General features: G+C 38.1%; 1 protein-coding gene across 2 annotated transcripts; it reads left to right on the top strand.

The window, feature by feature from the left end:
- The first annotated feature begins 30254 nt into the window (after nucleotides 1-30254).
- LOC128659880 (gastrula zinc finger protein XlCGF26.1-like) lies at nucleotides 30255-95401 on the top strand. Of its 2 annotated transcripts, XM_053713463.1 has the most exons (3): nucleotides 30255-30307; nucleotides 90365-90480; nucleotides 93934-95401. In XM_053713463.1, the coding sequence occupies exons 2-3, from the start codon at nucleotides 90462-90464 to the stop codon at nucleotides 95190-95192; spliced, it is 1278 nt and encodes a 425-aa protein (XP_053569438.1). In that variant the 5' UTR covers nucleotides 30255-30307; nucleotides 90365-90461; the 3' UTR covers nucleotides 95193-95401. The 2 variants fall into 2 exon arrangements, with proteins under 2 accessions (XP_053569438.1, XP_053569439.1); XM_053713464.1 differs by lacking the exon at nucleotides 30255-30307 and having other exon boundaries at nucleotides 89590-90480.
- Nucleotides 95402-144179: the final 48778 nt, after the last annotated feature.

The following is a 144179-nucleotide window of genomic DNA, read 5'->3' as shown; positions in this document are numbered from 1 at the left end:
GGTCTTCTTTTTGACTAGTGATCATGTCCTCACTAGGAGAATCCTGACTCCATTGTACTAGGTTAGGCTCACTCTGTTGTTTAGCATGGTTTCTGGTAATGGCTTCTACCTGAATTGCACCCATTAAGGGCTTGATTTATGAAACTTTGTTCAAGATTGCCTTTCAGTTCTCCGACAAGTACTCTGCATATCACCATCGGATAGGCGCACATGTGCGCCATTATTTATCATAAAATGGGTTGTATTTCTACGTTCCTTTCCAAAGGCGAGATGTGGCGTGATATTGATAAATCTCGCCGTTATTCGTATTTTTGCGCCATATTTATTATGAAAAATTAGTTAAATTAAAGCGCATATTAGAAATAAATGTGAATTTTTATTGATTACATTTTAATATACCTAAATAAAATTTTGTATTGTTCAATTATACTTCCTTATATATTCAATGTTACAAATTAGATGTATATAACTACAGTGCTTTTCAATAAACACAAACTTTATTTATATTTCCGATATTCGATAAAGATTTATTAAAAATTTGAATATAATTTCATCATATTATCACATTCTCTCAGATATCAATCTCTGAAGGGATAGAAGTTCAATGGTAACATTAAAATGTAATGCTGAAAATACCACAATTGTTTGATATCTACTTTATTATTTGTTGTATCAATGTTTATATTATTTAAGAAAGCACATCAAGATCTCACTCCTAATTGTATTACAAATTAACTGTTGAACAACTTATATAAACATGTGCTTATGTATTTCAAAGATATAACCCAACTCTTATATTTATATCCACCTCCCCCTCAGCATTAATATAGCTGGGTTTTTTTTCAATAAAATAATTATTAACTTTTTTTGATGAAATAAACACACAGACACCTCAAAAATTATATTGTAACATTAATCAATTTATTGAAACCCAAAATAAATGTTATTTTCACATCATAATAAAATATTTTTCATTTTTTTATCATAAAAATAAATAAATAAATAATGTTATTTCAACATGAAAAGAAATAGAATATTTTGCTTTATTGTTTATAATTAGAAAGATTGATATTTTTCTCTTAAGTTTTGCACTTTTATGTATGTCCTCATCAAATTATTTTCAACTTCCAGCAGGGTATCCAAAATTTCTTTTTTGTTGATAGTTATTTCTTGATCTTCAGGCACTGTACCAAAGAGAAATAGAAAAATAGTTATATTAAGGAACATGTCATTAATTGAATACATTTCTGTTCAGTATTTCAAGATAAATAGTGTTTTATCTAATGCTAACAAGAAACACAGACAATGACTAATATCTTGTTAGAAGGTTTTATCTACACCTCTGTTGTTATTTAAAAGCATGTCATCTTGATAATACTGTGTACACGCACATGCATCTTTTGTTCCACACAATACTGACAATTGCAATTGAATTTCATAAAGCTAAAGATTGTTATTATACAAAAGAACTCACTCCAATCATAGCATTGCGTTGAATTGGATGAATTTGATTGTTGCTCTTCTTCATGTTCAAAGTTCTGTCCTTCATCTTGAATAGCTGTAAGACATACAAATTAATTAGAACAGGAATAGTTATTTAATAGAACAATGCTGATTGAAATCCATATCTCTTTTAAAGTTATATTTTATTACAAATAATGACATAAGATCAGGAGTGACTGAATAGACATATGAACCTACATATATTGTCTTGTGGTTGCTCGCTATTTGGAGAATCTTGCATCATATTATTATTTTCCTCTTCAACAATTATTTCTTCAATGGCATTTTGGTTTGGATCTTCTTCAATCATGTCTATAATATGATTATAGTCATTAACTAGAATAATATTATTTATTTGTAAGATATATGTGATTTAAATCTACCTTCATTGTCACATTCATCATAAATGATGGGCATTGGCCTTCTGCGACGTTGTCGCCTCTTTCTTTTTTTCTCCCTTTTTGTAAAAATTTTGAACATATAAATGTTAATATCAATGATGAGTTATCTTAATACTATACATTTTAGTAACTATATTCATACCGCTTGTAATTATATCCTCAGACTCCAGAAAAACAGTAGGTAGTGGATCACAATCAGCTTCTGGACTGGATGGATTCCAGTTTATTGGGCGCAGATAACGGGGCCTTCTTCTATTTTTGACTGTAAAAGTAAAATACAATTGTATTTATATTGGGAATCTATTTTACAGTACAACATACATCTGACGGAAACAATTACATTGTTAATACTATTTCACAAACTGCAATCAAGCTCAAATGGATACAAAAACTGCAATTATATTTTTGTACAAAGTTCAAGATTCTGTAAACAAAGTAACAACTAATGACAGATTACAATAGAGTTACAAAATTGATACTCAACTATTACATCAATACTTACATTTCATAACATAGTTTCTTATCAGGGTCCTTAATTTAGATTGTCTCTGGATTAGATCATTATAACGCTTCAGGCACTGTTTTCTAGTCCTATTATGGCCAGACAGACGTCTGACCTGTCGCGCCATCTCTGATAAAATTGGATTTCTTTTATCCTGTTCCAATGTGAAGATACCCTTCCTTTTTTTCGGAAAATACTTTTCCATTGTAAAGGTGATTATCAGTAATTCACCGATGGAAAACTTCTTGGAACGATTCATCATCACTGTCTGTATGTATCTCTGTAACCATAAAACTCCACCCAATAACGGAACTAATTGTGATTGTAATGTAAAATAGACCGATTTAAAAAATGATTTATGTTTAAAATAAGTAAGTAATCTACTAGAAACTTATTTATTAATAAATATTAAAGAAAAACTATTAAACTAGTTACATCTTTTTGTATGAATATAGATTACATTAAAGTTGTTACAAAGTGCGCAATAACGTGCACTATATTTCTACGGTCGATACAATATAACTGGCACTATGTTTCGACACTTTTGATAGAATGCGCAATAACTTGGACTATATTTCTACAGTCGATACATTTGTTTGCATAGTTTTAATTTATTTTTATGGCTATGTTCATTGTTACTTCAATTGATACATAAAAATGTTATGATTTTTATAAATGAATGTATATAAAAATATAGACACATCAATTTGAAAAAAATACACATTTGACCAATAGGAATAAAGTAAATTGTTATTGTCCAATCAAATTAAAGTTAATAATTTTATTTAAATTATTCATTAATCTATTCATATAACGCCCCATTTCTGTAACGTTCTGGAACAAAAGTTGTAATTGATAATTGTTCATTACTTTACTCTGACTTCGAAACAAAGACACTATTCTTATTGCGCCATTTTTTTATCAAAATTTGCGATGGATACTGGACTAGCTGGAAAGATGAAAAGTGGCCGAAGTGTGATGTTTAGTCATCGACAAAACTGTATTTTAGTTGAAGCTGTCATCGAACATTATGATGTTATTATCGGCTATCAAGCCAAATCTATCAACCCTCAACGAAAAAAGGCAATTTGGGAACAAATTAGTCGTGCAGTGTCAGCAGAGGGTAGTTTTCCTAAAGACGTCAGGGCCTGTCGGATGAGGGTGAATGATATTCGTAAGAATATAAAAATAAAATCTGTAAGGAAAAGCAGTTATCGAAAGGAACTGGTGGAGGCCCCGCATATAGGGCTGAACTGCTTGACTACGAACAGATGCTGTATGCCAGGATGGGGGATGCTGTCGTGGTGGGACTTGATGTTCCATCAGATACCATGGATTTTAGAGGTAAATATCTCATTGCTTGCTGTTAAACGAATAGTCTATTCAGAACTTAAATTTCATGATTCAGACAGAGCATACCATGGTAATAATTTTTTACTATTACGATTTTTAATTTGTTAGCTTTGAATATGTATTTAACAAAGTTTGATTGTAAGCTTGGAAGCAGGACCATTTTTGGTTGAGGACCAGGATACCGCTTGCTGATTGGATGGCTACATTTAAAAAGAAAGCAATCCTCATGCGCTAACCAGGTGACACACCCAAAAATGGTCCGGCTTCTAAACTTAGATCATTTATTTTTAAAATGAAAGATAATCAAAAAAGAAGACAATATAAAAATTATAATAGTATTGAATTATAAAAAAAAATTGAAATTCCGTGCTCTATCCGAATAATGAAAGTATAATTTTCACTCTACTATCTCTTTAACATGTATTTTGTATATTCATTTCTGTCTATTTTTTTTTTATTTTTTTTATTTTATTTATATGTACTTTAAAGAACAACATGAAGAGGCGTTTGAAACTGAAATAGAAAATGCCCAGGTGGACCGACCATCCGAGTCTGAGTTGACTTCTGAGCAGCAACAACCCTCAACATCTTCATGTGATCTAACATGCAGGGAAGAAACTACCAGTAAGTAAAAGTATATTACTAAAATGTAAATATCATTTGTATTAATGAAAAGAATGGACAATCAAATGTAATTAATATGTATTAAGTTTCTGACTTTTCTCATGAAAATTTTGTTTATGTACAGAAGAATTTTTTATAAACATGTATATGAATATCAATGTATTTATTGTTACAGGTGTCAGGGGATTACTACAAACAATGCAGGATTCGTCAATTACATTATTTGATGGTAAGTATTGTCTTTTATTTTATTTTTTTAAAGAAACATTTTTTGTTTTTCTAAAATTATTTTTATTTAAATTCATAGATGAAATAGAAATCACTTTAGAACCACTTGTGACTGACACAGTTTGTCAGGAGGATGATGATGATGATGATGAGACACAAATAGAGGGACAAACTCAAACACAACTTGAGACACCACATGTTGACGAATCAGAATGTGAGGAAGAGATTGAGGATGCACAACAATGTCAGACAGATGAACCAGAGAGACCAAATGAAGTTGAACGATTGATAGATATGGCATTGTCTTTTAGAAATGAACAGAATGAATTTTTTAAAGAAATGATTGAATTACAAAAACAGAGAAATAATATACTTCAAGAACAGTTAAATGTTCAAAAGGAGTATTATCAGAAAAAGTTAGAGTTCATGAATAGGCAACATCCAGATTTATAATTATATTGTTCATATATACCTTTAAGTTATGGGGGCTAAACAATTTAACGCAATTATAACCTTTGTTAATCTTTATTCGAGTTTACTGTTTTGATGTTGATATTTTGTGTCTAATAAAGATTTTTATATTATTAAATAAAGTTTTTGAATTCAAAGTAAATAACAAAACTTATGTTTTTTGTTTCAAAATATTTTTTTGTTTTTATTCAAAACGAGAAATAGATATATATAACTCTATAATATATATATATATATATATATATATATATATATATATATATATATATATATATATATATATATATATATGTATAAATAACACAACACAACTTTGGTAACAAACTATATAATTCCTCTTTGAAAAAAATAAAAATAAATATATTTTTATATATTTATACATATATATATATATATATATATATATATATATATATATATATATATACACACATATACAATTCTATCTATTTAAAATATAAAAAAAAAACTGTATTTGAATCCAAGCAGAAAATTTCCTGAAAGAAAAAAAAAAGGTGTAATTAATAATATAGAACAAACAATATTAACATGTCAATACAGTTTTAATTAGACTTACATCTAAAAAATCTTTCAATAATTTCAAGACGATTTTCCACTCCAGCTCTTGTGGTATGTCTTGTGACAATTTCCTGAGGAACATAAACATCTTCTGGCACATCCTCCAGACACACCTCATCTAGATTTCCTTGGGAAATAGCTATATTATGCATTATGCATGACACCAGAATTATGTCATTACATTTCTCTGGGGAATATTGTAGATCACCACCAGAATGGTCCAACACCCTAAATCTCATTTTCAGTACCCCAAATGTACGCTCAATAGCACTCCTTGTCGACCTGTGAGCTTCGTTGAACTTGATTTCGGACCATGTATGAGGTATTGGTACAGGTGCCATGAGCCAAGGCCTACAGGGGTACCCGCTGTCACCTTCAAAAATATAATACAATTACAAATTAGCAAGATGTAACTACAGGTTTATGAGGTTCAACTATGACAATTTAAAAATTACAATAAAGGTTGGAGTAATATAAAGATACAAACGTTAATATTCACCTAATAGCCAACCGTGTGGCATGTCTCCACGTTCAAATGCTGCAAATAAAGCCGACTGCTTTAATATGTGATAATCGTGGCATGACCCTGGAAAACCTGATCTTACTGCCCAAAACCGAAGGTTAGAGTCACATACTGCTTGAACATTGAGAGAGTGGAAGTGTTTACGATTTCGATATTGCTCCTCCCTTAAAGCTGGTGGTCGAATTGCAATATGTGTGCAATCAATGGCACCTAGCACATTTGGAATGCCGGCAACTTGATAAAAACCAGATTTTACTTGGTGCCATTCATGTACATTCCTTGGCACATATATACATTTATTTAGATGCTTCAAAATAGCTTTTAAGACAGTCCTCAAATGTCTACAAAAAGAAGGCTGACTCATGCCAACCACTGCACTGGACACAGCCTGAAAAGAGCCTGTGGCTAAGAAATGCAAAACTGCCAATAACTTGAGCATTCCAGATATTGCCCTTGTTCTTCTGGTCTGTGGCTCTAGATCATTCTGTATTAGAACATATAGATTTTGTATGCTCTCCCTGTTTAGGCGAAATCTTTTTTTTATCTGGTAATCAGATAATGCCTGTAGTCCACAACGAGGTAGAAAAACTCGTGGAACTCTTTGCCGTCTACGTATTGGCAAAATCTGATCATTTCGACGATTTTCATGGCCCCTTGCTAAAGAAATTGCAGACAAAATCAGGAAATAATCCATCTTCTGTCGCTGAAAATATGGAGTAAATTAGATGTTCTCCTATCTCTTCATGGAGAACATTAGTAGTCGTATTAGGAGGAGAACATTAGGCTCTCCAATGGCGCAAAATAATGATAAATATATATTTTGGAGAGAAGTAGGTCGTATTCTTGAATATACACCCAGAAAAGGGCATTTTAAAGCTTTATTTTGCGCAAATGTGCGCCTAGGCGAGGGACATTGAAGGGCGAGAATTTTGCAGTCGTATTTGCACATTTTTCGGAGTATTTGTGATTGATAAATAGGAGATATATTATGACGGCGTGAATTGAGGCGCAAATTAAGGAGAATATGTTTGATAAATCGAGCCCTAAGTGATCAATATTAAGGAGTTCTCCAGTTATGGCTTCTTGTTTGGCTAAAGAATCTGCAAGATCATTGCCTTCCTTATCAGGACATAGAATCCTGGAATGACACTTGGTCTTTTTCCAGTGTATGGATTAACCATTGGACACCACAAACTTATCAATTTCTTAGAACAACTTGCCATGTTTGACTGGTTTGATGTAGTTTTCTGCATGCCATTTCTTTTCTAAATTGACAGGTATTCAACAAAACTGTCACTCACATAATTTGAGTCAGTAATGATCACAAATTCATGAATACTTTGTTCAATAGCCATCTCAATGGTTTTGAGAAAAGCAGCTAGTTCTGCAACTTGACTGGATCTTGGTCCAATGTTGAAACTTACAGAAATATTTGGGAATCTATTCACCTAAACTATACCAATGCCAGCGACTAATCTGTGCTCATTTTCAATAGTGGCATGGTAAGAACAACCATCAATATATACACAAGGTAAGCCAATGGTCCTCCATTGTATATTTTATATGGGGAAAGCAATTGCTCCTCCAAGAAATCATCTTCTAATAACTCTTCCCCATGATCTTTAACAGTACCGTCATGGAGCCCAGCAAGCCAAGTTCTCAACACCAGGAATTGGAATCTCAGTCCACCCACTGAGAGTCACCTAAAGACCGTCGGTTGGATTCTCACCATCAGGAACCACAAACAAAATCTCACCACCAGGAAAATAAGGTTTCCTATTTCCAAACATTTATATTGCACACAATTACTCTCTGACTTTATTTTGGATCCCTTTACCTAGACTAAATACAGGACACTGTTTTTGGATTACAAGTACTGACTTTGTTCTCTTCTTTCTTTTTTCTCTCACATTTTTTTCACATTTTTACTTTTTCCTTTTTCATTATTTTTCTCATTTTTTTCAATTTTTTTCAATATTTCTTCACATATAGTTTGCACAATTTTTGAAATTATTATTCTGGACTGCAATCCGTTTTTTCACCATTTCTTTGACCACTATTTTTGATCACAGAATCAACACCAATTATAAGTGTTGATATAGCACAATCACACATGTCCTTTTTCACAAGTTAACACTTGCAAGTCAATCTAATTAGGTCTCCTTTCTGCCCATTGAAGTCTTATTTCTCATACAATCATTGGAGTTTTTAAATTTATAGCGTTTTTAACAGATTTTATTTTTGTTCAATTTGTGAAAGTGTGGATCCACATCTTATTGTATTTATTGTATTTTATTGCTTATGCACTTACCATTGGTATGTTTTAACTCATTTTTGAACAGGTTTATAATTAAACTTTTTATGCACACATTTCACTAATTTCCATAACACCTAGCCCACCTGAGGAGCTTCGAACACAATATACTCCTTACTATTCCTTTTTAGGCTAGCTAATCAGCCTTTTGTTCAGAGCCATAGGTGTTTCTGTCTCTGGCGCTACATCTCACCAAAATCACAACCTAAAGAATAATACAATTACAAAGGAAGAATAATTCAATAACATAATAAAATTAGAGCAAAGAGACATAGTACTGATTAAAATACAAATCATTCTTTTAGACAAATATGCTATGTATACAAATAGTTACACATTCAATATTTTCTTCATAGATAAACCATTAATATTTAAGTCCAACCAAAAAAAAACACCCAATACATTTGTTAATAACACAATGTGAAGATTGTGATGATAACAAATAAAAGATAATTGCATATATACATATTTTATATATATATTATTATTTAATGTTAGAAATTGGAAGCTTATCCTGTCCAGCACTGACCAATCCCTATCAATATAATTGGATAGGCATTATCTGAAGCGTCAAACCTTATAGTGGCATAAACAATGAATAATACTATAAATCAGTCTCTTACTAGACCAAAAGGAGCATTAAAGGGACACTGAACCCAAAATGTTTCTTTTGTGATTCAGATAGAGCATGAATTTTTAAGCAACTTTCTAATTTACTCCTATTATCAAATTTTCTTTATTCTCTTGGTATCTTTATTTGAAATGCAAGAATCTAAGTTTAGATGCGGGTTGTCCTTGCTGATTGGTGGAAAAAATCCATCCACCAATCAAAAAGTGCTGTCCAGAGTTCTTAACCCAAAAAAGCTTAGATGGCTTTTATTTCAAATAAAGATAGCAAGAGAACGAAGAAAAATTGATAATAGGAGTAAATTAGAAAGTTGCTTAAAATTGCATGCTCTATCTGAATCACAAAATAAAAAAATTGGGTTCAGTGTCCCTTTAAAGGAGTGTTTATTAGAAATAAACCTGAGAAAATTATGCATAACAGCCTGCAGGATTCTCTAACAATTCCTATCATAGTGCACTATGAATATATCTACCAGCTGGAAAAATCATATAATATTTATAGTAATAATGCTCATAACATGTTGCAACCGTTAACATAAAAAGAAACAAAGATTTACCTGTTAATAATCACAGGATAGTTAAAAAGTCCCAGTCAATAGTATAGAAGAGAAATCCTTACTGGTCCTCATCTTATCTTAATAAACAGTGTGGAAAGTAGGCCACAAATGGTTAATTTGTAAATATCATTTGATGCTGTTAAACTACATGCAGATTGGTTACAAATCATAAAAGTTAGTACCGCCGTAGCGATAACTGTGGACCAATCCTTAGCTTCAGGACACAGTGTGAGGAAACATATTCCGCCGTAGTGGTAAACATTAACCAGTTCTTGGTAATCACCAAAGTATGGGGCGATGAGCAGCGAACTGTGATAGTTATCACTCATCCGATCTCACTGCTCTTCGGCTTTTTCCCAGCTTTATTGCTAGCCTGTCACTAAGCACCCACACTAAACTACACTGTTCTACCCCCTATACCAGCGCCCCTGGAGCCCCCCGCAAATAAATAAAGTTAGTAACCCCTAAACCGCCGCTCCCGGACACCACTGCAACTATAATAAATGTATTAACCCCTAAACCACCGCTCCCGGAGCCCACCGCCACCTACATTATACCTAGTAACCCTTATCCTGCCCCCCCTATACCGCCGCCACCTATAATAAATTTATTAACCCCTATCCTGCCGATCCCGGACCCTGCCGCTACTAAATAAATTGTTTAACCCCTAAACCGCCGCTCCCGGACCCCGCCGCCACCTATATTAAACTTATTAACCCCTAATCTGCCCCCCTACACCGTCGCCACCTATAATAAATTTATTAACCCCTATCCTGCCCCCCCTACACCGCCACCACTATAATAAAATTATTAACCCCCAAAACCTAAGTCTAACACTAACACCCCCCTAACTTAAATATTAATTAAATAAATCTAAATAAATATTACTCTTATTAACTAAATTAATCCTATTTAAAACTAAATACCTTTAAAATAAACCCTAATATAGCTATAATATAAATAATAATTATATTGTAGCTATTTTATGATTTATTTTTATTTTACAGCCAACTTTCAATTTATTTTAACTAGGTACAATAGCTATTAAATAGTTATTAACTATTTAATACCTACCTAGTTAAAATAAAGAGAAAATTACCTTTAAAATAAAAACTACAATTACACCTAACACTACACTATACTTAAATAAATTATTCCTATTTAAAACTAAATACTTACCTGTAAAATAAACACTAAGATAGCTACAATGTAATTAATAATTACATTGTAGCTATTTTAGGGTTTATATTTATTTTACAGGTTATTAACTATTTAATAACTACCTAGCTAAAAGAAATACAAAATTACCTGTAAAATAAATCCTAACCTAAGTTACAATTAAACCTAACACTACACTATCATTAAATTAATTAAATAAATTACCTACAAATAACTACAATTAAATAAACTAAAGTACAAAAAATAAAAAAAGCTAAGTTACAAAAAATAAAAAAAATAAGTTACAAACATTTCAAAAATATTACAACAATTTTAAACTACTTACACCTAATCTAAGCCCCCTAATAAAATAACAAAGCCCCCCAAAATAAAAAAATGCCCTACCCTATTCTACATTAAAAAGTTAACAGCTCTATTTCCTTACCAGCCCTTAAAAGGGCCTTTTGCGGGGCATGCCCCAAAGAAAACAGCTCTTTTGCCTGTAAAAAAAAAAAATACAACCCCCCCAACATTAAAACCCACCATCCACACACACCTACTCTAACCCAAACCCCCCTTAAAATAAACCTAACACTACCCCCCTGAAGATCATCCTACCTTTAGCCGTCTTCAGCCAGCCGACCACCGATGGAACAGAAGAGGAGATCCGCAGCGGCAGAAGTCATCATCCAAGGGGCGCTGAAGAAGTCTTCCATCCGATTGAAGTCATCAGCCAAGGGGCGCTGAAGAGGTCTTCAATCTTCATCCATCCGGAGCGGAGCCATCTTCAGACGAGCCGACGCGGAGCCATCCTCTTCTACCAACGGACTAACGACGAATGACGGTTCCTTTAAGGGACGTCATCCAAGATGGCGTCCCTCGAATTCTGATTGGCTCCGCGTCCGAGGATGGCTCCGCGTTGGCTTGTCTGAAGATGGCTCCGCTCCGGATGGATGAAGATTGAAGACGCCGCCTGGATGATGACTTCAATCGGATGGAAGACCTCTTCAGCGCCCCTTGGATGATGACTTCTGCCGCTGCGGATATCTTCTTCTGTTCCATCGGTGGTCGGCTGGCTGAAGACGGCTAAAGGTAGGATGTACTTCAGGGGGGTAGTGTTAGGTTTATTTTAAGGGGGGTTTGGGTTAGAGTAGGGGTGTGTGGGTGGTGGGTTTTAATGTTGGGGGGTTGTATTTTTTTTTACAGGCAAAAGAGCTGTTTTCTTTGGGGCATGCCCCGCAAAAGGCCCTTTTAAGGGCTGGTAAGGTAATAGAGCTGTTACATTTTTAATGTAGAATAGGGTAGGGCATTTTTTTTATTTTTGGGGGCTTTGTTATTTTATTAGGGGGCTTAGATTAGGTGTAAGTAGTTTAAAATTGTTGTAATATTTTTGAAATGTTTGTAACTTATTTTTTATTTTTTGTAACTTAGCTTTTTTTATTTTTGTACTTTAGTTAGTTTATTTAATTTGTATTTAATTGTAGTTATTTGTAGGTAATTTATTTAATTAATTTAATGATAGTGTAGTGTTAGGTTTAATTGTAACTTAGGTTAGGATTTATTTTACAGGTAATTTTGTATTTCTTTTAGCTAGGTAGTTATTAAATAGTTAATTATTTAATAACTATTCTAACTAGCTAAAATAAATACAAAGTTACCTGTAAAATAAATATAAACCCTAAAATAGCTACAATGTAATTAATAATTATATTGTAGCTATCTTAGGGTTTATTTTACAGGTAAGTATTTAGTTTTAAATAGGAATAATTTATTTAAGTATAGTGTAGTGTTAGGTGTAATTGTAACTTAGGTTAGTTTTTATTTTACAGGTAATTTTCTCTTTATTTTAACTAGGTAGGTATTAAATAGTTAATAATATTTAATAGCTATTGTACCTAGTTAAAATAAATTGAAAGTTGCCTGTAAAATAAAAATAAATCCTAAAATAGCTACAATATAATAATTATTTATATTGTAGCTATATTAGGGTTTATTTTAAAGGTAAGTATTTAGTTTTAAATAGGATTAATTTAGTTAATAAGAGTAATATTTATTTAGATTTATTTAATTAATATTTAAGTTGGGGGGGTTAGGGTTAGACTTAGGTTTAGGGGTTAATAATTTTATTATAGTGGCGGCGGTATAGGGGGGCAGGATAGGGGTTAATAAGTATTATGTAGGTGGCTGCGGGCTCCGGGAGCGGAGGTTTAGGGGTTAACATATTTATTATAGTGGCGGTGGGCTCCGGGAGCGGCGGTTTAGGGGGTAATAAATTTATTTAGTTGCGGCGGTGTAGGGGGGACAGATTAGGGGTGTTTAGACTCGGGGTACATGTTAGGGTGTTAGGTGCAGACATCTGCCATAGGAATCAATGGGATGTCGGGCAGCAGCGAACATGAACTTTCGCTATGGTCAGACTCCCATTGATTCCTATGGGATCCGCTGCCTCCAGGGCGGCGGGTTGAAAACCAGGTACGCTGGGCCGGAAAAGTGCCGAGCGTACCTGCTAGTTTTTTGATAACTAGCAAAAGTAGTCAGATTGTGCAGAACTTGTGTGAACATCTGGAGTGACATAAGAATTGATCTGTGTCGGACTGATTCCGGCGGATCGAAGCTTACGTCACTAAATTCTACTTTTGCCGGTCTCTAGCCTTTGATAACTAAGGCGAATCAGCCTTGCCACAAATACGCTGCGGAATTCCAGCGTATTTGAGGTTGACGGCTTGATAACTAGGGGCCTGTGTCTGAAAGTGTGGTCCACCATAGCGGTTATACTTGCGGTTGTTTGAGAGTCCCACTATCGCGGTGCTGCACCTCCTGGGTCCCTTCTGTCAGTGCTGTAAGACAGGTAAATCCTGGGGTGCTCCTCTGAAATACTTCGCAACCCTTTTTATCTGCGGTTGTATTGCGGCCTCTAAATCACATCAATCTTGGTGAACGGACAGTAAATCTTTGGTCTCACTGTGTTCCAACAAACACTCCAGCCAGCTACGCGCGTTTCACCCCTAAGGCTATGGGGCTTCTTACGGCTCCAAATACAATCAGTGATCAACAGGTGTGTATGGGATTCCCTTTAAAGAAAAACATTACGGAGGAAAACTCCTCCCTTTCTTGAAGCCTTTATTGAATTACATTCTATATTTGGGGTAAAATAGTAACTTAGTTTAACTAAGACAATGTATCTTAATCATTGATACATATTTGGGTGTTAAACATTAAGAATTATAACTACGGAGTTGTAGAGAAATACCGCAATTATGAAAATAGAAATGCTCCTTATTGGTATAGTATAGCTTAATGTTGATTTACAGATTTTTTGCTGAAAAAAGTTTTTTTTTTTAAATAAATGAAAGGACAAAAGATTTTTCCTCGCATTTTTTTTTTTAAAACAATTTATTTTATTGAGATTCATTGAAAGGCATACAGAATATACATATCAATAAGGTTGTACAGCAAAATAATTTCCATATATACAACCAATAGTAGCCAAACTATATAAACATTGAGGTTAAATGACAGTATTTACTTAAATGAGGAAACAATATTGGTGCCAGTAAAGCTCTAAGCCTTCTAGATACCCTTAGAGGCTACTCTTGGACCTCCCATTACAGTATAAACATAGCTAAAGAAGGCTACCTTGAACCTTTGAAGACCACTTTTGGCTCTCCCATGATGAATCTTGGTTTTCTAATTTTATGGGCTTTAAATCTTTATGCTAAACTTGGGCTACAAACTTCATTCATACTATTAAACTGAAGCATAAGTAGAACAAAATAAGGATGTAAATACACTTGCATGAACAAACATATATAAGAACGTGACTACTTTATATAAACAGTAGAAGGATCAGCACTACCCGTCATTAGTAAAAAGCTAACACTGTACCAGTTCTCTATTTTGGCCCTTATGGTCATTAATTTTATATATCACAGAGCAGTCAGTATATCTCTAGTAGGAAGTAAAATCTACAGCTCTGGTTTCAGTGCTTGCCACTAAACTGTGGGAAGTTTTGGAATGTGTAACGATGCACACCCCAGATAGGAAAGTAGGGCTGACAGTACTATTAACCCGTTCTGGGCCTCATAATAAACAACACAAACTAGAGCAGGCGTTAATGAACGGTTTTTAAATACATAGCAAGTGAAAATGAAAAATAAATAAAAACTGCCCTAGACAGACCTAATAAAGTATCAGTTATCAATGAGCAGGTATTAATGGCCATTATCTGCCAGCATATAATAGAACTATACTAAACAGACCCAACATAATACAAAACACATATGAACAGACACTTTTACACTGAGCAGACAGGCAAACAGTATAACTTTCTTAAATAGGCATACCAGTATACACAATACACATGAACTGTTGTTAGAAAACCAGGTTTAGAAGCATACAATAAGGCTTCCCCAGACACATTAGGTTAGTACAAACTTTTAGCTAAAGAGAATATGGGGAAAACATGAAAAAGAGAATATGGGCAGGATGTAACAATCTTCTCAGACATTAAATCCTAAACTCTTCTTCAAACTAAGATCCTCAGACCTCACGGTCTTCATAAAAGTTCCAGATAGGATTTTTCATGTTTTTTAGGAATGAGAAGAGTCACTCGTAATGAGGTATCTCACCCCACACCCTTTCTCCATATCTCAAGTCTTGGCAGAGCGGCACATAGTCTTAACCAGTCACAGGGATCAAAAATACTGGGGAAAAGCTTAGGAATCCCCTCAGATGCGTTCTCTCTAACATGAGCCTGACTGTTAATGTACTCATGAGTAAGGTCCTCATCCATATACAGCATCGGGGTAAGTTGAAGAGTTGTACTGCTGTGTCTGCCCCACAGGGCCTCTATGCCATCCCTCTGGTCCCACAAGCAACTTAGATTTTGTTCTCAAGGATCGGCCGCATCTTTCAAGTCATTTGCCGGTATCCGAGAGGACATACCTTGATATTGCCACAGCGTAAATGCGGAGTCAGCCCACGAGAGTGTCACAGTACCAGCATCAGGACTCGGCTGCTCCCTGTGCATCTCTCTCTCTATAGGGGATTGCGGGGAAGCTTCCTCTTGCGTATCCCAGAATTGAGTTTTCAGTGAGTAGGACCCAAGACTTTGAAGTATCCCCTCTTCAAACTCAGCAAACCGGGTCAGCAACTTAGCAGTTATAATGTCCCAAGTGTGCTTAGAATGTTCTATAGTAGCCATTTTTCATTCAAATTGTGCTGCGATCACTCGGTGGTGGAAGCGGGTGCAAAATATACAGCATGAAGTGCTGTTTCTGCAGGAAAATGGGGAGGGCGAGATGAAGGCCTCGGCTGTTAATTAGCCTCTGCTACGCACCTCATCTATGCAGGTCTTCCGGGCTGGGATTTCTCATAAAAAGTACAGTAATCTGCTCAGCAGGCTCTGGGCTTCACGGAATAGATTAGTAGTAGTTAGGAAAACAGGTCTAAGGAGCGATAAATAGCGGATTAACCAGCTCCTGTCACCAGCCATAGAGAAAAGCAACCATCTTGGCTGCTGTTCGGACACGCCCCCCCCCATTCCTCTCATTTTTGATTATAGTAAAAGCAGTACATAGCTGCTTATATGAGAGTTTTTAAATTTTTAAAATATTAAATAACCCTTTTTTACTTAATGAAAAATCAAGATAATCTTTAGGAATTATTTTAAACATGAAATATCAAATTCACGTAAGGGATCCTGACATGGATTAATCCTTAACTTCCAATATTTGATTTAATGAAGAAAGAAAATATAAATAGCAAACTTATGCAATATTCTAAATTTTAATTCATGTTTATTGCTATTATGAAAATGGAAAAAATGTTGTGCTACACTACTAGTATCAATCAGTTTGTTCTTTATATCTCTCTTGTGTTCCTTTATTCTCTCTTTTAACTCTCTGTACGTTTTACCAACGTAATAACAAGGGCAGTTACAGTAAACTAAATATACTACTCCTTCACTTGTACAGTTTATGTCCCTGGATATACCACTGTTTACCAAATTTATCAATTAATTTATTTCCGGTGGTCATATTTGGACAGACTGAACATTTTGAACATTTAAAAATATCATCCTTAGTTTTGTATTGTGACAACCAGTTACCAGGCTTATTAATACAAAAATGGCTTCTAACAAGTTTGTCTTTAAGATTGGGGGCTTTTTTTGGCTGTCATTTGGGGAGTACTGCTGATTTGCTTCGCTATAGAGTTATCTAGAGTTAAAATGTGCCAGTGTTTCAGCAGAATTGCTCTAATTTCTGCCCAGGAGTCATTATAAGTACTGATAAATCTCACTGTGTCTCCTTGCAGTTTTTCTTTTGATTTGTATAGAATTTCCTGTCTATCCCGGTATCTTGTTTTTCTATATTAGGCAATTTTGAGAATACCCTCTTTCTTTAAATCTTTTTTGTAAATCACTAGCCTCCATTTTAAATGTTTCAATTTGTGTACAGTTTCTCCTATGTCTTAAATATTGGCCATGTGGTATGTTAAATAATAGGTGTGTTGGATGATGGCTGTCAGCACGTAGTAATGTATTACCAGCTGTAAGTTTTCTATGAGTTGATGTTATGATAGTTTGATTTACATTAGTGATATTTAAATCTAAGAAGCTTATTTCTGTTTTGCTACTTGTATATGTGAATTTCAAATTGAAACTATTTTGATTCAAAAATTCCATAAATTGAATTAATTCTTCTTCTGATCCCTCCCATAGTAGTAGGGTGTCATCTATGAAGCGTATCCATAGTCCTATATTATCCTTATAGTTGCCATCCCAGATTACTTCTTTTTCCCAATATCCTAGGTACAGACATGCGTAAGTTGGTGCACAACAAGTACCCATGGCTGTGCCTAGTGTTTGTACATAAATTTTTTTTATTAAATGTGAAATAATTATGTTGCAGCAGAAAATCCAGGAGTGTTAATACAAAATTTGTATGTTCAGTATATTCTTTCCCCCTCTGTTCCATAAAGTATCTGCAGCTTTCGACTCCTTTAGCGTGAGGAATCGAAGAGTATAACCCTTCTATATCAATCGTTACTAAAAATGTATCTTTTTGGACTGTTAGGCCTTCAAGTTTTTTAAGGACATCTAGTGAGTCTTTTACAAAGGATGGGAGATTGTCAAGGAATGGTCTTAAGTTATAGTCAACATATTCAGAGATTTTTTGGTCAGGGACCCCATCCCCGAAATTATTGGTCTACCCGGGGGCGGTAGTCTCCCCTTATGTAGTTTGGGTATGGTATAAAAAGTTGGTGTGATTGGAAACTTAACTTTGAGATAGTCAAACTCACGTTTATTAATAAGGCCTTCTTTTAGTGCTTCTGATAAGATTTGATCTAATTCAGAAGAATATTGTTCAGTAGGGTCATTTTTAATATTTTTGTAATGAGTTTTATCTTGGACTTGGAGAATACATTCTTTTAAATAATCTTTTGTGTTTAGAACTATAACGTTTCCGCCTTTATCTGACGGTTTAATAGTAATGTCAGGGTTCTTTTGTAATTCTTTTAAAGCTAACTGCTGTTTAGATGTTAAATTGTTCTTTGTATATGTATTCTCATCCATTTCAATGATATCCTTTTCAAGTTTGACAAAGTTTTGTACACTTGGGACCATTGATAAGGAGGGCATGTAGGTGGATTTATTTTTCAATGTACTAAATCCTATATGGGATAAGGATGATTGTTCATTTGGGTCTCTCTCTGAAGCTAATTTTTCTAGACCAATATTTGGCGATCATGAATATCTAAAGTTGTATCTGGTGTTTTATTTTCAAAAGTTTTCTTTAAAATTAGTTTTCTTGCAAACAAGTTTAAATCCTTTACTACTGTAAATTTGTCACATTTATTTGTAGGAGCAAAAGATAGCCCCTTGCCTAATACCTCAATTTGATAGTCAGTTAGCTTGGCTTCAGAGAGGTTCACCACTTTTTTTTATTTTATTAAGCTTTCTGCTTCTCTTTCAATTGATTCTTAAATGGGTATTTTCTCCCTTCTTGTATAGTTTGCTTTGTATTTCCTCCCTCCTCTCCTGGTCCTTTTGTTTCCTGTTGTCTCTGGCCTAAAAAAATCCCTTCTTCTACCTCGTCTTGATCTAAATTTTTGTCTATTTTTATCCTCAGTTGATGAACCTCCTGATTCTGAGCTGCTGGTTTGGTATACATAATTATCAACTTGATTTTTTTTGATAATCATCCCAGTCTCTTTCAAATTTTCTCCTTTTCCTAAATTGTATTGTGTCTTGGATTTTTCTCACTTCCAATTGCGCCACACCCATTAATTTATCATATTGCTCATTTATCTTCCATTCATCTATTTTTCAGTTGCTACATTCAGTTCAGTCTGCACTTGCTTCAGTCTTAATTCATTCTCATCAATCATTAACTTCATCCAGTTAAAGGCACACTCACTTGCATAATTATCCAATTTTTTCTGGAAATCCTCTAAGAGTGGTTCATTCAGATTAGAGCCTGGTCTTTTTCTTACCCTTAGGCCCATTGGTAACATTTTTGCTTCTAAATATTTATTTAAGCTTGAAATCTCCAATTTTAATTTTTGTTCTTTTAGTATTTTTGATTTCTAAGTTTTAAATACTTTAAAAATATTTTGGCTTTCTTCTGAATTTTGGTTTGAGTTAGCTGTACTGCTAGGAAATGAAAAAGTTTCATCCATGTCAAAATCCCATTCTGTCTTATCAAAACCCGCCATATCTGATTATGCTATCTAGAGCAGTGGTTGCCAACCGCGATCCTCAAGGACCCCCAACAGTCCTGGTTTTCATTATAGCTAAACCAGTGCACAGGTGAAATAATCAGCGGATCTGTAACCAACCTGCTCTCATCCATCAGCTGATTATTTCACCTGTGCACTGGTTCAGCTATAATGAAAACCAGGACTGTTGGGGGTCCTTGAGGACTGCGGTTGGCAACCACTGATCTAGAGGATATATAACACCAAAGAATTTTCATATATTATAAAACTAGATGTGCAAGGCAACAAGAAAGACCACATAAATGGTCAGAAATTAAATTAAGAAAGAGGGTGTTGTCAGCACTATCAGTATTACCAATAAAGAAGGGGAGGTTACAGTGGTCTGAATTATTAGTACTTCTCAGACCCCTGGTGCAAGGGGAAAGTGGCAATTTAAATTATTTAATGTTAGAAATTGGAAGCTTATCCTGTCCAGCACTGACCAATCCCTATCAATATAATTGGATATGCATTATCTGAAGTGTCAAACCTTATAGTGGCATAAACAATGAATAATACTATAAATCAGTCTTTTACTAGACCAAAAGGAGCATTAAAGGAGTGTTTATTAGAAACAACCTGAGAAAATTATGCATAACAGCCTGCAGGATTCTCTAACAATTCCTATCATAGTGCACTATGAATATATCTACCAGCTGGAAAAATCATATAATATTTATAGTAATAATGCTCATAACATGTTGCAACCGTTAACATCAAAAGAAACAAAGATTTGCCTGTTAATAATCACAGGATAGTTAAAAAGTCCCAGTCATTAGTATAGAAGAGAAATCCTTACTGGTCCTCATCTTATCTTAATAAACAGTGTGGAAAGTAGGCCACAAATGGTTAATTTGTAAATATCATTTGATGCTGTTAAACAACCTGCAGATTGGTTACAATTCATAAAAGTTAGTACCGCCGTAGAGATAACTGTGGACCAATCCTTAGCTTCAGGACACTGTGTGAGGAAACATATTCCGACGTAGCGGTAAACATTAACCAGTTCTTGGTAATCAGCAATTTCCAATATTTAGGGAATCTTGTTCCGCCATAGCGGTAAGTATTAACCAGTTCTTGGCTTAATAGCAAACTTGATAGCAAACACTGTGTGAATGATGGAGTGATCATGGAGTGATCGGTTTGTTAAAAGGGGATCTAGCTCCTAACACATGGAAGATGTACGCCCGAGTGTGGCGGAGCTGGGGGGAATTGGTCAGTGGAAGGCACGTTAGTGGGGACAAAGGAGGGCAACTGGGGATGTTGTTGTCATGGATCAAGAGATGAGGTGAGGAGAGGCTGTCGCTGTCGATGATACGGAAAAGGGTTGCGGCATTAGCCTTCTTGTTTCAGTTATTGGGGGAGGACGATTTAACCAAGGTTTTCATGGTGCGTATGGCATTAAGGGGTTTGTGTCGAGGAAAGGGGAAGAGGGACAGTAGGAGACCAGTGACGTTTTCAGTTTTGGAAAAGGTGGTGGGTAGTTAAAAAGGTTTGTGTGTTTCCAGTTCCGAGGAGATGCTGTTTAAGACGGCTTTTATCTTAGCCTTTTTTGGGGCGTTTAAGGTGTCGGAGTTGGTGGGGAAGAATAGGAAAGATGATGGGGGACTTCGCAAGGATGGGGTAGTATTAAGGGAAGGTGGGGTGGAACTATGGTTGCGGAGTTCCAAGATGGATCAGGCCGGAAAGGGATGCTTGATTTCTTTGAGGGAAACTGGAGGGGAGTGTTGCCCGGTGGCAGCGGTGCGGGGTTTCCTCTGTTGCCACCCGGAAGTGGGTGGCCTGTTGTTGATTAATGAGGATGAATCATCCCTGTCCAGGTTTCAGTTTGTGTCAGTATTCAGGAAAGCATTAAAGGGGTTGGACATAGGGGGTTTGGAGTTTGGGTCCCATTCTTTCAAAATTGGGGCAGCGACTGAGGCTGCAGGGCTTGGCTTGGATGAATCGGGGGTCATAAGAATTGGGAGGTGGAGGTCTGAGAGATTTCGGGTGTATGTGAGGCCTGGGATGGTGGTTTAAAAAGGGGGGTAGCTGATACAGCTTTTGTTTGTTTTCTTGGCAGGTCCGGTGTGATGTTGGGTGATCGGGCATTCATATGCGTATTGGGCCAGGAAAGCTGCGCGGTGAAAGAAGATGGAGTGCAGTTGGGGCTGTCCAAGGAGCAAGTTTTAGTTAAATGGTTCGGGGTCAGGGGTATGAAATGGGGACAGGTAGTGGGTAAGGTGGTGGAGTACGCTAGGCTGTTCGCCCCTCCTCAAATTCTGCTTATTCATGCAGGGGGTAATGCTCTGGGATTCATGTCCCAGAAAGACTTAGTGGAGGAGATAAAAAGGAGTATGGATAGATTACGGCAGCTCTTCCCTGGGCTGGTCATAGTGTGGACAGAGATTGAGAGCAGGTTGGTTTGGAGGTCAGCATGGGATATGTTGCGGTTGGAAGCTTTCAGACGGAAGATTAACAGGATGGTGAGCGGGTATGTGAGAAGGCTTGGGGGTGTCAGGTTGAGACATGTGGAGTTTGAAGGGGAATCAGGGAAATGTTTCTATTCAAAGGATAGGGTACACCTGAATGAGGTGGGTTTACACCTCTTTAACTTCATGTTGAAGGAAGGGATTGAAAAGGCCTTCGCTCTGGGTGGCGGTACTCACTCGGGAAGTGTGTGGTGGCGGGGTGCTTGCTCTGGTTAGTTGAGGCTTACGCCTGGAATCTGATGGATTGTATTTCCTGTTGGAGCAGCAGGGGGATGGTGTAGTGGTGGTAGCCCCTCCCAGGAGATGGGTGGGGCTGAGGAGTTAACAAAAGGGGGCAAGCACTGTGATTGGTTCATTTTAAGTTATGATGTTTATAAGTTATGTTAATAAATGAGCTGCGGCCTTTTCTACCCAAACAGTGTGTGAAGTGTTTTTGTTGTTGGGTTATGGGACAACTTGACTATGGGGGGTCAAGTGTGCTGCCTTCTGTTGATCAGTCCATCTGTCTGCGTCTGGTCCTGCAAACACAAGTTCAATCAGCTCCCTCCATTTTGACCAATTGTCAGCAATGTTCCCTGACTCTAAATCCAGAGAAGGAATGTTCTTTGTGTTGCTGTTTGCTGCTATGTCACTTTTCACCCCACTTCTGGTACCATGTGATGATTTTATAATGTATTTGCAAACAGCAAGGAGCTAGAACAAGAATACATACTTTATTCAGCAGCAGCCATCTTAACAACAACTGCCTGCCCCCTCCGATCACATGACTAAAATGTTAACTGTTTATAATACACAGAGTGAACTAAGCATAAATACTGAACTTAAAATATAACATAAAGCATACTGTACTGTCCTCATTAACTGATAATTAGACAGCTAGTTAACAAACCAGACAGAAATAGCTTTGTGTTTATTCCAAACTGATTTTACTTCTGAATAGTTATTTTTGTAAAACTGCAATACAATAAGAAAAGTTGAAATTACAATATGTAGTTACACGTGGTGCTTGCAATACATACAATAATACATGTTTCTAACACAGAGAGCTTACATTTAATCCTTACAGCAAATAGCAATGCAATTCAAATGTACAATGAACTCTTAGCAAAAAACAAATAACAAATATGTTTAGAGGCAAATGTTTAAGAGCTGATTTCCATGCTTCTTGAAGCTAAGATGGCTGCTGAGAAACTGAAAGTAACTTTTTATTAACACTTCCTGTTTTATTCTTGAGAGGAACCAAGCTGTAATTGCAACATGAAACCACCAGATGTCATCAACATGAACACAATAAGCATATAATAGACAGAACACTCCCCGCCTGGTATAAAAATATACCACTATTACATGATCTATAAATTATTATTAAATTCAACCAGATAACTTTTTACTTTGAAAAAGAACAATCAAATCTGACACAGGTCTAAGGTATACTTTAGCAGTCCCTTGTTTAATGATTTTGACCTCTACTTTGCGAATTTTACCATCACCACTAGGAATGGTTTTTACAAAAAGACTCATTGTCCATCCATTGGCTTTACTTGAGAGTCTTTCAACAATACAAGATCTCCTTCTTGAACGTTTTGTTTTTCTTTCCATTTCCTATATTTCCATGTTTGGATACATTTGATAATCACTGTTTCAGCTTGCAAGAAATCTAAGGAATGGCATAACCCTTTGCAGCAATGCCAGCCTGTACACGACTCCTTTTGAGTGCTGCTGGAAAATGACTTAGCAATGTGAATAAGTGTTGCTATACCTCTCACAAGGGACTTCCACTTTGAGAATCTGAGAAATCTATGTGAGTCTAACTGGCATTCATACACTTCAGTTATTAAAGCTGTCACTTCAGGTCTGATCTCACTGTCAGAATCTGGTTCAATGAGGTCAAATACTTCAGCTTCAGATTGATCACCTGAATCTGCTTGATGTAAGAAATTTGGGCCTGAGAACCAGTTGGTATGTTTTAGGTGAGCTGCCTGAATTGGTCTAGTACCATGATCTGCTGGATTCTGACTGGTGTTAATATAATGCCACTGATCTGGATTAGTAGATTTTCTAATACAAATTATTCTGTTTGAGACATATACATGAAATCTCCTACAAGTATTGTGAATATAACCTAACACAATTTTGCTATCAGTGTAATATTTAACTGCATAAAGTTCAATGTCCATTTCTTCAGTAATAAGTTCAGCTAGCTCAACTGACAAAACAGCTGCACATAATTCTAGACGTGGCACTGTATGGGCTGGTCTTGGAGATAGTTTAGATTTGCCCATAATAAAGCCTACATGACATTGACCGCTACTGTCTATGACTCTGAGATATGCCACAGCTGCTATCGCTACAGTAGAAGCATCAGAAAAAACACATACCTCCTTTCTTACTGTGGATGATAGTGACACTGGCACATAGGGTCTGGGAATACTGAGATCTTCAAGATGGATCAGGTCTTCTGTCCATGCTCTCCATTGAGCTTCTCTATCTGGTAAGAGTGGGGAATCCCAGTCACATTGGTCTGTTGAGAGTTCTCTGACTAAAGATTTACCTTGCATAGTGATTGGAGATGCAAACCCAAGTGGGTCATAAAGACTGTTTACTGTAGCCAGGATACCTCTCATACCTCTCCGTGTGAAAGGTTTTACCTCTTTGGACACTTGAAAAGTGAAACTGTCGGTCTGTAAGTTCCAACTTATTCCTAAGCTTCTTTGGAGGGGTAGAGGATCGACACCTAGAACAAGGTCCTTTAGATCTTTAGCTCTGTCATCTGCAGGAAATGCTTCCATTACTGGACTTCTGTTGGATGCCACTTTGTGTAGCTTGAGATTTGATCCTGCGAGCATGTCCTTAGCTCTCTGCAGGAGACTGACTGCTTCAGCCTCAGTAGGCACCGATGCGAGTCCATCATCTACATAGAAATTCCTCAAGATAAACTGTTCTACATCTTTACCATACTCACTCTTTCCTTGCTTTGCTAATTGTCTTCGACCATAAATGGCTATGGCTGGAGAAGAGCTGTTTCCAAAGACATGTACCTTCATCCTGAACTCTGTAATTTCTTTGTTAAGGTCATTGTCATGAAACCAAAGAAATCTCAAATAGTTACGGTGATCTTCTCTAACCCTGAAACAGTAAAACATTTGTTGTACATCAGTGGTAATTGCAACTTGCTCTTTGCGGAAACGTAAAAGGAAACCTAGTAGTGTATTATTTAAATCAGGCCCACTGAGGAGTGTGTCATTCAGTGAGATGCCTTCAAACTGAGCACTTGAGTCAAAAACTACTCTGATCTGTCCTGGCTTCTGAGGGTGATAGACACCAAAGATTGGTAGGTACCAACACTCCTCACCTGGTTCCAATGGTGGGGCAGGTTCTGCTTGGTCATGGTCAAAGATCTTTTGCATAAAGTTAACAAAATGTTCTTTCATTTCAGGTTTTTTCACAAAGGAACGCTGTAGAGCAAGGAGTCTTTTCTGGGCTTGCTCTTAGTGGTTTGGTAGTCTAAGACGAGGTGAGCGAAATGGTAGGGGTGCTACCCAGTAATTTGCTTCATCAATAAACATCTCTTTTTCAACTACATCAAGGAACATACCATCTTGAATAGACATAGCAGGTTTGTCATCGTTTGGAGTAGTAACAAACACATTATCATCTAAACTGCCCACATTATGAGTTGCAGTTCCTAAATAACACAATGAGGGGTTGTATGACTGTTGTTTACAAGCATTAAAGGTCTCTTTTACCTGTATATAGCTAGTGCATGGGCTGAACAGAGAAGTGCGCCCACTAGGCAACACATTTGTCTTGAAAGAGTTCACATCTGCTGGTCTATGAGCTCCTCCTAAGCATACTTCCCCAACTATGACCCAACCTAAGTCTAAATGTTGTGCATAAGGACTGTTGTGAGGCCCATTAATCTGCTCACGTATTTTGTGCACCTTCAGAATGTCTCTTCCTAACAAGAGAAGTATTTGTGCGTTAGGGTCAAGTGCTGGGATCTTATCTGTTAAGGATTTCAGATGAGGGAAATGCTGTGTAATCTCAGGTGTTGGAATTTCTGACTTGTCATCAGGTATCATGTCACATTCAATGAGTGTGGGGAGTTTTATGTGTGTTTTCCCATCAATAGACTGAACAGTGAAGTTGGATACCCTTCGCCCTGTGTTCTCTGTAATGCCTGAGCATGTTCTTAGAGTGTAGGAAAATGTTTCACCACTAATGTTAAACACATCAAAAAACTCTGATTTGGCTAAAGAACGGTTACTTTGATCATCTAACACTGCATACATTTTTACAGAACAGTCAGGTTTGTTAGAGGGATATACAGTCACTAAACAAATCTTGGAACATGATCTGGGCCTTGTCCCTTTCCCGCATACCTCTGTACACTTGGATACAATAGTGGGCGGAGTAGCTTCCTCTTGCTCCCCGCCTTGCTCTCCCTTTGGTAAAGGAGTCTCTACTGCCCAGGGAGCTGGACCTGGATGCAAAGCTGAAGTATGCTGGTCACTGTTGCATTCTCTGCATCTTATGTTATTTTTGCAGTCTTTGGCAATGTGTCTGGTGGATGCACAACATCTAAAGCAGATAGAATTCTCCTTCAGGTAAGCTTTACGTTCATCAATGTGCTTGCTTCTGAACCCACGACATTTTGACAGTGGGTGTGGTTTATTATGAATTGGACATGGACTGTCTGATTCCATGGATTTCCTTGCAGGGTTTTTCACCTGTGGAGTTGTATTAGTAGCTGACACTTCTGTCTTTCTTACTGACACCATTGGTCTGTTGCTGTACCTTGTTCCTGACTTCTCTGTATTTACTGGAACTTGGTTGCTGCATGTTGAGAATATGAAGCTTGGATCATTTTTGGTCTTTGCTTGGTTGACAATAAATCTGGTGAAGAAACTGAATGGTGGAAAGGAGACATGATGGTCTTCTTTGTACTTGGAACCTTGAAAAATCCACTTTTCTTGCAGGCTATATGGCAGTTTTTCAATAATTGGTTTGATCCCACAAGCTGTGTCTAAGTATGCCAGTCCTGGCAAAAAGCCTCCTGTCTTAGCTGCATTCACCTCCAACAACATGTCCCCAAGTTCACTTAACTTTATGTTGTCTTTGTTTGAAATTTTGGGGAAGTTTTCTAGCTTCTTTAACAGTGCATTCTCAATAGCTTCAGGGCTGCCATAACATTCTTCTAGTCTCTGCCATACCATTTTAACTCTATCAATTGGGTTATGAACATGCACTGACCTCAGTCTCTTAGCCTGTTGAGATGACTCTGGTCCAAGCCACTTAGTCAAAAGATCTAGCTCTTCTCTGGCCGTAAGATTAAGATCTCTGGTGACACCTTGGAATGATGTCTTCCATGCCCAGTAGTTCTCTGGTCGATCATCAAATGTTAGTAGTCCTGTACTCACTAACTCTCGACGAATCAGGTGCTTTGCTAGGTCAGTAGTCTCTGAAGTTCCTAATGTACTATTTCTGAGAGGGGATATGTGAGAGTCCATATAATGTGATGGATATTGTGGATCAGCGTAACCTCTGCTTTCTTGAAAGCGCACTCTTGGTGTAGAGACATTTGCAGTGTCAGTCTGGGAAGGAGGGTGCAAGTCAGGAATACTTGGAGTAGACTGTAAATATGTTGAGTCAGGAAACTGTGGCATTATGCTGGACATATGTTGGATAGGAGCATGCTCTGTTTTATCTTGGTCTAGAGCATGGATCTGTACATACTCACGAGTCCTTTGTACTGAATCATGGGTAGTTGTTACTTTCTGCAAAATCTTGAAGTGGTTCCTCTTCTAGTTCAGCTGCTGCTTCATAGACTGCTGCTTCTGCAGATGCTGCAACTGCTGCCCTTTGAATCTTTAGCACATGCATATTAGCTTCTAATTCTGCCTTGCGTTGCGCTGTTTCAGCTTCACACCTTGCTGTCTCTGCTTTGCGCTTAGCTGCCTCTGCTTCAATATCTGCTTTGCACCTTGCTGCCTCTGCTTCCATATCTGCTTTGCACCTTGCTGCCTCTGCTTCCATATCTGCTTTGTGCCTAGCTGCCTTTGCTTCTAGTGATGCTTTCTGCTTTATCATGTCTGCTTCTTTTTCAGCATAAGAAATTTGTGCCTGGGCTGCTTGCGCTTTAGCACGGGCTCTGAGTCCTGCAGAACTGGCTGATGATCTGCTGGAGCGCATTGAATATTTAGAGCCAGAGGCATAGGATCTGGTCTCAAAAGTTTGCTGCATCATATCAACACTCTTATCTTGGTTCATAGTGATCAGGTTAAAGTAGCACAATATTTTAAATGCAGTTCTTGTGCAAATTACTTTTACTGCCTTTCACTTTAAATTGCAGGTCTTGTATGTTTGTTATTTACTGCTTTTTACTTTAAAATGCAGCCTTTGTATCTTGCTTGTTATTGCTTCTCACTTTACAATGCAGCTCCTATATCTTCCCTTGATATATCATGCTTTTTACTTTACAATGCAGCTCTGTATCTTCCCCTGATATAGCCTGCCTTTTTACTATACCATGCAGCTCTGTATCTTGCCTTGATATATCATGCTTTTTACTTTACAATGCAGCTCTGTATCTTCCCCTGATATAGCCTGCTTTTTTACTATAAAATGCAGCTCTGTATCTTGCCTTGATATAGCATGCCTTTTTACTGTACTGTCCTCATTAACTGATAATTAGACAGCTAGTTAACAAACCAGACAGAAATAGCTTTGTGTTTATTCCAAACTGATTTTACTTCTGAATAGTTATTTTGTAAAACTACAATACAATAAGAAAAGTTGAAATTACAATATGTAGTTACACGTGGTGCTTGCAATACATACAATAATACATGTTTCTAACACAGAGAGCTTACATGTAATCCTTACAGCAAATAGCAATGCAATTCAAATGTACAATGAACTCTTAGCAAAAAACAAATAACTTACAGGCATATGTATGTTTAGAGGCAAATGTTTAAGAGCTGATTTCCATGCTCCTTGAAGCTAAGATGGCTGCTGAGAAACTGAAAGTAACTTTTTATTAACAAACTTTATTAACACTTCCTGTTTTATTCTTGAGAGGAACCAAGCTGTAATTGCAACATGAAACCACCAGATGTCATCAACATGAACATAATAAGCATATAATAGACAGAACACATACACATCATTACAGTTACCTTATAAATGACAGTCACAGTGATTACCTTATAAGTGACAGTCACAGTGGTTACCTTATAAGTGACAGTCACAGTGGTAACCTTATAAATGACAGTCACAGTGGTTACCTTATAAATGACAGTCACAGTGGTAACCTTATAAATGACAGTCACAGTAGTTAACTTATAAATGACAGTCACAGTGTTTACTTTATAAATGACAATCACAGTGGTTACCTTATAAATGACAGTCACAGTAGTTACCTTATTAATGACATTCACAGTGGTTACCTTATTAATGATAGTCACAGTAGTTACCTTATTAATGACATTCACAGTGGTTACTTTATAAATGACAATCACAGTGGTTACCTTATAAATGACAGTCACAGTGGTTACTTTATAAATGACAGTCACAGTGGTTACCTTATTAATGACAGTCACAGTGGTTACTTTATAAATGACAGTCACAGTGGTTACCTTATAAATGACAGTCACAGTGGTTACTTTATAAATGACAGTCACAGTGGTTACCTTATTAATGACAGTCACAGTGGTTACTTTATAAATGACAGTCACAGTGGTTACCTTATTAATGACAGTCACAGTGATTACCATATAAATGACAGTCACAGTGATTACTTTATAAATGACAGTCACAGTGGTTACCTTATAAATGACAGTCACAGTGGTTACCTTATAAATGACAATCACAGTGATTACTTTATAAATGACAGTCACAGTGGTTACCTTATAAATGACAGTCACAGTGGTTACCTTATAAATGACAATCACAGTAGTTACCTTATAAATGACAGTCACAGTGATTACCTTATAAATGACAGTCACAGTGGTTACCATATAAATGACAATCAGCATAAACCACTGTGAGTGAACATTAAGAACCAGAAAGCTGCAAAATGTTTAGTGTTCTGAATGATTGTCTATTGGTTGTTTGTTACATTAAAGTTTATTTAATAAAAAAAACCTTGAGTGGAGGTCACATGACTCCTGTCTAGAGTGGAGCTCCAGTGTTCTGTTGTTCCCCTCCCATTTACTTCCTGTGCAGCTGCTGCTGGGTGAGTGAGTCAGGCTGTGTGTATTGTGTGATAAATGTGTTAGTCACTTTCTGGTCTTCTTAAATAGTTTATAATTGTTATAAATGTTGTTCTTTTAATGCATCTTATTCATCTGCTTGTGCCAGGCAATGGGATACTAAGTACTCTCAACTCTTTGTGTTAGTGAAGGGTTAATACACACTATACTGCTCTCTGTGCTAGTGAAGGGTTAATACACACTGTGCTGCTCTCTGTGCTAGTGAAGGGTTAATACACACTGTGCTGCTCTCTGTGCTAGTGAAGGGTTAATACACACTGTGCTGCTCTCTGTGCTAGTGAAGGGTTAATACACACTGTGCTGCTCTCTGTGATAGTGAAGGGTTAATACACACTGTGCAGCTCTCTGTGCTAGTGAAGGGTTAATACACACTGTGCTGCTCTCTGTGCTAGTGAAGGGTTAATACACACTGTGCTGCTCTCTGTGCTAGTGAAGGGTTAATACACACTGTGCTGCTCTCTGTGCCAGTGAAGGGTTAATACACACTGTGCTGCTCTCTGTGCTAGTGAAGGGTTAATACACACTGTGCTGCTCTCTGTGCTAGTGAAGGGTTAATACACACTGTGCTACTCTTTGTGCTAGTGAAGGGTTAATACACACTGTGCTGCTCTCTGTGCTAGTGAAGGGTTAATACACACTGTGCCGCTCTCTGTGCTAGTGAAGGGTTAATATACACTGTGCTGCTCTCTGTGCAGTGAAAGGTTAATACACACTGTGCAGCTCCTGGTGCTAGTGAAAGGGTTAATACACACTGTGCTGTTCTCTGTGCTAGTAAAGGGGTTAATACACACTGTGCTGCTCTCTGTGCTAGTGAAGGGTTAATACACACTGTGTTGTTCTCTGTGCTAGTGAAGGGTTAATACACACTGCTGCTCTCTGTGCTAGTGAAGGGTTAATACACACTGCTGCTCTCTGTGCTAGTGAAGGGTTAATAGACACTGTGCTGCTCTCTGTGCTAGTGAAGGGTTAATACACACTGTGCTGCTCTCTGTGCTAGTGAAGGGTTAATACACACTGTGCTGCTCTCTGTGCTAGTGAAGGGTTAATACACACTGTGCTGCTCTCTGTGCTACTGAAGGGTTAATACACACTGTGCTGCTCCATGTGCTAGAGAAGGGTTAAAACATACTGTGATGCTAGCTCTGAAAGTGAATAGTAAACACATACTGTGCTACTCTCTGTGCTAGTAAAGGGGTTAATACACACTGTGCAGCTCTCTGTGCTAGTGAAGAGGTTAATACACACTGTGCAGCTCTCTGTGCTAGGGAAAGGGTTAATACACACTGTGCTGCTCTCTGTGCTAGTGAAGGGTTAATACACACTGTGCTGCTCTCTGCTAGTGAAGGGGTTAATACACATTGCACAGCTCTCTGTGCTAGTGAAGGGTTAATACACACTGTGCTGCTCTCTGTGCTAATGAAGAGTTAATACACACTGTGCTGCTCTCTGTGCTAGTGAAGGGTTAATACACACTGTGCTGCTCTCTGTGCTAGTGAAGGGTTAATACACACTGTGCTGCTCTCTGTGCTAGTGAAGGGTTAATACACACTGTGCTGCTCTCTGTGCCAGTGAAGGGTTAATACACACTGTGCTGCTCTCTGTGCTAGTGAAGGGTTAATACACACTGTGCAACTCTCTGTGCTAGTGAAGGGTTAATACACACTGTGCAGCTCTCTGTGCTAGTGAAGGGTTAATACACAATGTGCAGCTCTCTGTGCTAGTGAAGGGTTAATACACACTGTGCAGCTCTCAGTGCTAGTGAAGGGTTAATACACAATGTGCAGCTCTCTGTGCTAGTGAAGGGTTAATACACACTGTGCTGCTCTCTGTGCTTGTGAAGGGTTAATACACACAGTGCTGCTCTCTGTGCTAGTGAAGGGTTAATACACACTGTGCTGCTCTCTGTGCTAGTGAAGGGTTAATACACACTGTGCTGCTCTCTGTGCTAGTGAAGGGTTAATACACACTGTGCCGCTCTCTGTGCTAGTGAAGGGTTAATACACACTGTGCTGCTCTCTGTGCTAGTGAAGGGTTAATACACACTGTGTTGCTCTCTGTGCTAGTGAAGGGTTAATACACACTGTGTTGCTCTCTGTGCTTGTGAAGGGTTAATACACACTGTGCAGCTCTCTCTGCTTGTGAAGGGTTAATACACACTGTGTTGCTCTGTGCTTCTGAAGTGTTAATACACACTGTGCTGCTCTCTGTGCTAGTGATGGGTTAATACACACTGTGCTGTTCTTTGTGCTAGTGAAGGGTTAATACACACTGTGCAGCTCTCTCTGTGCTAGTGAAGGGTTAATACACACGGTGCTGCTCTCTGTGCTAGTGAAGGGGTTAATACACACTGTGCAGCTCTCTGTGCTAGTGAAGGGTTAATACACACTGTGCTGCTCTCTGTGCTAGTAAAGGGTTAATACACACTGTGCAGCTCTCTGTGCTTGTGAAGGGTTAATACACACTGTGCAGCTCTCTGTGCTAGTGAAGGGTTAATACACACTGTGCTGCTCTCTGTGCTAGTAAAGGGTTAATACACACTGTGCTGCTCTCTGTGCTAGTAAAGGGTTAATACACACAGTGCTGCTCTCTGTGCTAGTGAAGGGTTAATACACACTGTGCTGCTCTCTGTGCTAGTGAAGGGTTAATACACACTGTGCTGCTCTCTGTGCTAGTGAAGGGTTAATACACACTGTGCCGCTCTCTGTGCTAGTGAAGGGTTAATACACACTGTGCTGCTCTCTGTGCTAGTGAAGGGTTAATACACACTGTGCTGCTCTCTGTGCTAGTGAAGGGTTAATACACACTGTGCCGCTCTCTGTGCTAGTGAAGGGTTAATATACACTGTGCTGCTCTCTGTGCAGTGAAAGGTTAATGCACACTGTGCAGCTCCTGGTGCTAGTGAAAGGGTTAATACACACTGTGCTGTTCTCTGTGCTAGTAAAGGGGTTAATACACACTGTGCTGCTCTCTGTGCTAGTGAAGGGTTAATACACACTGTGCTGCTCTCTGTGCTAGTGAAGGGTTAATACACACTGTGCTGCTCTCTGTGCTAGTGAAAGGGTTAATACACACTGTGCTGCTCTCTCTGCTAGTGAAATGGTTAATACACACTGTGCTTCTCTCTGTGCTAGTGAAGGGTTAATACACACTGTGCTGCTCCATGTGCTAGAGAAGGGTTAAAACATACTGTGATGCTAGCTCTGCTAGTGAATAGTAAACACATACTGTGCTACTCTCTGTGCTAGTAAAGGGGTTAATACACACTGTGCAGCTCTCTGTGCTAGTGAAGAGGTTAATACACACTGTGCAGCTCTCTGTGCTAGGGAAAGGGTTAATACACACTGTGCTGCTCTCTGTGCTAGTGAAGGGTTAATACACACTGTGCTGCTCTCTGCTAGTGAAGGGGTTAATACACATTGCACAGCTCTCTGTGCTAGTGAAGGGTTAATACACACTGTGCTGCTCTCTGTGCTAGTGAAGGGTTAATACACACTGTGCTGCTCTCTGTGCTAGTGAAGGGTTAATACACACTGTGCTGCTCTCTGTGCTAGTGAAGGGTTAATACACTCTGTGCAGCTCTCTGTGCTAGTGAAGGGTTAATACACACTGTACTACTCTCTGTGCTAGTGAAGGGTTAATACACACTGTGCTGCTCTCTGTGCCAGTGAAGGGTTAATACACACTGTGCTGCTCTCTGTGCTAGTGAAGGGTTAATACACACTGTGCAGCTCCCGGTGCTAGTGAAGGGTTAATACACACTGTGCAGCTCCCGGTGCTAGTGAAGGGTTAGCGATGCCATGGGAGTTTAACCTAGTCTACAGTTTTCCACCGTTACCACTTCTACCTTGAGTAGTGGCCCACATCAAGCAGGAACAAGCCTCGGCTATTCTGATTGCTCTGTCATGGCCACGGAGGATTTGGTTTGCGGATCTGGTGGGGATGTCATTGTCTCCTCCCTGGAGGTTGTTGCAGGGATCTGTTGATTCAGGGTCCTTTTCTATATCACAATCTCGATTTGCTGAGGCTGACTGCGTGGAGATTGAATGCTTAGTCCTAGCCAAGAGAGGATTTTCTGAAAGAGTGATTGATACACTCATTCAAGCCTGGAAACCGGTCACTCGTTGCATCTATCATTAGGTGTGGAGGATCTACTTGTCCTGGTGGGAGGAACATGGATATCCCTGGCACAAGGTTAATGTATCCAGGATCTTTTCCTTCCTCCAGGATGGGTTGCACAAGGGACTTGCTGCCAGTTCCCTAAAGGGACAGATTTCGGCTTTATCTGTACTGGTGCACAAGAAGCTGGTGGAGCTTCCTGATATTCAGTCCTTTGTTCAGGCTCTGTCTAGAATCAGACCTGTCTTTAAAAGTTCTGCTCCCCCTTGGAGCTTAAACTTGATACTTAAGGTTTTGCAGAGGGCTCCGTTTGAGTCTATGCACTCGCTTGACATTAAGATTCTTTCATGGAAGGTTCTATTCTTACTGGATATTGCATCGGCACGCAGAGTCTCTGAGCTGGCAGCCTTGCAATGTGAGCCTCCTTACCTGGTTTTTCATGCCGATAAGGCTGTTCTTCGCACTGGTTTGGGATTTCTTCCCAAGGTGGTGTCAAGTTGTAACATTAATCAGGAAATAGTAGTTCCTTCCTTGTGTCCTAACCCTTCTTCTTCTTTAAAGGAAAGTTTGCTTCATAATTTGGATATGGTTCGGGCCTTGAAGTTTTCTATCTTCGGGCCACGAAAGAATTCAGACAGACTTCATCCTTATTTGTTGTGTATTTGGGGAAGCGTAGGGGGCAGAGGGTCTCTTCTACTTCCCTATCCTTTTGGTTAAGGAGCTTGATTCACTTGGCCTATGAGACAGAGGGATATAAACACAAAAAGAGGTGGGGGCGTGGCTGCAGGCAAACCAACGAGGAACGCTGCTCACCAGTCCGCTTGTACCAAGGCAAACGGACTCCAACAGAGAGACTAGGCAGGTGAATGAAAGGTGCAAGCACAAAACGAGAAGGGACCAAGCAATCCCAAAAGTGCACAAGAGAGAAGGAGAGGCAGCACTCTTGATATCTTGAAAAAAACAGATGTTTAACCCCTTAACGACCAAGGACGTACGCCACGCGTCCTCAAAAAAAATACACTTAATGACCGAGGACGTGTGGCGTACGTCCTTGGTCTGGAAAGCAACTGGAAGTGATCCTGCTCGCTTCCAGTTGCTTTCCGGTTATTGCAGTGATGCCTCGATATTGAGGCATCCTGCAATAACCTTTTTTAGCAATCCGGTGCAGAGAGAGCCACTCTGTGGCCCTCTCTGCACTGGACATCACCGGCTAAATTCGTTGGTGGGTGGGAGCCGGTTCGGGAGGCGGGTGGCGGCCATCGATGGCCCTGATGATTTGTATGGGGGCGGGATCGTGGGCGGGGGTGATCGGAGGCGCGCACGGGAGGGCGGGGGCGGGCGCGTGCACGGGGAGGGAGCGGGTGGGAACCGCTACACTACAGAAAAATGATGCATTAAAAGTTTTAAAAAATAATATTTATGTATATAAAAATACATTAATCAGGGGGTGGGGGATTGGTCTGTGGGCGGGGGGGGGGGGAAGCTACACTACAGAAAAAGAAAATAACAATTAAAAAAGACCCCATTTCTCCATTTCTCTTGCAAACTGGGTACTGGCAGACAGCTGCCAGTACCCAAGATGGCCCCCAATAAGGCAGAGGGGGGGGTTAGAGAGCTGTTTTGGGGGGGATCAGGGAGGTTGGGGGCTAACGGGGGATCCTACAAAGTGGCATATGTAAATATGCTAAAAATGTATTATTATTTTTTTTTTTAAAAACTTTTATTTTAGTACTGGCAGACTTTCTGCCAGTACTTAAGATGGCGGGGACAATTGTGGGGTGGGGGAGGGAAGGGAGCTGTTTGGGAGGGATCAGGGGGTCTGATGTGTCAGGTGGGAGGCTGATCTCTACACTAAAGCTCAAATTAACCCTGCAAGCTCCCTACAAACTACCTAATTAACCCCTTCACTGCTAGCCATAATACACGTGTGATGCGCAGCAGCACTTAGCGGCCTTCTAATTACCAAAAAGCAACGCCAAAGTCATATGTGTCTGCTATTTCTGATCAAAGGGGATCACAGAGAAGCATTTACAACCATTTGTGCCATAATTGCACATGCTGTTTGTAAATAATTTCAGTGAGAAACCTAAAATTGTGAAAAATTTAGCATTTTTTTTAATTTGATTGCATTTGGCGGTGAAATGGTGGCATGAAATATACCAAAATGGGCCTAGATCAATACTTGGGGTTGTCTACTACACTACACTGAAGCTAAAATTAACCCTAGAAGCTCCCTACATGCTCCCTAATTAACCCCTTCACTGCTGGGCATAATACACGTGTGGTGCGCAGTCGCATTTAGCAGCCTTCTAATTAGTAAAAAGCAAAACCAAAGCCATATATGTCTGCTATTTATGAACAAAGGGGATCCCAGAGAAGCATTTACAGCCATGTATGCTATAATTGCATAAGTTTTTTGTAAATAATTTCAGTGAGAAACCTAAAGTTTGTGAAAAAGTGAACAATTTTTTTTATTTGATCGCATTTGGTGGTGAAATGGTGGCATGAAATATACCAAAATGGGCCTAGATCAATACTTTGGGATGTCTTCTAAAAAAAATTATATACATGTCAATGGATATTCAGGGATTCCTGAAAGATATCAGTGTCCCAATATAACTATCGCTAAAATTAAAAATTGAAAAAAAATGGTTTTGAAATAGGAAAGTGCTACTTGTATTTATGGCCCTATAACTTGCAAAAAAAGCAAAGAACGTGTAAACATTGGGTATTTCTAAACTCAGGACAAAATTTAGAAACTATTTAGCATATTTTTTTTTTTGGTGGTTGTAGATGTATAACAGATTTTGGGGGTCAAAGTTAGAAAAAGTGTGTTTTTTTTCCATTTGTTCCTCATATTTTATAATTTTTTTTATAGTAAATTATAAGATATGATGAAAATAATGGTATATTTTGAAAGTCCATTTAATGGCGAGAAAAACGGTATATAATATGTTTGGGTACAGTAAATGAGTAAGGGGAAAATTACAGCTAAACACAAACACCGCAGAAATGTAAAAATAGCCTTGGTCCCAAACGGACAGAAAATGGAAAAGTGCTGTGGTCATTAAGGCTTTAATCCAGAAGGTACATGGTGATACACAAACACACAAGTGCAATGGAGGGGATAGGGGGCATGGCCTTACGCATTTTGTGCCGTGTGGCACTTAATCATAGGTTAACAGGTGAGTATACAACATGTGAATATATACCTCTGCACCCCAAGTCAAACTGGTTAACACGAAAAGGCACTTTTCAGTGTCTTACATTAAATTGTGGGTTCTGTGAAGTTATTACTAGAGGTGACTCATTTAATAGTACTACAACAGGGTTGAGTTATAATTTGAACCATTATGCCAATTGTTCTTCCACTTTTTTGGTCTACTTATTGGAGTGCACACTAAGAAACAGAGTTGGGGAACATAGAAGAGATGTGAAGAATTATGTGAAAACGTTCAGTGTCGCCAATCATTTTAATGGACTACACTTCACTAATGTCCCCAACTTTGGTTTTAAAGTAATTGATTGTGTATCATTGCCACCTAGAGGTGGCAATAAGAGTAAGATTCTCACTAAAAAGGAGCTGGATTTTCACACTTAATACTAGAGAACCTTGTGGCTTGAACAAAGAATGGGATATAAGACTTTGTAGATTAAAATCCGACATGCTAAAGCCCAGAATCTTCATTAAATGAATACTACAGTTAAATTAATATTTATGAATTATCAAATTTGTTTTTATTGTTGTGGGCAGCGTGGTATTGAACTATTATAACAGTTCAGTACATACAGGTTAATTGCGGCAGAGGCTAAATTATATTAAGGTATTCAAAAGGTATTATTCTGAGCTATCATTTTTAGTGTTAGTCAACACTTTATTTACCATATTAGTACACATGACAAATTAACATGAGGTGAGATGTGCCTATATGCACTATTTATTATGTAAATGCCGATGTTTAGACACTCATGGGTTCTCACCACTATGCACTCGATTCATGTTTTACATTATATATATATATATATATATATATATATACATTTTTTTTTACAGATTGACGTTCAAAGCAATAACAAAGATGATATTTTAGTTGCTTGTCACTGTTTATCTTATGTGAAATGAGACTGGGCGCACAATGTTATCTCTGTTGTCATTTGCAGTAAGATTGAAAATTGAACTGTGCATTTCAAATGTTTGCCATTTTTCTAGATATACAGCAGATCAATTTCAAAATCTTTTTTATCATCATAAGCTGAATTTTCAGTTTCTTTGTTTCTTAAAGTATTTTACATGTCACTAATTTTCCTTTTCCTTTGAATATATTAAGGGTTAAGGTGAATTCCTTTCGAAAATGTTTGTAGTTGTTTTTAATTGTTAACATATGTTCCTCACCACTCCCATATACGTGCATTTGTCATGATTGGGGTGCAGAGGTATATATTCACATGTTGTATACTCACCTGTTAACCTATGATTAAGTGCCGCACGAAACGCGTAAGGCCACGCCCCCTATCCCCTCCATTGCACTTGTGTGTTTGTGTATCACCATGTACCTGCTGGATTAAACATCCGTTTTTTTCAAGATATCAAGAGTGCTGCCTCTCCTTCTCTCTTGTGCACCAGTGGGATATAAGCCTAGTTAGAGGATTACGTCTCACTCAACTAGGGCTGTGGCCTCTTTTTGGGCCTTTAAAAATGAGGCCTCTATGGAGCAGATTTGTAAGGCGGCTACTTGGTCCTCCTTACATACTTTTACTAAATTCTACAAATTTGATGTTTTTGTTTCTGTGGAGGTAGTTTTTGGGAGACAGGTTTTGCAGGCTGTGGTGCCCTCAGTATAGGGTCCACCTCCTTTTACCCTCCCATTTTTTTTCATTCAGTGTACTCTAGAGCTTGGGTATTTGTTTCCCACAAGTAATGAATGAAGCAGTGGACTCTCCTTCCATTAACCCCTTAACGACCAAGGACGTACGCCACACGTCCTCAAAAAAAATACAGTTAATGACCGAGGACGTGTGACGTACGTCCTTGGTCTGGAAAGCAGCTGGAAGCAATCCTTTTCGCTTCCAGCTGCTTTCTGGTTATTGCAGTGAGGCATCCTGCAATAACCTCCCTTGGCAGTGAGGCATCCTGCAATAACCTCCCTTGGCCATCCGATGCAGAGAGAGCCACTCTGTGGTCCTCTCTGCACCGGACATCGGTGGCCAGTATCGTTGGTGGGTGGGAGCAAGTCTGGGAGGCGGGTGGGTGGCCATCGATGTGCCGAGTGGAGGGGGGCGGGACAGACGGGGGCACGCACGGCAGCGTGGCGGGCGGGCTCGTGCATGGGGCGGGAGCGGGAGGGAACCACTACACTGCAGAAAAAAAGTTAAGAAACGTTAAAAAAAACACAAATATTTAACAATATAAATGATCATCTAAGGGTTCTGGAAGGGGTGGGGGGGTTGGTCTTGGGGGGGGGAGCTACACTACAGAAAAGGGCAATAAAAAAAACAAAAAACATACTTTTTGTTACTAGACTGGGTACTGGCAGACAGCTGCCAGTACCCAAGATGGCGCCCATTAAGGCAGAGGGGGAGGGTTAGAAAGCTGTTTGGTGGGGGATCAGTGAGGTTGGGGCTAAGGGGGGATCCTACACAGCAGCATATGTAAATATGCCAAAAAAAAAAAAAAAAGCCCAAATATAGCTTTTATTTTAGTACTGGCAGAGTTTCTGCCAGTACTTAAGATGGCGGGGACAATTGTGGGGTGGGGGAGGGAAGAGAGCTGTTTGGGAGGGATCAGGGGGTCTGATGTTTTAGGTGGGAGGCTGAGCTCTACACTAAAGCTAAAATTAACCCTGCAAGCTCCCTACAAGCTACATAATTAACCCCATCACTGCTAGCCATAATACACGTCTGATGCGCAGCGGCATTTGGCGGCCTTCTAATTACCACAAAGCAACGCCAAAGCCATATATGTTTGCTATTTCTGAACAAAGGGGATCCCAGAGAAGCATTTACAACCATTTGTGCCATAATTGCACAAGCTGTTTGTAAATGATTTCAGTGAGAAACCTAAAATTATGAAAAATTTAACGTTTTTTTTTAAATTTGATCGCATTTGGCGGTGAAATGGGGGCATGAAATATACCAAAATTGGCCTAGATCAATACTTGGGGTTGTCTACTACACTACACTAAAGCTAAAATTACCCCTAAAAGCTCCCTACATGCTCCCTAATTAACCCCTTCACTGCTGGGCACAATACACGTGTAGTGCGCAGTGGCATTTAGCAGCCTTCTAATTGCCAAAAAGCAACGCCAAAGCCATATATGTCTGCTATTTCTGAACAAAGGGGATCCCAGAGAAGCATTTACAACCATGTATGCCATAATTGCACAAGCTGTTTGTAAATAATTTCAGTGAGAAACCAAAAGTTTGTGAAAAAATTTGTGAAAAAGTGAACAATTTTTTGTATTTAATCGCATTTGGCGGTGAAATGGTGGCATGAAATATACCAAAATGGGCCTAGATCAATACTTTGGGTTGTCTACTAAAAAATATATACATGTCAATGGATATTCAGAGATTCCTGAAAGATATCAGTGTTCCAATGTAACTAGCGCTAATTTTGAAAAATAATGGTTTGGAAATAGCAAAGTGCTACTTGTATTTATGGCCCTATAACTTACAAAAAAAGCAAAGAAGATGTAAACATTGGGTATTTCTAAACTCAGGACAAAATTTAGAAACTATTTAGCATGGGTGTTTTTTGGTGGTTGTAGATATGTAACAGATTTTGGGGGTCAAAGTTAGAAAAAGTGTTTTTTTTTTCATTTTTTCCTCATATTTTATAATTTTTTTTATAGTAAATTATAAGATATGATGAAAATAATGGTATCTTTAGAAAGTCCATTTAATGGCCAGAAAAACGGTATATAATATGTGTGGGTACAGTAAATGAGTAAGAGGAAAATTACAGCTAAACACAAACACTGCAGAAATATAAAAATAGCCTTGGTCCCAAACGGACAAAAAAATGGAAAAGTGCTGTGGTCATTAAGGGGTTAAGATGGAAAATTATGCTTACCTGATAATTTCATTTTCATCTCTTGGAGGAGAGTCCACTGCTCCCGTCTGTTCTCCGGTGGGCGGACCTAAATTTGATGTTGTTCTTCAGGCACCATTTATACCATGATATTTCTCCTACTGTTCCTTGTTCTCTTGGCAGAATGACTGGGGAATGAGGGGAGTGGGGGAGGTATTTAAGCCTTTGGCTGCGGTGTCGTTGCCTCCTCCTGGTCGATAGGTTCTTATTTCCCACAAGCAATGACTGAAGCTGTGGACTCTCCTTCCACAGATGGAAATGAAATAATCAGGTAAGCATAATTTATGTTTTTTACAACTTTCAAATTTACTTTTATCATCAAATCTGCTTTGTTCTCTTGGTATTTTTCTGTTGAAAGCTAAACCTAGATAGCACATATGCTAATTTCTTGCCTCTTTTATCTATTAGTGCATTATTATTATTATTATTATTATTATTATTATCGGTTATTTGTGGAGCGCCAACAGATTCCGCAGCGCTAATTTTTAGCTTTTTACAGCAAGACACTGCTAGTTCATGTGTGCTATTTAGATAACGTGCTCACTCCTGTGGAGTTTTGAGTTAGCACTGATTGGGTAAAATACAAGTCTGTCAATCTGAGATAGGGGGCAGTCTGCAGAGGCTTAGACACAAGGTAATCACAGAGGTAAAAAGTATATTAATATAACAGTGTTGGTTATGTAAAACTGGGGAATGGGTAATAAAGGGATTATCTATCTTTTTTAAATATAAAAATTATGGAGTAGACTGTCCCTTTAAGCACAGATTTAAGTGCTTTTTCTATATGGTGCCAACAGATCATACTTTGGCTGTGTTTTCATTCCTGTGGTAAAGTTTGGAAACTGCTGGTGTCATAAAAATTCTCCATAGACTTTAATGGCGATAAATGTTTTTATCACTTAGTTTTCACAATTTACCACCTCAATGGAATTTAGGTCTTTGTGTTTTACAGCTGACGAAGCCCTTTATGACAATAACATTAGTTTATATAAATGTATATACAGGGGCAGACTGAGACCAACCAGGGCCTCTGGCAAAAAGTGTGACAGGGCCCCCCACCCCCTTATTGCTCCACCTACCTACCTCCCCTGTCCCTCCCACCTCAAATGCCCCTCCCCACCATGTTTTTTATTGCCATAAAAAAGTAGCAAGCCTGCTTTTTAACAAAAGATACAAAGAGAATGAAGAAAAATGATAATAAAAGTAAAATTAGAAAGTTCTTTAAAGTTTCATGCTCTATATCTTGAAAGAAAAAAGTTGGGTTTCCTATCCCTTTAAAGTTTTTTTCTAGAAGACAGAACCATCAGAACTAACAAGATTGCTTTAATTGTTATAATTGGAGGAAACAAATTGCATAAAATGAACCCATCATTTCCCAGGGTTCAGATAAATACCTAGAGCCCAAATAAGCATTTTACTCTGACACAGAAAATATAAATTAAATTCCAGTGACCACAAAGATTAGAGCTGTCATTCCCTGCAGATTTACATCCTGAGCTCCCCAGCAGCACAGAAACCCTATAGATGAGCATTCAGATAAATGTGTTATTCACCCTAATTTCCCATAGATGATCCCAAAAAAGAGAAATACATAGAAAATCTACCTGTGAGAGCCCATGTGCATGGTCTAGGGCAGTGCTTTCCAAACTGTGTGTCGGCAGCAGTGTGTACGTGTGTCCCAGCTTCAGCACAATTTTTTAAAATTTTTTTTTTTTGGTTTCTGACTTTCCGCCTGCCTGCTACGCATATCACATAGTTGACTCATGATTGATACCTAGGGGGATACAGATCATCTTAACCTATTGGCGCAGCTCAGTGGGAACTGAAACTATCCCCATTGGCGGCACATTGGCTCCTGACTGCATGTGTAGTCTCCTTAATTGGCTCCTGACTGCACGTGTAGTCTCCTCAATTGGCTCCTGACTGCATGTGTAGTCTCCTCAATCAGCTCCTGACTGCACGTGTAGTCTCCTCAATCAGCTCCTGACTGCATGTTTAGTCTCCTCAATCAGCTCCTGACTGCACGTGTAGTCTCCTCAATCAGCTCCTGACTGCATGTGTAGTCTCCTCAATCAGCTCCTGACTGCATGTGTAGTCTCCTCAATCAGCTCCTGACTGCATGTGTAGTCTCCTCAATCAGCTCCTGACGGCATGTGTAGTCTCCTCAATCAGCTCCTGACTGCATGTGTAGTCTCCTCAATCAGCTCCTGACTGCACGTTTAGTCTCCTCAATCAGCTCCTGACTGCATGTGTAGTCTCCTCAATCAGCTCCTGACGGCATGTGTAGTCTCCTCAATCAGCTCCTGACTGCATGTGTAGTCTCCTCAATCAGCTCTTGACTGCACGTGTAGTCTCCTCAATCAGCTCCTGACTGCACGTGTAGTCTCCTCAATCAGCTCCTGACGGCATGTGTAGTCTCCTCAATCAGCTCCTGACTGCATGTGTAGTCTCCTTAATTGGCTCCTGACTGCATGTGTAGTCTCCTCAATCGGCTCCTGACTGCATGTGTAGTCTCCTCAATCAGCTCCTTACTGCACGTGTAGTCTCCTTAATTGGCTCGTGACTGCATGTGTAGTCTCCTCAATCAGCTCCTGACTGCACGTGTAGTCTCCTCAATCGGCTCCTGACTGCATGTGTAGTCTCCTCAATTGGCTCCTGACTGCACGTGTAGTCTCCTCAATCGGCTCCTGACTGCACGTGTAGTCTCCTCAATCGGCTCCTGACTGCACGTGTAGTCTCCTCAATCGGCTCCTGACTGCATGTGTAGTCTCCTCAATCAGCTCCTGACTGCACGTGTAGTCTCCTTAATTGGCTCCTGACTGCATGTGTAGTCTCCTCAATCGGCTCCTGACTGCATGTGTAGTCTCCTCAATCAGCTCCTGACTGCATGTGTAGTCTCCTTAATTGGCTCCTGACTGCATGTGTAGTCTCCTCAATCGGCTCCTGACTGCATGTGTAGTCTCCTCAATCGGCTCCTGACTGAACGTGTAGTCTCCTTAATTGGCTCGTGACTGCATGTGTAGTCTCCTCAATCAGCTCCTGACTGCACGTGTAGTCTCCTCAATCGGCTCCTGACTGCATGTGTAGTCTCCTTAAATTGGCTCCTGACTGCACGTGTAGTCTCCTCAATCGGCTCCTGACTGCACGTGTAGTCTCCTCAATCGGCTCCTGACTGCACGTGTAGTCTCCTCAATCGGCTCCTGACTGCACGTGTAGTCTCCTCAATCAGCTCCTGACTGCACGTGTAGTCTCCTCAATCGGCTCCTGACTGCACGTGTAGACTCCTCGATTGGGTCGTGACTGCACGTGTAGTCAGTGAGTGGGACAGCAGTGTGTTTGCAGCGCAGGCAGTAGTCAATCGGACACACAGAGCTCTGAGGGCAGCAGCTTAAATGCTAAGCTGAAGTCAGTGGGGTTTTTTTGCAGCTAGCTCCCAGTAGTGAATTGCTGCTCCTGCTCTTGATATATGGATACGAAGTGTAATCTTAAAAATGCTTGATGATGAAATGTGAGTGTCTTTATCTAATATTCCACCAAATATTCAGAAACTGTGTTCATCCCATCAACCTTATACATCTCATTAAAATAGTAAGTAGCTATTGGTAATATTAAACTTTTTTTAATTCTTGCACATACTTACTTACTGTTACTTGTAAATACATTTATTATTAAATCATTTATGTATGTGTCTGTATCTCTTAAAGCAAGTTAGTTTAACCTCCTGTTTGCTAGTACAACTGAATTACTGTGTCGCAAAATGATGTAGGTCTAAAAAGTGTGTCACCAACATAACAAGTTTGGAAAGCTCTGGTCTAGGGAATAATTAGATCCATACAATTGAGAAATCACTGGTCTGTACTATTTAGTTTCCGTCATTGCCTGAATCAATATTTAATATATTTTATATGTATTCTGCTTGAGTTAACCCAGGTGTTGCGCCTACTGAGTAGTGTTAAGTGTACCTAGTGATGCACGGAAGTATATATTGTCCCTTTAATTACCATACAATTCTGCTATCCACTAGGGATGCACCGAAATTTCGTCCACAGAAACGTTTCGGCAGAAAATGGCATTTTCGGTTATTTTGGTTTTCGTTCTTTTTGCCTATTTTCTATAAAATGATTATGTAGCGAGTTACAAATGTGATGCTACCCTAGAGCTGCTGTTTGAGTTCATTACGTGACTTACTGTTTGCATATAATGAGTTCTCTAGGACTAAACTATTTGTATAATTGCTATAAAAACAACTGTTACATCTGATTCTGTTATACAGAACTAAATACAGAATAATACAGTATATTGATATCTAATATTGTTTTAAGTGGGGAGGCAGAAACATTTTGGCCAAAATATTATTTTTTTTTCAATTTTTTTTTTTTTTTTGCCTGGTTTTTTTTTTTCGTAGTAAAATTATTGCTTAGCATATTATTGTTTTAAGATCTTTTTTTTGTCCAATTTTAGTTTGTTACTTTCAATAAAAGTGTGGTTATTTATTTTATTGGCTTGCAGTTTTTCAATTCAGATTCATTCATTAAATAATTCAGTTTAGGTCCAGAATTTCCATTTCTGTGCATCACTACCATCCACTGATATACAGAGCAGCAGATGATGCATATAAGGGACACGTGAAACATTCCAGCTTTAACCCTTTAGCTGGCACAAAGGGTCCTCACTGGAAGCCAATTTTGTTTAAATTAACCCTTTTTGTTTTACCAGAGAGTGGCCACATTGTTTATTATGTTTTGTAATTTACACACAGATATGTACTTATTAAATCACACTATAAAGCCTGGGTACATTTACACACAGATGTACTTGTTAAATCACACTATAAAGCCTGGGTACATTTACACACAGATGTACTTATTAAATCACACTATAAAGCCTGGGTACATTTACACACAGATGTACTTATTAAATCACACTATAAAGCCTGGGTACATTTACACACAGATGTACTTATTAAATCACACTATAAAGCCTGGGTACATTTACACACAGATATGTACTTATTAAATCACACTATAAAGCCTGGGTACATTTACACACAGATATGTACTTATTAAATCACACTATAAAGCCTGGGTACATTTACACACAGATATGTACTTATTAAATCACACTATAAAGCCTGGGTACATTTACACACAGATGTACTTATTAAATCACACTATAAAGCCTGGGTACATTTACACACAGATGTACTTATTAAATCACACTATAAAGCCTGGGTACATTTACACACAGATATGTACTTATTAAATCACACTATAAAGCCTGGGTACATTTACACACAGATGTACTTATTAAATCACACTATAAAGCCTGGGTACATTTACACACAGATGTACTTATTAAATCACCTGGGTACATTTACACACAGATATGTACTTATTAAATCACACTATATAGCCTGGGTACATTTACATACAGATGTACTTATTAAATCACACTATAAAGCCTGGGTACATTTACACACAGATATGTACTTATTAAATCACACTATAAAGCCTGGGTACATTTACACACAGCTGTACTTATTAAATCACACTATAAAGCCTGGGTACATTTACACACATATGTACTTATGAAATCACACTATAAACCCTAGGTACATTTACACACAGATGTACTTATTAAATCACACTATATAGGCTGGGTACATTTACACAAAGATGTGTACTTATTAAAGCACACTATAAAGCCTGGGTACATTTACACACAGAGGTACTTATTAAATCACACTCTATAGCCTGGGTACATTTACACACAGATGTACTTATTAAATCACACTATAAAGCATGGGTACATTTACACACAGATTTACTTATTAAATCACACTATAAAGCCTGGGTACATTTACACACAGATGTATTTATTAAATCACACTATAAAACCTGGGAACATTTCCACACAGATGTACTTATTAAATCACACTATAAAGCCTGGGTACATTTACACATAGATGTACTTATTAAATCACACTATAAAGCCTGGGTACATTTACACACAGATGTACTTATTAAATCACACTATAAAGCCTGGATACATTTACACACATATGTACTTATTAAATCAAACTATAAAACCTGAATACATTTACACACAGATGTACTTATTAAATCACACTATAAAGCCTTGGTACATTTACACACAGATGTACTTATTAAATCATACTATAAAGCCTGGGTGCATTTACACACAGATATGTACTTATTAAATCACACTATAAAGCCTGGGTACATTTACACACATATATGTACTTATTAAATCACACTATAAAGCCTGGGTACATTTACACACAGATGTACTTATTAAATCACACTATAAAGCCTGGGTACATTTACACACAGATGTACTTATTAAATCACACTATAAAGCCTGGGTACATTTACACACAGATGTACTTATTAAATCACACTATAAAGCCTGGGTACATTTACACACAGATGTACTTATTAAATCACACTATAACGCCTGGGTACATTTACACACAGATATGTACTTATTAAATCACACTATAAAGCATGGATACATTTACACACAGATGTACTTATTAAATCACACTATAAAGCCTGGGTACATTTACACACAGATATGTACTTATTAAATCACACTATAAAGCCTGGGTACATTTACACACATATATGTACTTATTAAATCACACTATAAAGCATGGATACATTTACACACAGATGTACTTATTAAATCACACTATAAAGCCTGGGTACATTTACACACATATGTATTTATTAAATCACACTATAAAGCCTGGATACATTTACACACATATGTACTTATTAAATCACTCTATAAAGCCTGGGTACATATACACACAGATATGTACTTATTAAATCACACTTTAATGCCTTGATACATTTACACACAAATATGTACTTATTAAATCACACTATAAAGCATGGATACATTTACACACAGATGTACTTATTAAATCACACTATAAAGCCTCGGTACATTTACACACATATGTACTTATTAAATCATACTATAAAGCCTGGGTGCATTTACACACAGATATGTACTTATTAAATCACACTATAAAGCCTGGGTACATTTACACACATATATGTACTTATTAAATCACACTATAAAGCCTGGGTACATTTACACACAGATGTACTTATTAAATCACACTATAAAGCCTGGGTACATTTACACACACATATGTACTTATTAAATCAGACTATAAAGCCTGGGTACATTTACACACAGATGTATACTTATTAAATCACACTATAAAGCCTGGGTACATTTACACACAGATGTACTTATTAAATCACACTATTAAGCCTGGGTACAGTTACACACAGATGTACTTATTAAATCACTCTATAAAGCCTGGGTACATTTACATACATATGTACTTATTAAATCACACTATAAAGCCTGGGTACATTTACACACAGATATGTACTTATTAAATCACACTATAAAGCCTGGGTACAGTTACACACAGATTTACTTATTAAATCACACTATAAAGCATGGGTACATTTATACACAGATGTACTTATTAAATCACACTATAAAGCCTGTATACATTTATACACAGATGTACTTATTAAATCACACTATAAAGCCTGGGTACATTTACACACAGATATGTACTTATTAAATCACACTATAACGCCTGGGTACATTTACACACAGATATGTACTTATTAAATCACACTATAAAGCATGGATACATTTACACACAGATGTACTTATTAAAGGGACAGTCTAGGCCAAAATAAACTTTCATGATTCAGATACAGCATTTAATTTTAAACAATTTTCCAATTTAATTTTATCACCAATTTTGCTTTGTTCTCTTGGTATTCTTAGTTGAAAGCTTAACCTAGGAGGTTCATATGCTAATTTCTTAGACCTTGAAGCCCACCTCTTTCAGATTGCATTTTAACAGTTTTTCACCACTAGAGGGTGTTAGTTCACGTATTTCATATAGATAACACTGTGCTCATGCATGAGAAGTTATCTGGGAGCAGGCACTGATTGGCTAGACTGCAAGTGTGTCAAAAGAACTGAAAAAAGGGGCAGTTTGCAGAGGCTTAGATACAAGATAATCACAGAGGTTAAAAATATATTAATATAACTGTGTTGGTTATGCAAAACTGGGAAATGGGTAATAAAGGGATTATCTATCTTTTAAAAAAAATAAAAATTCTGGTGTAGACTGTCCCTTTAAATCACACTATAAAGCCTGGGTACATTTACACACAGATGTACTTATTAAATCACACTATAAAGCCTGGGTACATTTACACACAGATATGTACTTATTAAATCACACTATAAAGCCTGAGTACATTTACACACAGATGTACTTATTAAATCACACTATAAAGCATGGGTACATTTACACACAGATATGTACTTATTAAATCACACTATAAAGCCTGGGTACATTTACACACAGCTGTACTTATTAAATCACACTATAAAACCTGGGTAGATTTACACACAGATTTACTTATTAAATCACACTATGAAGCCTGGGTACATTTACACACAGATATGTACTTATTAAATCACACTATAAAGCCTGGGTACATTTACACACAGATACGTAATTATTAAATCACACTATAAAGCCTGGGTACATTTACACACAGATGTACTTATTAAATCACACTATAAAGCCTGGGTACATTTACACACAGATGTACTTCTTAAATCACACTATAAAGCCTGGGTACATTTATACACAGATATGTACTTATTAAATCACACTATAAAGCCTGGGTACATTTACACACAGCTGTACTTATTAAATCACACTATAAAGCCTGGGTACATTTACACACATATATACTTATTAAATCACACTAAAAACCCTAGGTACATTTACACACAGATGTACTTATTAAATCACACTATATAGGCTGGGTACATTTACACAAAGATGTGTACTTATTAAAGCACACTATAAAGCCTGGGTACATTTACACACAGAGGTACTTATTAAATCACACTCTATAGCCTGGGTACATTTACACACAGATGTACTTATTAAATCACACTATAAAGCCTGGATACATTTACACACAGATGTACTTATTAAATCACTCTATAAAGCCTGGGTACATATACACACAGATATGTACTTATTAAATCACACTATAATGCCTTGGTACATTTACACACAAATATGTACTTATTAAATCACACTATAAAGCATGGATACATTTACACACAGATGTACTTATTAAATCACACTATAAAGCCTTGGTACATTTACACACATATGTACTTATTAAATCAGACTATAAAGCCTGGATACATTTACACACAGATGTACTTATTAAATCACACTATAAAGCCTGGGTACAGTTACACACAGATGTACTTATTAAATCACACTATAAAGCCTGGGTACAGTTACACACAGATTTACTTATTAAATCACACTATAAAGCATGGGTACATTTATACACAGATGTACTTATTAAATCACACTATAAAGCCTGGATACATTTACACACAGATGTACTTATTAAATCACACTATAAAGTCTGGATACATTTACACACAGATGTACTTATTAAATCACACTATAAAGCCTGGATACATTTATACACAGATGTACTTATTAAATCACACTATAAAGCCTGGGTACATTTACACACAGATATGTACTTATTAAATCACACTATAAAGCATGGATACATTTACACACAGATGTACTTATTAAATCACACTATAAAGCCTGGGTACATTTACACACAGATATGTACTTATTAAATCACACTATAAAGCCTCAGTACATTTACACACAGATGTACTTATTAAATCACACTATAAAGCATGGGTACATTTACACACAGATATGTACTTATTAAATCACACTATAACGCCTGGGTACATTTACACACAGCTGTACTTATTAAATCACACTATAAACCCTGGGTAGATTTACACACAGATTTACTTATTAAATCACACTATAAAGCCTGGGTACATTTACACACAGATATGCACTTATTAAATCACACTATAAAGCCTGGGTACATTTACACACAGATATGTACTTATTAAATCACACTATAAAGCCTGGGTACATTTACACACAGATGTACTTATTAAATCACACTATAAAGCCTGGGTACATTTACACACAGATGTACTTCTTAAATCACACTATAAAGCCTGGGTACATTTATACACAGATATGTACTTATTAAATCACACTATAAAGCCTGGGTACATTTACACACAGCTGTACTTATTAAATCACACTATAAAGCCTGGGTACATTTACACACATATGTACTTATTAAATCACACTATAAACCCTAGGTACATTTACACACAGATGTACTTATTAAATCACACTATATAGGCTGGGTACATTTACACAAAGATGTGTACTTATTAAAGCACACTATAAAGCCTAGGTACATTTACACACAGAGGTACTTATTAAATCACACTCTATAGCCTGGGTACATTTACACACAGATGTACTTATTAAATCACACTATAAAGCATGGGTACATTTACACACAGATTTACTTATTAAATCACACTATAAAGCCTGGGTACATTTACACACAGATGTATTTATTAAATCACACTATAAAACCTGGGAACATTTACACACAGATGTACTTATTAAATCACACTATAAAGCCTGGGTACATTTACACACAGATGTACTTATTAAATCACACTATAAAGCCTGGATACATTTACACACATATGTACTTATTAAATCACACTATAAAGCCTGAATACATTTACACACAGATGTACTTATTAAATCACACTATAAAGCCTTGGTACATTTACACACAGATGTACTTATTAAATCATACTATAAAGCCTGGGTACATTTACACACAGATATGTACTTATTAAATCACACTATGAAGCCTGGGTACATTTACACACATATATGTACTTATTAAATCACACTATAAAGCCTGGGTACATTTACACACATATATGTACTTATTAAATCACACTATAAAGCCTGGGTACATTTACACACAGATATGTACTTATTAAATCACACTATAAAGCATGGATACATTTACACACAGATGTACTTATTAAATCACACTATAAAGCCTGAATACATTTACACACAGATGTACTTATTAAATCACACTATAAAGCATGGATACATTTACACACAGATGTACTTATTAAATCACACTATAAAGCCTGGGTACATTTACACACAGATGTACTTATTAAATCACACTATAAAGCCTGGGTACATTTACACACAGATGTACTTATTAAATCACACTATAAAGCCTGGGTACATTTACACACAGATGTACTTATTAAATCACACTATAAAGCCTGGGTACATTTACACACAGATGTACTTATTAAATCACACTATAAAGCCTGGGTACATTTACACACAGATGTACTTATTAAATCACACTATAAAGCCTGGGTACATTTACACACAGATATGTACTTATTAAATCACACTATAAAGCCTGGGTACATTTACACACAGATATGTACTTATTAAATCACACTATAAAGCCTGGGTACATTTACACACAGATATGTACTTATTAAATCACACTATAAAGCCTGGGTACATTTACACACAGATATGTACTTATTAAATCACACTATAAAGCATGGATACATTTACACACAGATGTACTTATTAAATCACACTATAAAGCCTGGGTACATTTACACACAGATGTACTTATTAAATCACACTATAAAGCCTGGGTACATTTACACACAGATATGTACTTATTAAATCACACTATAAAGCATGGATACATTTATACACAGATGTACTTATTAAATCACACTATAAAGCCTGGGTACATTTACACACAGATGTACTTATTAAATCACACTATAAAGTCTGAGTACATTTACACACAGATATGTACTTATTAAATCACACTATAAAGCCTGAGTACATTTACACACAGATGTACTTATTAAATCACACTATAAAGCATGGGTACATTTACACACAGATATGTACTTATTAAATCACACTATAAAGCCTGGGTACATTTACACACAGCTGTACTTATTAAATCACACTATAAAGCCTGAGTACATTTACACACAGATGTACTTATTAAATCACACTATAAAGCATGGGTACATTTACACACAGATATGTACTTATTAAATCACACTATAAAGCCTGGGTACATTTTCACACAGCTGTACTTATTAAATCACACTATAAGGGGGGAGGAGCCAACTACCGAGGGAGACAGACGCTCTTGAGTGCAGCTCCTGGCTTTAACTAACTTTAAACTATCTATTTGCCTTTAAAATAATAATTTTTTATCCCACAAAGGGTTTCTCTGCTCCCTCTGCCACCGCAGACCCAAGTGGTGTGTCAATGGATGTCTCTGACTACGAGCACCTCTTTAAAGATTTGAGCAAGATGAAGGCCCTCAAAGCTTGGGAACTAGCCGTGACGCATCTCCTACATGAACATTTTGCGAAGATGGAAGCGACTCTAGTGGAGTGCTATTCTGGGACAGGCTCGTTTGCACATATCACCCCTAACTTGGTGGCCGATCATAATACCCTGGACCAAGATGACCATGCAGAGTCGCCTACCCCTAGGCCCCTGTGTTCCCCGCTTGCACTTTCCCAATATGGCGACCTTACTACTGGTTGCTGCAGTGATCGAGCTGACTATGAGGCGGGCACAATTATGGAGGTTGAGTCGGTAGATTGCCCTGATCTGCCTGCAAAGCTACACATCGACACAGATCGCACCTCAATTCCGAACTCACTCACAGTTGCGGGACACACAGTGATTGCAGCCGGCGGCCATGTGGAGAGAATACCCCTTGCGCTTAACACTGCAGGTGAGGAACTTAGCATGACTGTACTCACCAAGTTAACTGCAGGCCATTCTTGGCGCTCAAACGGCAAGCGGCTGCCGCCAGCAAGATATACATGGGGGTCTCTCTCTGACAGTACTGAGGCCATGCACATGAGAGTACTGAGCCCCGCGCATACTGGGAAGCTACCCCTTCACAGGTGGGGTTCGATTGATCAGACAGGCATTGGTTAGTTTGATCATTGCTTCAGAATCCACACCAGGCATTTTTGGGGCTCCAGAAACAATTAGAAGACCCGCACTGCACGAGAACCCAGCCCTAGCTCTATGACAGATCACCTTATACCTACGTGGACTTAATGCATTATGAAGATACTGACTATCTTGTTTTTCACCAGTTTGTTCTCTGGTTAAGTTTGACACAGTCTGCAGAGCTTTTCTGTAAATCTAGTCTCTTCACTTAAATAAGTTCTAAGTGGACCTCACTTTTGATATCTATTAAATTTAGAGCTATTTCATCTTTGATATTTACGCTGAAGAGAAGAACAGCGCTGCAGAGAAGAATATTGCAGTCTCACAAGTCCGGTGTTGGTTAGAGCATGCTCTTCTAACTAAGCTCCTGCAGAGAGACATTTTTACACCTTGCCAGTTTCTTGTTTAGTTATGCTTGTTTGCCAATATCCATATATATGTAGTTCATTTGCAGCTTGGTTGCCTTAAACCAGGAAGCACGGTGGTTTATTTTATATTTTTTAGAAATGTACAATCCTTTGATAATTATACACCCATATATATAATTGTTTTGCCTGCTGTTTAGACATAGGGCCCATGTTTGGACGGCAGGGTATAACACTTCAAAGTTTGTGAATAAATCATACTCCCTACTTTCACTGTAATGTCTAACTAATAGCTACACTTCTCATAGTGGAGTTGTTTTTATTTCTCTTACCAGGAAGGCATTTTAGCCTGATAGTAAAGGATTTAGTTGCTATTGACATATACATATAGCTTTGTCAAATCAGGGATTTCTTATTCACTGAGTTGGTCACCTCTACATATTAACATTGACTTATCTTAGGCTGTAGCTTGTAACTGTATGATGCAGAATTATTATTTGGAGATCTATTCTTTATAAAGCTTTCACGCAGCATATATTGTAGGCCTGGCAACATAGTATTAAATGATAGATATATTTCCATAGATCCAATACCTGTTTAGTAGTGTTGACTTCCGGAAAACATTTGATGTGAGTTGTAATTTTGATATACATCCAGTAGTCTATATGTTTCTATGAATGTATACATGTCTATGCTGCCCTGCAATACTGAAGCCAGTCTACTCAGTATACTAAGCACCTGTTATCTATTATATATACTCGCCTACCCTCCTTTTTTATTCGCAACAAATCTCTAAGCCCTTAAGTCACTTATTTCATTTAGCTTACTATCATTATCACCTCCTCCCCCCCCCCTCCTTCCCCCCCACCACCATAAAGAACCTCCTTTTACAGGAGAACTAACTACGCGGCTTCTCTTTTCTATGCCGCATCTTTATCATAGTTCTTTCCCAATAGCACCATATGTCTTTACTTCACAACAACCCTTATTGTTCCGCGCCCTAAATATCTTCTTTAAATCAGTTGACAATGTTATTCTGATTAGACATATGTCCAAGAGAGACTATTCTTATCACCCCACTCCCTCTAGACATCATTATAGGCGACAAGAGCCCAAAAGTGGCTCCTTATATTAAGAGAGGGAAATACTAAAAAGTAGAAAATGAGGTTTCAGTTTTGCCAGTTACATAGGAATATAGCGATATCATGTTGGGTTCTCTCATGAATATTCTTTACCTATATGTGCTTATTGTACAGTCCTGAACTAAATATTGTCATGGTTTAAAAGAATGTTTCTGAATGCTTATGTAACATGTTTACTTGATGTTGTTTTGTCAATAATCTCAATAAAAAACCTATTTAATAAAAAAAAAAAATCACACTATAAAGGTATGCTCGGGGGCGGAGCTAGCCATCAAAGGAGTAAGACGTGTCCTGATAGAGCTCCCGATTATTTATACTTTAAAACAGCCTTTAATTATGTAATTTATTACAAAAAGCTATGAGCACTAAGATTTTCAAAGGATAAATAGGTAATAGTTGTGGTATTCTAGCGCTAAGAGTGCCCTAAGCTGTAACCAAAAAATGGGGTCTAACCTCCCCCAGAAAAAAGTAATAGTAAAACGAAGGGATGGATACAGCGCCAAAAGGCCTAGGGACAGATATACAGAACTGCCACTACGTTAAAATGTAGATTTATTGCAATCAGATAAAACAATAATAAATGACATAAATGTAAAATAAGATAAAAACAAATAGTATATTGGCAAAAAATGTCGACCAAATATTAAGAAATACAATAGTAAGAAATATTTAAAAACATAAAATTACTTGCAAAACCAAAAAAATGCCTAACATGCTAATAATCAACAAAGTCTTGGGTACGTTTAGGGTAAACCAAGCTAGCTGAGAACTCAGAGGGTAGAGAGCTGAGGGTCAGAAATGTCAGTTATGGATCCATAGTGTGGTGTGCGCTGTGGTGAATTATCAGGGAGGTGCGTGTAGGGTAATGTGAATGACCCAATCCCAGAACAGACCTGGGTGTGAATGCTTGGAAGCAACCAATGAACAGATACAATGTTGCGAATTACAATACAATGAAAATAAAAAATAATAAAATGCAAAATCACAAGAAAAGTCCCAAAAAAATGCCGAGTGGAGGCTGAAACTCCGACACAAAAAAATCTGAGGATAATCCAGTACAACAGAGAAAATACTTTTACTATTTTCAAAGGATAACCCCACTTATTGAACTCAGAGATCGACCAGAAACGCAGAAAATTTCAGAAGATTCAGTACTTTGACCTGAGGATAACCACGCGGTATTATACACCACGGTCTGGGGAGCTATGGAACAATGTGGATTATAAGCAGCAATAACTTTATGAAGCAGCAGCTCTACTCCTATACACTACAATATCGCTCAGTATATATACCCATAACACTCTTTATTTAGTGAGTCTTGTATACCATTGTAGAGCGAATTTATGCCCAAAATGGCGGAGATCATCCTACTCTTGCATCAGCTGGGAGACAAGCTCGACACGCAATTCCTCTTACTAAGGGCAGAACTTATCTCTGATCGGAGTCCTGCGAGAGAGGAGAGTGGATTTAGCGAGAGGAGGTCACAGTGTATAAATAACCTCAGTTGCATAACATCAGCCGGCCCTTCCTCACTAACACTGCGTGGACCCGAAAACAGCTGTGATCTGATTTGCCCGTGCACGGACGCTCACCATTCTGCTTGTTTGGACAGTGATGTCCGGTCGCCACGGCGGTCATCTGCCCCAGTAGAGAGACCCGCTTCATGCTCCGGTGGCGGTAGAAGTTCAGAGGAACCGGGGGATACAACTAATCCTGTGGCGTATAGTGCCGATAGTGACATTTTTGACAGCTTTCTAGCTATTGGAGCTGAACCGCTGGAATCCAGACAATTAAAAGACTCTGGTAATCCACAACGTGAATGGCAAGCAACCTGGAGAGTTATCGGGGACATGGTTGGATACCTTGCAGGACTTTATGTTTCCCTTCTTTCTGAGTCCGGTGTCGGCCGTACCTACCCATATACTCCGCGCACTTTGAAGTTTCATGTACCGGTGGGACTTAGAACTGGAGTGGGGTAAACATATCATGGCTGCCTTGATACCACAAATGCCCAGCTCTCGCTGGCTTGTGGTTGGATCTACAGCAACTAAGTGGTCTCTTGTGATTTATGTTTAATGCTTGTGGGAGACCTTTCCTTTGTCATTATTATGCTGTGCTTTTAGACTCTAAATATGTTCACAGTACGTTGTTTTATTTGATTCTGTGCATCTGTCATAGCAACTGCTCCCCGCAACATATAGTTTTCAGGTTGATTGCTGTTTAACTCGTTCAGCAGGTTCCCTGATGGGAATCCTATCGTTTGTATTGATTAGTATATGGGGATATGTAGTTCTTCAACAGGTCACATGACCTATATGTACACTTTAGTTTGTTACATGCAGCGTAGGGTGATTACTATAGTGAGTCTCAATATTGCTCCCACGCAACTTTGCGTTAGTTTTCAGGTAGCTGTTAGAGAACTTCCTATTGCTAGGTATTAGCGGTTTAGACATCATGCAGCATGTTTACTTATGACAGTATAAGACCCAGGATACCTTATCATATCTATATGACTATGCCATGTAATAAACTCTTTTATGTTTAAGTTCACCTCAGCTCTCCAATAGTTAAGACCTATCTTATTTACATCCCCATATAGAGCGCACTTCCTATCTGCATATGTACTAAAGGCTCTTGTTGAAACCCTGAATTATGAGCAGCTGGTGGACAGTTTAGGTAGAAAGTTTTCTATATAAATCGATTAGATTACCCCTTTAATCTCCTAGGGAACCCTAAATACTACATATAGTCAAGGTACCTTAACTGTGCATTATAAACAATTAGCATGTATTAGAAAGCTAGGTACTGACAACCACCCCATCTAAATGCAGTCTAACTGCTAGCCAGATTACTGATATTACCCATGGAGGTATAAGGGTGCTATATTTCATGGTTTACCTTATTTATAGAAACCCAGTACATATTAAAGCTTTAGCCGTTTGTAAAATCTGTACATGTGTGACATTTAGTTTCAACACTATAAATACAGGGAATCTCCCTTACAAAGCTCCCACTATATAGTTATAGCTTCTAGACATGTTCCTACATAGGGGTAAGTGATTAGCCCCTGGTACTACCAGTATCCTTCCACATTTCAGCAGAGATTTGAATTACTAATGTGGTCTACACATAATTGATGTCCTATAGGAGATTCTCCTTTGGCTGGGGTTACTCTAGTGGTTGTACGGTTGTAGATTAGACTACTTATACCTCTGAGTGGAGCATATGTCATGTACACATGTGTTCCAATTGTTATTGTTGAAATTCTGGTTATCAGGCAGTTAGTGAATGTCTAGGATAGCAAGTTCCCTATATATACTGACTGGGTTATTCCTTTAGCCTTTTTGAGAGTCCTTAATATTGCATATAGTTAAAGTTTTATAGTGGTGTATTTTATAAATTTTATAAATTAGTCTGCAGCTGTATATATAACCTTACCATGGAGGGTAAATTTATTACTAGGGATTATCTTTTTATTACTATAGCACACTTGCCCTTGGGTAGGAGGTCTATATCTTGAGGGCAACACCAATTTTTATAAATATCCCATACCTATACTTATCACACTGTATACACCCATCCAAGTGAGTAGCGGCACAAGCTGGAGACCTGAGCCTGAGTTCAGTATTATCATATAGTCTTTTTCCTGACAGTTGTAGTTTCTGCTCTCTGCCAAGGAGTATTATTAGCCAAGTTCTTTGATATGTGCACATAATGTTGGTTCTCTTTTCTCCAACATAGGTGTGTCCGGTCCACGGCGTCATCCTTACTTGTGGGATATTCTCCTCCCCAACAGGAAATGGCAAAGAGCCCAGCAAAGCTGGTCACATGATCCCTCCTAGGCTCCGCCTACCCCAGTCATTCTCTTTGCCGTTGTACAGGCAACATCTCCACGGAGATGGCTTAGAGTTTTTTAGTGTTTAACTGTAGTTTTTATTATTCAATCAAGAGTTTGTTATTTTGAAATAGTGCTGGTATGTACTATTTACTCAGAAACAGAAAAGAGATGAAGATTTCTGTTTGTATGAGGAAAATGATTTTAGCAACCGTAACTAAAATCCATGGCTGTTCCACACAGGACTGTTGAGAGCTATTAACTTCAGTTGGGGGAACAGTATGCAGTCTCTTGCTGCTTGAGGTATGACACATTCTAACAAGACGATGTAATGCTGGAAGCTGTCATTTTCCCTATGGGATCCGGTAAGCCATGTTTATTACGATCATAAATAAGGGCTTCACAAGGGCTTATTAAGACTGTAGACTTTTCTGGGCTAAATCGATTCATTATTAACACATATTTAGCCTTGAGGAATCATTTTATCTGGGTATTTTGATATAAGAATATCGGCAGGCACTGTATTAGACACCTTATTCCTTAGGGGCTTTCCCAAAGCATAAGCAGAGCCTCATTTTCGCGCCGGTGTGGCGCACTTGTTTTTGAGAGGCATGGCATGCAGTCGCATGTGTGAGGAGCTCTGATACTTAGAAAAGACTTTCTGAAGGCGTCATTTGGTATCGTATTCCCCTTTGGGCTTGGTTGGGTCTCAGCAAAGCAGATACCAGGGACTGTAAAGGGGTTAAAGTTTAAAACGGCTCCGGTTCCGTTATTTTAAGGGTTAAAGCTTCCAAATTTGGTGTGCAATACTTTTAAGGCTTTAAGACACTGTGGTGAAAATTTGGTGAATTTTGTACAATTCCTTCATGTTTTTTCGCAATTGCAGTAATAAAGTGTGTTCAGTTTAAAATTTAAAGTGACAGTAACGGTTTTATTTTAAAACGTTTTTGTACTTTGTTATCAAGTTTATGCCTGTTTAACATGTCTGAACTACCAGATAGACTGTGTTCTGAATGTGGGGAAGCCAGAATTCCTATTCATTTAAATAAATGTGATTTATGTGATAATGACAATGATGCCCAAGATGATTCCTCAAGTGAGGGGAGTAAGCATGGTACTGCATCATTCCCTCCTTCGTCTACACGAGTCTTGCCCACTCAGGAGGCCCCTAGTACATCTAGCGCGCCAATACTCCTTACTATGCAACAATTAACGGCTGTAATGGATAATTCTGTCAAAAACATTTTAGCCCAAATGAACACTTGTCAGCGTAAGCGCGGCTGCTCTGTTTTAGATACTGAAGAGCATGGCAACGCTGATACTAATATCTCTGAAGGGCCCCTAACCCAGTCTGATGGGGCCAGGGAGGTTTTGTCTGAGGGAGAAATTACTGATTCAGGGAACATTTCTCAACAGGCTGAACCTGATGTGATTGCATTTAAATTTAAGTTGGAACATCTCCGCATTCTGCTTAAGGAGGTATTATCCACTCTGGATGATTGTGACAAGTTGGTCATCCCAGAGAAGCTATGTAAAATGGACAAGTTCCTAGAGGTGCCGGGGCTCCCAGAAGCTTTTCCTATACCCAAGCGGGTGGCGGACATTGTTAATAAAGAATGGGAAAGGCCCGGTATTCCTTTCGTCCCTCCCCCCATATTTAAAAAATTGTTTCCTTTGGTCGACCCCAGAAAGGACTTATGGCAGACAGTCCCCAAGGTCGAGGGAGCGGTTTCCACTTTAAACAAACGCACCACTATACCCATAGAGGATAGTTGTGCTTTCAAAGATCCTATGGATAAAAAATTAGAAGGTTTGCTTAAAAAGATGTTTGTTCAGCAGGGTTACCTTCTACAACCAATTGCATGCATTGTCCCTGTCGCTACAGCCGCATGTTTCTGGTTCGATGAGCTGATAAAGGCGGTCGATAGTGATTCTCCTCCTTATGAGGAGATTATGGACAGAATCAATGCTCTCAAATTGGCTAATTCTTTCACCCTAGACGCCACTTTGCAATTGGCTAGGTTAGCGGCTAAGAATTCTGGGTTTGCTATTGTGGCGCGCAGAGCGCTTTGGTTGAAATCTTGGTCGGCTGATGCGTCTTCCAAGAACAAGCTACTTAACATTCCTTTCAAGGGGAAAACGCTGTTTGGCCCTGACTTGAAAGAGATTATCTCTGATATCACTGGGGGTAAGGGCCACGCCCTTCCTCAGGATCGGCCTTTCAAGGCAAAAAATAAACCTAATTTTCGTCCCTTTCGTAGAAACGGACCAGCCCGAGGTGCTACGTCCTCTAAGCAAGAGGGTAATACTTCTCAAGCCAAGCCAGCTTGGAGACCAATGCAAGGCTGGAACAAGGGAAAGCAGGCCAAGAAACCTGCCACTGCTACCAAGACTGCATGAAATGTTGGCCCCAGATCCGGGACCGGATCTGGTGGGGGGCAGACTCTCTCTCTTCGCTCAGGCTTGGGCAAGAGATGTTCTGGATCCTTGGGCGCTAGAAATAGTCTCCCAAGGTTATCTTCTGGAATTCAAGGGACTTCCCCCAAGGGGGAGGTTCCACAGGTCTCAGTTGTCTTCAGACCACATAAAAAGACAGGCATTCTTACATTGTGTAGAAGACCTGTTAAAAATGGGAGTGATTCATCCTGTTCCATTAAGAGAACAAGGGATGGGGTTCTACTCCAATCTGTTCATAGTTCCCAAAAAAGAGGGAACGTTCAGACCAATCTTAGATCTCAAGATCTTAAACAAGTTTCTCAAGGTTCCATCGTTCAAGATGGAAACCATTCGAACTATTCTTCCTTCCATCCAGGAAGGTCAATTCATGACCACGGTGGATTTAAAGGATGCGTATCTACATATTCCTATCCACAAGGAACATCATCGGTTCCTAAGGTTCGCATTCCTGGACAAGCATTACCAGTTCGTGGCGCTTCCTTTCGGATTAGCCACTGCTCCAAGGATTTTCACAAAGGTACTAGGGTCCCTTCTAGCTGTGCTAAGACCAAGGGGCATTGCTGTAGTACCTTACTTGGACGACATTCTGATTCAAGCGTCGTCCCTTCCTCAAGCAAAGGCTCACACGGACATCGTCCTGGCCTTTCTCAGATCTCACGGATGGAAAGTGAACGTGGAAAAGAGTTCTCTATCTCCGTCAACAAGGGTTCCCTTCTTGGGAACAATAATAGACTCCTTAGAAATGAGGATATTTCTGACAGAGGCCAGAAAAACAAAGCTTCTAGACTCTTGTCGGATACTTCATTCCGTTCCTCTTCCTTCCATAGCTCAGTGCATGGAAGTGATCGGGTTGATGGTAGCGGCTATGGACATAGTTCCTTTTGCGCGCATTCATCTAAGACCATTACAACTGTGCATGCTCAGTCAGTGGAATGGGGATTATACAGACTTGTCTCCGAAGATACAAGTAAATCAGAGGACCAGAGACTCACTCCGTTGGTGGCTGTCCCTGGACAACCTGTCACAAGGGATGACATTCCGCAGACCAGAGTGGGTCATTGTCACGACCGACGCCAGTCTGATGGGCTGGGGCGCGGTCTGGGGATCCCTGAAAGCTCAGGGTCTTTGGTCTCGGGAAGAATCTCTTCTACCGATAAATATTCTGGAACTGAGAGCGATATTCAATGCTCTCAAGGCTTGGCCTCAGCTAGCGAGGGCCAAGTTCATACGGTTTCAATCAGACAACATGACAACTGTTGCGTACATCAACCATCAGGGGGGAACAAGGAGTTCCCTAGCGATGGAAGAAGTGACCAAAATCATTCTATGGGCGGAGTCTCACTCCTGCCACCTGTCCGCTATCCACATCCCAGGAGTGGAAAATTGGGAAGCGGATTTTCTGAGTCGTCAGACATTGCATCCGGGGGAGTGGGAACTCCATCCGGAAATCTTTGCCCAAGTCACTCAGCTGTGGGGCATTCCAGACATGGATCTGATGGCCTCTCGTCAGAACTTCAAAGTTCCTTGCTACGGGTCCAGATCCAGGGATCCCAAGGCGGCTCTAGTGGATGCACTAGTAGCACCTTGGACCTTCAAACTAGCTTATGTGTTCCCGCCGTTCCCTCTCATCCCCAGGCTGGTAGCCAGGATCAATCAGGAGAGGGCGTCGGTGATCTTGATAGCTCCTGCGTGGCCACGCAGGACTTGGTATGCAGATCTGGTGAATATGTCATCGGCTCCACCTTGGAAGCTACCTTTGAGACGAGACCTTCTTGTTCAGGGTCCGTTCGAACATCCGAACCTGGTTTCACTCCAGCTGACTGCTTGGAGATTGAACGCTTGATCTTATCGAAGCGAGGGTTCTCAGATTCTGTTATCGATACTCTTGTTCAGGCCAGAAAGCCTGTAACTAGAAAGATTTACCACAAAATTTGGAAAAAATATATCTGTTGGTGTGAATCTAAAGGATTCCCTTGGGACAAGGTTAAGATTCCTAAGATTCTATCCTTCCTTCAAGAAGGATTGGAAAAAGGATTATCTGCAAGTTCCCTGAAGGGACAGATTTCTGCCTTGTCTGTGTTACTTCACAAAAAGCTGGCAGCTGTGCCAGATGTTCAAGCCTTTGTTCAGGCTCTGGTTAGAATTAAGCCTGTTTACAAACCTTTGACTCCTCCTTGGAGTCTCAATTTAGTTCTTTCAGTTCTTCAGGGGGTTCCGTTTGAACCCTTACATTCCGTTGATATTAAGTTATTATCTTGGAAAGTTTTGTTTTTTAGTTGCAATCTCTTCTGCTAGAAGAGTTTCAGAATTATCTGCTCTGCAGTGTTCTCCTCCTTATCTGGTGTTCCATGCAGATAAGGCGGTTTTACGTACTAAACCTGGTTTTCTTCCAAAAGTTGTTTCTAACAAAAACATTAACCAGGAGATTATCGTACCTTCTCTGTGTCCGAAACCAGTTTCAAAGAAGGAACGTTTGTTGCACAATTTGGATGTTGTTCGCGCTCTAAAATTCTATTTAGATGCTACAAAGGATTTTAGACAAACATCTTCCTTGTTTGTTGTTTATTCTGGTAAAAGGAGAGGTCAAAAAGCAACTTCTACCTCTCTCTCTTTTTGGATTAAAAGCATCATCAGATTGGCTTACGAGACTGCCGGACGGCAGCCTCCCGAAAGAATCACAGCTCATTCCACTAGGGCTGTGGCTTCCACATGGGCCTTCAAGAACGAGGCTTCTGTTGATCAGATATGTAGGGCAGCGACTTGGTCTTCACTGCACACTTTTACCAAATTTTACAAGTTTGATACTTTTGCTTCTTCTGAGGCTATTTTTGGGAGAAAGGTTTTGCAAGCCGTGGTGCCTTCCATTTAGGTGACCTGATTTGCTCCCTCCCTTCATCCGTGTCCTAAAGCTTTGGTATTGGTTCCCACAAGTAAGGATGACGCCGTGGACCGGACACACCTATGTTGGAGAAAACAGAATTTATGTTTACCTGATAAATTACTTTCTCCAACGGTGTGTCCGGTCCACGGCCCGCCCTGGTTTTTTTAATCAGGTCTGATAATTTATTTTCTTTAACTACAGTCACCACGGTACCATATGGTTTCTCCTATGCAAATATTCCTCCTTAACGTCGGTCGAATGACTGGGGTAGGCGGAGCCTAGGAGGGATCATGTGACCAGCTTTGCTGGGCTCTTTGCCATTTCCTGTTGGGGAGGAGAATATCCCACAAGTAAGGATGACGCCGTGGACCGGACACACCGTTGGAGAAAGTAATTTATCAGGTAAACATAAATTCTGTTTTTTCATGACCTTGATATTTTTTAATAACCTGCTATGTGTCATGACTTTACACTAGAATTGATGTGATATCCTATACTTAGTTACAGTTGTATTGCAGACATATATCTTATGTGTGACTTAACACTCAGTTTGATATGTCAGAGTCATTTTCCACATTATGTGCTCTAGAGGCCCAACTCTCAGATGTATATTATAGACTGATATCAATCTAATGCCAAATTATATATATTTGATATTAATATTGTTATTTCACTGCATTCTATGTAGTTAGTACTTAAGGGAGTTATGTTATGCCAATCCTACATAAACCCAATAGTATACTAGAGGTTGAAGTCAAACATCTACCACCCAGTTATGTGCCTCATTTCCAACAGGAGCTCTCAGATCAGTACAGTTTATATCTTATGTAGCGAAATACTGTCGTTATAGTGATTGTTGATTAATAACCTTAATATCGATACAAGCTAATCCCAGTGACCCGAAGGCACTTTCTAGTTTAACATTCTAACTGGCTCCGCCCCCCTCCTCCCACCTTTTACCTTCCCCCTCACCATATTTAGAGCGGCTCTTGCCCGCTGCATCCCCTTCCCCCAATGCATCATAAAGCCAACTCCCCCCTTGCCCTAACTCTACTTAAATTAATATTTAACTTATATTTTTTTTTTTTTTTTTTTTTAATAATATTTTTATTGAGGCAATTAACAGATACAGCAGTCATAACATGAGGAATAACAACTCCAAAGCAACAGTGTAAGTCCAAAGACGTATACAGTAATAATATATCAGTAAGCAGGGTGTTTCTAGGTAGAGTGTCACCCTCCCTCTATGCCTCTAGTTTTAATGGTTACGGTGCTAGCGTCTTCCATGGGATAAAGATCCTCTCATGGGATCAGAAGACTAGGCCTAACTGAAGACATGTCTCAGACAACTTAGACTAATCTTAATAGTACATTGCATACATATTTTAGGCATGTTTATAAAGCTAATAGCAAACTCATATAATAAACAATTATTCACAATTGAGTAATAAAGAAGAAGGGAAACAAACTGCAGGGAGTGCTTCACAGAAAAAACTAGGTACTAATATATGGGGGAATGCCCCTGTTCCCATCGATATAAATGGCATAATATCAAAATGACAAATAATGGAATAGTACAGTAGCTATATAAAGGAGAAAATAATTCCACATGTAATGAGCCATACATACCAGGGTAATAATTCAAATTTATCAGTGTTTCCCTTCATTAACTCTTGTGTTTGAGAATCATGCCCGCAGGCCTGACACAAACAGTAAATGTTGATGCAAGCTAACAGTTGTACTTTAAGTATAAGGGTAAGCAGTCAGGAAAAATTAAAACACAGGAGGATAAACATATGAATTCTTTCTTTAGTAAAATCCGGAGAGCCTTACTGACACTCCTATAAAGACAAACTTGATCTAGGCTCTACGGACAGGGCAGAGACTACCTAACTCTGCCAAAAGGGGGGGTTACATAGGATAAGCTATTAATCCCAAGCCCCATAGATAAGGGGGGGGGGGAGAGTCTTCAGCATGTAGGGAGAAGTTTCTTCTCCAAGTTGTGTGTGAGTAGAAGCCCCTAAGCCCAATACCACAATGTCTCTGAGGGTGCCAGCCTCAGTAAAAACCTGTTCTCAAAATAAACTAGGTAGTATGACCTAGCCAACTATGAACAAATACAAATTGAACACACTCTTCAATGATCTTTTTTAAAATAGTCAACTGCCAGCTTGTTTGTCCTAATTAATAATAACACTTGTGTATGCTTTACATTATGCGTGCAGCCTATTGGAACCTTGCGGCGAACATGGTTTAACAGGTGCTTCCTAAGGGCTAAATATTACTCGTCAAACTAAGGCATCCTGTACTGAGAACATACAATCTTACAAGGTAGAAAGGCATAATAGCAGCACGAGAGAAACTGGGTAGCTTTGTAACCTTGGTGAGATTTAGCACAGATCCATAGCTATATATACATAGGGTGACATCCCTCTGTGCAATACATTATATCTCTGTTTCATGGGAAGTTAGATGTATAATCAGACATAAGGGAAGGGGAGCAATCAACCAGCCACTGTCATCCCAGCAATCCAGTCAACATATAACAGAATCATTGTATGCATAGCCACACTACTGAACACAAAAAAAAAAAAAGGTTAGCGCAAAACACATTTAACTATAAGGAGAAAAGGCTTGTTCACGGCAATGTCCTCATTGAAAGACAGTTCACACAGTAGGCTTGGGAGAGCAGACAGATCCTCATAAATAGGCCAACAGAGAAAAAAGGGGAAAGTTATAGGTGCAAAGTCCACACATCTTCAGGCCATATTTTCCACATATAAAGCACCCATAAGTCTAATAGAGGAGACTCACATGAAAGCAAGGTCCTGGGTCATTAGAGCGCATGTATTACGGGTCAAAAGGATGTGCTGGGCCTGACCTGTCGGCTTCTCCTGTCGCGTCTGAAATATCAGCCAACTCCAACTTTGAGACAATTTTCAGAGCGCCAAATTGAAGGGGTATTTGTGCAGTGCGGCTCCGGACCCTCGAGCATGGGGAATTCCAGATGTGAGGTAAGTGAAACCCCCCATGGGCAGGCAACGGCAGTCTCGATCAACGCACATCTTACAGCAGGAGCCTCTCTACTCACATGAATGATTTCCTCGGGCGTCTGCGGGTTATGATCACTCTCAGCAGGTGAGTGCGCTGTACCGCCGGAGTCGCCATTCCCGGGCTCGATCCGCTCTCTCTTGGGTAGTGCAGGCTCACAGGGAGAATCCCCCGCCGCCTGCCGCATGGTGTCAAGCTGCGTGCAGCAAACTGTCACTCCCGCCTCATCAGGTTTCTTTAGCTTATTTTTAAAGCTCTCCGCTTCTACCGCTGCAATTAGACAGTCGAATCAATTGAGTATTAGTTGCTCGTACTCCAGAAGCAGGGCTTGGATTTCAGTAAGCGAGCAAACCTCCATTTTAGAAACGATAAGGTCCATGCGGGAAGGTGCTTCACCCTCTTTTTTTTTTATTTTAAGCACGGCTGACGTGGGGTTTCCAAATATAGCTCAGTCCAGGTTGTCGTATAGCATACTTTTTATATGAGTTATAGTAGTTTTCCTCAGAAAAACTTAGATAATTAAGATGTAAAGCCAGGAGCTCCACTAACACACGTCTCACTGCTTCGGCTCTTGGCTCCGCCCCCCCTTTAACTTATATTTTATATGACAAGGTGGGGACCAATTTCCTTATTCTTATATAAGACAAAACTGAAGTCTCACTATAGAAAGTCCAAATCCCTTTTTAACGTTCTGAATGAACTGGTACACAATGTTCCTTTTATGCATTTCCCTGGCCTAAGCTGGCCTTATTTCTCACACATTTATCTAGCCACATATTGCCGCCTTATCTTTGATAATATCTACCTATGAGTACCACTTTTTTTTTTTTTTATTCCACAATTGTAACCTGTATTGGTGGACTTGGCTGTATCTCAGTAATTGCATTGTGTACCTCTTTACATGTTATTGTTTTGGGACGCTTTTTATGTTATATCTGTTTTATGACTTCAATAAAAAAACTAATATATAAAAAAAAATCACGCTATAAACCCTGGGTAGATTTACACACAGATTTACTTATTAAATCACACTATAAAGCCTGGGTACATTTACACACAGATATGTACTTATTAAATCACACTATAAAGCCTGGGTACATTTACACACACATATGTACTTATTAAATCACACTATAAAGCCTGGGTACATTTACACACAGATGTACTTATTAAATCACACTATAAAGCCTGGGTACATTTACACACAGATGTACTTATTAAATCACACTATAAAGCCTGGATACATTTACACACAGATATGTACTTCTTAAATCACTCTATAAAGCCTGGGTACATTTATACACAGATATGTACTTATTAAATCACACTATAAAGCCTGGGTACATTTACACACAGCTGTACTTATTAAATCACACTATAAAGCCTGGGTACATTTACATACATATGTACTTATTAAATCACACTATAAACCCTAGGTACATTTACACACAGATGTACTTATTAAATCACACTATATAGGCTGGGTACATTTACACAAAGATGTGTACTTATTAAATCACACTCTATAGCCTGGGTACATTTACACACAGATGTACTTATTAAATCACACTATAAAGCATGGGTACATTTACACACAGATTTACTTATTAAATCACACTATAAAGCCTGGGTACATTTACACACAGATGTATTTATTAAATCACACTATAAAACCTGGGAACATTTACACACAGATGTACTTATTAAATCACACTATAAAGCCTTGGTACATTTACACATAGATGTACTTATTAAATCACACTATAAAACCTGGGTACATTTACACACAGATGTACTTATTAAATCACACTATAAAGCCTGGATACATTTACACACATATGTACTTATTAAATCACACTATAACGCCTGAATACATTTACACACAGATGTACTTATTAAATCACACTATAAAGCCTTGGTACATTTACACTCAGATGTACTTATTAAATCATACTATAAAGCCTGGGTACATTTACACACAGATATGTACTTATTAAATCACACTATAAAGCCTGGGTACATTTACACACATATATGTACTTATTAAATCACACTATAAAGCCTGGGTACATTTACACACATATATGTACTTATTAAATCACACTATAAAGCCTGGGTACATTTACACACAGATATGTACTTATTAAATCACACTATAAAGCATGGATACATTTACACACAGATGTACTTATTAAATCACACTATAAAGCCTGAATACATTTACTCACAGATATGTACTTATTAAATCACACTATAAAGCCTGGGTACATTTACACACAGATGTACTTATTAAATCACACTATAAAGCCTGGATACATTTACACACAGATGTACTTATTAAATCACACTATAAAGCCTGGGTACATTTACACACTATACAAATATGTCAGATGTTAAACAACACAATGTACAGGGTGACTAGAATAGAGTACAATACTCCCCTCTCAAATGACCGCTGCTCTCTAACAGTCTCTCCCAACCGGACTGTGAGTAGAAAGTGAATCGAATATATAGAGGCGCTGATCTTGAATCTCGTGTATATGGACGTACACACTGAAGAAAGAAAAACTTGGCTTGTGATTTGCAGAAGTTAACAACAAATTAATGTGCAGTATACTCACTCCGAAAAATTCCGAGTTCAGCTTCTTCGAAAGGTTTTTCTGTCTTAACTTTCCCAATTTCCACACTGTGTTTGTGTCTGTGGATAATGAAAATTGCACTGCAGGTAATTGAATCTTTTGCTTGATAAAAAGTGCAATATACTCACTCCGATAAATTTCGGAATCCGGCTCCTCAGAACGTATTGTGTAGTTTGAAATTACTTCCAAAAAGGCAGCAAAAATACTTGTTGTGGTAAAAAACAAATATTTATTAAAACATAATAAAATGCTCTTATTTATCTTGGCTCTACGCGTTTCAACGACAGTGTCGTCTTTTTCAAGAGCAGTAAAAACAATTGGAAGTGCTGCCTTTGGAGTGTTAACAGGTGTATTTATACAGGTAATCATTGTTCCTGTTCCGGTGGTAAACACCGGAATAGGACTCACAAATAAAACATTTTAATTTTGTATTTATTCCAATCCAATTGTGTTTTATTTATTTTGTATTTAAGCTTTTGGCGCTTAAACTCTCAATAATTTTTCAAATTGGATTGGTATAAATGAAAAAAAGCCTTTTGGCCAATCAGAGGGGAGAAAAATAAAGTTCCCTTTCAAGTCCTGGTTTTAAGCAGTTTCTTTTCAGGTCCGCCAGATGATGCGTGGTCATATGTTCTCATCAATCAGGTAGAGAGCGTTGTTTTCAATGCTTCGTATGTAAAGGCCTAAGCTCCGGTTTGTCCAATGAGTTCCGTGTCACATGTCTCGGATTGACCAATCTCTCTGTGAGCGACATTTTACTATGTTCCATTGATAGCCAGTGTTTTGGATTCTCTAGGGAGTATGTAATGAAAAGTGCAAGTCACTTTGAATCATATATATTACAGACATAGACAACTTTGTGACAATATTTCACAAAAATCTTGGGTTACAACCTTTTCAATTTCTTTTGAATATTAATTAGTGCAACATGCACTCGAATATCGATGTTGCCATCAAATGTATAAACTTTGCCATCAAATATGAATTTTAAATATAAATTTCGCCATCAAGTATAAATTTTGCCATCAAATATAAATTTTGCCATCAAATATAAATTTATCTTCACATATAATTTCTGAACAGAATCACAGTAATATTGTGTATGTAATTGGGATAAATATTAGACTATTTGAAATATAATGAAACCTAAACAGAATAAAATAATTTATTAAATATATTAAATATAAAATAAAATAAAATAAATGAAAATAAAATAAATTATATGAACGCTGCCACTCTAATATCTTTATTTAAACCATAATGTCCATATGTTTTTAATGTGTGTATCCACCATAATTCTCTTCTATTGAGTTCTTTTTCTATCTCTCCCCCTCTCCAGTGTAATGAAACCTTCTCTATACCTATCCATGATAGATGTTTTTTATCGTATAGAGGACAATTATTATAGTGTAAAGGGACACCATGATCTTCTTTTTCTTTTTCAATTTTATTAAGGTGTTCTAATATACGAGTTTTAGCAAATCTTGAAGTTTGTCCTAAATATTGAATCTGACAATTACACTGAAGTAAATATATTATATTTTTGGTTTTGCAAGTGATGAAATCTTTTATTGTGTATGATTTATTTGTTACTGAAGAAGTGAATGTCTTATGTGTCTTTTTAGTATAATTGCATGCTTTACAATGTCCACATGTATAAAATCCTGTTAAATTGGCAATTTGGATAGGTTTAGGTGGCTTCATCCCCTTGATAAGGGAAGGTGCCAATTTTTGTTTGAAGTTTGTTCCCTTCCTGAAAGTTATCAAAGGTTTGTTTGGAATGATATTATTTAAGTATTCATCATTTTTTAGAACATTCCAATGTTGATTTATAATATGTTTGATCTGTTTGTGTCCACTATTGTATGTGGTAATGAATCTTGGAAAATTTGGATTATTGGTACTTTTTTTGTCAGTGTTCAGTATTAAAGAATCTCGATTCCTGTTCCCCACTTCAACTCTATCTTGTTCTAATGTGTTGCTGTCATAGCCTTTTTGCTCAAATCTTTCTTTAATTATCTTAGATTGGGTATTGAAATCATCTGTGGTATCACAATTTCTTCGTATACAGAGAAATTGTCCTTTAGGGATTGCTTTTAGCCAGGTTGGATGGTGTTCACTGTCTCTCCTTATATAAGTGTTCATGTCACAGCTTTTGAAAAAGGTCCTAGTGTGTATATTTCCTGCTTCAACAAAAATTGTTAATTCTAGAAAATTAATGTGAGTTTTATTGAATTCAGGTGTTAGTATTATACCCATATTATTTTCATTCAGATAAGAGACAAAGTTATTTGATGCAGTCTCGTCCTTGTTCCAAATAATGAAGATGATGTTCTATGTATTTGGAACAAGGACGAGACTGCATCAATGTTCTAAAAAATGATGAATACTTAAATAATATCATTCCAAACAAACCTTTGATAACTTTCAGGAAGGGAACAAACTTCAAACAAAAATTGGCACCTTCCCTTATCAAGGGGATGAAGCCACCTAAACCTATCCAAATTGCCAATTTAACAGGATTTTATACATGTGGACATTGTAAAGCATGCAATTATACTAAAAAGACACATAAGACATTCACTTCTTCAGTAACAAATAAATCATACACAATAAAAGATTTCATCACTTGCAAAACCAAAAATATAATATATTTACTTCAGTGTAATTGTCAGATTCAATATTTAGGACAAACTTCAAGATTTGCTAAAACTCGTATATTAGAACACCTTAATAAAATTGAAAAAGAAAAAGAAGATCATGGTGTCCCTTTACACTATAATAATTGTCCTCTATACGATAAAAAACATCTATCATGGATAGGTATAGAGAAGGTTTCATTACACTGGAGAGGGGGAGAGATAGAAAAAGAACTCAATAGAAGAGAATTATGGTGGATACACACATTAAAAACATATGGACATTATGGTTTAAATAAAGATATTAGAGTGGCAGCGTTCATATAATTTATTTTATTTTCATTTTATTTTATTTTATTTTATATTTAATAAATTATTTTATTCTGTTTAGGTTTCATTATATTTCAAATAGTCTAATATTTATCCCAATTACATACACAATATTACTGTGATTCTGTTCAGAAATTATATGTGAAGATAAATTTATATTTGATGGCAAAATTTATATTTGATGGCAAAATTTATACTTGATGGCGAAATTTATATTTAAAATTCATATTTGATGGCAAAGTTTATACATTTGATGGCAACATCGATATTCGAGTGCATGTTGCACTAATTAATATTCAAAAGAAATTGAAAAGGTTGTAACCCAAGATTTTTGTGAAATATTGTCACAAAGTTGTCTATGTCTGTAATATATATGATTCAAAGTGACTTGCACTTTTCATTACATACTCCCTAGAGAATCCAAAACACTGGCTATCAATGGAACATAGTAAAATGTCGCTCACAGAGAGATTGGTCAATCCGAGACATGTGACACGGAACTCATTGGACAAACCGGAGCTTAGGCCTTTACATACGAAGCATTGAAAACAACGCTCTCTACCTGATTGATGAGAACATATGACCACGCATCATCTGGCGGACCTGAAAAGAAACTGCTTAAAACCAGGACTTGAAAGGGAACTTTATTTTTCTCCCCTCTGATTGGCCAAAAGGCTTTTTTTCATTTATACCAATCCAATTTGAAAAATTATTGAGAGTTTAAGCGCCAAAAGCTTAAATACAAAATAAATAAAACACAATTGGATTGGAATAAATACAAAATTAAAATGTTTTATTTGTGAGTCCTATTCCGGTGTTTACCACCGGAACAGGAACAATGATTACCTGTATAAATACACCTGTTAACACTCCAAAGGCAGCACTTCCAATTGTTTTTACTGCTCTTGAAAAAGACGACACTGTCGTTGAAACGCGTAGAGCCAAGATAAATAAGAGCATTTTATTATGTTTTAATAAATATTTGTTTTTTACCACAACAAGTATTTTTGCTGCCTTTTTGGAAGTAATTTCAAACTACACAATACGTTCTGAGGAGCCGGATTCCGAAATTTATCGGAGTGAGTATATTGCACTTTTTATCAAGCAAAAGATTCAATTACCTGCAGTGCAATTTTCATTATCCACAGACACAAACACAGTGTGGAAATTGGGAAAGTTGAGACAGAAAAACCTTTCGAAGAAGCTGAACTCTGAATTTTTCGGAGTGAGTATACTGCACATTAATTTGTTGTTAACTTCTGCAAATCACAAGCCAAGTTTTTCTTTCTTCAGTGTGTACGTCCATATACACGAGATTCAAGATCAGCGCCTCTATATATTCGATTCACATTTACACACAGATGTACTTATTTAATCACACTATAACGCCTGGGTACATTTACACACAGATATGTACTTATTAAATCACACTATAAAGCATGGATACATTTACACACAGATGTACTTATTAAATCACACTATAAAGCCTGGGTACATTTACACACAGATATGTACTTATTAAATCACACTATAAAGCCTGGGTACATTTACACACATATATGTACTTATTAAATCACACTATAACGCCTGGGTACATTTACACACAGATATGTACTTATTAAATCACACTATAAAGCATGGATACATTTATACACAGATGTACTTATTAAATCACACTATAAAGCCTGGGTACATTTACACACAGATATGTACTTATTAAATCACACTATAAAGCCTGGGTACATTTACACACAGATATGTACTTATTAAATCACTCTATAAAGCCTGGGTACATATACACACAGATATGTACTTATTAAATCACACTATAAAGCCTCTGTACATTTACACACATATGTACTTATTAAATCAGACTATAAAGCCTGGATACATTTACACACAGATGTACTTATTAAATCACACTATAAATCCTGGGTACAGTTACACACAGATGTACTTATTAAATCACACTATAAAGCCTGGGTACAGTTACACACAGATTTACTTATTAAATCACACTATAAAGCATGGGTACATTTATACACAGATGTACTTATTAAATCACACTATAAAGCCTGGATACATTTACACACAGATGTACTTATTAAATCACACTATAAAGCCTGGATACATTTACACACAGATGTACTTATTAAATCACACTATAAAGCCTGGATACATTTATACACAGATGTACTTATTAAATCACACTATAAAGCCTGGGTACATTTACACACAGATGTACTAAATTAATCACACTATAAAGCCCTGATACATTTACACACAGATGTACTTATTAAATCACACTATAAAGCCTGGGTACATTTACACACAGATATGTACTTATTAAATCACACTATAAAGCATGGATACATTTACACACAGATGTACTTATTAAATCACACTATAAAGCCTGGGTACATTTACACACAGATATGTACTTATTAAATCACACTATAAAGCATGGATACATTTACACACAGATGTACTTCTTAAATCACACTATAAAGCCTGGGTACATTTACACACAGATGTACTTATTAAATCACACTATAAAGCCTGGGTACATTTACACACAGATATGTACTTATTAAATCACACTATAAAGCCTGGGTACATTTACACACAGATATGTACTTATTAAATCACACTATAAAGCATGGATACATTTACACACAGATGTACTTATTAAATCACACTATAAAGCCTGGGTACATTTACACACATATGTATTTATTAAATCACACTATAAAGCCTGGATACATTTACACACAGATGTACTTATTAAATCACACTATAAAGCATGGGTACATTTACACACAGATATGTACTTATTAAATCACTCTATAAAGCCTGGGTACATATACACACAGATATGTACTTATTAAATCACACTATAATGCCTTGGTACATTTACACACAAATATGTACTTATTAAATCACACTATAAAGCATGGATACATTTACACACAGATGTACTTATTAAATCACACTATAAAGCCTCGGTACATTTACACACATATGTACTTATTAAATCAGACTATAAAGCCTGGATACATTTACACACAGATGTATTTATTAAATCACACTATAAAGCCTGGGTACATTTACACACAGATGTACTAAATTAATCACACTATAAAGCCTGGGTACATTTACACACAGATGTACTTATTAAATCACACTATAAAGCCTGGGTACATTTACACACAGATATGTACTTATTAAATCACACTATAACGCCTGGGTACATTTACACACAGATATGTACTTATTGAATCACACTATAAAGCATGGATACATTTACACACCGATGTACTTATTAAATCACACTATAAAGCCTGGGTACATTTACACACAGATGTACTTATTAAATCACACTATAAAGCCTGGGTACATTTATACACAGATATGTACTTATTAAATCACACTATAACGCCTGGGTACATTTACACACAGATGTACTAAATTAATCACACTATAAAGCCCTGATACATTTACACACAGATGTACTTATTAAATCACACTATAAATCCTGGGTACAGTTACACACAGATGTACTTATTAAATCACACTATAAAGCCTGGGTACATTTACACACAGATGTACTTATTAAATCACACTATAAAGCCTGGGTACATTTACACACAGATATGTACTTATTAAATCACACTATAAAGCCTGGGTACATTTACACACAGATATGTACTTATTAAATCACACTATAAAGCATGGATACATTTACACACAGATGTACTTATTAAATCACACTATAAAGCCTGGGTACATTTACACACAGATGTACTTATTAAATCACACTATAAAGCCTGGGTACATTTACACACAGATATGTACTTATTAAATCACACTATAAAGCCTGGGTACATTTACACACATATATGTAGTTATTAAATCACACTATAACGCCTGGGTATATTTACACACAGATATGTACTTATAAAATCACACTATAAAGCATGGATACATTTACACACAGATGTACTTATTAAATCACACTATAAAGCCTGGGTACATTTACACACATATGTATTTATTAAATCACACTATAAAGCCTGGATACATTTACACACAGATGTACTTATTAAATCACACTATAAAGCCTGGGTACATTTACACACAGATATGTACTTATTAAATCACTCTATAAAGCCTGGGTACATATACACACAGATATGTACTTATTAAATCACACTATAATGCCTTGGTACATTTACACACAGATGTACTTATTAAATCACACTATAAAGCCTGGGTACAGTTACACACAGATGTACTTATTAAATCACACTATAAAGCCTGGGTACAGTTACACACAGATTTACTTATTAAATCACACTATAAAGCATGGGTACATTTATACACAGATGTACTTATTAAATCACACTATAAAGCCTGGGTACATTTACACACAGATGTACTTATTAAATTGCACTATAAAGCCTTGGTACATTTACACACAGATGTACTTATTAAATCACACTATAAAGCCTGGGTACATTTACACACAGATGTATTTATTAAATCACACTATAAAGCCTGGGTACATTTACACACAGATGTACTTATTAAATCACACTATAAAGCCTGGATACATTTACACACAGATGTACTTATTAAATCACACTATAAAGCCTGGATACATTTATACACAGATGTACTTATTAAATCACACTATAAAGCCTGGGTACATTTACACACAGATGTACTAAATTAATCACACTATAAAGCCTGGGTACATTTACACACAGATATGTACTTATTAAATCACACTATAACGCCTGGGTACATTTACACACAGATATGTACTTATTGAATCACACTATAAAGCATGGATACATTTACACACCGATGTACTTATTAAATCACACTATAAAGCCTGGGTACATTTACACACAGATGTACTTATTAAATCACACTATAAAGCCTGGGTACATTTACACACAGATATGTACTTATTAAATCACACTATAAAGCATGGATACATTTACACACAGATGTACTTATTAAATCACACTATAAAGCCTGGGTACATTTACACACAGATGTACTTATTAAATCACACTATAAAGCCTGGGTACATTTACACACAGATATGTACTTATTAAATCACACTATAAAGCCTGGGTACATTTACACACAGATGTACTTATTAAATCACACTATAAAGCCTGGGTACAGTTACACACAGATTTACTTATTAAATCACACTATAAAGCATGGGTACATTTATACACAGATGTACTTATTAAATCACACTATAAAGCCTGGATACATTTACACACAGATGTACTTATTAAATCACACTATAAAGCCTGGATACATTTACACACAGATGTACTAAATTAATCACACTATAAAGCCCTGATACATTTACACACAGATGTACTTATTAAATTACACTATAAAGCCTGGGTACATTTACACACAGATATGTACTTATTAAATCACACTATAACGCCTGGGTACATTTACACACAGATATGTACTTATTAAATCACACTATAAAGCATGGATACATTTACACACAGATGTACTTATTAAATCACACTATAAAGCCTGGGTACATTTACACACAGATGTACTTATTAAATCACACTATAAATCCTGGGTACATTTACACACAGATGTACTTATTAAATCACACTATAAAGCCTGGGTACATTTACACACAGATGTACTTATTAAATCACACTATAAAGCCTGGGTACATTTACACACATATATGTAGTTATTAAATCACACTATAACGCCTGGGTACATTTACACACAGATATGTACTTATAAAATCACACTATAAAGCATGGATACATTTACACACAGATGTACTTATTAAATCACACTATAAAGCCTGGGTGCATTTACACACTTATGTATTTATTAAATCACACTATAAAGCCTGGGTACATATACACACAGATATGTACTTATTAAATCACACTATAAAGCCTCGGTACATTTACACACTGATGTACTTATTAAATCACACTATAAAGCCTGGATACATTTACACACAGATGTACTTATTAAATCACACTATAAAACCTGGGTACATTTACACACAGATGTACTTATTAAATCACACTATAAAGCCTGGGTACATTTACACACAGATGTACTTATTAAATCACACTATAAAGCCTGGGTACATTTATACACAGATGTACTTATTAAATCACACTATAAAGCCTGGGTACATTTACACACAGATGTACTTATTACACAATTGTCCCAGCCATCATAAGAACTGGCAGAAACTCTGCCAGTATATAAAAAAAGTTTTTTTTTTTTTATTTCTTTTTTTAAATATCTATTCAGCTGTGATGAACCCCCCCTTAGCCCCAACCTCCCTGATCCCCACCCCCCCCGCCAAACAGCTCCGCTACCTATTTGCCGCCATCTTGGGTACTGGTAACTGTCCGCCAGTACCCAGTTTGTCCACCCCAAAAAAGTTTTTATTTTATTTTTTATAAAATATTAATTTTTCTGTAGTGTAGCTGCCCCCCTCCCAGATCATTTTGATTTTTATTTTTTTCCCTCTCCCTCCTTCCCATTCAGATACATTGGTGGCAGTAGTAGCTGCGCGCCTGCCCCCGCAGGCCCCCCAGCACACTCCCGGCACCTGATGTGCTCATTGCACAAACAGGAACCAGATGCCGTGTAGTGATGGGCCGCCCACCCGCCTCTCAGCTAAAGCTCCCACCCACCAACTATCGGCACCATCGCTACCGGTGTAGAGAGGGCCACAGAGTGGCGCTCTCTGCATCGGTGGATAAAAAAATGGTATTGCAGGAAGCCTAAATATCGAGGCATCGCTGCAATACCTTGGAAGCTATCAAGATCGCTTCCACTGCTTGAAACCCCAGAGGACGTGCCAGGAACGTCCTTGGTCTTAAAGGGTATTTTTTTGTAGGACGTGTCTGGCACATCCTCGGTCGTGAAGGGGTTAAATAAAAAAACTCAACTGTACTTATTTAATTAGTTTTCTATGTTTGTCATGCTGTGTTAATGAATGACACTGAACCCAAATTTTTTCTTTCATGGTTCAGATAGAGCAGGCATTTTAAGCAACTTTCTAATTTACTCCTATTATCAATTTTCCTTTTGTTCTCTTGGTATCTTTATTTGAAAAGGAGGAATGTAAGTTTAGGAACCGGCCCATTTTTGGTTCAACACCCTGGGTAACGCTTGCTGATGGGTGGATACATTTAGCCACCAATCAGCAAGCGCAACACAGGTGCTGAACCAAAGATGGGCCGGCTCCTAAACTTACATTCCTCCTTTTTTAAATAAAGATACCAAGAGAATGAAGGAAAATTGATAATAGGAGTAAATTAGAAAGTTGCTTAAAATTGCTACTCTATCTGAATTATGGAAGAAAAAAAATTGGGTTCAGTGTCCCTTTAACATTAATTTTTTTTCATTTAAAAGCCCAATTTAATACATAATGATTTATTGCAGTTTGTAAAATGAATGTTTGTAGCAGAACCAAACCATATTTTCAAGCTTGAGGAGGTCTGACCAATAATATATTTGCGGGGGTTGTTCCTGTTATCCAATGAGCAATAGATTTTTAAGTATCAGCCAATTAGAATCCTGTATTTCCCTATAGGTTTATAATTAAGTATCAGCCAATTAGAATCCTGTATTTCCCTATAGGTTTATAATTAAGTATCAGCCAATTAGAATCCTGTATTTCCCTATAGGTTTATAATTAAGTATCAGCCAATTAGAATCCTGTATTTCCCTATAGGTTTATAATTAACTGTAGAGCCCAGATAAACCATTTTAATTTAATATTAGTCTGAAGCTTTTATTTGCTCCAGTAATAAATATCACTCAGCTTATGGCCCTGTTGTATCAGTCTCATCACTGATCTAATGATAAATATCTTGTGATCTGCATATTATTTTATTTCTAATGAGGTTATAATACATTTCTTATTTCTATTAGCTGCACCTGTTTATCCCACTGATCTGTGACTGATTCTTGTTGTTAGTAAAGACCTTAGTAAGTGTATTCTGCACCTTCAGCTGCTGCTGTTTATGTCACATGATCACAGACTTAAAGGGACAGTGTCCTGTAAATTTGGTTTTCTCTTAAAATAACAAGAAACCCAAATGTTTTTCATTATTTAAATAGAACATGTAATTTTCAACAACTTTCCAACTGACTTCAATTATGATATTTCCTTCATTCTCTAGGTATCCTTTATTGATGCAGCAGCAATGCACTACTGGGAGTTAGCTGAGCACATAAGGTGAGCCAATGACAAGAGGCTTGTATGTGCCACTAATCAGCAGCTAGCGCACCATAGTGCATTATTTGCTTTGTCACAAAGGTCCCCAAGGGAATAAAGCAGATTTGATAATAGAAGGAAATTGGAAAGTTGTTTAAATTTGAATTGATAGTGGAGTACACCTATCGCCTACTAAATAAGACCTCTGGCTTTGATAATTTGACACCTAGTTGTCAAAATGGAAAGATGAAACTAATAAGGTATACCAAAGCGCCAACTATACGAAGGCTGGGTCTGGACCAAAGCGCCAACTATACGAAGGCTGGGTCTGGACCTAATGCAATATTGTCAAACGATTACAATAAACAATTTATTGAGTACACAAATAAGTTAAAAACATGGATCCATGTATAAACAATCAAATTTATACAACAATAATCGCTAAATGAATAGTTAAAACAAATAGTTATGTAACAGATATAGCATTTAAAATTGTGCAAACATTGCTCTTAAAAATATTCCTAAAAAATTCCAAATTTAGTATAAGGCTCACAACAGAAATTCAACTTTGTGTTTACCTCATACACATACACAAATTTATACAGCAATAATAGCTAAATGAATAGTTAAAACAAATAGTTAAATAGCAGATGTGGCATTTAAAATTGTGCAAACATTGCTCTTAAAAAATTCCAAATTAAGTATAAGGCTCACAACAAAAATTCAACTTTGTGTTTACCACATACACATAATAGGTGAAATATATTAGTCAGTTATATAATATTATCTAACCAATAATGTTCTTGATTCTATGCAATGCTCCTAAATATTGCCAATAGTGACTAATGAGTAAGGCTCTGAGTAAGACCTTTAACTGTGTGTTTAACACATATGCATTGTCAAGTAAAAAATATTGTGACAGCAATAAGCCAATGTAAAAAATGTGTATCAAAAAAGTTGTGTGCAAAAATTAGTGTACAAAAATTATTAATGGTCAAAAAATAGGTTGATCTTCAAAAAACGTGAATTAAGAACAAAGATTGTGAAAAATGAAAAACCAAAAATTTACAAAAACATTGTGGTGTGTTCCAATAGTAACTTATATAAATGTAAATAATAGTCCAAAAATAGTCCAACTGTGAAAACTTAATAGAAAAAATAATCCAACAATAAATTATAATAAGTAGTGTGTCTCTTTAAGAAAAAACAATAATCCTTAAAGTGTTGTGAATCCTAACAGCAATAGTTATGGTGATTTTCCAAGTGTTTTATACTGAATAGCAGTGTCAGTACTTGCTAGCCAAGTGTTTTATACTGAATAGCAGTGTCAGTACTTGTTAGCCAAGTGTTTTATACTGAATAGCAGTGTCAGTACTTGCTAGCCAAGTGTTTTATACTGAATAGCAGTGTCAGTACTTGCTAGCCAAGTGTTTTATACTGAATAGCAGTGTCAGTACTTGCTAGCCAAGTGTTTTATACTGAATAGCAGTGTCAGTACTTGCTAGCCAAGTGTTTTATACTGAATAGCAGTGTCAGTACTTGCTAGCCAAGTGTTTTATACTGAATAGCAGTGTCAGTACTTGTTAGCCAAGTGTTTTATACTGAATAGCAGTGTCAGTACTTGCTAGCCAAGTGTTTTATACTGAATAGCAGTGTCAGTACTTGCTAGCCAAGTGTTTTATACTGAATAGCAGTGTCAGTACTTGTTAGCCAAGGGTTTTATACTGAATAGCAGTGTCAGTACTTGTTAGCCAAGGGTTTTATACTGAATAGCAGTGTCAGTACTTGCTAGCCAAGTGTTTTATACTGAATAGCAGTGTCAGTACTTGTTAGCCAAGTGTTTCTCCAACATAGGTGTGTCCGGTCCACGGCGTCATCCTTACTTGTGGGATATTCTCTTCCCCAACAGGAAATGGCAAAGAGCCCAGCAAAGCTGGTCACATGATCCCTCCTAGGCTCCGCCTTCCCCAGTCATTCTCTTTGCCGTTGTACAGGCAACATCTCCACGGAGATGGCTTAGAGTTTTTTAGTGTTTAACTGCAATTTCTTCTGCTAGAAGAGTTTCAGAATTATCTGCTCTGCAGTGTTCTCCTCCTTATCTGGTGTTCCATGCAGATAAGGTGGTTTTACGTACTAAACCTGGTTTTCTTCCGAAAGTTGTTTCTAACAAAAACATTAACCAGGAGATAGTCGTGCCTTCTTTGTGTCTGAATCCAGTTTCAAAGAAGGAACGTTTGTTGCACAATTTGGATGTTGTTCGTGCTCTAAAATTCTATTTAGATGCTACAAAGGATTTTAGACAAACATCTTCCTTGTTTGTTGTTTATTCTGGTAAAAGGAGAGGTCAAAAAGCAACTTCTACCTCTCTCTCTTTTTGGATTAAAAGCATCATCAGATTGGCTTATGAGACTGCCGGACGGCAGCCTCCTGAAAGAATCACAGTTCATTCCACTAGGACTGTGGCTTCCACATGGGCCTTCAAGAACGAGGCTTCTGTTGATCAGATATGTAAGGCAGCGACTTGGTCTTCACTGCACACTTTTACTAAATTTTACAAGTTTGATACTTTTGCTTCTTCTGAGGCTATTTTTGGGAGAAAGGTTTTGCAAGCCGTGGTGCCTTCCATCTAGGTGACCTGATTTGCTCCCTCCCTTCATCCGTGTCCGAAAGCTTTGGTATTGGTTCCCACAAGTAAGGATGACGCCGTGGACCGGACACACCTATGTTGGAGAAAACAGAATTTATGTTTACCTGATAAATTACTTTCTCCAACGGTGTGTCCGGTCCACGGCCCGCCCTGGTTTTTTTTTAATCAGGTCTGATAATTTATTTTCTTTAACTACAGTCACCACGGTATCATATGGTTTCTCCTATGCAAATATTCCTCCTTTACGTCGGTCGAATGACTGGGGAAGGCGGAGCCTAGGAGGGATCATGTGACCAGCTTTGCTGGGCTCTTTGCCATTTCCTGTTGGGGAAGAGAATATCCCACAAGTAAGGATGACGCCGTGGACCGGACACACCGTTGGAGAAAGTAATTTATCAGGTAAACATAAATTCTGTTTTTATACTGAATAGCAGTGTCAGTACTTGTTAGCCAAGTGTTTTATACTGAATAGCAGTGTCAGTACTTGTTAGCCAAGTGTTTTATACTGAATAGCAGTGTCAGTACTTGTTAGCCAAGTGTTTTATACTGAATAGTAGTGTCAGCACTTGCTAGCCAAGTGTTTTATACTGAATAGCAGTGTCAGTACTTGCTAGCCAAGTGTTTTATACTGAATAGCAGTGTCAGTACTTGTTAGCCAAGTGTTTTATACTGAATAGCAGTGTCAGTACTTGCTAGCCAAGTGTTTTATACTGAATAGCAGTGTCAGTACTTGCTAACCAAGTGTGTTATACTGAATAGCAGTGTCAGTACTTGCTAGCCAAGTGTTTTATACTGAATAGCAGTGTCAGTACTTGCTAGCCAAGTGTTTTATACTGAATAGCAGTGTCAGTACTTACTAGCCAAGTGTTTTATACTGAATAGCAGTGTTAGTACTTGCTAGCCAAGTGTGTTATACTGAATAGCAGTGTCAGTACTTCCTAGCCAAGTGTTTTATACTGAATAGCAGTGTCAGTACTTGTTAGCCAAGTGTTTTATACTGAATAGCAGTGTCAGTACTTGCTAGCCAACAGGGCCGGATTTACATCTCAGGTGCCTGTAGGCACAAAAACCTGAAGCGCCCCCCCCACCCCCCCCACCCCCCCTAGAAAAAAGTGGAAAAAATGAGGTCTTTTTTTTATTATTATTTAGGACAACTAAAAATAAATATTAGATGTAAAATTACATTTTCCCTTTTATGGAGATACACAAATACACACACCAATTGCAATATTTGTTGTAATGGAAGCTACACCAAAAATCAATATTCACTTGACTCAAATGGCCATACAATTTCTATTATGTATAACAAAAACAAATCATGTTAAACTTTTAATGCAAAATATTCTAAAGAAAACCCTATTTAAAGGGACATCAAATGTGACAGTTTGCTGGGCATTTTATTATTGCACTAGTGCTTGCAGAGAAGTGTGTTAGCCTCTTGCAAAAGAGTTAAACACATAGTCAATGTCAGTTCTGAGACAGCAATACACATCTGTGCAGACCCAGATGGGCTCATAGGACATGTTTATTGACAAGCCATTAGTGTATTGCTTTTCTGGAGATGACTTTGACTATGTGCTTAACATTTTGTTGGAGTCAAACACAGTTTTGTGTAAACAATAGCAATATTAAAACTAGCAGCATGCAAGCTCATCACCATCAACAACCTGTGCAGCCAGTGGAAGAAAATATAAAATGTAGGGAAAAAAATCTTGTAAACTCTGATATTTTTGGTACAAACACACACAGATGTTACATTTATTTTGTTCTGAAATATAAATATCATATGATGTTGCTCTCAAAGGAAAACATGGAATGTTGTAGATTATATGTAATCCAGGGGTCAACAAATGTGTTTAAAATTAGAATTTAGAAATTCAATGGGAGGGGTTTAGTTTTAATCTTTGCCCCTCTCTCCTTCATGGCTCCCTCAACTGCTGTAACATATTCCCAATGAAACACTCGACTTTGTAGGCACCTGGCAGCACAATTCTTACTAAAATAAATGCCCTCATAAAAAAAAAAAAAAAAAAAAAAAAAAATTTTTTTTTTTTTTTTTTTTTTTTTTTTTTTATTATTGACAGGCAGGCGCCCCTCACTGCAAGGCGCCTGTAGGCACATGCCTACTGTGCCTAATGGGAAATCCGGCCCTGCTAGCCAAGTGTGTTATACTGAATAGCAGTGTCAGTACTTGCTAGCCAAGTGTTTTATACTGAATAGCAGTGTCAGTACTTGCTAGCCAAGTGTTTTATACTGAATAGCATTGTCAGTACTTGCTAGCCAAGTGTTTTATACTGAATAGCAGTGTCAGTACTTGCTAGCCAAGTGTTTTATACTGAATAGCAGTGTCAGTACTTGCTAGCCAAGTGTTTTATACTGAATAGCAGTGTCAGTACTTGCTAGCCAAGTGTTTTATACTGAATAGCAGTGTCAGTACTTGCTAGCCAAGTGTTTTATACTGAATAGCAGTGTCAGTACTTGTTAGCCAAGTGTTTTATACTGAATAGCAGTGTCAGTACTTGTTAGCCAAGTGTTTTATACTGAATAGCAGTGTCAGTACTTGCTAGCCAAGGGTTTTATACTGAATAGCAGTGTCAGTACTTGTTAGCCAAGTGTTTTATACTGAATAGCAGTGTCAGTACTTGTTAGCCAAGTGTTTTATACTGAATAGCAGTGTCAGTACTTGCTAGCCAAGTGTTTTATACTGAATAGCAGTGTCAGTACTTGCTAGCCAAGGGTTTTATACTGAATAGCAGTGTCAGTACTTGCTAGCCAAGTGTTTTATACTGAATAGCAGTGTCAGTACTTGCTAGCCAAGTGTTTTATACTGAATAGCAGTGTCAGTACTTGCTAGCCAAGTGTTTTATACTGAATAGCAGTGTCAGTACTTGCTAGCCAAGGGTTTTATACTGAATAGCAGTGTCAGTACTTGCTAGCCAAGTGTTTTATACTGAATAGCAGTGTCAGTACTTGTTAGCCGAGTGTGTTATACTGAATAGCAGTGTCAGTACTTGTTAGCCAAGGGTTTTATACTGAATAGCAGTGTCAGTACTTGCTAGCCAAGTGTTTTATACTGAATAGCAGTGTCAGTACTTGCTAGCCAAGTGTTTTATACTGAATAGCAGTGTCAGTACTTGCTAGCCAAGTGTTTTATACTGAATAGCAGTGTCAGCACTTGCTAGCCGTTTTCCAACCCAAAATTCTATCTTCATGGCAAATATTTTGTTATAATCCCTGGATGATCCTTCTGTAAAAGAAAGATATGATGGTGTAGATTGTTTTTAGATCAATAGAAAATGAAATTGTGCTTACCAGTCGACGCGTTTCGGTCACAAAGAGACCTTTATCAAGACTTGTGTCGACTGGTAAGCACAATTTCATTTTCTATTGATCTAAAAACAATCTACACCATCATGTCTTTCTTTTACAGAAGGATCATCCAGGGATTATAACAAAATATTTGCCATAAAGATAGAATTTTGGGTTGGAAAACGGCTAGCAAGTGCTGACACTACTATTCAGTATAAAACACTTGGCTAGCAAGTACTGACACTGCTATTCAGTATAAAACACTTGGCTAGCAAGTACTGACACTGCTATTCAGTATAAAACACTTGGCTAGCAAGTACTGACACTGCTATTCAGTATAAAACACTTGGCTAGCAAGTACGGACACTGCTATTCAGTATAAAACACTTGGCTAGCAAGTACTGACACTGCTATTCAGTATAAAACACTTGGCTAGCAAGTACTGACACTACTATTCAGTATAAAACACTTGGCTAGCAAGTACTGACACTGCTATTCAGTATAAAACACTTGGCTAGCAAGTACTGACACTGCTATTCAGTATAAAACACTTGGCTAGCAAGTACTGACACTGCTATTCAGTATATAACACTTGGCTAGCAAGTACTGACACTGCTATTCAGTATAAAACACTTGGAAAATCACCATAACTATTGCTGTTAGGATTCACAACACTTTAAGGATCATTGTTTTTTCTTAAAGAGACACACTACTTATAATAATTTGATTATTTTTTCTATTAAGTTTTCACTGTTGGACTATTTTTTATTTGTTTTAACTATTCATTTAGCTATTATTGCTGTATAAATTTGTGTATGTGTATGTGGTAAACACAAAGTTGAATTTCTGTTGTGAGCCTTATACTAAATTTGGAATTTTTTAGGAATATTTTTAAGAGCAATTTTTGCACAATTTTAAATGCTATATCTGTTACATAACTATTTGTTTTAACTATTCATTTAGCTATTATTGTTGTATAAATTTGATTGTTTATACATGGATCAATGTTTTTAACTTATTTGTGTACTCAATAAATTGTTTATTGTAATCGTTTGATAATATTGCATTAGGTCCAGACCCAGCCTTCGTATAGTTGGCGCTTTGGTATACCTTATTAGTATAAATTTGAATAATAAAAGTGTAATTGTGACTTTGCTGTCCCTTTAATGAGTTTCTAATGACTTGTTTTACCGGTGTATAAAATAGTATAAAGTGTATGGGAAATGTCTCCTTTAGCTTTATTTTTATATAAAATAACTGTTTGCTGTCTGTAATTTATTTTATTATTAAATTGTACACAGCCTTTTAAATGACCTGAGGTTCCGGCCCCTACTTAGCATATGCAGGAGATCACATTATATAAACATATGAGTCTGTTATTGGCTGATAGCTGTCACATGGTACAGGAGTTTGTTATTGGATGATAGCTGTCACATGGTACAGGGGCAGAACTACATTTATCAGAAAACAATCTACTGCTCTTTTTAATTCATAGTAAGTTTATTGCATTGTATTTTTATTATGCACCTGTGGTTTTGTAATTCTATATTGTATGGTCCTTTTAAATGGACATAATTTGCCAAAAGAACATCTCATTATATTATCACTCTATGTAAACACAAATTCTTTATTTTCTTAACTCTATCCAAGAAAACAATTGCAATTAACATTTAAGTGTTTTCTCTCCCACACCCCCTTGCAGTGTGATTTAAGACAACTCGGCATTGATCAAGAGAAGTTAAAGGACTGGGGGTGGAGCGCATGACAAAATGTCTGACAGTGAGAATTAGTAGGAAGTACAATACCAATACTGCAGTATCCAATTTAACTTATATTTAAACCACTGATTTAAAATGTCTTTCAGGAAAAAATATTGTTTCATAGAAATGATAAAACCAAAGATTATAATATATCTGTAAAGTTATGGTATGGCCCACTTATAAATAGATTTTCTACCATTATGTTGTACAGATCTGGGAAGATTCATATTTAAGGGACAATTATAAGACTCACAGAGCTAACTGTACTAAATGCTTGTGCTGAATCAATAGCACATATGTAATAACCTAAACAGCTGATCTGTATCACATGAATTGTTATGTGTGCCTTTAATGATACCATACGTACAGTTAATCAGAACCATTATTTATTATTATCTGTCTAAGCCATTTAATATACTTTTTACAGACACGACCAGAGCACTGAGAGATATCAGGTATTGATGTAACTGGAGTGAATAAGGGAACCTTCTTCCTGAGCACAGACATTGGAGCCTGTTATCAGCATGAACTCATATGTGTTAGGTGAGTAAATAGATATTATGCTGACTTTAATTACTGGGAAATAGAATAGATCACTCATTAAACAAATATAAACTATTATATTTATATGGAAATGCAAGTAGATGTATCAGCGCCACAGTATAAATATAGGACTCACAGAGATGAAAGTAGTCTGTAGTCTACGATGTGGGAAAAGGCTCCAATAACAAAACACTTAGTTTAAAATAAACACCTCAATCCATATGAGGTAAGTAGCCACTATGTCTGGATAGAGCAATGCTCAATAGGCCTCCTGCAGTGAAATCCCAGGGGATGGCACAGGATACAGAGGATCCAGTAGAAGTGTTGCCCCTAACGTATGGTAGATCACCTTTCCAGAAGTGTCCTCACTTGTGTTCTTCCATGATGAGCACTTGAAAATTCTCAGTGTAGCCCTACCCCCAGTGTGATATGGAAGTTGATAGCTTTGAAACTTAGGTGTAATATTCTGCCCTTGATTTTGTTATGAACCTCAACTGCATTTATGGTTCCTAGTGACCCCTGCTTTAGGATATGTTGCTCTGACAGCTCCTGTTGAATTAATGGAGTAGCAGAGATGTGTGTCAGTCACAATACTTTCTGTTTGTTCCTATACAGCTGGTGTCAGGAATCAGAAATAGTTATAATTCCATATGAACATAAATCCCAGGTAGTGAAGGTTAAGAAGTTTTGCTGAATATAGTTATAAATCCATTAAAACATAAATCCCGAGTAGTGAAGGTTAAGAAGTTTTGCTGAAAATATTTATAAATCCATTAAAACATAAATCACAAGTAGTGAAGGTTAAGAAGTTTTGCTGAAGAGGATTTAAACAATTCCAAGTTGTTTTGCACAGCCACTCACAGTGTGATGGCTACAATAACTATAATAAGTCATTTGTCTAAGATTTAAAGCACAAGTAATTTAATCTTAATTTCTACTAACTTTGAGTTTGGATATTGACAAGTTAACCTAGAGTTAGTTATCAAACTCAAAGTTAGTAGAATTTAAGATTAAATTCTGCTGTATCTGCAGTTGCTTATGCAATGTTAATTGAGTGTCAAGGTATATATAAAGATGAATAAATATATATATATATATATATATTAATCATATATTTGGCTAGTTAGTAGCAAATGATTAATTCATTCAGAAAAATTGACTCAACTCATATCAGTTCTCCCCTATTCAGGATGCAAAATATGTGTAACTGCCTGAAAATATGTGATAAAATCACAACGTTGCCTGGTAGTCTGGTCTAAGTGAGATATTTTGTGAGAAAGTAACCATTTACATTTCACATGCAAATTGACCCCATGCTATGTAAGTGGGGCAATGAAAACTTGGCCAACAAAGACATATGTTATAGTGTAACTTTGAAATTTACTAAAAATACAGCAAATAAACATATTTGAATGTAAGCCTTAGAATGTATTGAATGTAGAAATTTGGGAGATTGTCTAATTTTCTAATATTACATGAGTATTTACTAAGCTTGATAGGTGACTATTTTAGTCGGTCCAAAATGTTTATTTGGGTCAGAATAATAACCTCTATTTTCTTTTATTTTTCAGACATATAATTTCAGATCTGCATAGACAAGATTTATGCATTCAGGATTTAATACACAGAAATGTGAAACATTCTGTATTTACATGAATACAATATCAGGATTTTAAATGCCATCAATCTTAAATAGTTAGCAATATAAATTGTTTTAATATAATATAATGCTAAAGACACATGATGTTTCATATCAAAATAATCAGAAAATGTATATTATACTACCCAATCTACAATTAATATTGTAATTTATTAATAAATAAATTATAATATGTTTAATAGGGAAAATTTAATTAACAGTGTACTTATTTTGATATAATATAATGGTGTTTGGTATAGAAATGATCAGAAAATTCACATAATACCACCCTGCCTGGAATTCGGATTGTAAGTGATAAATGCAATGTTATAGTATTGTTTAATATAATCATTATATGGGATATGTAAGATTTAGAAACATAAATGCTAGAAATGGTTAAAAGGAATCTGTTTTGTGTTGTCATGCTGCCCCCCTGCGCTGTGATGCGAGAATTACAGCCAGAAGGCTTTTTAGCTGTTAAAAATGAAATTTCCAAGGGCCAATCCGATAAGATATTCCAGATATACAATCAGAAGGGAAAAGGTTTCCGAAGGGCCGCCCATATTCCACACCTATGATTAAACAATATAAGCTGTATGCAGGATAGGATCAGGGAACTGGCTGTGATTTTTCTTTGCTAAACTGACTGAAAACGGTTGCGTGGGATACAGTCAAGCTATAAGCAGAGTGGGCCATACTTTCTCTTATCAATTGCTATTACACTTATTTTTATATGAGGTGGGACAAGTCTTGAAGCTGAATATCATCTGGTAAAGTATATACATACATATAAAAGGTTATTGGTAAGAACATAGTCAAGTTATAATAAATAGATTTAAAGAGAGCAGTCTGTATTTTTGCTTATATTCATAGCCCTGTGTAGGATCAAGTTTATCTTTTGTATGCTAAGTAATTCATTTGAAGCAAAATATAGAATATTTACATATATCCTAGAATTTGTTTTAATTATAAGTAAATAAGAATTTGTTCCAGTTTAAATAAATAGACATTTAAGTAACGGTTTACAGTAAGAATATATGTATTTTTAGTATCCTAATTAGAATTGTATTAGAATCAATTGCAGCTAAATAGCTGAGTATATATATATACTGTTATATTGTTCATATAAGCACTATTAAAATAGTACCAGTCTGAATGTTTTAGTGGTTTATACTTTAGTCTCATTGAGTTAATTGAATGAAAGGCTATTGTAAGTAAGGCTAATTTTAAGGGTAAACTGGTATGAACTCTGCATACCATATTTTAATAGTTTTTAAACGTATATGATATTGATTCATATTCTGGTATCACAAATATATTCCAATGTATTCATAGACATTAACTAATAGAAATAATTCAGGTATTTATATTAATTTTATGGTTTCTAGTAGATGCATATTGATTGAGGGTTTATTTTTAAAAGGATAATTATTAAATATATTGTATATAGACTGACATATTATTTGGAGAGCACTACTGAGATTCTTATAATTATACTGACATGAGGATGGTGGATGACACCTCTCTTGCCCAGAATACAGATGTACTTGTTCCCTGGCTGAGAACATTATCCACACACACCTTGTTTAATGCGGCCCTATAACTTGTTTTCATCAGGAATCAGTAATTTAGGTTGCTATGATGTAGTAATGTTTACATTCTATCTCATCCTTTTTAATTTGTGATTTACAGGTAAGTAAATTTAAAAATACAAAACGGAAGACATTTTTGAGTATAAAAAAATGTTTTTTTTATTGAGATGGATTATATTATTAACAGTCTTATTTTTCTTTATTCCATTTCTTTTTATGTAGACAAACACGTGAATAGTTCATATCTATCCTTCACTAAAAGAAGCATCAGAATGATACCTCAAACTCCAAAAATCTTAGACACCAATGACTATTCACAAACATTGGGGAAATCACTGCAGATATTTAAAGAAGATGATGAATTGGAAGGAACTGGGCAGCAATCATTATGTACAGAGAGTAATTTAGTCATCAAACTAGAGGACATTTATGCCTTATCTAGTGAAATGATTATCCCAGAAGATAAACCACACACATTTACTGAGTACTCAAAACAGTTTAAAGAAGGGAAAAGTCTACAATCTAACCAAATGATTCATAAAAAGGAAAAACCTTTCAAATCTACAGAATGTGAAAAAAACTTTAGATTGAAGTCTCGTCTTCTAGAACACCACAAAATTCACACAGGTGAGAAGCCAAACATATGTACGCAGTGCGGCAAATGTTTTACACAAATTGATCATCTGAAAAGTCATAAAAGGATTCACACAGGAGAAAAAACTTTCACATGTACAGAGTGTGGAAAAAGTTTTACACAAAAGAGGTATCTGAAAAGTCATGAAAGAATTCACACAGGAGAAAAGCCGTTCACATGTTCAGAGTGTGGAAAAAGTTTTACACACCAGAGTGATCTGAAAAATCATAAAAGGATTCACACCGGAGAAAAGCCTTGCACATGTACAGAGTGTGGAAAAAGTTTTACACAAAAGAGTAATCTGAAAACTCATGAAAAGATTCACACAGGAGAAAAACCTTTCCCATGTACAGAGTGTGGGAAATCTTTTACAGTTAAGAGTGATCTGAAAAATCATGAAAGGATTCACACAGGAGAAAAGCCGTTCACATGTACAGAGTGTGGAAAAAGTTTTACACAAAAGAGTAATCTGAAATATCATGAAAGATTTCACACAGGGGAAAAGCCGTTCACATGTACAGAGTGTGGAAAAAGTTTTACACGAATAGATAATCTGAAAACTCATGAAAGGAGTCACACAGGAGTAAAGCCGTTCACATGTACAGAGTGTGGAAAAAGTTTTACACAAAAGAGTGATCTGAAAAATCATGAAAGGATTCACACCGGAGAAAAGCCTTTCACATGTACAGAGTGTGGAAACAGTTTTACACGAATGGATAGTCTGAAAACTCATGAAAGGATTCACACAGGAGAAAAGCTTTTCACATGTACAGAGTGTGGAAAAAGTTTTAAACAAATGAAATTTCTGAAAACTCATGAAATGATTCACAATGGAAGAAACCTTTAACATGATTGGAAAGTGGAAAAAGGTTTTTTATTGAAATGAAGTATCACAAAACCCAAATATTTACACGCAAATAAATTTTATATACACAGTGTACAAACCTTTTTACATTTATCCTAAAGAGGACAAACTCTCTAAATAGAAGCATCAAAAAGGATCCTATTGTAAATAATACTTTCTAAATCCCAGTTATAAAAACCCTAAGATTGGAAGTGCTCTCCTGCTGTCCTTTGTTCCTTTATATATGTGCACCTCAGTTTCTCTCATATCAAAGTGATAGAATACAAACACCACACAGGAATATACAGATCTGTCCTCATACTGACCAGTTTACACAACTATTCACCACTAAAGCACCCCAATGTTGTTTATTAATATATCAGTGTTAGGAGTTGTACGTTTTTTTTTCATAGGGGAGGAAATAATTACATGAATAGAGTGTTAGAGAATTATATAAACAAGAACATCAGTCTCAAATGATTGACATCTGGGAGATATATTTATTGTGCACATCATGTGGATAAACCTTTTCTTATAGCAATAGATGCTTAGCATTGTACATGTTATATACCAGAGGAATTACTGAGGGGGAACTGATTTTATTTAATTAGACACAATATCAGTAACCGGTACATACGTGATCATAATCAGTTTAATTTAAATGGCTACTATAACCTACATGTATACTGGGTATGTAATATATATGTCATGTTCTGTAACTTGATATTATGTCTGTTAGATGTGTTCATGTTAGTTGGAAGCCACAAGAACTGATAATAGCACATACTGTATATATAAAGGGAACATTATGTCTTTTATATATATATATATATATATATATATATATATATATATATATATATATATATATATATATATATATATATATATATATATATATATATATATTATTTTGATTGTCAGGATAATAAACAAAACAAAAAAGTATGCATTTAGCCATACAAGGCTCTGAGTAGCTTGTATATAAAAAGAAAATCCACTACCACAGTCTCTATACCTGAATCCAAAAATGTGATAGCTCAGTACCAAGATACTGGAAATATCTCCCTTAGTATCAAACCCTCAAAGTATTCAGATTTATGAAACACTTTAGTAAGTATATATTGTGTGGAAATAGGATATGACTGAATAATTTTCATCCATTTATTAAACATTTTTTGTACTTGTTTGTTATGTATATTTGATATATTATGTTGCTCAAAAATGATCTGTAGTTTAACTGCTTCAATAAATACTCTGAAGGATGGAGGTTTCTTATTCTTCCAATTTCTCAATATCAGATTGCGGACTACTAAAATAATCGTATTAAGTCCTGACTCTGTTCTTCTATAGTTAAATGGATGATAACTCTTGGTACAAAGAGAAAATGCTCTAATGTACATTTGTTTAACCAGAAATTTACTTTCTTCCAAAATTGTCTTTTTTGGGGGCAATACCAAAAGCAGTGGAGCAAATCTGCCCTGGGCATATAACATTTATAACAAAGACCTAATTGTCCTGATGTCCATTTAGCTAGTTTCTTTGGTGAAATATAGGAATTGTTAAGGAGCTTTAGATGTGATTCCTTCCAGGAGAAATGAAGAGGAGCTGCGTTTAGCCATTTAATGCCCCTCTTGATATTATCATAATTAATCTCTTCAAAATGTTTAGACCAGTATAGTAGAAACTGCTCTAGATTTAACTGACCTTGCTTTGCCAGTAGAATATTGCATAGTAATGATATTGATTGGTTTCCTTGTCTATATATATTGATATAATCCCCAATTATTTCAAAATTTTTCGACCAGATTCCTATCTGCAATTTTTTGTTTAAAAAATGTTGAAGCTGCAAATATGCATAGAAACTCTTATTAGATAGATTATATTCAGCAGTAATATTCTCAAATGTTCTCATATTGAGCCTCTCATCGAGAAATTGTATTATACTTGTAAGACCCTTTTCGGCCCATCTTCTAAATATCATATACTGGCACCCTGGTAAAAATTCAGGATTTCCTCTAACTGGTAAAAAAGCTGACATATGGAAATTAATCTTCAAATGGGCGCATAATTGCTGCCATGCTTTGGCCACATTATAAAAACTAATGGCAATCTTAATATTGTCCGGAAGTTGCAAATGAAGACAATGTAAAATTGCTTTAAGAGAAATTGGTTGTATAAGATTCTCTTCGATTATTGAATTGGTCAGATAATTAGAGGATAGAAGCCATTCAACTCCATAATGTGCTAAAATAACAATATTATATGTCCTTATATCAGGAAATGCTAAACCTCCAAATTCCTTGAACTGTGATAATTTTACTATCGCAAGCATGTATCTAGTCTTATTCCCAAAAAAAATTGCACATGCCTGATTAAAGATCCCTAATATCTTTATCCTTGATAAATAAAGGGAGATTGTTCATAATATATATTATTTGGGAGAAGAGGATCGTTTTGATCAACATCACTTTAGCTGATAATGGGATCGGAAAAAGGGTCCAACGTTGCAACTTCAATGTTATATGTGTAAAATTAAGTTTATACCACAGATCCTTATGTAGTTTAATTCCCAAATATCTAAAACTCTCAACCTCTTTTAGATTATGCTGTTTCAAACTATCTTTGTTTCTATATATCCAAAGAATCTCTGATTTTGTGGTATTAACCTTATTTCCTGAGATTGCACTAAATAAGTCCAATGACCTCAGGGCTATTGGTATGTTTATACTAGTGTTTTTGAAGTATAGTAGCAAATCATCAGCATAAAGTGATAGAACACATTTTTGACTCCCGAAATTTATTCCTTCTAGTTCTTGTCTTAAGTAAATTGCTAACGGCTCTAGGCTAAATTAAAGAGGAGGGGAGAAAGTGGGCATCCCTGTCGTGTCCCCTTCTCTAATTTAAAGAAAGGTGTTTGACTATTATTAACCAGAATAGCTGAAATCGGATAATTATATATGGTTTTAATAAAATTTATCAAATTCCCCCAAAAAAACAAAGTTAAACAAAGCATTATATAAATGTTCCCAAATTATGGAATTGAAAGCCTTCTTGGCATCAACCATCACCATAGCAAGGTCCTGTTTAGGTACTAGTTTATCCCGGTGTAACTTATTCCAAGAATATTCCAATATCATGTATGTTTTCTGAATATTCTTAGTAGGAGATCTATTAATCATAAACCCAGATTGATCTGGGTGTATGACTTCTTGTAGTGTTTTTTTTAATCGATTGGCTATTATAGAAGTAAGCAATTTATAATCTGTATTCAGCAAAGTGATAGGCCTATATGACCCGGGGTGTGATTGATTTTTATCTTTTTTTAAGAATAAGGTAGATGATTGATGCAGAGAAAAACCGTGACATTGTTTTTTCCCAGATAAAATAATCGTTGAACAAACGATTATATAAGAACTGGAACAATATATAAAGTGGAACACAACTGTAGATACTAAATATTTGTTTTGTATCACTAAATATCAGATATCACTACAAGCAAAAGGTATCTTTCTTTTAGTGAAGTTGATAAAGTGGAATTTTTGATATCTGTAAGATTAGTTGTACAGATTCAAAATGTACTGTCTCTTGCTCACTAACTTCAGACTTTTTGCAGCAGTTGAAAGTCAGTCTTTACTATCAGCTTTAGCAAGGATATATGCAGACAAGCAAAGATTTATGCAGATACGGAGCTGTTTAGTATGAGGGAGCAAAGCAGGAGTAATACAAGCGGAAACAGTCCTGAGTGAAAGAGATTTACTTAACACTTCAAACAGTAGCGGTAAAGTTCTTAAATGAAGATTCAGCTAGCACATTTTTTTAGTGGTACCTGTTACTAGAATGTTTGTTTGTCCACACAGTCTCTCGGTTAGCTTGAGTTCGTTGCGGCTTGTTTCAGTCACGGAGATGTCAGGAAGTGACGTCACAGTGTGAGGTCCGTTTAGCTACTCAAAGTTAACTGCGCTCTGAAAGCAGAAAATGACTGCTGCAGGTTTGATCACACTGTTGGCACCAACACAATCTGTTTACCTCAAATCCCAGTGAGTTTAATAAGGTTGGAAAAGGATTGCAGGGTCCCAAACGATGCTTGAGCTGAAAAGTAGTTGAAGTGTAAAGCTCTTGACGATAGGAAACAGAATCAAATAGCTGTTACTTAGCGAGGTGGGTTGTATCACGCAGTCACTAGAACTAAAACAATACTAAGCATTGAGTGTAATGAGAACAGGTGTAATAAAGGTGTAGCAGCCAATCAAGAGGAGCAGGAAGCTGGGACAGATTTAAAGGTACAGTCAGTTAACCCTTACATGACCCCCCCCCCCCTCAAGGGAGCTGATCCTCAGTGACTGGTCTGGGAAGATCCGGGTGTCTGCGATGGAACAGAGACAGAAGTCTGGGTGAATTCAAATTGGAGACAGGTTCCCAAGAATCCTCATCTGCTGAGAAATTTTTCCATCTTACCAGATATTACAAAACCCTCTTATAATACCTGGAATCAAGTATAGATTCAACCTCATATTTATCATCTGCAAGATCAGGTCTAGTTGGAGGCAGAAGAACCTGATCATCCCTAGTTTTTATATAAGGTTTCAGCAATGAGACATGTATAGTCGGATGTATTTTCATGGTTTGAGGTAGTTGCAATCTTACTGCATTTTCATTGATAATTTTCTGTATAGGAAATGGTCCAATGAAAAGACTGGCCAACTTCTTTGAAGGTATCTGGAGCTTTAAATTTTTAGTGGATAACCACACTAAATCCCCTACAACATACTCAGATGGTTTCATCCTTCTCAAGTCGTAATGGTATTTTTGAGATTTTTGGACATTCAAGATATTTTCTTGGATGAATTTGAAGTTTTCCTGTAGTGAGTTATGAATGTCATCTACTAGTGGTGAGTTAAAGGGACAGTATACACTCATTTTCATATAACTGCAAGTAATAGACACTACTATAAAGAATAAGATGCACAGATAGAGATATAAAAATCCAGTATAAAACTGTTTAAAAACTTACTTAGAAACTGTCAGTTTAGCTCTGTTGAAAAGGCAGCTGGAAAGCCCACTGCAAGTGGCAAATAAGACACTCCCCCCCTCCCCCTTCTTTTGCATATGAAAAGACCCTTTACACAAACAGGAGCAAGCTGGAGTAGGTAGTCGAGCGTATTCACATAAAACTTTGGGGCTTGGTTAGGAGTCTGAAAATCAGAGCAATCTTATTTAAAAATAAGCAAAACTATACATTAATTAAAAAAAAAACTTTATGGGCTTTATAAATAGATTATCTACAAAACATTTATGCAAAGAAAAAATGAGTGTATAATGTCCCTTTAATGCTGCCTTCTGTAGATAGGGTGGTATGCATAATTGGCGTAAAATGATGTCAGTTTTGTTAAAGAGTTTATGGAATTATTATATGCGTATTCTGCCATGGAAATAAATTTCATCTAGTCTGACTGATGGTAGGAACAATAGCATCTTAAATAGTGTTCAAGCCATTGATTTAATCTCTCCGACTGGCCATTAGTTTGTGGGTGAAAAGCTGTAGTAAAACAGTGGTCAATTTCTGTGGTCCTGCATAATTCTGTCCAAAATTTGGAGGTGAATTGTGTCCCCCTATCTATTGTCAGAATATGGTGTATGCCATGTAACTTGACAATATTGTTTATGAACAAATGAGCTGTTTCAGAGGACGTGGGGACTTTGTGATAGGGAATAAAATGTGCCATCTTTGTTAAGAGGTCAATCACGACAAGAATTGTAGTTTGTTTATTGGATGGTGGTAAATCCACAATGAAGTCCATGGAAACATGATTCCATGGCTTTTTAGGTACAGGTAGAGGCATTAATAAACCGTATGGGGGTTTTCGTTCTGGCTTAGCTGTGGCACACGTTTTACAGGTCTCAATATAAGTCTGTATTTCAATTTTCATATCAGGCCACCAGAATGTTCGTTTAATGAGATCCAGAGTTCGTTGAATGCCTGGATGCCCAGCTAGTGGAGAGTCGTGAGAGGTCTTGATAAGTTCTTTTCTCAAAAGTGGAGGTAGATAAATCTTCTGGCCGTAATAGAATATTCCAGAAGACTTGATAAGTTTGGGTTCAGGTGGAGTTGTTGAGTCCTTGTAGTAAGTTCTAAGTTCCGAGAGGAATGGAGTGGTGAGACCAATGAAGCAATCTGGTGACAGGATAGAATTCCTGAAAGGTTCGTTTACTGGTTTTTCTAAAGAACGTGATAGTGCGTCCACTTTTTTGTTCTTTTCAGCTGGTCTGTATATGATATTAAAATTGAAACGATCGAAGTACAAACTCCAACGTACCTGTTGTGCAGAAGGAGTCTTGTTAGTTTGCAAATACTGCAGGTTTTTATGGTCCGTGAAGATGTTGATAGGTAATGTTGTTCCCTCTAGGAGATGTCTCCAGTGTTCCAGTGAACGTCAGATGGCTAATAACTCTTTATCACCAATGGCATAGTTTCTTTCTGCTGATGACATAATCTTTGAGAAATAGGAGATGGGGTGCAAGGGCTCATTGAGAGATTTTTGTTGAGATAATACTGCTCCTATCTCCAGGGTATATTGATATGATGGGTTAGGAAATTGTAGTATGGGGGCAGTTGTGAATTTAGTCTTTAGATTTTGAAAGGTTGTAGCAGCTTCTTTGTTCCAAGAAAAGGGCATCGTTGATCCAGTAAGGTGAGTGAGCGGTTTTACTATTGATGAAAAATTTTTAATACATTTTCTATAGTAATTGGAGAATCCCAAGAATTGTTGAAATTCCTTCTTGGTTTTGGGTTCTGGCCAATTAACCACAGCATCAACTTTCTCCTTTTGCATTTGGATGCCGGAGGGGGATATATTATATCCTAGAAACGATACGTGCTTTGTGTGAAACAAACACTTTTCTGGCTTTGCATATAATTTATGTGCTCTAAGTCTGGAGAGTACTTGTGTAACATGTCTTATATGCTTTTCTTTTGTCCTTGAATAGATATGTATATCATCTAAATAGATGACAAGGCACACATCCAACAAATCCCGAAAAACATTGTTAATGAAATGTTGGAACGTGGCAGGGGCATTACATAGCCCAAACGGCATAACGAGGTATTCATACAGGCCATACCTGGTCCTGAATGCTGTCAACCATTCATGGCCCTCTTTTATGCAAATTAAATTGTATGCCCCTCTGAGATCAAGTTTTGAATAAATTGTTGCATCTGACAGGCGTTCAATCATCTCAGGTATTAACGGGAGAGGATACCTATTTTTTATTGTACACTTGTTTAGTTCGCGGTAGTCAATTATTGGCCTTAGGCTGGCATCTTTATTGCGAACAAAAAATATTCCAGCACCTGCTGGAGATGTGGAGGCTCTTATAAAGCCCTTTCTTAAGTTTTCCTCTAAATATTCTTTCAGATGTTGTAATTCTGGTTCGCTTAATGGGTATAGATCCGGTGGTAGGGACTCTGCTTCAGTTTTACTAAACACGTCCTCAAAATTAGACATGTGCGGTTCGATTCGGAAAATTCGGCGATTCGGATCTAACCGAATTTCCGAATTAAACTTTTGCCGAATTTTCCGAATCAAACCGAATCGAAACGATTTGTAAATTCAGATGGCCATTGGATTACACTAGTATTATACAGTATGTTAAGTTAACACCTAATATACAGTATAATACTAGTCTAATCACACCTAACACTTACCGAATTGCCAAATTTACGAACCAAACCAAACCGAATTTCTTCGAATCCGAAACGAATCGATTCAAAATTTTCCGAATTTGAATCGATCCGAACTTCGAAAAATTCCGAATCGATCCGAACCAAATTTTTTCGTCATGCACATGTCTACTCAAAATCAATATATTCAGATGGCAAACCTTGAATAGGAGAAATAGGTTGACATAACAAATGAGCATGGAAACAGGTGTTTTTGCAATAATCAGATGTGAATTTTATTTGGAATGGAAACCAATCAATAGAGGGGTTGTGAAGTTGTAGCCACTTCAAGCCTAAAACTAAAGTAAAATGGGGAGAGGGTAACGCATCAAAAGATATTAATTCAGTGTGATTTAGGATATTTACACGTATCAGCACAGTTTCTTGAGTTATAGGGCCAGAGGCAATTGGTGACCCATCAATAACCCATCAATAACCTTAATGGGTATAGGTATCTTCTTCTCGATTAATGGAATTTTTTTGCTTCAAGCAGAATTGGAGATCCAGGTAATTCCCAGAAGCTCCAGTGTCGATTATGGCACCCTCAATCCTCAGATGGCTTTGATGTAGCTGTAGAGAAAGAGATAATGCACAATATATAGGTTTAGGTTGTGGTTGTACAGAAGTGTATATGTGTTTAAACTTACATTTCTTGTTTTTCATCAGTTGTACAGTCCTGGACGTTATGGGAGGGACTCGCACAATACATGCAAAGGTTTTTCACCTTTCTGTGGAGCTTTTCTTCAGGTGTTAAGGGACCTCTCAGAAATCCTATCTCCATTGCTTCAGCCTGCGACCTAGTAGGTGTATAGGAGGAACTGGGTGTAGTTGTACCTGTGGGTTTGAATTTCTGATCAGTTGAGTATCTTTCTGCCTTTCTCTCCCTCAATCGGCGATCAATCTGAGTTGCCATTCTCATGAATTCTTCTAGATTCTGTGGGATCTCAATCCAGGCAAATTCATCTTTGAGTGTCTCTGAGAGTCCTAGACAGAATTGATTCCGTAAGGCTATTGGATTCCAGAGGGTGTCGGTTGCTAGTTGTTTAAAGTTCGAAATGTACTCTTCCACAGGCCTTTTGCCTTGTTTAAGGCTTCTCATAGAGTTTTCAGCTGTTAGCTGAATGTTGGTGTCTTGAAACAATTCATCCATACTTATAAAGAATGCATCTAAGGAACCCAGTATAGGATCCTCAGTTTCAAAGAATTTATCAGCCCAATTTCTGGGTTCCCCTCTGAGAAAGGATATAGTTGTTAGGACTTTCACTCTCTCAGTGGGGTAAGATCTGGGTTTCATGGTAAAAAGTAATTGGCATTCATTTTTAAACTGCCTATATTTTTTCCAGTCACCTGAGAAAAGATCTGGTAATGAGATTTGGGGTTCTATATTCATATCCAAATGAGTAGTTTTGACTGCAATAGAATCCTTTATAATATTCCTTAAAGCCACATTTTCTACTTGTAGGTCATGTAGCCCCTGAGCTAGTTGATCAACCCTTTGTGTCAGGTTGTATACAATTTGGGGAAGATCTACTGGTTCCATTTGCATTTTGGGCTTAGTATTATATAAGAACTGGAACAATATATAAAGTGGAACACAACTGTAGATACTAAATATTTGTTTTGTATCACTAAATATCAGATATCACTACAAGCAAATGGTATCTTTCTTTTAGTGAAGTTGATAAAGTGGATTTTTTGATATCTGTAAGATTAGTTGTACAGATTCAAAATGGACTGTCTCTTGCTCACTAACTTCAGACTTTGGCACAGCAGGAAATGCTAATGACAATTAGGTATATGTTTGTTTTGCAGCAGTTGAAAGTCAGTCTTTACTATCAGCTTTAGCAAGGATATATGCAGACAAGCAAAGATTTATGCAGATACGGAGCTGTTTAGTATGAGGGAGCAAAGCAGGAGTAATACAAGCGGAAACAGTCCTGAGTGAAAGAGATTTACTTAACACTTCAAACAGTAGCGCTAAAGCTCTTAAATTAAGATTCAGCTAGCACATTTTTTTAGTGGTACCTGTTACTAGACTGTTTGTTTGTCCACACAGTCTCTCGGTTAACTTGAGATCGTTGCAGCTTGTTTCAGTCACGGAGAAGTCAGGAAGTGACGTCACAGTGTGAGGTCCGTTTAGCTACTCAAAGTTAACTGCGCTCTGAAAGCAGAAAATTACTGCAGCAGGTTTGATCACACTGTTAGCACCAACACAATCTGTTTACCTCAAATCCCAGTGAGTTTAATAAGGTTGGAAAAGGATTGCAGGGTCCCAAACGATGCTTGAGCTGAAAAGTAGTTGAAGTGTAAAGCTCTTGACGATAGGAAACAGAATCAAATAGCTGTTAGTTAGCCAGGTGGCTTGTATCACGCAGTCAATAGAACTAAAACAATACTAAGCATTGAGTGTAATGAGAACAGGTGTAATAAAGGTGTAGCAGCCAATCAAGAGGAGCAGGAATCTGGGACAGATATAAAGGTACAGTCAGTTAACCCTTACATGACCCCCCCTCAAGGGAGCTGATCCTCAGTGACTGGTCTGGGAAGATCCGGGTGTCTGCGATGGAACAGAGACAGAAGTCTGGGTGAATTCAAATTGGAGACAGGTTCCCAAGAATCCTCATCTGCTGAGAAATTTTTCCATCTTACCAGATATTGCAGAACCCCCTTATGATACCTGGAATCAAGTATAGATTCAACCTCATATTCATCATCTGCAAGATTGGGTCTAGTTGGAGGCAGAAGAACCTTATCATCCCTAGTTTTTACATCAGGTTTCAGCAATGAGACATGTATAGTCGGATGTATTTTCATGGTTTGAGGTAGTTGCAATCTTACTGCATTTTCATTGATAATCTTCTGTATAGGAAATGGTCCAATGAAAAGACTGGCCAACTTCTTTGAAGGTATCTGGAGCTTTAAATTTTTAGTGGATAACCACACTAAATCCCCTACAACATACTCAGGTGGTTTCCTCCTCAGGTCGTAATGGTATTTTTGAGATTTTTGGGCATTCAAGATATTTTCTTGGATGAATTTGAAGTTTTCCTGTAGTGAGTTATGAATGTCATCTACTAGTGGTGAGTTAATGCTGCCTTCTGTTGATAGGGTAATATCTGGGTGGTATGCATAATTGGCGTAAAACGGTGTCAGTTTTGTTGAAGAGTTTATGGAATTATTATATGCGTATTCTGCCATGGAAATAAATTTCATCCAGTCTGATGGTAGGAACAATAGCATCTTAAATAGTGTTCAAGCCATTGATTTAATCTCTCCGACTGGCCATTAGTCTGTGGGTGAAAAGCTGTAGTAAAACAGTGGTCAATTTCTGTGGTCCTGCATAATTCTGTCCAAAATTTGGAGGTGAATTGTGTCCCCTATCTGTTTTCAGAATATGGGGTATGCCATGTAACTTGACAATATTGTTTATGAACAAATGAGCCGTTTCAGAGGACGTGGGGACTTTGTGATAGGGAATAAAATGTGCCATCTTTGTTAAGAGGTCAATCACGACAAGAATCGTAGTTTGTTTATTGGATGGTGGTAAATCCACAATGAAGTCCATGGAAACATGATTCCATGGCTTTTTAGGTACAGGTAGCGGCATTAATAAACCGTATGGGGTTTTTCGTTCTGGCTTAGCTGTGGCACACGTTTTACAGGTCTCAATATAAGTCTGTATTTCACTTTCATATCAGGCCACTAGAATGTTCGTTTAATGAGATCCAGAGTTCGTTGAATGCCTGGATGCCCAGCTAGTGGAGAGTCGTGAGAGGTCTTGATAATTTCTTTTCTCAAATGTGGAGGTAGATAAATCTTCTGGCCGTAATAGAATATTCCAGAAGACTTGATAAGTTTGGGTTCAGGTGGAGTTGCTGAGTCCTTGTAGTAAGTTCTAAGTTCCAAGAGGAATGGAGTGGTGAGACCAATGAAGCAATCTGGTGACAGGATAGAATTCCTGAAAGGTTCGTTTACTGGTTTTTCTAAAGAACATGATAGTGCGTCCACTTTTTTGTTCTTTTCAGCTGGTCTGTATATGATATTAAAATTGAAACGATCGAAGTACAAACTACAACGTATCTGTCGTGCGGAAAGAGTCTTGTTAGTTTGCAGGTACTGCAGGTTTTTTTGGTCCGTGAAGGTGTTGATAGGTAATGTTGTTCCCTCTAGGAGATGTCTCCAGTGTTACAGTGAACGTCGGATGGCTAATAGCTCTTTTTCACCAATGTCATAGTTTCTTTTTGCTGATGACATAATCTTTGTGAAATAGGAGATGGGGTGCAAGGGCTCATTGAGAGATTTTTGTTGAGATAATACTGCTCCTATGGTGTAATCTGATGAATCTACCTCCAGGGTATATTGATATGATGGGTTAGGAAATTGTAGTATGGGGCAGTTGTGAATTTAGTCTTTAGATTTTGAAAGGTTGTAGCAGCTTTTTTGTTCCAAGAAAAGGGTACTCATTGATCCAGTAAGGTGAGTGAGCGGTTTTACTATTGATGACATTTTTTTAATAAATTTTCTATAGTAATTGGAGAATCCCAAGAATTGTTGTAATTCCATCTTGGTTTTGGGTTCTGGCCAATTAACCACAGCATCAACTTTCTCCTTTTGCATTTGGATCCCGGAGGGGGATATATTATATCCTAGAAACGATACATGCTTTGTGTGAAACAAACACTTTTCTGGCTTTGCATATAATTTATGCGCTCTAAGTCTGGAGAGTACTTGTCTCACATGACTTATATGCTCTTCTTTTGTCCTTGAATAGATAAGTATGTCATCTAAATAGATGACAAGGCACACGTCCAACAAATCACGAAAAACATCGTTAATGAAATGTTGGAACGTGGCAGGGGCATTACATAGCCCAAACGGCATAACGAGGTATTCATACAGGCCATACCTGGTCCTGAATGCTGTCAATCATTCGTGGCCCTCTTTTATGCTAATTAAATTGTATGCCCCTCTGAGATCAAGTTTTGAAGAAATTGTTGCGTCTGACAGGAGTTCAATCATCTCAGGTATTAACGGGAGAGGATACCTATTTTTTATTGTACACTTGTATAGTTCACGGTAGTCAATTATTGGCCTTAGGCTGGCATCTTTATTGTGAACAAAAAATATTCCAGCACCTGCTGGAGATGTGGAGGCTCTTATAAAGCCCTTTCTTAAGTTTTCCTCTAAATATTCTTTCAGATGTTGTAATTCTGGTTCGCTTAATGGGTATAGATGACCAAATGGAATCCGAGCTCCTGGTTGAAGCTCTATAGGGCAGTCATAGACCCTATGGGGTGGTAGGGACTCTGCTTCGGTTTTACTAAACACGTCCTCAAAATCAATATATTCAGATGGCAAACCTTGAGTAGGAGAAATTGGTTGACTAACAAATGAGCATGGAAACAGGTTGTCAGAACTCACTATACCACCTTATGTTAAGTGTCATACAATTACCAATACCACCTTTACCTTTTAGTTCCTCCTAGCCTATTTAAGTTTTCCCCTGATGCCAGCCAGGTGCTTAGTAATTGAGTTTTATCCCTAGGTAACTCTGCTACAAACTGAGCTCCTGCTTATTCCAAGCTACCTTATTGGAAAATAGTTCAAAACTTTATTCAAGGGAAACTGACACCTTGCTACGGTGTTCTATTTTCACTACTTTGGTTACGGTATACATTTCCGTTACATTTCCTCACATATTATCAAGCCAGGATTATACTTCAAACATCCGAGTGCCTTTTCAACATTACCAGAAGATTTGTGAGTTTTATTCTCCCGCGGACTTCATACCTGTGACGTCAGACGCCAACCGCAACCGGTTTTTAGTAAGCTGTCACTCACCGCCTATCAGCTGTTGTCTCGAGTGCCGCTCGAGTTCTCTGCTCTCAGCCGATTCAACAGGTAACCTACGACTAACTCACTACAGCTAACTGAGTTGTGTAACATCTTATTGTGACTTTAAATCTTTGGCGCACACCTCACTAATTATTGGTCACAGATGAACCGCTACATAAATTGTATTGTGATACATATGAACTGATACTTTTCCACAAATCATCAGAAAGAATTACTTTGTTAATCTGTTTCTTTTTGGATACTTAACATATTAAGTTACTCCTTTATTTTTCTCCAAGTCTCCACATAGACTTAAAGTTTATTAACTCACTCTGAGCCCCATTATGGTTAACATCGTCATATGTTAATTAAGTGCTGAGTGAAACATTACATCTGATCCGCAGCTGTAGATCCACTGCAATAGTTGAAAGATCTTTAACCAACTAAGCCCTAACAGAATTACTAAGCCAGAATAATGGATCCAGCGGATCTGCCGCAAATTGTTTACAATCTTACACAAAAGGTAGATCAACTAGGACAGGCCATGAGTGCCTTACAAGTGGAGAATGAAACTTTGAGAAAGGTTATCAGAGACACTGTGAAGGTTACAACACCGCCTCCGGTAAGCCAACCTGAGCCTCAGATAGCATCCCCTGATTTCTTTTCAGGCGACAGACGTCTATATCGTCAATTTAAGAATGCATGCATGTTGCTTTTCACACTCAAACCTAAAACTTACCCTAGTGATCACCTGAAAGTTTTGAAAATGATATCTTTTTTACGTGGTGAACCCAGGATCTGGGCAGACTCGTTTTATGAAACACATAATCCTATTCTCACTTCCCTACCAGATTTCCTCACTGCCATGGATGAATTGTATTTGGATACTAATTCACAAATTACAGCTGAAACTAAGATGAGAGCTTTACGACAAGGTTCTAAACCAGTTGAGGTGTATATCACTGAATTTAAGCAGTTTTCTACAGACTCCCAATGGAATCAAATAGCTCTTAGAAACCAATTCAGGCTGGGTCTCTCTGAGTCTATTAAGGATGAGTTGGCTAGAGTGGTTCTACCAGATACATTGGAAGGGCTGATGAGGCTGTCCATACAAATAGACAGGCGTCTCAGGGAAAGGAGAAGTGAAAGACACAGTTCTGAAGTTATCTACCGGAAACCTACGCCTCCCATATCCTATGGGGCTACCAGTAGTACCACTCAAGAGCCGATGGAGATAGGAGTTCTAAGAGGTCCTCTGTCACTAGAAGAAAAGCAGAGACGCAAAACTCTAGCACTCTGTCTATACTGTGCTAATCCTTCCCATTCCGTAAAGGAATGTCCACTGCTACAAAAGAATAAGAAAAGTAAGTGCATTATGACTAACATTTCTACCTCAAAGCAGAATAACCCTATTTATTGTATCATCTCTCTCTCTTTGCAGTGGGAACGTAGACGCCTAACCACTGAGGCTATTGTTGACACCGGGGCCCACGGGAATTATATAGATTCTACCATTGTGAAAATAAATAAAATAGCACTTGAAAGAAAAACCACTCCTGTCTCTATTCGTGTCGTTGATGGCACATACATATCTAGCGGTCCAATAACACATCATACTGTCCCTTTATTGGTTACCACACAAGACAATCATCATGAATATATTCGTTTTGATGTATTGCCTTCTCCTCTTTTTCCTGTGGTTTTAGGTATACAGTGGATACGCTTGCATGAACCCACTATAGTCTGGAAGACATTAAAACTCACTTTAGACTCCCCATATTGTAAGAGTACATGTACATCTCCCACACATGTAATACAGGTAGCACAGGTAGATGAGGAGTTGCCTATCATTCCTAAGGAGTACACCCAATATATAGAAGTATTTAGCAAACGTGAGGCAGAAAACTTACCACCACACCGCAGTTATGACTGCCCCATAGACCTTAAACCTGGTGCAACTATACCCTATGGTCACTTATACCCGTTGAGTCAACCTGAGCTTGAACATTTAAAAGCTTATTTAGACGAGAACCTTAAGAAGGGATTCATCAGACCCTCGGTATCTCCTGCTGGTGCAGGAATGTTTTTTGTCAAAAACAAAGATCAATCATTACGTCCGATCATAGACTACAGAGACCTAAACAAAATCACTGTTAAGAATAGGTACCCTCTCCCATTAATACCCGAGCTCATAGAACGCCTTCACAAAGCTAAGATTTTCACCAAATTAGATCTCAGGGGGGCCTACAACCTCATACGCATAAGAGAGGGAGATGAGTGGTTGACTGCCTTTAGGACTCGATACGGTCTGTATGAGTACCTAGTTATGCCATTTGGCCTTACCAATGCACCAGCCACTTTCCAACACTACATCAATGATGTCTTCAGAGACCTGTTAGACATCTGTGTCGTAGTCTATCTGGATGACATCCTGATCTACTCCCAAAACCTTCAAGATCATATTAAGCACGTCAGCTGGGTACTCTCAAGATTACAACTACATCGACTTTTTGCAAAGGCTGAAAAATGCTTATTTCACACTCAAAAGATATCTTTCCTTGGTTACAACATCTCCTCTGAAGGCATCGAGATGCAACAAGACAAAGTTGAAGCAGTAAAAGATTGGCCTATTCCACAAACCCGAAAGGATCTCCAACGCTTCTTAGGTTTCAGCAACTATTACCGAAAATTTATAAAAAATTATTCCTCTATCGCTAAACCTCTTACCATCCTTACGGGCAGTACAACTACCTATCGGTGGAACTCAAAGGCCAATGAAGCATTTGAATTCTTAAAACACTCCTTTACTACAGCTCCAATATTGCGTCACCCTGATCCTGCTTTACAGTATTTTCCTGAAGTGGACTCCTCAGACTACGCCTTAGGAGCTGTCTTATCCCAAAGAGAAACTTTAACCAAACCTCTACACCCTATAGCCTTCTATTCGAAAATTATGTCTCCTCCTGAAAGGAATTACCCTATTGGGGAAAAGGAGTTACTTTCCATTAAAAGAGCTTTTGAATACTGGAGGCATCTTCTAGAGGGTACACTCTTACCGGTTATAGTTTATACCGACCACAAAAATTTGGAATACCTCCAGAGAAATAAGACCCTCTCAGCTAGACAGGTGAGGTGGAGTCTTTACTTTAGCAGATTTCATTTTCAAATCATTTACAGACCAGCTAACCATAATGGAAAGGCGGACGCTCTTTCCCAAAGAGACCCTAAACCTCCTTCGGAAGGTAGCCCTACAGTGATGATACCCCACGAGAAGTTCTTAGGCATCTCATCATTTTCTGAATCCGTTTATCAAAAGGCCATACATGCTGAACAAGACTTACCTAAAGAAATAACTTTAGGAAATGATGGCCTATATTACAATTCAGACAAATTATATATACCTGAGCAGTTAAGACAAAATTTGATGAAGGAACATCACAATTCCCCTCTTTCTGAACACCCTGGTATTCAAAGAACTTTAAACCTCATTTCAAGGACTTATTGGTGGCCACATATGGACATGGATGTTCGTAACTATGTACAAAATTGCACTAGATGTATCACTTCAAAATCGGAGAGACGTCCTCCTTATGGATTACTGATGCCCATACAAGTTCCACAAAGACCCTGGACTCATCTGGGTATAGATTTTATAGTTGAATTACCTACTTCAGCTGGAATGAACACCTTAATGGTGGTTATCAACTTGTTTACCAAGATGGCTCATTTTATACCGCACCACAAATTGCCAACCTCAGCTGAAACCGCACAACTATTTATAGACAACATTATTAAACTACATGGGATACCAGAAATCCTTAATTCCGACAGGGGAACTCAATTTACCTCTCGTTTCTGGAAGAACCTCTGCAACAAGTTACAGATTGAACACCGTTATACCACCGCTTACCACCCTCAGACTAATGGCCAAACAGAGCGCTTAAACCAGTGGCTTGAGCAGTATCTGCGCTGCTACTGTGCCTACCACCAAACAGACTGGAAGAAATTCCTTTCAACTGCAGAATTCGCATATAACAACTCTCTCAATTCGTCCAGTAAGATGTCACCATTCTTCGCGAATTATGCATACCATCCAAAGATTAGTCTCTCAACAAAAGACTCTTCTTTAAACCCAAATGTGGAGGATCTAACTGATAGACTTACTGAAAACTGGCAACTATTACAAAGGAATCTACAAACAGCTCAAGAAACACAAAAGAAGTATTATGACCTAAGAAGAAGGCCATCCCCACAATATTCAATTGGAGACTGGGTCTGGCTATCTACAAAAAATTTAAAATTGCAGACCCCAAGCAAGAAACTAGCAAGCCTCTTTATAGGACCATTTCGTATTATACGTATCATCAACCAAAATGCTGTCACTTTACAACTTCCTACCACTCTTGCCATCCATCCTACATTCCACGTCTCCTTATTGAAACCTGCAAAAAACACTGGTACTCAACTACTACCTCCTGAAGCTCAGTCTTTAGACCCTAACATTTATGAAGTGAGGGATATTTTGGATTCACGTTTATATAAAGGGGATCTACAATACCTTGTCAGTTGGAAGGGGTACTCTTCAGACGAAGACACATGGGAACCCCATAATCTTGTGAACGCTCCCCGATTGGTGTCTCGCTTCCATTCAAGGAATCCTCATAGACCTCGCTTACAAGCCGTGGGACGGCTTGAGTGAAGGGGGCAATCTGTCAGAACTCACTATACCACCTTATGTTAAGTGTCATACAATTACCAATACCACCTTTACCTTTTAGTTCCTCCTAGCCTATTTAAGTTTTCCCCTGATGCCAGCCAGGTGCTTAGTAATTGAGTTTTATCCCTAGGTAACTCTGCTACAAACTGAGCTCCTGCTTATTCCAAGCTACCTTATTGGAAAATAGTTCAAAACTTTATTCAAGGGAAACTGACACCTTGCTACGGTGTTCTATTTTCACTACTTTGGTTACGGTATACATTTCCGTTACATTTCCTCACATATTATCAAGCCAGGATTATACTTCAAACATCCGAGTGCCTTTTCAACATTACCAGAAGATTTGTGAGTTTTATTCTCCCGCGGACTTCATACCTGTGACGTCAGACGCCAACCGCAACCGGTTTTTAGTAAGCTGTCACTCACCGCCTATCAGCTGTTGTCTCGAGTGCCGCTCGAGTTCTCTGCTCTCAGCCGATTCAACAGGTAACCTACGACTAACTCACTACAGCTAACTGAGTTGTGTAACATCTTATTGTGACTTTAAATCTTTGGCGCACACCTCACTAATTATTGGTCACAGATGAACTGCTACATAAATTGTATTGTGATACATATGAACTGATACTTTTCCACAAATCATCAGAAATAATTACTTTGTTAATCTGTTTCTTTTTGGATACTTAACATATTAAGTTACTCCTTTATTTTTCTCCAAGTCTCCACATAGACTTAAAGTTTATTAACTCACTCTGAGCCCCATTATGGTTAACATCGTCATATGTTAATTAAGTGCTGAGTGAAACATTACATCTGATCCGCAGCTGTAGATCCACTGCAATAGTTGAAAGATCTTTAACCAACTAAGCCCTAACACAGGTGTTTTTGCAATAATCAGATGTGAATTTTATTTGGAATGGAAACCAATCAATAGAGGGGTTGTGAAGTTGTAGCCACTTCAAGCCTAAAAAGTAAAATGGGGAGAGGGTAACATATCAAAAGATATTAATTCAGTGTGATTTAGGATATTTACACGTATCGTTTCTTGAGTTATAGGGCCAGAGGCAATTGGTGACCCATCAATAACCTTAATGTGTATAGGTATCTTCTTCTCGATTAATGGAATTTTTTGCTTCAAGCAGAATTGGAGATCCAGGTAATTCCCAGAAGCTCCAGTGTCGATTATGGCATCCTCAATCCTCAGATGGCTTTGATGTAGCTGTAGAGAAAGAGATAATGCACAATATATAGGTTTAGGTTGTGGTTGTACAGAAGTGTATATGTGTTTAAACTTACATTTCTTGTTTTTCATCAGAGTTGTACAGTCCTGGACGTTATGGGAGGGACTCGCACAATACATGCAAAGGTTTTTCACCTTTCTGCAGAGCTTTTCTTCAGGTGTTAAGGGACCTCTCAGAAATCCTATCTCCATTGCTTTAGCCTGCAACCTAGTAGGTGTATAGGAGGAACTGGGTGTAGTTGTACCTGTGGGTTTGAATTTCTGATCAGTTGAGTATCTTTCTGCCTTTCTCTCCCTCAATCGGCGATCAATCTGAGTTGCCATTCTCATGAATTCTTCTAGATTCTGTGGGATCTCAATCCGGGCGAATTCATCTTTGAGTGTCTCTGAGAGTCTTAGACGGAATTGATTCCATAAGGCTATTGGATTCCAGAGAGTGTCGGTTGCTAGTTGTTTAAAGTCTGAAATGTACTCTTCCACAGGCATTTTGCCTTGTTTAAGGCTTCTCATAGAGTTTTCAGCTGTTAGCTGAATGTTGGTGTCTTGAAACAATTCATCCATACTTATAAAGAATGCATCTAAGGAACCCAGTATAGGATCCTCAGTTTCGAAGAATTTATCAGCCCAATTTCTGGGTTCCCCTTTGAGAAAGGATATAGTTGTTAGGACTTTCACTCTCTCAGTGGGGTAAGATCTGGGTTTCATGGTAAAAAGTAATTGGCATGCATTTTTAAACTGCCTATATTTTTTCCGGTCACCTGAGAAAAGATCTGGTAATGAGATTTGGGGTTCTATATTCATATCCAAATGAGTAGTTTTGACTGCAATAGAATCCTTTATAATACTCCTTAAAGCCACATTTTCTACTTGTAGGTCATGTAGCCCTTGAGCTAGTTGATCAACCCTTTGTGTCAGGTTGTATACAATTTGGGGAAGATCTACTGGTTCCATTTGCATTTTGGGCTTAGTTTTATATAAGAACTGGAACAATATATAAAGTGGAACACAACTGTAGATACTAAATATTTGTTTTGTATCACTAAATATCAGATATCACTACAAGCAAATGGTATCTTTCTTTTAGTGAAGTTGATAAAGTGGAATTTTTGATATCTGTAAGATTAGTTGTACAGATTCAAAATGTACTGTCTCTTGCTCACTAACTTCAGACTTTGGCACAGCAGGAAATGCTAATGACAATTAGGTATATGTTTGTTTTGCAGCAGTTGAAAGTCAGTCTTTACTATCAGCTTTAGCAAGGATATATGCAGACAAGCAAAGATTTATGCAGACAAGCAAGGATTTATGCAGATGCGGAGCTGTTTAGTATGAGGGAGCAAAGCAGGAGTAATACAAGCGGAAACAGTCCTGAGTGAAAGAGATTAACTTAACACTTGAAACAGTAGCGGTAAAGTTCTTAAATGAAGATTCAGCTAGCACATTTTTTTAGTGGTACCTGTTACTAGAATGCTTGTTTGTCCACACAGTCTCTTGGTTAGCTTGAGTTCGTTGCGGCTTGTTTCAGTCACGGAGAAGTCAGGAAGTGACATCACAGTGTGAGGTCCGTTTAGCTACTCAAAGTTAACTGCGCTCTGAAAGCAGAAAATTACTGCAGCAGGTTTGATCACACTGTTAGCACCAACACAATCTGTTTACCTCAAATCCCAGTGAGTTTAATACGGTTGGAAAAGGATTGCAGGGTCCCAAACGATGCTTGAGCTGAAAAGTAGTTGAAGTGTAAAGCTCTTGACGATAGGAAACAAATAGCTGTTAGTTAGCGAGGTGGCTTGTATCACGCAGTCACTAGAACTAAAACAATACTAAGCATTGAGTGTAATGAGAGCATTGAGTGTATATTGTAGCTATCTTAGGATTTATTTTTATTTTACAGGCAACTTTCAATTTATTTTAACTAGGTACAAAAGCTATTAAATAGTTATTAACTATTTAATAGCTACCTAGTTAAAATAAAGAGAAATTAACCTGTAAAATAAAAACTAACCTAAGTTGCAATTACACCTAACACTACACTATACTTAAATAAATTAATCCTATTTAAAACTAAATACCTGTAAAATAAACCCTAAGATAGCTACAATATAATTAATAATTACATTGTAGCTATTTTAGGATTTATATTTATTTTACAGGTAACTTTGTATTTATTTTAGCTAGTTAGAATAGTTATTAAATAGTAATAAACTATTTAATAACTACCTAGCTAAAAGAAATACAAAATTACCTGTAAAATAAATCCTAACCTAAGTTACAATTAAACATAACACTACACTATCATTAAATTAATTAAATAAATTACCTACAAATAACTACAATTAAATACAATTAAATAAACTAACTAAAGTACAAAAAATTAAAAAAGCTAAGTTTCAAAAAATAAAAAAAATAAGTTACAAACATGTAAAAAATATTACAACAATTTTAAGCTACTTACACCTAATCTAAGCCCCCTAATAAAATAACAAAGCCCCCCAAAATAAAAAAATGCCCTACCCTATTCTAAATTAAAAAAAGTTCAAAGCTCTTTTACCTTACCAGCCCTTAAAAGGGCCTTTTGCGGGGCATGCCCCAAAGAATTCTGCTCTTTTGCCTGTAAAAGAAAAATACAACCCCCCCAACATTAAAACCCACCACCCACATACCCCTAATCTAACCCAAACCCCCATTAAATAAACCTAACACTACCCCCCTGAAGATCATCCTACCTTGAGTCGTCTGCCAGCCGACCACCGATGGAACCGAAGAGGAGATCTGGAGCGGCAGAAATCATCCATGCGGCGCTGGAGAAGTCTTCCATCCGATAGAAGTCTTCATCCAGACGGCGTCTTCAATCTTCATCCATCCGGAGCGGAGCGGAGCCATCTTCTGACGAGCCGACGCGGAGCCATCCTCTTCTTCCCGACGACTAACGACGAATGGATATTCCTTTAAGGGACGTCATCCAAGATGGCGTCCCTTCAATTCCGATTGGCTGATAGGATTCTATCAGCCAATCGGAATTAAGGTAGGAAAAATCTGATTGGCTGATTGAATCAATCAGCCAATCAGATTGAACTCGCATTCTATTGACTGATCGGAACAGCGAATAGAATGCAAGCTCAATCTGATTGGCTGATTGGATCAGCCAATTGGATTGAACTTCAATCTGATTGACTGATTCAATCAGCCATTCAGATTTTTCCTACCTTAATTCCGATTGGCTGATAGGATTCTATCAGCCAATCGGAATTGAAGGGACACCATCTTGGATGACGTCCCTTAAAGGAATATCCATTTGTCGTTAGTCATCGGGAAGAAGAGGATGGCTCCGCGTCGGCTCGTCTGAAGATGGCTCCGCTCCGGATGGATGAAGATTGAAGACGCCGCCTGGATGATGACTTCATCGGATGGAAGACTTCTTCAGCGCCGCCTGGATGATGATTTCTGCCGCTCCGGATCTCCTCTTCGGTTCCATCGGTGGTCGGCTGGCTGAAGACGACTCAAGGTGGGATGATCTTCAGGGGGGTAGTGTTAGGTTTATTTAAGGGGGGTTTGGGTTAGATTAGGGGTATGTGGGTGGTGGGTTTTAATGTTGGGGGGGTTGTATTTTTCTTTTACAGGCAAAAGAGCAGAATTCTTTGGGGCATGCCCCGCAAAAGGCCCTTTTAAGGGCTGGTAAGGTAAAAGAGCTTTGAACTTTTTTAATTTAGAATAGGGTAGGGCATTTTTTTATTTTGGGGGGCTTTGTTATTTTATTAGGGGGCTTAGATTATGTGTAAGTAGCTTAAAATTGTTGTAATATTTTTTAAATGTTTGTAACTTATTTTTTTTATTTTTTGTAACTTAGCTTTTTTTATTTTTTGTACTTTAGTTAGTTTATTTAATTGTAGTTATTTGTAGGTAATTTATTTAATTAATTTAATGATAGTGTAGTGTTAGGTTTAATTGTAACTTAGGTTAGGATTTATTTTACAGGTAATTTTGTATTTCTTTTAGCTAGGTAGTTATTAAATAGTTAATAACTATTTAATAACTATTCTAACTAGCTAAAATAAATACAAAGTTACCTGTAAAATAAATATAAATCCTAAAATAGCTACAATGTAATTATTAATTATATTGTAGCTATCTTAGGGTTTATTTTACAGGTAAGTATTTAGTTTTAAATAGGATTAATTTATTTAAGTATAGTGTAGTGTTAGGTGTAATTGTAACTTAGGTTAGTTTTTGTTTTACAGGTTAATTTCTCTTTATTTTAACTAGGTAGCTATTAAATAGTTAATAACTATTTAATAGCTATTGTACCTAGTTAAAATAAATTGAAAGTTGCCTGTAAAATAAAAATAAATCCTAAGATAGCTACAATATAATTATTTTTTATATTGTAGCTATATTAGGGTTTATTTTAAAGGTAAGTATTTAGTTTTAAATAGGATTAAGTTAGTTAATAAGAGAAATATTATTTAGATTTATTTAATTAATATTTAAGTTAGGGGGTGTTAGGGTTAGTGTTAGACTTAGGTTTAGGGGTTAATAATTTTATTACAGTGGCGGCGGTGTAGGGGGGGCAGGATAGGGGTTTATAAACTTATTATAGGTGGCGACGCTGTAGGGGGGCAGGATAGGGGTTAATAAGTTTAATATAGGTTGCGGCGGGGTCCAGGAGCAGTGGTTTAGGGGTTAAACTATTTATTTAGTTGCGGCGAGGTCCGGGATCGGCAGGATAGGGGTTAATAACTTTATTATAGGTGGCGACGGTATAGGGGGGGCAGGATAGGGGTTAATAGGTATAATGTAGGTTAATACATATATTATAGTTGCGGCGGGGACCGGGAGTGGCGGTTTAGGGGTTAACATATTTAGTATAGGTTGCGGTGGGCTCCGGGAGCGGCGGTTTAGGGAGTAAACACTTTATTTAGTTGCGGCGGTGTAGGGGGGGGCAGATTAGGGGCGTTTAGTCTCGGGGTACAAGTTAGGGTGTTAGGTGCAGACATCTCCCATAGGAATCAATGGGATGTCTGGCAGCAGCGAACATGAGCTTTCGCTATGGTCAGACTCCCATTGATTCCTATGGGATCCGCCACCTCCAGGGCGGCGGTTTGAAAACCAGGTACGCTGGGCCGGAAAAGTGCCGAGCGTACCTGCTAGTTTTTTGATAACTAGCAAAAGTAGTCAGATTGTGCCGCACTTGTGTGCGGAACATCTGGAGTGACGTAAGAATCGATCTGTGTCGGACTGAGTCCGGCGGATCGAAGCTTACGTCACAAAGTTCTACTTTTGCCGGTATCTAGGGCTTGATAACTAAGGCGAATCAGCCTCGCCTCAAATACGCTGCGGAATTTCAGCGTATTTGAGGTAGACACGTTGATAACTAGAGGCCATTGTCACTTAAAGTAAGCATGTACCGTGGGGGCCACAAGAAAGGAGCTGATATAATAAAGCTCAAGAGGAATATGTAATCAATTCACTATATGGTGTAAAGCATATGATACTTGCGCTCAGGCCCGCCACTAGAAATTTTGGGGCCCCTGACTTAACCATTCTTAAGTGTCTATTTAAACTTGGAAATGTTGTAAAGGTAGTAACATACACACACACACAGACACACTCATTTACTGAAACACACTCACACATAAGGATTCACATATAGACACTCTAGCAGACACACAAAGAAACACACTCGGACACAGACACCCAAACAGACACTCAGCACTTGTTTACATTGGCCTGACAAGTAATGAGGTAAACTACAGTTTTGTAAAAAAAAAAAAAACGAGATTTAGAAAACAAAATATGGAGTTCTGATTATCTTTTTGTAAAGGAAGATGCCAACTAAATGATGACAACAGCATGCAGTGGCTGAAAGGAAGGGCCCTGAACTGACTAAACAATAATTTAAAGGTTAAATGGTAGATGGGCGACTTCCAGAAAGGTCTCATTAGCAGGGCCGCCATCAGGGGGTGATGGGGGTGACTCCTGTCTGGGGCCCAATGAGACAAGAACTAAAAAAAAAAAAATGTTTTAAAATTTTGGCAGCCACCAGTGGGTACTACAGCAAAGTGCTAATTGAGTATGGAAAATGTTATTACAAGGAGTAAAGCATTAGCATTTGAGAGGATTTCTGAGTGTGCACTAAACCACTATGCACAGTGTGAGACAGACTTGGCACTTTGTACAGTGTGTGCCTGAGTCAGACGGCAGATCACTTTCATTTGCAGAGGAGGTAGGACTTACTTAGCAAATGTTTTTTATTTCTTTGTGCAATTTCAGTTTGTAACTTCAGTGTGGTAGTAGTTGTAGGGTGGGGCCAGGAGTCCATAAAAACAAATTTTTTTTAGCAGCAGTGTATTTATGATTATTTGACAATGCTGTAGAAATTCTATATTTAGAACCATGCAGAAATGTTTCCTCCTCAATACACAAATGGTAGGTGCTCTTTTGGCAGATATGCAAGGAGGCATTTTATCTAAGCTTTTTACATCTGCATAACATGCTATACTCTCAGACTAAGATTTCTCAGTGTTTGAAATTAGACAGGCTAACTTAAAACTATTTGGTTTACACTACAGCTGACTTAATTTTGAAATACATACATACAAGCCTAAATCCTGCATTTAACCAGATCTAATGGTATGAGTACCACAGCTTATGGTTCCACCAAGACCATATAGAGTACAGCATTTTCAAAATCCATAAGTACAGTTGACAGATGGGAACATTTGTACACTATATTTGTAGTTGTGCTCTTGGTTGGGGATAATGGGGAAAAATCAAACAAACATATGTCAACATTGTCAACCTTTTAAAAGTACTTTTCTTCATCTAGCCATCTACCCACATCATTAATGTACAATTTTGAATTCACAGAATTATTTTTGTTTGCTCATTTACAAATATTATTCTTTAAAAAGTGATCTCTTAATTTCTGCAATTTTTTTATCATGCATGTCACACATTGTTGATTTAGGGGATGCAAGGTGCATAAATGTTTCCTCCTGTGAGTGTTTCTGTGGGTGTCTGTGTTTATGTGCTTTGGTTTGTGTCTCTATGAGTGTGTATGCATTTTTTTTTTCTGTGGGTCTCTCTGTGAGGGTGGGTGTGTATGTCTGTGCATTTTCTGTGGATGTCTGTGAGGGTGTGTACATATGTCTTTGAGCTTTTTCTGTGGGTGTCTCTGTGAGGGTGTGTTTATGTTTGTCTTTGTGTATTTTCTCTGGATGCCTCTGTGAGGGTGGGTGTGTATGTCTGTGTTTTCTGTGGATGTCTCTGTGAGGTAGTGTGTGTGTGTGTGTATGTATGTATGTCTCTGTGAGGGTGTGTGTATGTGTTTGTGTGTTTTCTGTGGATGTCTCAGTGAGGGTGTGTGTATGTATGTCTTTCTGTGTTTTATGTGGTTGTCTCTCTGTGTGTGTGTATGTCTTTGTGTTTTTTCTGTGGGTATCTCTGTCTGTGTTTCCTTGGGTGTATGTGCAAGTTTGAGTTTGTGTGTGTGTCCATTGTCTGTTCCTTTTTAGGACAATTTGACCTTACTACTGATTATTCACATCTTTCTACAGACTTTGAGACTAATGAGACCTTTCCGGAAGTCACCAATCCAACATTTAACCTTTAAATTATTGTTTAGGCAGTTCAGGGCCCTTCCTTTAAGCCACTGCATGCTGTTGTCATCATTTAGTTGGCATCTTCCTTTACAAAAAGATAATCAGAACTCCATATTTTGTTTTCTAAATCTCCTTTTTTTACAAAACTGTAGTTTACCTCATTACTTGTCAGGCCAATGTAAACAAGTGCTGAGTGTCTGTTTGGGTGTCTGTGTCTGAGTGTGTTTCTTTGTGTGTCTGCTAGAGTGTCTATATGTGAACCTTATGTGTGAGTGTGTGTGTTTCAGTGTATGAGTTTGTCTGTGTGTTTGTATGTTACTACCTTTAGAACATTTCCAAATTTAAATAGACACTTAAGAATAAAGTGCATATACGTTTTAGTCACTTGGTCAAAAATTGCACATGTCAAAGGGGGGGAGGGGCCTGATCAATGGTTAAGTCAGGGGCCCCAAAATTTCTAGTGGCGGGCCTGTTAGTAATATATATTGTGTAGCTGTTATATGCTAGTGTTAATAATATATATTGTGTAGCTGTTATGTGCTAGTGTTAATAATATATATTGTGTAGCTGTTATGTGCTAGTGTTAATAATATTTATTGTGTAGCTGTTATATGCTAGTGCTAATAATATATATTGTGTAGCTGTTATGTTCTAGTGTTAATAATATATATTGTGTAACTGTTATGTGCTAGTATTAATAATATATATTGTATAGCTGTTATGTGCTAGTGTTAGTAATATATATTGTGTAGCTGTTATGTGCTAGTGTTAATATATATTGTTTAGCTGTTCTGTACTAGTGTTAATAATATATATTGTGTAGCTGTTATGTACTAGTGTTAATAATATATATTGTGTAGCTGTTATGTGCTAGTGTTAATAATATATATTGTGTAGCTGTTATGTGCTAGTGTTAATAATATATATTGTGTAACTGTTATATTCTAGTGTTAAAAATATATATTGTGTAACTGTTATGTGCTAGTGTTAATAATATATATTGTGTAACTGTTATGTGCCAGTGTTAATAATATATATTGTGTAGCTGTTATGTACTAGTGTTAATAATAGATATTGTATAACTGATATGTGCTAGTGTTAATAATATATATTGTGTACCTGTTATGTGCTAGTGTTAATAATATATATTGTGTAGTTGTTATGTGCTAGTGTTAATAATATATATTGTGTAACTGTTATGTACTAGTGTTAATAATATATATTGTGTAACTGTTATGTTGCTAGTGTTAATAATATATATTGTGTAACTGTTATGTGCTAGTGTTAATAATATATGCTGTGTAACTGTTATGTTCTAGTGCTAATAATATATATTGTGTAGCTGTTATGTGCTAGTGTTAATAATATATATTGTGTAACTGTTATGTGCTAGTGTTAATAATATATATTGTGTAGCTGTTATGTGCCAGTGTTAATAATATATATTGTGTAACTGTTATGTGCTAGTGTTAATAATATATATTGTGTAGCTGTTATGTGCTAGTGTTAATAATAATATATATTGTGTAGCTGTTATGTGCTAGTGTTAATAATATATATTGTATAACTGTTATGTGCTAGTGTTAATAATATATATTGTGTAGCTGTTATGTGCTAGTGTTAATAATATATATTGTGTAGCTGTTATGTGCTAGTGTTAATAATAATATATATTGTGTAGCTGTTATGTGCTAGTGTTAATAATATATATTGTATAACTGTTATGTGCTAGTGTTAATAATATATATTGTGTAGCTGTTATGTGCTAGTGTTAATAATATATATTGTGTAGCTGTTATGTACTAGTGTTAATAATACATATTGTGTAACTGTTATGTGCTAGTTTTAATAATATATATTGTGTAACTGTTATGTGCTAGTGTTAATAATATATATTGTGTAGCTGTTATGTGCTAGTGTTAATAATATATATTGTGTAGCTGTCTTGTGCCTATGTTAATAATATATATTGTGTAGCTGTTATGTGCTAGTGTTAATAATATATATGTGTAGCTGTTATGTGCTAGTGTTAATAATATATATTGTGTAGCTGTTATATGCTAGTGTTAATAAAATTAATTGTGTACCTTTTATGTGCTAGTGTTAATAATATATATTGTGTAGCTGTTATGTGCTAGTGTTAATAATAAATATTGTGTGGCTGTTATGTACTAGTGTTAATAATATATATTGCGTAGCTGTTATGTGCTAGTGTTAATAATATATATTGTGTAACTGTTATGTGCTAGTGTTAATAATATATATTGTGTAGTTGTTAATTGCTAGTGATAATAATATATATTGTTTAACTGTTATGTGCTAGTGATAATATATATTGTGTAGCTGTTATGTGCTAGTGTTAATAATATATATTGTGTAGCTGTTATGTGCTAGTGTTAATAATATATATTGTGTAGCTGTTATGTACTAGTGTTAATAATATATATTGTGTAGCTGTTATGTACGAGTGTTAATAATATATATTGTGTAGATGTTATGTACTAGTGTTAATAATATATATTGTGTAGCTGTTATGTTCTAGTGTTAATAATATATATTATATAACTGTTATGTGCTATTGTTAATAATATATATTGTGTAACTGTTATGTGCCAGTGTTAATAATATATATTGTGTAACAGTTATGTGCTAGCAGGGCCGGCCTTAGGGCAAGGCGATCAAGGCGGCCGCCTAGGGCCCCGCATTTAGAGGGCATCGCGCTGGTGTTAACTATCATTACAATTTTATTTTTAATTTTTTTTATAAAAACTATGCGATTTTTTTACATTTTTTTTTTGCGGCAGTCCGGATCATATTTTAATAGGGAGTTAGCTTAGAATGTGTGCGGCAGTTAATTAGAGCGGGAATTGGGAGGTGGGACTGGGAACTACAAACCACAGGCAGGCGTGAGAGAGGCACAGAAGCGAGCAACAGAGATGGAGCAGTAGTAAGGTTAGAACCCTGTCAGTTGAGCCCTGCACTAGAGAGCTAAACTTCTCCCCTGTTTGTTGTGAACTGGGCTGCAGCAGACGCTGAGTTAAATGTGACAGCTGGTCTCTGTTTATTTAAGCTGCCGGGCTCCTGTCACTCCCCCTGTGTTTACTACTTTAATTTACTGAATGCTTGTTAGAACTGGAGCCCTCACAATTCAGGCAGTCCGTTGTCTTCTGCCACTTCAACCTTCCTGCTATAGAATGGGATTCTATGAGATAAGTGGTCAGTGTGCTACCTAATAGCATAGTAAATCACTGACTGTACTGCTCTTTTTTTCTTTTTAAAGAAGTTTTAACACTATTTTTTCTTCTTAAATGATTTTTCATGCCTTATTTTTAACTCCTGCATGTGGGGAATCTTTTCCTGATTTGTATACTTCAAGGAAAATAGGTAGATATAGATATTAATGCTTGTTAGACCAGCATTGCATGTTTGTAGTTCCCTAAGTGTGCTAGTTCATAAGTGTAGAGAGAGTTATAACAACGGAGTTATTATATATATTATATATGGATATTAACAATAGAGTACAGTGACTGGTATATAATTGGAACATAATTGGAATCCTGTTACACTGCTGTCTCTCCTCTCTCATCAGGTATGTGCTTAAGCACTCCATTTTAACCCTGTAACACATATTAGAACTGCCTATTTCCCCCACTAAATTTTATCTATCTCTGGTATGTGCTTAAGGACTCCATTTTAACCCTGCAACACATATTAGAACTGCCTATTTCCCCCACTAAATGTTATCTATCTCTGGTATGTGCTTAAGGACTCCATTTTAACCCTGCAACACATATTAGAACTGCCTATTTCCCCCACTAAATTTTATCTATCTCTGGTATGTGCTTAAGGACTCCATTTTAACCCTGCAACACATATTAGAACTGCCTATTTCCCCCACTAAATTTTATCTATCTCTGGTATGTGCTTAAGGAATCAATTTTAACCCTGCAACACATATTAGAACTGTCTATTTCCCCCACTAAATTTTTATCTATCTCTGGTATGTGCTTAAGGACTCCATTTTAACCCTGCAACACATATTAGAACTGCCTATTTCCCCCACTAAATTTTATCTATCTCTGGTATGTGATTAAGGACTCCATTTTAACCCTGCAACACATATTAGAACTGCCTATTTCCCCCACTAAATGTTATCTATCTCTGGTATGTGCTTAAGGAATCAATTTTAACCCTGCAACACATATTAGAACTGTCTATTTCCCCCACTAAATTTTATCTATCTCTGGTATGTGCTTAAGGACTCCATTTTAACCCGGCAACACATATTAGAACTGCCTATTTCCCCCACTAAATTTTATCTATCTATGGTATGTGCTTAAGAACTCAATTTTAACCCTGCAACACATATTAGAACTGCCTATTTCCCCCACTAGATTTTATCTATCTCTGGTATGTGCTTAAGGACTCCATTTTAACCCTGCAACACATATTAGAACTGCCTATTTTCCCCACTAAATTTTATCTATCTCTGGTATGTGCTTAAGGACTTCATTTTAACCCTGCAACACATATTAGAACTGCATATTTCCCCCACAAAATTTTATCTATCTCTGGTATGTGCTTAAGGACTCCATTTTAACCCTGCAACACATATTAGAACTGCCTATTTCCCCCACTAAATTTTATCTATCTCTGGTATGTGCTTAAGGACTCCATTTTAACCCTGTAACACATATTAGAACTGCCTATTTCCCCCACTAAATTTTATCTATCTCTGGTATGTGCTTAAGGACTGCATTTTAACCCTGCAACACATATTAGAACTGCCTATTTCCCCCACTAAATTTTATCTATCTCTGGTATGTGCTTAAGGACTCCATTTTAACCCTGCAACACATATTAGAACTGCCTATTTCCCCCACTAAATTTTATCTATCTCTGGTATGTGCTTAAGGACTCCATTTTAACCCTGCAACACATATTAGAACTGCCTATTTCCCCCACTAAATTTTATCTATCTCTGGTATGTGCTTAAGGACTCAATTTTAACCCTGCAACACATATTAGAACTGCCTATTTCCCCCACTAAATTTTATCTATCTCTGGTATGTGCTTAAGGAATCAATTTTAACCCTGCAACACATATTAGAACTGTCTATTTCCCCTACTAAATTTTATCTATCTCTGGTATGTGCTTAAGGACTCCATTTTAACCCTGCAACACATATTAGAACTGCCTATTTCCCCCACTAAATTTTATCTATCTCTGGTATGTGCTTAAGGACTCCATTTTAACCCTGCAACACATATTAGAACTGCCTATTTCCCCCACTAAATTTTATCTATCTCTGGTATGTGCTTAAGGACTCCATTTTAACCCTGCAACACATATTAGAACTACCTATTTCCCCCACTAAATTTTATCTATCTCTGGTATGTGCTTAAGGACTCCATTTTAACCCTGCAACACATATTAGAACTGCCTATTTCCCCCACTAGATTTTATCTATCTCTGGTATGTGCTTAAGGACTCCATTTTAACCCTGCAACACATATTAGAACTGCCTATTTCCCCCACTAAATTTTATCTATCTCTGGTATGTGCTTAAGGACTCCATTTTAACCCTGCAACACATATTAGAACTGCCTATTTCCCCCACTAGATTTTATCTATCTCTGGTATGTGCTTAAGGACTCCATTTTAACCCTGTAACACATATTAGAACTTCCTATTTCCCCCACTAGATTTTATCTATCTCTGGTATGTGCTTAAGGACTCCATTTTAACCCTGCAACACATATTAGAACTGCCTAGTTCCCCCACTAAATTTTATCTATCTCTGGTATGTCTGTATTACCTTAAAAAAAAAGCTTTATTTTCTGTGTCTTCCAGTTTGATAAGATAGGTGCCATCTGCAATGTTTGTTTAGGCCCTGTTTGATCCTGGTCTAATTTATGACCTATGCTAATTAGGATCATGTTACTGTTATTACCTTTAAATTGAATATCCCCAGCTTGTTACATCAAGCTTAGCTTGTTAGATCAGCATTGCATGTGTGTAGTTCCCTAAGTGTGCTAGTTCATAAGTGTAGAGAGAGTTATAACAACAGAGTTAGGCAAAGGAGTGGACAACAGAGATAAGTACTTTTCAAATTCCAACATTTAAATGCAAACATGCTACACTTTCTAATGTCTGCATTAACCTTTTCCTCCCTTCTCCTTAAAGTCACAACTCTTCCTTTCACAAACAGCACTCAGAAAATTCATATTTCTCCTTCCCTTCTACCTTCCCCCCTCTACAACACACATGAACTTTATTCCTATCTCACATCCCTCAGCCAGCCATGCTTTACTGATCCTAAACTTAAACACTCACATAAGACACATTCTCATCTCCTTTCACTCACCATCTTTCTTCTTCTTACAGCTGGTAATGTCTCGCCTAACCCAGGTCCACCCTCTGCTTCCCTCAGGTCACTACCCCAAATGACACCTCATACACCTTGCACACGTAACCCTCTAAACCTCATTAACTGCACCTCTATTAGTACACCCCAATTCTCGTGTGCCCTTTGGAATGCACGCTCGGTATGCAATAAGCTTACATCTATTCACAACCTATTTATTTCACGTTCACTTAACCTGTTAGCCCTCACTGAAACTTGGCTCTCCTCCTCTAACACAACTGCTGTAGCCTCTCTGTAATATGGCGGCCTGCACTTCAGTCACACTCCCAGGCCTGGAGACAAACAAGGAGGAGGAGTAGGAATTCTCCTGTCTCCACACAGTACCTTTCACTGCATTCCTTCACCCCCCTCTCTTTCCTTCTCATCTTTTGAAGTTCACGCTACCCGCCTCTTCTCCCCTATAGCTCTTCGTGTTGCAGTTATCTATCGGCCCCCTGGCCCAGCATCACAATTTCTGGACCACTTTGAAGCCTGGCTTCCACATTTCTCTTCTAATGTCCCTTCTCTCATCTTAGGGGACTTCAACATACCCCTTGATAAAGAAATGATCGTATCCCAGTGAAAGGATAAAAAGCACGCTGGTATTAAAATGGATAAAGTAAGGAATAAAAAAATATATAACAAAGTAATATACTTTTATATCTAGTAGAACAGGTCTACCGTATCAGTCCTGAAAAATGTCCATATAGTGGTGGTAGATTGAAGGGATAGAAGTATCCTCCTTTTTGATATGGTGAGTCAGGCTGCTCCTCTTGATCCCAGAGAGTGTAGGACAACTGTTAAAATACAAAGAGTGGAGAGAGGGCGCCACAATAGCGTGATAGCATCTGGAAATGCAGGTACAGGTGAAAGTAAGTATTATGCTTACCAAATGGTGTAGCACTGTGCTGTGACCAGTGCGTGAAAGCAGGCTAGCACTCAGCAGTGGCTAGTACACTGTGGAAACCAGGCTCCAAGGGTAATTTTCCTGTTTCCAGCTTGATGTATGCCTCCTAGTGGCTGGACTTCAAATACTGCAAAGGTAAAATCTTTCTGTGTGTTGTTCTATTAGTATTGAAATACCGCAACACAGACAACTTCATATAAATAATAGCTTTAATGTTATGACACGTTTCTCAACCCCAACTGGGTCGTTTCATCAGATAAAAAAAGTGAATCACTTTTTTTATCTGATGAAACGACCCAGTTGGGGTTGAGAAACGTGTCATAACATTAAAGCTATTATTTATATGAAGTTGTCTGTGTTGCGGTATTTCAATACTAATAGAACAACACACAGAAAGATTTTACCTTTGCAGTATCTGAAGTCCAGCCACTAGGAGGCATACATCAAGCTGGAACCAGGAAAATTACCCTTGGAGCCTGGTTTCCACAGTGTTCTAGCCACTGCTGAGTGCTAGCCTGCTTTCACGCACTGGTCACAGCACAGTGCTACACCATTTGGTAAGCATAATACTTACTTTCACCTGTACCTGCATTTCCAGACGGTATCACGCTATTGTGGCGCCCTCTCTCCACTCTTTGTATACCCCTTGATAAGCCTAACACGCCTGCTGCCTCTAAACTTCTATCCCTTACCACCTCTTTAGGCCTGTCCCAGTGGACAACATCTCCAACACACTGTGAAGGCAACTCCATAGACCTGGTCTTCACAAATCTCTGTGCTGTTTCCAACTCCTTTAACTACCCCTTTCCTCTCTCTGACCACCATCTATTAACATTCTCTCTCACTCTACCTGCTACATCTTTGCAAGCCCCCAAAAAACTGCTACCTCACAGGAATTTAAATGACTTGGATCTCACAGACTTTTCCACTCAACTGAGTCCTCTGCTCTCTGACATTTCATCCCTCTCTTGTCCAACCTTCGTGAGTCTACAGTATAATTCAGCACTAAAATCAACACGTGACAAAACTGCACCCTCCACTCTTCGACGTACATCAATCAATCGACGGCAACCGTGGCACACTAAACAGACCAGATATCTTCAGCGATGCTCACGGGCCGCTGAACGGCAGTGGATGAAATCACGCACCTTTGCTGATTTCCAACATTATAAATTCACCCTTAAGTCCTACAACTCTGCGCTCAGCCTTGCAAAACAAGTCTATTTCTCCTCCCTCGTGTCATCTCACACATCCAACCCCAGAAAACTGTTCTCAACCTTTAACTCCCTTCTACGTCCGCCTGCCCCCCCGCCCACTACCAACCTCACTGCTCAAATTATTGCTGATTACTTCAAAAATAAAATTGACACTGTTACAGAAGCATTAGTTATTTTGTTGTGAAGAGCTTATTTCCCAGCAGCAATGCCTGAACCAGCAAGCCAGCGCCTAAGAAGGGCTCCAAGAAAACTGTAACAAGTTTCATTTCATAAAGAGTTAACTCTTTTTTTTCAGCTTTTAGAAACTATTGTCTAATCACCTCTGGAGCCAGACTGCTAATTGATAAGATGAACTTGTAAACTTGTTATCTTAAGTACTGTAATCCTATTGTGGCCTGTCAAAGGACAGTGCTCTCTATCTAAATGTGTGATGGGGGATTTTGTGCTTCCCCCCCTCTCCCCCTGGGAGTGCCCTGTGTGCATGTAACCTTAATAAAAAGCAGGCTGGGCATCCCAGTCCTGAGTTCTTGTTTGACCCTCAATCGCAGCGTTGACTCGTTTTTGTGGGCAGAAGGGTATCCTAGCTGTACTGCAGCTAAGGGAGATTATTCTATATTTGCGAGACTCATATAGAATACTATGGAAAGCAGCTTCTCCCCTCTTTAGCAATAGGGATCCAGGCTACTAAGCGGTCCATCTCTCAGCGAGACTAAGGGTAACCGTAACATTTGGCGGCAGCGGCGGGATTTTCCTGGATTTCCTAGGAGAGGTACAGAACGGATGGAGAGCGCTTACAAAAAATTGAAGCGTACAACCCTAAAGGATTTACTTGAAAGCAGAGGGGGGTACGCCAGCAACCGGCCGAGGAGAGAGCTGATCGCAGAATTGACCGAACTGGATCAGAGCTTCACAATGGCGGAAACACCGACCACGATTAGTGACGAAAAAACCAGGATTGTTCCGGAAAGGCTCTCATTATACGGGCCGAACCCCTCCATGGAATTGGTACAGCAGTTGATGGCGGAGGCGGACGAGGATATACGAGAGACTCGAGCCCACGAACTCAACCTAGCGAACGCACACCGCAATGCTGAAGCCCCGCAGGTAATCATCCCTGTCGAAAATGCTGGGAGGCCCAAGATACCCTATGCGGCATTTCGACCCTTCCTAGAGAGTGAGACAGGGATTGATGAATATTTGGCGGACTTCGAAAGGCAATGTGCCCTGCACCAGATTCCCAACAGAGAGTGGCCCACGATATTGTCTGGGAAACTATCCGGGCGAGCCCTGGAAGCCTTTCGTACTCTGGGTGCTGAGGAAGTGACACAGTATGAGCTAGTTAAGGAGACACTGTTGCGACGGTACGCTGTAACTCCGGACACGTATCGCCGACAGTTTCGGGGCACGGAAAAGAAGCCTAACGATACCCATATGGAATGGGCGCACCGAATGCGGAGAGCGGCAAATCACTGGCTGAGCGGAAGTAAAGCGGTGACTGGGGAGGAAATTTTACAATTGTTTCTCTTAGAACATTTTTATAATGGCATGGAACAGCAAGGGAAGGAATGGCTGCGAGACAGGCGGCCTTCTACCTTAGAAGAAGCAGCCAAATTGGCCGATGAACATTATGACTCCCGTCTTCACGAACCCATGAACTACCGAGCTCCAGCACGGGTCGAACCCAGAGAGGTTTACCGTGCACCCCCTCGTGCTGAATTCCGAGCCCCGGTGCCCACAGGGCCCGTCCGACACTCAGGACCACCCAATAACAGCTCTGAGCGTCCCAGACCGACTTGCCACCGATGCAAGCAACCAGGGCATTTCATGGCTAGCTGCCCCCTTAATACGCACCAGACACCCAGGAATTACAATTACCCCTCTGGGTCCTATCGTCCGGCCCGGGCCCTCTGTGTTAACCAAGAGGCCCCTATGGAGGGATATGTGGGGCCGCTTCACGAGGCAGACCCTGTATATGCTGCCTCAGATAACCGCCAGCACCATCGGCAGAGGGTATGGCTCGAGGGGCGATCTACCGAGGGATTGCGAGACACAGGGGCTACTATCACGCTGGTACAGAGTCATTTGGTGCCAGAGCACAAGCGATCCGGACAGACTGTGGCCGTTAGAGTGGCGGGGGGGGATGTGTACAAAATTCCAACAGCTAAAGTGCATCTTGATTGGGGAGCGGGAAAGGGGGCTGTGAACGTGGGCCTAATGGATAATTTACCTGCCGAAGTACTACTGGGCAACGATTTGGGCCCCATGACTTCTGCCTATGCTCCAGTATGCAACAACGAGGCGGACCCAGTGACTACACGGGCCCAAGCCCGGACGGAGCGAGAGCTCTCACCAGTGCGGGAGACACAGGTAAGACCTACCCCGACCTTGCCTGACAGGTTAGGCCCCATACCCTGGGACACCCCAGATGCCTTCGAGGCAGAGTCTAAGACTGACCCGACCTTACAAAAGTACCGGGAACGAGCAGAGACCGGAGGGGGCGGGGCAGATAACGAAACATTCTTATGGGAAAAAGGGAAACTATACCGCTGGACAGAGAAAAGGGGACAGCGTAGGCGACAGCTGGTAGTGCCCCACAAATACCGTCAAGAAATCCTCAAAATAGGCCATGACATCCCCTTAGCAGGCCACCTAGCCGTTACCCGTACCCTACACCGCATTACTCACACGTTCTTTTGGCCAGGGGTGCACGCTGACGTTAGAACTTACTGTAACACCTGCGATGTGTGTCAACGAGTAGGAAGGCGAGGCGATCACCCTAAAGCCCAGCTAGTAAATATGCCCATTGTAGAGGAACCCTTCAGCCGGGTTGCTATTGACCTAGTGGGACCACTGGCTACCCCTAGTCCCTCCGGTAAGCGATACATTCTTACCGTAGTGGACTACACTACCAGGTACCCAGAGGCTGTCGCCCTATCCAACATACAAGCGGATACGGTAGCGAATGCACTAGTACAGGTGTTCTCCCGGGTAGGATTTCCAAAAGAAATCCTATCCGACCGAGGCACCCAATTTACGGCTGAATTGACCCAACAACTCTGGCAGGTTTGCAAAATTAAGTCCCTCCTAAGCTCCCCATACCACCCCCAGACGAACGGGCTGTGTGAGAGGTTCAATGGGACCCTCAAGCAAATGCTCAAGACGTTCACTCAGGAATACCGAGACTGGGAACGCTTCCTGCCGCACCTCCTATTTGCTTATCGGGAGGTGCCCCAGGAAACGACAGGGTTCTCTCCCTTCGAGTTGCTCTACGGAAGAAAGGTACGGGGACCCCTAAACCTGATCCGGGAGCACTGGGAGGGAGAGATGGAGGCTGACGGTGTCCCAATTGTGCCATACGTGCTGGAACTCAGGGACCGAATGGAGCAATTAGCCAAATCCGTGCGGGCTAATCTCCAGTTGGCCCAGAGAAGACAGAAAGTATGGTACGATCGGGGGGCCCGAAAGAGAATCTTCACCATAGGACAAAAGGTGTTAGTACTTAAGCCGGTGAAGACAGACAAATTGCAGGCGTCCTGGCAGGGTCCCTACCAGATCGTAGAGAAAAGGGGAGACACCACTTATGTGATAGCTAGCTGCCACGACAACAATCTTAGAAAGACATTCCATGTAAACATGCTCAAGGAATATTTTGAGCGACCAGAGAACGTGACGGCCGTATGTTGTTCCCCTCAGGAAGACCCCGACAGTTTACCCATTCCAGACCTATTAGAAAAGAGCCTCCCCACAGGTATAGTGGCGCAGGTTCAGATAGGGGACCGACTTAGCCCCACTGAAAGGGAGCAGCTCAACCAACTCCTCCAGTCCAAACACCTCACCTTCTCCCCGAAGCCAGGGTACACTACTTTAACCACCCACCAGGTAGATACTCCGGGACAAGCTCCCTTGCGCCAGGCTCCGTACCGAATCCCCGAAGCAGTTAGGACAGGAATGAAGAAGGAGATCGATGAGATGCTCCAGCTCAGGGTAATTGAGCCCTCCGATAGTCCCTGGGCCTCCCCAGTTGTCTTGGTGCCCAAGAAAGATGGGACCACCCGGTTCTGCGTAGACTATCGGAGGCTCAATGAAAATACCGTGACGGACGCTTACCCTATGCCCAGGGTAGACGAGCTACTCGATCGTATAGCCAGGGGAAATTACCTGACCACTATTGACCTCTGCAAAGGTTACTGGCAGATTCCCCTGGCCCCGGAGGCTATCCCCAAGTCGGCATTCGTCACCCCATTCGGCTTATATCAGTTTAGGGTAATGCCGTTTGGGATGAAGAATGCCCCAGCTACATTCCAGCGCTTGGTGGATAGGCTCCTGGATGGCTTCCAGAGTTTTGCTTGCGCCTACCTGGACGACATAGCGATCCACAGTGAGTCCTGGGAGGACCACTTAGCTCATGTGGGAATGGTTCTGGATCAGATCCGGGCTGCTGGCCTGACTCTGAAGCCAGAAAAATGCCACTTTGGGATGGCCGAGGTACAGTACCTGGGTCACCGGGTGGGGTGTGGAAAGCAGCGACCAGAGCCGGCCAAAATAGAAGCTGTCGCCAATTGGCCCACCCCCATCACTAAGACTCAGGTCCTAGCCTTCCTGGGCACGGCAGGGTACTATAGACGGTTCGTACCAGACTACAGCACACTTGCCAAACCCCTGACTGACTTGACCAAGAAGAACTTACCTCGACAGGTCCTGTGGTCTCCCCACTGTGAAACGGCTTTCCAGGCTCTCAAAAATGCTCTAATTAACGCTCCTGTCTTGGCGGCCCCAGCCCTTAACAAACGTTTTATCGTCCATACAGATGCTTCCATGTTCGGGCTGGGAGCCGTCCTCAGCCAAGTAGGCGAAGATGGAGGGGAGCATCCAGTTGCCTACATCAGCCGGAAGCTCCTGCCCCGCGAAGTCAGCTATGCAGCGGTCGAAAAGGAGTGTTTGGCTTTGGTGTGGGCATTAAAGAAATTGACTCCCTATTTATATGGTCAGGAGTTCACTCTGGTCACCGACCATAACCCGTTGGTGTGGCTGAACCGGGTCTCTGGAGATAACGGCAGGCTATTACGTTGGAGCTTATCGTTGCAAACCTTCAATTTCACCATTACTTACAGACCTGGGAAACAGAATGGCAACGCCGACGGGTTGTCCAGACAAACCGACCTCAGCCCCGCATAACCAGCGGTCTGGACAGCCTTAGTCTGCCCCGAAAAGGGGTCAGACCGTGTCTGCCAGAGTGTTCCACAGAAAGGGAGCAATGTTACAGAAGCATTAGTTATTTTGTTGTGAAGAGCTTATTTCCCAGCAGCAATGCCTGAACCAGCAAGCCAGCGCCTAAGAAGGGCTCCAAGAAAACTGTAACAAGTTTCATTTCATAAAGAGTTAACTCTTTTTTTTCAGCTTTTAGAAACTATTGTCTAATCACCTCTGGAGCCAGACTGCTAATTGATAAGATGAACTTGTAAACTTGTTATCTTAAGTACTGTAATCCTATTGTGGCCTGTCAAAGGACAGTGCTCTCTATCTAAATGTGTGATGGGGGATTTTGTGCTTCCCCCCCTCTCCCCCTGGGAGTGCCCTGTGTGCATGTAACCTTAATAAAAAGCAGGCTGGGCATCCCAGTCCTGAGTTCTTGTTTGACCCTCAATCGCAGCGTTGACTCGTTTTTGTGGGCAGAAGGGTATCCTAGCTGTACTGCAGCTAAGGGAGATTATTCTATATTTGCGAGACTCATATAGAATACTATGGAAAGCAGCTTCTCCCCTCTTTAGCAATAGGGATCCAGGCTACTAAGCGGTCCATCTCTCAGCGAGACTAAGGGTAACCGTAACAGACACCATTAGAAAAGAGATCTGCACCTCGCACCCCGCAAACCCAGCGATCCTACCCACCCCTTCTATTAACAAAAATCTATGCTATTTCCCTCCTGTAACAGAAGAAGAAGTCTCTGCACTCCTATCCTCGGCTCATCTCACAACCTGCCCACTTGACCCTATTCCTTCACAAATTATTTCCCCTCTCTCTGCTTCACTAACCCCTACCCTAACTCATCTCTTTAACCAATCCCTCACTGCTGGCACATTTCCTGACACATTCAAGCATGCGTCAATCATACCAATCCTAAAAAAGCCCTCGCTTGACCCCTCCACGCCTTCTAACTATAGACTGGTCTCCTTACTTCCCTTTGCTTCAAAATTATTGGAACGACTAGTCTATAATCGGCTAACTCAATTTCTCACAACTAACTCCTTACTTGATCCACTACAATCTGATTTCCGCCCTAAATACTCAACAGAAACCGCTCTTGCTAAAGTAACAAATGACCTGTTATCAGCCAAAGCAAGGGACCCAAGACAGAGCCCTCGCTTGACCCCTCCACGCCTTCTAACTATAGACTGGTCTCCTTACTTCCCTTTGCTTCAAAATTATTGGAACGACTAGTCTATAATTGGCTAACTCAATTTCTCACAACTAACTCCTTACTTGATCCACTACAATCTGGTTTCCGCCCTAAATACTCAACAGAAACCGCTCTTGCTAAAGTAACAAATGACCTGTTATCAGCCAAAGCAAAAGGCCATTAGTCATTACTAATTCTTCTTGACCTGTCCACAGCTTTTGACACAGTTGACCATCCTCTCCTCCTAAAAATACTACATTCATTTGGCATCCGAGACACAGCCCTCTCCTGGTTTGCATCATATCTTTCAAACCGCTCGTTTTCAGTTTCCTTTAACAACATATCTTGTGATCCTATGCCTCTCTCAGTTGGAGTACCGCAAGGCTCTGTCTTGGGTCCCTTGCTTTTCTCTCTTTATACATCCTGCCTTGGAAAACTTATAGCCTCCTTTGGATTCCAGTACCATCTATATGCTGATGATACCCAAATCTATCTTTCCTCTCCTGATATCTCTCCCTCTTTACTCAACCAGATTTCTGACTGCCTCTCTGCAATTTTCTCTTGGATGTCTTCACACTACCTCCAACTCAATCTGTCCAAAACTGAGCTGCTTCTTATTCCCCCCTCTTCGAGACATCCGACACCTGACATTTCTCTGATGGCTGGAGACTCTATTCTCAACACCTCACCCCAGGTCCGCTGCCTTGGGGTCACACTAGACTCAGAACTCACATTCAACCCACATATACAAATGCTTACCAAATCCTGCCGTTCACACCTACGCAACATTTCCAGAATTCGTCCCTTCCTTACTCAAAATACTACAAAAATACCTATTCATTCCCTCATCCTGTCACGCATTGATTATTGCAATCTACTCTTAAATGGCCTTCCAAAACACCGCCTCTCCTCCCTCCAATCTATTATGAATGCTTCTGCTAGACTCATCCACCTAAGTCGACGATCTACATCAGCTGCTCCGCTCTGCCAGTCTCTACACTGGCTCCCCATACACTCTAGAATACAATTTAAAGTATTAGCCCTAACCTACAAAGCACTCAACAGTCTAACTCCCAACTATATCTCCTCTCTCATCGTGAAATACTCCCCATCCCGTCCTCTTCGATCAACCTCTGACCTACGTCTCTACACTCCTGTTATCTCTACATCCCACTCCCGCCTCCAAGAATTCGCACGTGCTGCTCCTGTCCTCTGGAACTCTCTACCCCGCTCCATCAGACTGTCTCCAACCTTGTATAGCTTCAGAAGATCCTTGAAAACCCACCTATTCAGAGAGGCTTACCATCTCTCCTCCATCCCGCATCCGAACCAAGCTAATACATGTACATGAACTGCCTGACTCACTGCTGCAAATACAACCGATGTAACAAGCTACCCCAACCTTATGTCTCTGCACCTTAAACCTATAGACTGTGAGCTCTCCGGAGCAGGGCCCTCTTCCTCCTGTGCTAGATTTGTTTAGTCTTGTTATGTTTTGTATTGTATCACAAATCTTTGTCATTGTATACCCCCATCATTGTACCCAGCGCTACGGAATTTGGCGGCGCTATACAAATAAATGTTAATAATAATAATATTAAGCAAAATGTTTTGAAGCAGATTAAAAAATGTCATTATTAATGGCTTAAAGAAGTTGATTACAATCGCTGGTCAAATCCATCATAAATTTAAAAAAGTCTGCATCAAGTAATTTTTTTCTTAAACTGTTTAAATTTCATTATTATTAAATAAATGAATGCTTCTAAAGGTGTGATGTAGGAGACAAAAAAGTTCTAAAACCAAAGATTGATGATGGTTTGTTCATTGGAAGCCCACAAGTTGAGAGGGGAACCAAAGGTAGTAAAAAAAAACAACTAAAAAATACACCACTGAATCACATAAACAGCACTTGAAGAAATCTTATTATTGCTGAACTTATATACTGTAGCACACCACACCTGCAGACACTGACACACACATACATATGCATATACATACAGACACTGACACACACATACATATGCATATACATGCAGACACTGACACACACATACTTATGCATATACATGCAGACACTGACACACACATATACATGCAGACACTGACACATGCATACATATGCATATACATACAGACACTGACACACACATACATATGCATATACATGCAGACACTGTCACACATGCATATACATGCAGACACTGACACACACATACATATGCATATACATACAGACACTGACACACACATACATATGTGGCTGAGAGGAAGGCTCTTGAGTGTCTTAAATCCAGAAAAGATCTGGTTATTAAACCGGCCGATAAGGGCAGAGCTTTAGTTATCATGGATAAACACCAATACATGACAGAAGTTCAAAATCAGTTAAATGTGATTGATAACTATTCGAAATTGACATTTAATCCTACTGCTAAATTCCAGTCTTATATTCAATCTATAGTAGATATGGCTTTAGATCAGTGTATCATTACTAAGAAACAAGCAGACTTCTTAATACAGAAAGATCCAGCTATACCAGTTATTTATTGTTTACCCAAAATACACAAATGTCTCAATAATCCTCCAGGTAGGCCAATTGCGGCTAGTACTAATTCTATTTTTTAACCAATTTCAATATTTCTTGATAAATTATTACGGTCACTATTGGATGATGTACCTTCACATTTAGAAGACTCTTCAGACTTCTTGCGACAAATTGAAAATTTACAGTTCAATAGGGACTCCATTCTTTTAACGTTGGATATTAAATCCCTCTATACATCTATACCACATCGAGAGGGTATGAAATTTATTGGTGAACAATTAAATAGAATGGCTCTCTATTCACCTAGGGAACGTATGTTCATTATGGATTTACTTGAAATAGTGTTGACAAGGAACTATTTTCTCTTTGAAGATTAATTTTATTTGAAAACTAAGGGAACGGCCATGGGGGCCAATATGGCCCCCATATACGCATCTCTTTATGTACATGAATTTGAGAACAAATTTCTTTACAGTAATGAAAGGTTTAAGGAACACTGTAAATTTTGGAAGTGGTATATTGATGATGTTTTTATGGTTTTGGCAGTGGATAATATCTCCCTGATGGCGTTTTTTCATGAACTGAATTCATTTGATCCAAACCTACAATTTACCATCAATTACGACTTATATACTCTAAACTTTCTAGATATAACTGTCTCATTGAGAGATGGTTCCTTGTTAACAGATGTGTTCAGGAAAGACACAGATAGGAATAACCTTTTGGGTTTTTTCAGTTTTCATCCCCCACAAACTATTAGGAGCCTTCCTTTCAGTCAACTCCTAAGGGCTAAACAAATTGTCAACAATGAGACACGTCTGAATGAACAATTTCAAGATTTTTTGGTCAGTTTGAAAGCAGGGGATACCCAGTTGATCTATTACAAACCCATAAATTAAAAGTAGATTCAGTTCCCTGTGCTAATCTTATTCAGAAAAAATCCACCAAGAAGACAGTTATTAATAGAATTCCTTTTGTGGTACCATATGGTTATCATATTCCATCCTTAAAAAGGATATTCAGAAAACATTGGTTTTTGTTATCAGAAGATAAAATTCTAGCCATTACTTTTAAGGATTTTCCTTTATTTTCGTATAAAAGGAATCGCAACTTGAGAGACTTTTTGGTCAAGGCAGACATAGGAACTGGGCAGACTAGAATAGCCGAGAGTACTACTGTGAATGACACATTTCCATGTAATAATTGTGCAGAATGTAACTCAATACAATTAGGCAACACTATTACACATCCTAGATCTGGCAAACGTCTGACCATCAGAGGTCAGTTTACTTGTGACTCCAATTATGTGGTCTATGTAATTAAATGTCCGTGTGGTCTAGCCTATGTTGGCGAGACCACCAAATCTATCAGAGACAGGATCAAACAACATAAAATAGCCATAGGTAAACTTGATCCTTCTGCCCCTGTAGCCCATCACTTTACACTATTAGGTCATAACAAAAGTCAACTTAAATTCCAGGTGGTTGATGGGGTTGGCCCTTTAAGGAGAGGTGGGAATTGACAAAAATTACTGTTTGAAAAAAAAGCACTTTGGATCCAAAAAATGGATTCTATGACTCCCTATGGCTTAAATAGGGAAATTACATGGGGTACATTTGTCTAGGGACTGCGGTATCATTGAGATTTCTCTCTATTTTTTGAGAGTGTGAATAAGTTATAATGAAGAATGAATTGTGACAAATGTCCTTTCAAATTTGTCTTTTACATTGGACATTTCACTCTTTGTTTTTCTATTTTTAATTATGGTGCTTTAATATTTATTTGTTTTCTCATCATATTCATACTGTGTATGTGTATGTTACCTCTAAATTAGCCTGTACATGTGAGTTGAACATTTCACATTAATGCGTTTGTTGCTTGTTTAATTCATGTTTTTTTATGTATTACTACTTATCATGTACATTTCCTGTGTCCGTAATATCAGCTGTTTGTATTTGCGTGTGTCTGCGCATGTCTGAGATGCCTTAGTTACTTTTTGCTTAATATTCGGAGTGGTGAAGCTATGTGGGCGTTACTACTGCACACAGTGAGTACGCTTGAAAAGGAGGTGGTTTTCCGTAGGATGACAGGCCAAGTTGAAGGGCGGAGCCCGAAATGCGCGTTGCCTGCTGTTGTGGAAGTGACGTCAGACGCCAATAGAGCTTGATGCTCGCATGCTGGTTTGGATCGCTGACAGCCTGATACATGCTGGGGATTGCCACAATCATTACCGCTGTTGGATGTCTTCCCATGGACAGTGTTCATTCAGTATTCTGAGACCCTACACGGATTGGGTGAGATCGCTCACAGAGCGCTACTCTAACATAGTGCTACTCACCGGCGGACTTTGGTCCTCTAGTGCCGGAGCAGGTTTACATTTTTTCCCTAATCATACACTGAGGAAATTGGAAGTATCCACATTGCAACATTGTATGCATGAACGTTGCTTCATTTGATACGTTGGGAGACATATTGCTACATATTCTTGATTGCTTGGCATAACTTGTCATCTTTGCAACTGTCAGCTTACTAACCACATTATCATACTTTGCATAATTGTTATAAGTGCATGAACTGCCTTATCCTGCTTATTCACATCATTTGCTTGCATCTAACATCAATATATGCCCATGGTTTCCATATATAGCCAGGGTTTTGACTTTTTGCTCTAGAGTCTGACCTCCACCACTCAAGTTTTTTTGCTGCTTGATAACTGGGGACGCCCAGTTTGCATGTATGTGTGTATGTTTGTTGCATCTGTGTTCATTTATGGATTGCAATTAGGATGTTTTTCTTTTCTTTTTGACGTTTATTTTTATTAAATTTTCTCTTTATGCTCATTAATGTATTCTTGCTATTCATTTATTGCATATTCTAATTATTAGTGCAGAGACTTATATTTATACATATGCATATAAATGCAGACACTGACACACACATACATATACATATACATGCAGACACTGACACACACATACATATGCATATACATGCAAACACTGACACACATACATATACATATACATGCAGACACTGACACACACATACATATGCATATACATGCAGACACTGACACACACATACATATGCATATACAAGCAGACACTGACACACACATACATATGCATATACATGCAGACACTGACACACACATACATATGCATATACATGCAGACACTGACACACACATACATATGCTTGTGATTTTAATCAACTTTCCAAAGTACTTCTTTTATTTTGTTCTTTTGGTATCTTTTATTGAAAAGGATACATAGGAAGGCTCAGGAGTTGCTGATTGGTGGTTGTACATATACGCCTCATGTTACTGGCTCACCCAATGTATTCAGCTAGCTCTTGCTGCCTATTCAACAAATGATACCAAGAGAATGAGCAATTAGATAAAATAAGTGAATTAAAAATCATTTAAAATTGTATTCTCTATCTGAATCATGACAGAAAAATGTTTCATTTCAGTTTAAACTTACTCTTCCCAATGAAAAGGACTGGACATTTTAAAGACTGCCAGCTATGTAACTGATAGTTTGCATTGTAGCTACAAATACATTTGTAAGAATCATATGTGTGGGTGTGTCTGTGTAAGAGTATGTCTAAGTGTCTTTTGTGTGTGTGTTTGTGTCAAAGTGTCTTAGATTTTGTGCCTGAGATTATGGGAGGGGAGATGGGGGGGGGGGGGAAGAGAAGAAGAAGAGTGGGTGTTAGGTGTTATTTTCAGGGGGGGAGAGTGTCAGTCAGGGCTTGGCCTGGAACACACCATACCAGCTGGAAATGAAGGGGTTATTTGATAATCAGGATATCCCAGAGAACAGAAATCAGACCATGCAGCTTTAGTCTAACATCTATTCTGTTTATTGAAAGATGAACAACATTTCTTATAGGCAGTCATTTTAGCATATAGGGTTAACATGATGACACTTCATGACCGTGTCATTTTACACAGTGTTTGTCAAGAAAGAAGTAAGCCCATTATTATAATTAGGTAAAAGAGTTTTTAGAAGCAATGTTTCTATAACCATAATAAAAGGTACATCTGGGCCCAAAGCAAGGCCGTGTGAGCATCTTATAGAGATAACCGCTTCCAGGCGCATTGCCAGGAACATGTACAAGGCCAACCTAGCTATACAAAATACATAACATCTATATCTTTCCACTACATAATAATTGCTATAATAAAATGTTTCTAAGACAAGATGGATGCCTAAGACAAAATGGCAACTAGAAACAAGATGGCGTCGGTAATGCTAACAATTCCTAACATACCACCCTTTTATTCTAACAGAATAACATAAAATAAAAAGCACAGAAAATTAGTAAATCCTTTAACAATATAAGCCTAATACTTCGGTAACATGAATCTATGTGAGAATACTGTAGAGAAATGTATTCACATGT

The sequence above is a fragment of the Bombina bombina genome, chromosome 5, assembly GCF_027579735.1.
Source record: "Bombina bombina isolate aBomBom1 chromosome 5, aBomBom1.pri, whole genome shotgun sequence".
In the NCBI taxonomy this organism is placed as follows: Eukaryota; Metazoa; Chordata; class Amphibia; order Anura; family Bombinatoridae; genus Bombina; species Bombina bombina.
Note: the sequence above shows the minus strand (reverse complement) of the source record. Positions and strands in the feature narration are given on the sequence as shown.